Source organism: Platalea leucorodia (assembly GCF_965183815.1).
Source record: "Platalea leucorodia genome assembly, chromosome: 3".
Lineage (NCBI taxonomy): Eukaryota > Metazoa > Chordata > Aves > Pelecaniformes > Threskiornithidae > Platalea > Platalea leucorodia.
Genome location: NC_138825.1, coordinates 66,653,188 through 66,775,083, shown reverse-complemented (window position 1 = coordinate 66,775,083; position 121,896 = coordinate 66,653,188). Strand labels below are relative to the sequence as shown.

Below are 121,896 nucleotides of genomic sequence, written 5' to 3'. Positions count from 1 at the left end.
TTGAGCCTTCTAACTGACGTGCCTAAGCAGGACACAAGCCTAATTGTCCTGGCCATCTCTGTTGTCCATGGAGAGAGAGAAGACTGTCTCTAGAACAACTCTTACTTACTACGTGAATTACACTTTTCCTCTGGAGAAGCCTCTGTCTTTATTGACTGGTGAAGAGTCCCAGAGCAGGTACATTCACATTTTAGGCTAAATGAGCAACTGGCTGAAGCTGTGGTAGTGCTTGCGGACTAATGTCTCAGCTGCTCTTAGGAAGAAAGCCAGGCACACACCAGAAATGTGTGCGGAGGTAAGAGTGATGATCTGAACTTCAGGAAGGACTGTACTATGTTCTGGCAATAAGAAGCTAAGATTTGGGGTTTTTTAATTAGACTTTGTGCTCTGCAAATGTGCATGAAAGATACTGCCCCTATTCCTCAGACATCCTAACTTTACAAGAAATCTGTAGATAAAAGAGAAAAAAAAGATGCAAAGCCACACACGAAGCCTGCACAGCAGTGACAAACACATAGCATGTTTGTGCGATACCCGCAGCTTGGGAAGGTAAGGCACCCAGAGCTAAAAAAGAAGCCTGTGGCTGAAGGAAGAGACAGACAGAAGAGCAAGAGGGAGAGGAGAGCAAGAAACACAACAGACAGGCAGCTGAGAATCAAGATTTTTCAGTTTAGTTAGTAAATACGTATTTCCCCCACCCACATCTGGAATAATATGAATTTTGGATTCAAAACTGCATTCTTTACTTGCCTAAGACTCCCAGTAAAGTGTCTTTTGCTCAAGGAATGCAGGATCTAGTGCCTCAGCTGTATGACTTCTGCATGCAGTTGGCAATATTCACTGCATTTAAAATCAAACTAGTTTTTAATTGCAGGCAGTGTCTTCTTCTTAAATAAAACACTTTCCCTCCACTTTTCCCATGCACATACATACTTTTTTTAAAATCTCTATTTCAGTCAGAAAATAAGAGCAGCTCCAGGAAGCTGGAGATTGCAGATCAAACTTAACTTGACCTCTGGAGCTAAAAAGTCCAGCGGGTTTAGTAAAGTCCTAAAAGAGAAATGTGCTTTTATTTCAAAGTACAATCTCTTATGTTGCAGATCTATGAAGGTTTCCTGTCAAACTGTATGGTGCCTTCAGTCCGCAGACTGCCATTCTTAATGGTCTCCAGAACGTGCAACTTCTTGCTTAAATCCCAATTATATGTATCAAGAATAAGAGAAACAACATTGTAGCCATCAAAATCACTTAAAGTTATTTTCTATTTTATATTTTTGTTTGTGTGTGTATAAATATTTAGTAAAAAGAAAGCCATCTACTCACATATCAAAATATGAAGTAGTAGAAGTATTCCATAATATTATTTGTATTCTAGTTACCCTATATTTTGAAAACTGAAGTTATGTATATCACATTGTTTGATGGAATTTGTGCTTCTGAGACAAAGGTAAAGAAATTAATAGCTTCTTTTAACCTGATGGTGGAGCAACATAGGGAAGACTGTTTTGTTGGCTATGGAAGGATGATGTAACTCTGATGCAGAATGAGGATTTACCTAGATAACTTCTAGTGGATTTTCTGTGCTGACAAGTGAAAGAAAAATTAGGTTAGGAAAGTATATTCTACCCCTGCTGCTTCAAGTATTTAAGAGAAAATATTAAAACTAGCCAATGAGATACAATTTGCAGGGCAAATGGGTAAAGGAAATAGCTCTAATAACTGCTTTTTTCAGGGAGCAAGGGCTGTAGGAGTTCAAGCTAGAGATTACACCCTAATAATAATGCCCAATGCAGAGTCCAAGTTAGTAAAAAATGTCATGGACTGTAATTTAGTGCAGATGTGCATCCAGCTGCTTTTGCCAAAAGCCATCTGTCCTAGATGCAAGATTTTACATTTGTCTTTGTTAACTTCATGAAGCAAGCATCTGTTGTCCCACTTCTCTAGCCTGTTGAGGTTCCCCTAAATGCTAGTCTGTGTGCAGGAGCATGAGATGGGCCCCCATGCACGCCACTTTCTCAGGCAGAGAAGGACAGCCTCTGCCATCATGCTATCCTGCATCCACGTTCCCATTATCTACCACTGCCTCTCTGCCAGCACATCTCTTCTAGCTCTTCCAGTTCTCTTCCAGCTTAGGTCTGATGGGACTGCTTCTCCATCATTCAATAACCTAGTTTAAAGCCCTCCTTATGAGGCTGGCAAGCCTGCTGGCAAAGACATTCATGCCCCACTTTGTTAGGTGAATCCTCTCTCTACCCAACAGCCATCATTCCTCAAAAAGACTGCTATCAGCATAAAAGCCTGGAGGAACCTGGAAGTGTCTGAAAAAATACCTGGACATTAGTACCATTTGAGTGTCTATGCCGATCTTTAGCCAGTGTCCCTCACAACAGGTCGCTATCCAGAGGGTAGCAAGTGAAGAATTGCTGCTTTGGGTAATCAGTTAAATTTTCAGCTGATTGCCACTGTTCTGTTCCCTCTCCCTGCAATGTAAATGAATGCCTGTGATCAACAGATCATGAAAATATCCATTTATGTTAATACTTTTCACATTAATCTTCATATTCATGTTAAACGTCAATCAAATGTAGTTTCTACTCATTAAGTACAACCGATAGCATCTTCACGCGCTTCTTCCTTTTATACCAGTTATTGCAGACAACCTAGCCGATTTGCTTTTTGATCTTTGCGTTAAATTACTTTATCCCAGGCACTCCTCTACCTCTCATTTTCCATTATCTGTAGTTCTGCAACTCACGCTTCTCTTTCTTTGTTTCTCTAGCAAATCTCTTATTACTACCAGATCACGGTTTATTCTTCTTCCCTTGTCAGAAGACAAGTTGCTGTATCAGCAGTGTCAGTCATGAAGCCTTGTTTTGTATCAGCTGTGTCCTCCGTTCTTATCACAATAACTCAAGCTTCCCCTATAGTCTCCATGCCCTCCCATTACAATACCTTCAACTCCCTCCCACGTCCTACACGATATCCCAATGTCCCCTACTGACATTTAGGCCTCCCTGTAACACATCCCGTTCCTGCCCCTTTATTTCCTAACTTCCCACAGTGAGTCATGTCCCAAATACTCATAGCTTCCCCATAGCTCTTGCTTGACTAAGATAAGACATAGTATGTATTGATAATATGTACTGTGACCTATCGTGTAACGAGCTGACCAGTACTCATGGCCAGCCACCGTTCCATGGAAAAACATACACACAGCGTTGTTTCTTCTTTCCCTCATTTGGGAGCTAAATGACTCTCTCTTTTCTCCCAAACCACTCATTTTCAGGAAAGGTGTGGGAATATGATATCTCTGAATCCTCTTACTCTCTACAGAATTTGATTTAAGTTAGACGGTGGATTAAGAGACAGCAAGGTGGGTGAGAGGCTCACAGGCACGGGCAGTGTGGTTGCGTAAGCAAATACATTTGTAGAGCTGGCTGTGCTTCCTCTTTCTGTTAGTGTCACTCAGCTGTCATTACGTGATTTTTTTTTTCCTCAAAGGGACAACTGTACCTCTGAGAGGTTAATCAGAAACTCTCTTTAATAAAGACAAGGCCACAGAAAATTGATAAAGTGCTGGCTTTAGCCCAGACCTAAGCAGCTTGAAAACCAGTTTCTGCCAGGTAGCGGGTCAGTGACCTCTATGAAACTTGTGCAGTATTTGGGCAGTCAGAAAAATCACAACTTGTTACTTCAGCTTTCTAGTCCTCAATTGAACATTTTCCTCCAACACCCGTTTTATGACTTGTAGGGACAATTCATGGTAACTGTTACCAGCTCCAGCTAAGGTGCTTTTGATTTCTCGCTTCCCCTCATCCTGGAGATAGTACATTCAGGCACATCACGAACCCAAAGAATGCATCTACGTGTAAGTTCTAGGCTACTGGGTTTTGGTTAGATACAATTTTAGCTCCACTAAAATGCCTTGTGTTTTCAATTGCTAAGAGGACTATTAAACGCTAGCTTATCTAAACATTGCATTGGACTCCCCTGTCAACTGTACAAACAGAAATGTTCCTTCTAGAATTTGCTTGCTGAAGATTTCTGCGAAATACCTAATGAATTGATTTGGAGCAGTTTCAGATCCAAAACTGCGTTTTAAATTAATATTTTAAAAAAAGACACTTGATACGAAAAGATCTCCCAGCATTTGACCTACAACTCTATGGAATCAAATTTTTATGGAACTATCTTACTTGCCAATGCTAATAGGCTATGAAGAGGTGACCGCTTATGTATTTAGTCTCCTAACAACAGCTGATATTCAGATGAAATGCATATAGTAAGAAAAACTGCCAGCAGCCTCATCCTAAAGCTCCTCTTGGATCCCACAGAACTTGGACTTCTGTGTCACATCCAGTCTTTGGTCTCCACAGGACTATGCAGACCAAATGAAAATACTACGTGAAAGACAGTGAAGGCAAACACAGCACAAAATGGGTCAAAACAGTGGTAAAATATTTCAAAACAGATTTTATATCCCAGAAAGGGAAGGCACAGAGGAGCCAAATACAGAAACTGGCCTCATTTTTCACCTGTCTCTCAGCTCCTAGCATCCAGCAGCCATGCAGTTTCCTCCCTATCACGGCCATCCTATTTTATTCATTTACTTTTGCCATCCCTACTCTCTTTAAAAATGAAAGTAGGAACCTTTCTATACATAGAAACAATTGGCTCCCTCAGATCTAGTCTATATGCACAGACCGATCTGTAAAAGCACCAGGTGACAGTTGGCTTGGCTTCTCACACTTCTTCTGTCCCACAGAACACAGCAACAGGATTTGGCTTCCAGGAGGCACCAAGTCTTTATTTAAGCAGGCAAATAGCGTCACCCATTCCTCGCCTCAAGAGAAGCGGCCTCTCCCGTACACCCCAGGGGCTGATTCCCAACAGGAGACTGTATGGCCACAGCAGAGGCGTTTGTGCAGGGCTCCGGGGCTGCGTGGGAGGGCGAAAGGGCTGTGTAAAGCAAGCAGTTTACAGCAAGACCATCTAGACTGCAGCTAGATGGAGGGAAATGATCACTCTGGATTGTATACAGTTCTTCTGGCAGCCCCAAGCTACAACTGGTTGTTTTGGGAAGACACAGCCCAAACCACTCCTGTTAGTCGCAGCCCTTCTGTGGGACGAGCCCTCGGGCAGGCACATTTTGGTAAAATACCGAGTGAAAGCAAGGCTTGCAAATGCGGATCTCACGCTTCAGGACACGCTATCTCAATAACTTCTCCGTGAATTGGACGGCTCAGCCAACAACCGGCATTAGGCAGGGCAGGGTAGAGGAAAGCGACGGGTGGGGACGTGCAAGGCTCGGGGCCGCCTCCCGCCGTGCCCCGCGCGGAGCACGCTGGGAGCTGTAGTCCCGCGGGCTCACGGCCCGCTTCCCCGCCGTCCTTTCCCCGGCGGCTGCGGTAGATCGCCTGCGGCCCGCGGCTTCCCGCCGGGCAGCCCTGCTGCTCGCCCTAACCGGGCATGCAGCGACTGCTGCGGCGGCTTCTCCCCGCGCTTTACTCGGCGAGGCCGGCGGCGGCCCGCCCCCTCCTCGCCCGGCGGGTTCTCCCCGCGCTCCCCCGCCTCATGGCGCTGCGGCCGGCGGCGGCAGCGGGAGGGGGCGGCGGTGGCGGCGGGGACCTGTCCTGCGCAGCCGGCGCGACCCCGGAGCACGGTGAGGAGGCGGCGGGGCGGCCTGGCGCTGGGGGAAGAGGGCTCGCGGTTTCGAGGCCCCGCGGTCGCCTCCCCCGCCGGCTGCGGGCAGCCGCCCGCAGCCGGCGGGGGAGGCGACCGCGGGGCCTCGGAGACGCCTCAGCGCGGACCGGGCGCCCTCCGCTGCCGGCGGGCAGCGTGTGTGGGTCGTGCTGTGAGGGGCGGGGGGGAGACTCGACGTTGCTGATGTCCGTTAGCCGTTAAACGGTCGCGTTGGGCAGAGCGGCTGCAAAAACGATGGCGTGTGCACACGTATTCGAATGGAAAAAGGTGGATTTCACAGCAGGGGTTGTGGAGAGCGTAGGGGAAAGTGATTCAACTTAATGGTGGGCTGGTGCTAAAAAGTCTTCTGCTTTTATTTTCCCTGCCTGCCCCGCTCTGTCCCCAGGCTTGCAGTCGGTGTAAGCATCTGACCTGGCCGAATACTAAACCTACCATTTTTTCCCCCAAGTTTGGGTGTTTTTTTTTTTTTTTTAAGCTTTTTCAGTTCTCTGACTATATAAACACTGGTACCAGCACTGGAGGTTCACAAAGCCTGGAGAGTAAGACCATCTATTTCTACAGCAGTTTTCAGTTAAATTGTCTCCAAAGGATTCATTTGTTATTAAACATAGGAACATAAACATATTAAACATAGGAACATAAACATATTAAACAGGAAACAGTGCCTAGAGACCTAATCTCACTCTAATCTCTGATGTGCAGCTGTCATGTAACAGAAGATTATTCTATCTGAAACTATAATCTGAGTATGGAGAGAAGAGGGCTGGGAAAGGAGTGCAATCAAATATGTTTTATTGCACCTTATTTTTGTATTCTCCCCTTTATGAGCTAGGTTTACAATTTTTTTTTTTCTGCTAGAACAGATTACTTAAATATTGGTGAAGATGAGCAGCCACTTAAACAAATACAAATATGGGAATAATGTATATACCTGCTCATATATGAAATTCAGGCTAATATAATTAAGCATGCAATTAAGAAAAAAGCGTTTATTGTATAACAGCTTGATGGTCAAAGGGTTCCTATGGAAGCTGGTTTTGTTACTTAGGTCTCAGATTATCGACGTTATGTCAAGAATTTTGAAAAATCTTGTTTTCAGGTTGTTTTAGTGACTAGAACGCAATTCTTGAATTTTGTTGCTGATTTCTTTAACAAAGATTTCAGAAGAGATGAGGGATGGAGTTTTTGTGCTTGAGGCACAACCTGTAGAATTTGGAAGAAGTACCTGTTCAGTTCAGCTAACTGATTAGAGAAGGGATGTTGTTGATCAAGCTGTGCCTTTGCTATGCCCATCTGCTATTGTGAGCAGACAGAATTTTTCAAAGTGGCTCAAGTATGTTGCTTCTTGAGCAGACAGAGCAAAGGAAATGCGTAATCTGCAATATACACCCTTCAGATTTATGTGAGTCCTTCTTCTGCAGCTGATGCCACCTTAACCAGCTAGGAGCAAAAGGGACTTGTTATGATTCTGCACTTCTGAATCTTGTCGATAACTTTTCTGCCCCAGACCGACCTACTTGTTTGTCAGTTTCATAGAATCATAGAATCGTTAAGGTTGGAAAAGACCCTTAAGATCGAGTCCAACTGTTAACCTAGCACTGCCAAGTCCACCACTAAAGCACGTCCTCGAGCACCACATCTACCCTTCTTTTAAATACCTCCAGGGATGGAGACTCAACCACTTCCCTGGGCAGCCTATTCCAGTGCCTGACTGCCCTTTTGGTGAAGAAGTTTTTTCTAGTATCCAACGTAAGCTTCCCCTGGTGCAGCTTGAGGCCGTTTCCTCTCGTCCTATCACTCGTTACTAGGGAGAAGAGACCGACCCCCACCTCACTACAACCTCCTTTCAGGTAGTTGTAGAGAGCAATAAGGTCTCCCCTCCGCCTCCTCTTCTCCAGGCTAAACAACCCCAGCTCCCTCAGCCGCTCCTCATAAGACTTGTGCTCTAGACCCTTCACCAACTTCATTGCCCTCCTCTGGACACGCTCCAGCACCTCGATGTCCTTCTTGTAGTGAGGGGCCCAAAACTGAACACAGTACTCGAGGTGCGGCCTCACCAGTGCCGAGTACAGGGGCACGATCACCTCCCTGGTCCTGCTGGCCACACTATTCCTGATACAAGCCAGGATGCCATTGGCCCTCTTGGCCACCTGGGCACACTGCTGGCTCATGTTCAGGCAGCTGTCAACCAACACCCCCAGGTCCTTTTCCGCTGGGCAGCTTTTCAGCCACTCCTCCCCCAGCCTGCAGCGTTGCATGGGGTTGTTGTGACCGAAGTGCGGTACCCGGCACTTGGCCTTGTTGAATCTCATACAGTTGGCCCCGGCCCAACGATCCAGCCTGTCCAGGTCCCTCTGCAGGGCCTTCCTACCCTCCAGCAGATCGACACTTCCACCCAACTTGGTGTCATCTGCAAACTTACTGAGGGTGCACTCAACCCCCTCATCCAGATCATCAATGAAGATATTGAACAGGACCGGCCCCAGTACTGAACGCTGGGGAACACCACTCGTGACTGGCCGCCAACTGGATTTGACTCCATTCACCACCACTCTCTGGGCTCGGCCGTCCAGCCAGTTTTTAACCGAGCGTAGAGTGCACCCATCCAAGCTGTGTGCAGCCAGCTTCTCCAGGAGAATGCTGTGGGAGGCAGTGTCAAAGGCCTTACTAAAGTCCAAGTAGACAAGAAGTTTCATGGACTTCTCTCCATGGACTTCTGTCTTGTCCTTCACTTTGAGATCTCTTTGAAGGAAGGATTGTTGTTCTCTGTATGCTTGTGGATCACCAGCAACAATCTGGTTTGTGTGAGCTTTACTTTAAGTGTTAAGTAAAAATTTTATTACTGCTTTAGCATCTGTTTATTGTGCATAGTTCTTTAGTGTCTACAAGGGGAACAAGCAACAAATCTAAATACTTTGTTTCTTTTTAATAGCCTCTGGGGTAAAGTTAGGTGTCAGACCACAACCACAGAGTGATTTATGCTTCCCTGCTTTAGCCTGGAGTGAATTAACATTTAATCAGGTTGTTCTTTTACTTATCTTTCCTAGCATAAAGTGATATGTGCAAGAAACACTCCACAGGGTCATAATAACCCAGATTGGGTCTGTAATATTCATTTTATACATGTAGTGTAGCTTTGCATGCCCCAAGAACATAACATGCACTTTTGCTGCCAGATTTTCCCCTTGGGCCAGATTTGGACTATCTGCACTGGTCACAAGAGGAGCTTTGAAAGTATGTTGTCTGTAGTAATGAGCTGTCCTAGGATAAACTGCAATTCTGACATAAGACTTCTTCCACTACAGTAATCCCATTGTGGAGTTGTCCCAAAAGAATATTGCTGGATGCCTGGTTATGTGCACATTTTTTGCTGCTAGAGAAGATTTTACCTTTTCATTTTTTAAGGTATAACTTAGTATGCAAATATTAGAGTTTACTGATGCAGAAACATGAAGCAGACATAAGGAAGTAACGGGTGCTTAGTTAGTACTCTTAGGGAAAAAGACATTTTTAAAAACTTGTTAGTGGAGATTGTTCTGCTATTGGGGTATGACTGAGGTAGAACTTCATGTGTATCTTTATACATGCGAGATGAGTTTTAATTTGTATTGGTTCCTTCTTTAGCTTAAATACTAGAAGTCAGTTTTTAGAAACAGAAGTTCAGATCATTGCTGTCTGTAACATGTTATATTGTGTGGGAGATGCAGGAGTAGAATAATCATCTAATTCCTGAATATATAGTCAGATGAGAACTCTTTGTTATACGTGGAATGGTAGGACTCCCTTCCTGCTCCTTCGTGCCTCATTTTCAGTGTATTTACATTGGAATTCATTTGCCAATGTTTTTCTGCACTGAATTTCATATGCCATTACTATTATCTAAAGTGAACTTTATGGGATGTCTGAAGACTTTATTTTTTCATGCTTGGTTATAAGTTTTTTATATATAGATATATCTCTTTCCCTTTTTTTTTTTTTTTTTTTGCATGTAATTGCATTTTCTTAGAACCGAACAAGACCACAAGTTATTAAGTACAGAAGGCTGATCTCCCTCTTTTTGCTATTCCACATAAAACATTGAAGTATTTTTGCTGATATGTTAACATGGCAGAAGAGCAGCATTCTTAAGGGGGTTATATGTCAATATTCATTTGCTGATAATTAGAGAAATGTATGCTTGGTATATTGCTTGCATATAATGCCTCTTAGCTATTTATATCAAGAACTCAGACCCAGTGTGTTATTTTAAATATATTACAGATGGGCTGGAAAATGTACTGCAAAAGAAAATCCTTAAAGAGAATAAGAAAAGCACACAACAGAGAAAAGAGCCATGTCCTGCTGATTCGGTAGAATCTCTGATGGCAGAAATGCCATTTGTCGACACAGATATTGAAGATGAATTTGTTAGTAAGTATATTAAACAGAAGTAGTGTGAAAGCACAGACACATCACACAGTCAGTTCTTGGTCCTGCCTGTTGGCATGTACACATGGAACAGAGTCTCCCTGCAAACAGGATCCGGTCCTGAGCCTCTCTGATTAGTACTCAGTCCTGCAAATACTTGAGCATATTAAAAATTTACCATTTTGTGATCCATTGCAGCAATGAGTCACAGAATAAAGACATCTTGTATGTTAATTCACATTACTGTATATGAGCTTCTCACGTGGTGGCTTTTATGAGCTATCTTCCAAGATGTGTATTCCCAGCATGTGGCTGTAAGTGCACCCCGAATTGGGCAGTCGATGTCTGCAGCCTGGTCAGCTTGTGGGTATGTGTCAAGCCGCATGGTGGAAGAGGGTCTGCAAAGTCTTGGGGAAATAAACTGGGAGAAAAATAATTTATGGTGCAAAGGAAGAACTGAGGACATGCACTTTTCTTTTGCTATCTGTGTTGGAAGGGGTCTTTGGGAAAGAAGGAGGTAGAGAGTAGATCTGGCTTGGATTAAATTTTCGTCTGGGCTGGCTTTGGTCCTTGAACTATAGGTTGGCTAGTCCTAGTCTAATACAACCTTTAATAATCCTATGTATTATCTTGTTTTATATTTCAAAATGCAGCATGCATGGGATTTTTGAAATTTAATATTGGCACTTTTGCTCTAAAGTCACGTCCATGTTCAAGTGTAGACAATTAGCAGGCCTATTCCACTGCAGTGTGAGTTGGCTAAATGAAACACAGCAGTTTGGAAGCCGTGTGTCTACGTTAGCAGTTCATAAGCCCTGCTTAAAGATATAGGCTGTTAGTTCAAGTATGGTACTCCACTTGCTAGACTACATTAATTCAGGTTGGAGTAGGATCCCAATCAGACAGTTCAGAGCATGGGCAGATCAGATGACTGGGAAGACACACTTCAGTCAGTTGACTGAAGTCCAGCTCCTGTTGACATGAGATTAAGTATATCTTTGTTTTGATTTGTCGGTATGCTGAAAGTAATCTTTTTTTTTTCTCTTCAGTGCATGCAACCTCTGAAATAAATTTAAAAAAGAAAAGAAAGAGGACTACTGGAAGGGAAATTGAAGAAGGCAGTGAAAGAAAGAAGAAAAAGAAAAAACAGTATCAGCCGAATTATTTCATTTCTCTTCCCATTACTAATCCACAGGTGATATTCTTTATTGTACTAATTTGGTATAACCCGAAGTACTTCAACAGCTGCATGTGTTTATAAGAACAGTGTTTGATCTTGAGCAAAATAATTTTTTTCAGGTATTTTTAAAGAAACATTAGCAGCCTATTCAAAGAGTAACTTTATTTTATGTAACATTTTTGTGAATAAAATTGCTTATCTGGAAAAGACTAGAGGAAAAATATTTATCTTTTTATGCGATTTGTCAGTCTTACGGATTTCACATTACTTTGACTGAAGCTAACTTACATTTCCCCTCTGTACTGTTCCAGTATTGCTTATTTTGTCATTCACTTAGAATAAGGAAGAGAGACATTCTTATTTAATTTAATAAGAAAATCCCTTAAGCTCTCCTTATAGATAGGAATTTAAATTTGGATCTGTTGCTGTTTTAACTAGGCAGTTTGTAGTTTAACATTTTGCAGTAAAATTGACCATCTAATTTAAAATTCAAACGACCTATTGTTTTAGTGAGATGTTGTTTAAATGGATTCAAGAAGTGCAGAGAGCTCTTTAAGAAAATGTATTTTCTTGTAGTTGGCATGTGTTGTCTCATTTAGACAGTGAATGAGAATGATTTCTTACATGCTGTGGGATGTCTGATACAGCTTTGATACTTTTTGTGTCTGCGAACAAGGAAAGTAGGTACATTATGTTGAAAAAGTTAAACCTCACAGTTTACCACCATTTCCAAATTTAGGTTTATTTTTTAATACCAGAAGCTCTCTCAGGTGAATTTTAACTCATCCTACATCTGTACTATCTGTTCTCTGAGAAAGTCAAAGGTTAAGAGAATCCGAAATGAAAATAAAGCAAAGTAGGTTTGAAAATTATAGTGCAATCTTTGAGTCTTCAAAACATACTATGTGAAGAAGAGATTCTAGAGGCTGGTTTCATAAGATCCAGGATAGCCTGACATGAATATTGTGGGAGATGTTTTGTGCTGTCTTACTCTGAAATATCTTTTCTTCCTGTCTGTTCCATGATTTAACAAGTGCAAGAATAATGTAGGGGTTATATAATCTGATAATTGAGAATTCCTGCTCACAATGGTTATTATGTTGAATGGCTGGTTGAGTGGAAAAGTCTTAACTATACATGCTTTTTTATATGTCATGTATTTAGTCTCATACCATTTACAGAGGTAAAGGAACAACTATATTAAATCTCAGAGCATTTGGGAATTCCAGGGCTTTGCTAGAAAGTTTTGTTTATACTTGCCTTAGATGTAGAATTGTTCTGAAAGTAGAAAATACACGTTCAAGTTTGTATAGGCAGCATTAGCCAACATTGAGACTGAAGACACCTGGTTTCTTGATAGCCAGAGGGAATCTAGTAATTACTGGTAGTATTTCAGTTAGTTATGAGAGACCTTTGTTTTCTTGAGGATCTGATTTTATTCCAGTGAAGTGTTTTAGGCATTAGTACTCTTTCTTCATGTTTTATGTAGTATTTTAAGCTTTACCCAGAGAACCATTTTGTAATAAGGGATATTTCTGGAACATTTAATGAACTGTTCCTCTTGGAAATTAAACAGTTTCCTTGTTTTCATTTTAATTATGTTTTGAATCTTCAGAAATAAAATGTGGTCTTCCATTAATTTTGAATTTATGTTGAACTTTGCATTATTACTTGTGCAAAAATAGTTAAATGGATGATTATCATTGTATCCTTTTCTGGTAATTTTTTTTTAAGTTATGTTTCATCTGATGTGTTATCACTTGGTAGGTTAGTCTTTCAGGGTCCTCCAGTCTTGATTATAATTATAATTAATCTGTTAAATCTATAAAGCTTACAGTCTTTGTATTCACTTACTAGTAGCATCCTTGCAGTAAGCAAAACTAAGTTATTTTATTACTCTTCAGAACAACGTATTCCAAGTAATGGGAGAGGGGACTTGGAAATCAGTATTTGAGGCCTTATATTGGAGCACTTTTAAAAATAATCTGAGGGGGCAATTGTTGAGTATGATCTGCCTGCAGACATTTCTTTTAGTTAAGTTAGGAAATCTCAAGTTAGAAGAAATAGTCAGCATGATAGCAGTTGGAATGTAATATAAAACTTTGTAAGGTAATGTAAGTAGCAGGTTAAATAGCAATGTAAAGTTTTTATTTATGCCGTGGGTCATAACTAGTATACAGAGATGTAGGAAGAGTCCTGGCTCACTTAATTACAATTCAGCATACTCAACTGTTAATTTCACCTTAGATTTCACTGAAGAAAACAGAATGAATCTGAAGTTATATTATGCATTGTGATGGCACAGCTATGCTACAGCTATTGTGTTACATTTTGATCACATAACTTCTGGGAAAACATATTAAATTCCTGACATTCACAAAAATGTACTTGAAAACTTTTTTTCTTCTTTCTGAATAGTGTAGCTTGTGTAGAATGTTGTCACGTAGCCAGAGAGAGAGAGAACGTGCTCAGTCTTTCTATTTTGCCTTTAAAAAAGGCAGCTCATTTCATGCTTTTCTGGTGGGTTCAGCAATAGCTTGTCCCTGGAACTGCTAACTGGCCATCTTTGGAATTAATCTTGTTCCAAAGGTATGTTATTCGTTAGGGTTTTAGCTTGGTTTCCTAATGGAGTTTATACAGGTGTGAACCTGCCTATCTCTTTGCCTTGTTATAACCCCATTGGGTTTCTGTGGGTTTTGAACCTGCTGTGGTTTGTCAACCTGTTGTCCAAATATGGATTAAAAAATTGACATCTTGGAAGTACTAATTTCCTACAATTTTTGTGGGATTGGTGCTTTCATAAAAGAGAGAGCCTTGAAAGAACATGCTTGTAGTGTGGCAATTACCTATTCTAGACCTGCCAGCTGACAAATGAATATCTGCATGTTTGTTAGCCAGTCAACCCCTTAAGCTGAAAATCAGCCACAGCGTGTGTTGCTTCTTGCCCAAGCCAGAACTGAACTATGTGAGGGAGCTGGAGGTAGTTTAGGACACGAGAAGGAAGGGACTCAGAAGTACTACTGAAGGAAATGACATGGATAAGGGGATGTGGGGTATTGGCTCCTAATCTGAATGCTGAATAACATTGATCTTTTTCAGAGCTAGGATGGTCTTACTGCTATGGTAACACAGTTCCACACCTGTCTTCTGTATTTTCAAGGGCTTGTACACTTACTTTTTTTTTTTTCTTTGCCAGCTCTCAGGTGCAAATTAAATTTAGAAGCAATAGTTGAAAATGGAATAAAATTGTAATTCTTATGATAGGTAATTTCATTTTTGAGGCTTGTGGTTTTTTTTCATTACAGGGATAACCACATTTGCTTTAGTTTATAAACTTAAATAATTTTGCAGTCAATACATTGTAATTATCAGGGATTATGTTTACCAGTTTTTTGCTTAAATGTGGGTTAAATTTCTCCTACATCTGAGACAATAAAAGTGTTATTTATCCAGGATAAGATCAGTTCTGACACATAAAGGAAGATGATCTTATTAAAACATGATTTATGATCAAAATGTTGGTGCAATTTTCTTCATATGTCTTACACTACCAAAGACACTTGTGGTTTTGTAGATGCCATATCACCTTTTTCTAAGCAAGTGGCTTTTACCTTCCTTCCTCCTCCCCACCCTCCCTAGAGTTGTTTCCTTTCAGTCATAATTTGAATTTATTTACGTGGCACTACTAGATATCTATGGCACGTTAGGTAAAACTCCTGCGTGTCAAAACTTATCTTAAGAAATTCGATCAGAAAAATACTGACCGCTCCTATTAGATTGTGTTTTCTTCGGAAATGTATGTGTTCCTTAGAATTAACAGAACTACCAAAATATATCAAGGCTTTTTTTTTTTTTTAACGTAAGAGCTACTTGTGCTTGTGTTATAAACGTCAATATGTACAGTATATTTGTGAAGCATTCACCACTGAGCTTCAAATAAATAAAAAAATCAGATGGAAGTTTTCTACATGCTTCTTTTAGACTCTATACACCAAAGCTGATTTGTCTGGAATGTCTTTGCTTACCATGCTTTAAGAAATAACTCATTTTGTCAGATGGTCAAGGTTATTGGATTTGATTTAATTTGCACTAACATATTCAAGAATTGTTGCAGGGTTGTTTTTTTGTTTTGTTTTGTTTTGGTTTTTTTAATCACTACAATACAACTATCATAATGGCAAGCACAGTAAACATTTTGGATACAATTTATAAAGCAGGTATAACCATACAAATAAATTTCAATGAAGAAAATTTAATTCAAATAATTTTTAAGAAAAAGACTGATGAAGTTAGAATTGTATACATGTTGTATGGAAAGTCATTAAAATGTGGTTGAAGAGAGTATATAAATTATATCTGTCTATTGGACAGTATAATCAGAATCATAAATTGGATATCTCTACAAATTATTTACTGAATATTCCTGTTTTTCATGTGCCCGATCCTAAAAGATCTCTTTCCAGGCACTTGTCTGCACATAGCAACGTACAGGTTTAGCAAAGTGGGCAGAGAAAGTCCTTGAAGAAGCCTTTTATTTGGATTACTGGCAGTGTAAAACTGGATGATCATAATCTGCTCCAGGAATTTATCATACTTAATGGAAGCAAACTCCTATTAACATGTGATGGGGAGTGTCCAGTGATTTATTAATGACTCCATTCGTACCCACTTTGAGTTTACTTGGTTCAATTAGCGCAGTTTTGTCAGAGGATTAAACTTTCTTTTGCTAGAATGGTTTTTACATAAACGTTTGATTTCAGTTTGTGTGCTTTCTTGTTCACTTGCATGATGGGATACAGTAATTGTAACGGCTAACTGTTGTTTCTGTGTCTGTCTTTCTTCCCAGATTACTGGCAATATTCAGGCTGTCCAAGATGCAATAACACAAAAGGATCAAAGGCTTTCCAAAGCAATGGTTCACTCTGGCTCGTTGCATGTCACCATGTTAGTGATGCATTTATCCAATGAAGAAGAAATCAGCATGTAGGTATTTGGTGTTAAATGAAGTATATACAAGTATTTTTGCTGGAGGCGTTCATAAAAAGACTAGCAGGGGTAACTGATGCTTATTTTTTGTCAGCCCTAAATTACTAGGGTTACTGAATATTTAATTCATGTTGTTCTTAAAATGCTAATCTTAATATTAGCTGTTTTCATAATTTATGGTATGTCATGAGCTCTGAACAAGGTATTCTTTTTTTCCTTGCATTTCTCATACTGTGTGCTGAACTTGCATGCACAAATCTCATGTTTGCTAAAGTAATTATTTTAAAACAATGTTTTGATATAGGGGGGACTAAATAGATTAAGAGGGGAATTTTCAGGATTTCATAGCTTAGCAAATGTTATAAGCCAAATTAGTAATTGTCACTGAAAGACTTTATTAAAGTAAACCTTAGCTCCAAGCTAATGCCTCATACAGTTACAGGGTTTTTTTATGGCCCTAAATGAATTTATTATTCTAAAAATCTAAGTATGCTAGAAGAGAGGTGGCTATTAGGCCTTACCAAAAGTATAATTTTTATGTTACTTCAGTGATATACCTGATCTTTTTGATCATATAAAAGGTAGAAAAGTTGTGGAAAGGCGTGTGTATTACACAATGACATTATGTGTCTGAGTCTTAGATGCAACTACTTGCTTTATAAAAATGCAGCTCTTTGGTGTTTTTTTACTGTTTATCACATGTTGTACTGCTATCTGACAAGCCTACTTTAATGTACAGGTTCAATGGTTAATACGAAGACGTTGAGACTTTAAAGTCTTATCTATACAGCTGTAATTTATGAATGTTCAGAATAATAATTTGTGTGTCTAGCTGTAATTTTGACTTGAAATGAAAACATACATTGTATTTTATAGTCCTGCTTTACGCAGACTTTCTCGATGGTTTCTATTTAGATGTGGTGCCCAGTGGCCTGCATATGTGATGTCTCTATATTTGCACTTTATAATTGCAGAATTGAGATTACAAACACTTTGGTAACTGTAACAGAGTATTATGTAAAATGCTGATAAATGGCCTGCTGGCATTATACGAACATCTGGGAATCCTCCATTGCTTATGTGTCAATTTTGTAGTGAATTGCTAATGAATCAAAATTCATCAGATCCTTATAATTCTGGGAAAGAGAAGCCTCATGGTTTCATCTCCCCCAGAGGAGTTCTTTCAGGGGCCCTCTGTCATATATATCTATCTATCTCTATATATATCTTACTGGTTCACTCTGCAGTTTTAGCAGGCGTGCGATCTATGTACTGAATTATCTATATCACATAATGAATAAGTGCAGTGAGACATTGCTTTGGTTATGGTAATACAGTTACAAAATAATGTGTCTAATAAGTGTGTGTTAAATAACTTTTTTCCCCCAGAGGGTTTGGCTGTTAAAGTTTGCTCATAAGAGAGTGAGAATCCAAGATAGAATGTAGGAACCATTTGGTAGTCAAGGGCATGCTTCTAATAAGTAGAAGTGTTTTGGCTAAAAACATTTAACGCACCTAAAAATATTGAGGTATCAGTGTATCCAAATCAATTGCCCTGCTTGTTTTTCACACTTGTTTCCTTGAATGCTGTATCCTTGAAGCCTCTAGACTCTTACCTCTCCTGTGAGGATGCAAGTCTGTCAGCATCCTCGTTTCCTATGGTCTGATCTAAAGGGAGAGGAACAGATAGCTGGGAACAGAGAATAGAAAGGAAAGCAAAGGATACTAGATCTGCTGGACTCCCTCTCCTCTCCATGTGCCTTTTGTCTCCTGGAGCAGGCACACCAGCTTCCTCTTGCCCTGGTTGATGAGCAAACTGTGGTAGCACCAGAAAATTGGTGAGCACAACCACCGACTGTGTGCACAAGATTTTTTTAAAAAGGGTTTGAAGTATGAACTTTTTAGAAAAGGGAATGTGAGAGGATATCTCAAAGGCAAGTATGCCTCCTCCTGAATATTTTTTAGAGTCCTAAACTGTATATCAAAACAACTATTCCCAAATTCAGTATCTTTTGCTACTCCTTGAGCTCCTTGTCAGCTCTCACTGTCTGACTGCCACCCAAGCACTTACTTACGGAGTTCTTCTCTGCCTCTCCCAGCAGAACTCCACAGTCCAGGCGCCCAGGAGCTGTCCTCTAGTCAGCAGCAGCTTCCCCAGTGATTCACCCCTTCCCTGGCCAGATGCCTCCTACAGGTATCTAGCTCAGCTATCCTCAGGTATTCTAGATTGCATTTTCTATTATGTGGGATTCTTTTTTTTTTTTTTTTTTCTATAACTGATGTTTTCTGTTTAATCTTCTGGGACAACTTGAAGCATAAAAAGTTGAATCTTCCTTTCTTTGCTTCACCAATTTTTGATACCAGGTTAATGGAAAGAAACCAAGATCCAGGCTGGCAAAGAACCTGTGTGTTAATGTGGGGTGAGAGTAATCCCTCAAACAAAGTGCAGCTAGTCAACTGGGCATCTGAGAGTCCATAGATCCTTAGGTTTGGATCCATTAAGTTACTTAGATATCTACAGTTTTTCTACTGTGTTTGCACAATAGTGCCTCTGTCTATACAGAAATGAAATGTGTTGAATGCTATTTGAAGTCAAAACGCGTGATAAGAATGTGCTAAACATAACATTCAATTCAGTACAAAGCCCTTTGTATGGTATTTTAGTACATAGAGCTTTCACCCTGAAAATTGAAGATCTGTATTCTAGGCCGCTCTTTCTAAGGGAATCCAGACCTGCAATTCCCATGCGAGTTTAACTCAGCTAACTGATTAGCTGTGACCTAGCCTGCATGAATGCACTTTACATCTCTTTTTGTAGGACTATATGAAATCATGAATGTGAGATGTTAAAACCCACAAAGAAAGCAAGCAAGCAAGAGTCGTGACAGCACTCCCTTCAAGCAAAGGAGTTCTAGTCCATGCTAAATGTATGTGTAGTCATGGGATCAGGTACTAGAAATCAGGATGCCTGCCTTTGCAGTAAATGCCTTCATTACCAGACTGTAATGTCAAATTCTTCTTGCTTGTCATTTGTCAAAGACTCTGTGAAACTAACCTTTTCATTATAAATGTGAGAGCTGAAAGGATTCAGTTTGACTTTTTTTTGCAAGGTTGCTTTTCTAATGAGTAATCAAAATTAGCAATTCAGAAATTTCTAAAAAGAAGCTATGGCAATTTTAAGTAATATAAAATTATAATATTTACACTACAGCAATATAGAAAAAAAACAGGTACTGCCTCTGTAATCCTGGTTTGTATTCAGTTAGAATATGCTGCTTAATTCTTCCCCTCCCCCCCCCCCCTTTGGAGCAAAATGCTTGTAAACTTTTTTGTTATCCCTGTGGGTTAGTTGCACTGAGCGTAACTACTATTTGGCATCGTAAATACTATTTGGTATGGAATAACAAGAAAATACCACTGTTGCATTTGTTGCTATTGATTTCAGTGGAAATGTTTGTCCTTGTGCATTATTCTTAAAAAGCAATTATTAGATATTATAAAGTGATTGACAGAATATGAAAATACAAAATATGCTAGAGTGAGATGAAAACTATTTTTCTAAATATTTTCGTGTTTACAAGATTATATATAAAAGAAAAAGTAGAACTAAATCTTCAGTGACACAGTGCTAAACTGAAAACACACTGCACTGTTTGAATTGACCTTTCATAGACCTCATCAGGTAGAGCTGGTCAGTGAGTTCTGCAGCAGACCCTGCAGTATGTAAATATAAATCTTTGTTCAGCTGGGGAACAGAGCTTTCCATGATTCCCTGTGTACCAGTTCTCAGAAGCAAAAAATCCGGGGATGGGTTTTAGGTATGTGCATGATTCACTACTTGAAAGCCCGCTGCAATCTTTGACACTGTATTTGAAATATTTGTACTTGTTTTGGAACAATTTTCGGGTTCATATCGGTAAATAAATCTACACATGATTACCTGTGAAGTAATCTGACAGTTATAATCAGTATTAGATGGTGTTTTTGAAAGGTCTTGAAATATAGCACATATGGAAGACATCATAGTAACAAGCTTGTGTAATGATGATAAAAGGGTAGGTAAGTGGCAGAGACTATGCTCAAAGAAAAATATCTTTGCCGAGGAACAAGTAATGGCATTGTTGTTTAAAGTGGTTATATAGGAGCTAAAATACTTCTAGGTTGTAGATTAAAGCCTTATAAAAAAACCACAGGAGGACTATATCAATCAAGGATATTTTGTCATGTAATCAACCTTAACATCTTTCTTAAGCTGCCCTATGTTTCAATTAAATGCATAGTTCTCATCAAGAGTCCATCTTGTTAAACACAATTGAAACGTGTGTAGAGTTGTTTGTAATTGTACAGGCATAAGAATAAGTTTTAGCCTACTTTAGAAATCATGGTGACGGCTTTCAGCTAGAACAGAAAAAGTAAAATAAACTCTCTCGAGAGTTTTTAACCTGTCACTGCCATCTAGCGTTTATAAAATCAATGTCCGTTTAGTGAAAAGTTTAAATTCAGTTTTGTCGAATAGAATTAAAAACTGTGAGCATGTGAGAGATCTTTTAGAAGACACTAAGACTGTTCATATAGTTTTTGTTTAGCAAGTGAATCACTTCAAGTGCAGGTCAAAACAAACATTTCATGTAATCGTACATGCACTTAATATGGCTAATTAAAATGGTTATTAAAAGGTTACCAGGTTTGCTCCTGTTTCTTAAGTTCCATGTAGATTATGTGTGCATGCCACTTATCTCTTAAAGAAAGTAAGCATCAATTTAGATAGTACTTCTTTTAATAACAGTTCTCAATGAGCTTAATAGTAATTTCCATATAATTTTATCATTATATATAATGTCACTAACCTCTGTTTATAATATTAAGTAACACTCTGTAGTAACTTTGAATGAAGCAGAATCTTAGAGTGTTCAGTTGAGCTATCAGGAGATGAAAAAAGTGAATTAATTTAAGAATGAAAAACCAAATGCTTCCGAGTAAGCATCTTATTTAAATGGGATGCACAGAGTAATAGAGACACTACCATGTTAATACCTAGTCACCTTGAGGACTGAGATAAACTCTTTTGAGGAATTACACCTGCTGCAAGGTCTGCCTTATTATTTCTGTGGTTTTGCAGCAGGGTGTATGAACCAGTTTACCTTTATAAAATGGTAATAATAATACTGACTGCATTGATAGGAAGTAGTGCAAAAGTACCTGAGTAGATCATAAAATGACACTAATAAAGCTTTGTGAGATTTTTTGGATGGGATGATAAGTAGCAGTGTAAACAGTATTACTGTATTTGACTTTCACATAGATATTTTCTTTCCTCTTGACAGAGCAGTTGGTGCTCTTTCAGACAGCAAGGATTTTGTGGAAGATCTCCTGAAAGGAAAAACTGTGGATTTGTCTTTTCAAGGAATTGATCACTTCAAAAATGAAGTTGGATTTGTGAAGTTGGCAGAAAATGATCATACAACTATACTTACAGAAATAGCAGGTACAACTTGTCAATCTAGTTTAAGTGCTTTAAAGACATTTTGTCAACCTAGATAAGAGTGGAGCACAAAGATAAGTTGGTGCTAATTTAGTCAACATTAATCTGCTTTTAACACCTGCAAAGGCTATATGATGAATTTCCCAGTATAGTTCAAAAGGATATTAATGAATTACAGACAGTACTGTTATCTTGTATCTTTTTATTTAGTATAGGTAAAAAATGTAGTGCAGGTTTGTAGATGGATATAAAGACTCCACTCTACGTTGTTTTGGTCCAAGTACTGTCTGCTGTTTCTCAGCTGATATTTATACCCCTTTCAATTTGTATATTTGTACTTACTGACTTTAAGATCTGTGATGCATCTTACCTGACTTGCAAAGTTACATAGTTCTCTCGTTTGTATTCATGCTGAGTAGAGCACTAAGTAAGAGACAGTGACATTCTTTCCTCTTCTGTGCTCTGGGGAGTCTTTAAGTTTTGTGTTTCCTGTATGTTATACATATCACTCTTAAATCTCAGTAAATTATGACTGTCACATGTATAAGTATGTATAAGTAAGTATGTATAAGTTATGACTCACATATATATGTCTCACATAGATATACACACACATATATACGTGTATATATATATATTTACTTCATACATGCACTTCTGCTTATGTATAAAGTAAAATCTGGACTTTCTCTACACTCTTGGAGGATGAGGGGAATTCAGGAGAAGGGCATGACTCATCTGCCAGAGGAATGGAGTTGGATTCCATGCTGCTTTAGCCTGAAATTTTTTTTTGGAGCAGTTATGGAACCAGTCTGTGGCTTGTTCAATGTTAATTGCCTTCCTTTGGCAATTAGGAAGTTACTGAAAGATGTGGCAGGTACGTGCTACTATGCATGTGCACCCACATGTTCACTTCAAGAGTGAAACTGTCAGTTCTCTCTTAACAGGGGAGCTAAGGCCACTGCCTTTGCCAGTCCAAAGATACAGTTCAAGTCAGTAGGAATATATAAATTAAAAGGAGTGTAAATATCAGCTGAGAAACAGCAGTCACTACCTAGACCAAAACAAGGTAGAGTGGAGTTATTTTTATCTGTCTGTGAGCCTATACTTAAACTATGTTGTTTACAGATACTAAATAAAAATTCTCAGTGAACAATACTGTCTGTAATTCATTGGTGTCCTTTAAAACTATCCCGGCAATTCCAACTATTCCTTGGAAAGACTCTTTAAAAGAGTTTTTCAGTATCGATGAATTATCTTTTGTGCTCTGAGGAATGTGAGGTCACACCATTTTTTAATAGTGCAATAGCCCATATAGGACATTTTGTAGAGTAGCAAAGACTGCTGCTGTCACGCTACCTCTTTGCAGTCCAGTACAGAGAAAAAATGGAAGAAGTCTTTATTAATACAGTGCTTTCTCTCGCAATTCATTAGTTTAATTTCTGAAGGGCTTTTAGAAAATGTTTTGTATTTTTTCACTTACATTTCAAAGAAAGGTTGAATAGAAGACTGTGAGCTTTTCAGCTTACCAAATTGCTAATGCTGTTATTGGGCAATGCTTTATTATTTTAAGCAAGCTCGATAGAGAAGTATTTCTAATATCCAATATGGTAGAAATTGAACAGTACTTACAGTTCCAGAAAGGCTTTGGTTGTCAAATAATCCCATAATTATTTCCAAGATTGAATCTACCAAGTCCTTTGGATGCTTCCTCATCCTTGTCTTTGAGTTTGTCTTTAGATTTCTTTTGAAGATGACAGAATATTGCATGTATGCTGTTTTAGAAACAGTGAGATAATTCATAAACTGTGTTCCCTTTCAAATACCTCTTGTGAAAGGAGATGAATGGTTTCTGTTAGTGACAGTAACTTTTGATTTTGAGATGTTTATAGTTAATTATTAAGAACTCCAAAATAACTGAAGTTGCTAGACATGGAGAGCCAGATGTCTTTCAATGACAGGAAATAAAGGTTTGTTATGAATAATTTTCTACACATCTGTGTTGGGTTTGCATGGCAAGGTTTTGGTAGTGGGGGGGCTACAGGGGTGGCTTCTCTCAGAAGCTGCTAGAAGCTTCCCCCATGTCCAATAGAGCCAATGCCAGCCAGCTCCAAGATGGACTCGCTGCTGGCCAGGGCCGAGCCCATCAGCGATGGTGGTAGCACCTCTGGGATAACCTATTTAAGAAGGGGGAAAAGTTACTGCACAACAACAACTGCAGCCAGAGAGAGGAGTGAGCATATGTGAGAGGAACAGCCCTGCAGATGCCAAGGTCAGTGAAGAAGGAGGGGGAGGAGGTGCTCCAGGCACCAGAGCAGAGATTCCCCTGCAGCCCCTGGTGAAGGCCATGGTGAGGCAGGCTGTCCCCCTGCAGCCCATGGAGGTTCACGGTGGAGCAGATATGCACCTGCAGCCCGTGGAGGAACCCACGCCGGAGCAGGTGGATGCCTGAAGGAGGTTGTGACCCCGTGGGAAGCCCATGCTGGAGCAGGCTCCTTGCAGGACCTGTGGAGAGAGGAGCCCACATGGAACAGTCTGTTCCTGAAGGACTGCACCCCATGGAAGGGACCCACGCTGGAGCAGTTTGTGAAGAACTGCAGCCCGTGGGAAGGACTCACATTGGAGAAGCTCATGGAGGACTGTCTGCTGTGGGAGGGACCCCACGCTGGAGCAGGGGAAGAGTGTGAGGAATCCTCCCCCTGAGGAGGAAGGAGCAGCAGAGACAACGTGTGATGAACTGACCGCAACCCCCATTCCCCGTCCCCCTGCGCCGCTCATGGGGAGCAGGTAGAGAAATCGGGAGTGAAGTTGAGCCTGAGAAGAAGGGAGAGGTGGGGGGAAGGTGTTTTAAGGTTTGGTTTTATTTCTCATTACCCTACTCTGATTTGATTGGTAAGAAATTAAATTAATTTCCCTGAGTCGAGTCTGTTGTGCCCATGGCGGTAATTGGTGAGTGGTCTGTCCCTCTCCTTATCTCAACCCACAAGCATTTCGTTATATTTTCTCTCCCCTGCTCGGCTTAGGAGGGGAGTGATAGAGCGGCTTTGGTGGACACCTGATATCCAGGCAAGGTCAACTCACCACAACATCTTAGACTAGTGGACCAGATTTTGATCAGAATTAGAGAAGTGAAAGATAAGATCAGATTTCAACCTTTGTTTTTCAGTTTGACAGTCCTTCCCAGTAGACAAACTCAGTACAGTCAAATTTAGCAAACAAGCAAACCTATGTTTTCTTTGTAAAGCATAACTATTAATACTCACTCCATATAAGCATTCTTTGCTTATATTAGAACTACAGCTGTATATTATTATTTCCACTTAACACTGCTGTTTAGTAAAAATGTTTCTTCTTTCAGTGCTTACTTTTGCCAACCGAATGGGTCATTTCTTGGCCTTAGGCCTCTTCTTCAGTCTCTAGACTTACAGAGTGATGTTTGTTTCATCTGGATTTAGTTCTGAAACAGGGTAGGGAGCTGAACATTACCAGAAGAAAATGGTAAAATGACTGAAAATGTTTAACGGGTATGACTTTAGGATATGCTACCTTTCCACTTCTTAGTGACTGTCGTAACGGTAACTTCTGAATCGCTGCTGATTTCAGAGTATCTTTTTGTGCCTTCTTGGAAGTGCTAATATTATTTCATAATGAGTAACCTATAATCCAGGAAAGCAAATTCAGTTTTTGTATTGATGCTTGTGCCAGAAAAAGTTTTTAAGTCTGTATGTAACGCTGAAGATTACACAAGTGTGTTTCAAATGTTAGCTTAGTTACAGATTAAAATAGTGAAAAGGCCAGGTATGAGTAGGAAGAAAATGAATACAGTAAACAGTTTCTATGTATGTCTTCATTAGATTAAATTGCAAAAAAATTAATATAAGTAACCTGATAAAAACAGATAATTTCTTATTACACAGATGTCCTTCAGGGCAGTGCAATTTGGAATGTGAAGTAATATTAAACAAAAGAATCCATGTGAACTCTTCAGAACTGGTGAGGTAAACAAGAGAGTCATTAGGATTCTCCCCCATCCCCCAAGCATATCACATGTATAATTCCTTTAATGTAAGAGTACACTTACAGAGTTAATTTCAACACAGTTTAGTTTGCATGCAGTTTTTACAAAATGTTAGCAGACAATCCTCTAAGGGCCAAACCTGCTACTGAAGGTGTTGCATTTTGGGGAAAAGACCACGTAGTACTTTCTGGGCTGTACTTGACACAATAAATATATCTTCTAATGTAAAGAATCATATTACCAGAAATGTGCCACTGAGTTTATTTTCTGTAATACATTTCATATATTAATTCAAAACACACTGTATGTCAGAACTATGCCTAGTACCTGCTCTGTGGATAGTATCCTGAATACACAATTTTAGGGAGACAGCTGCAAGAGAAGATATTGGAAACTCTTTTCTGTTGGGTTGCTATTGTCAGGATCTGTGTGAAGATTGCTATCAGCTCTTCATATATGCTGCTGTGAGGTTATATATGGTTGACAGAAATTAATAGTCTCAAGTTTATTCTGGCTCCTAGTACAGCTTGCCTGTGATATAACTTGTGTCCCTAGAAAACTGCAATTTTAAAATTGAAGCTGGCAGAAAGAAAAAAAATACACAGTACTGCCTGCAGTATGTTAATCATTCTGTTGTTGTCCACAGAACAGTAAAGAGAGATCATTTCTGTAGCTGGTTTGATTTTTGGCAAGACCTAAGTTTAGTTTATTACAGAATTACTGTTTTGCTATTTCAAGATTATGTTTGGTTTCTGGTATGCTCTTAGGTGAATTTTGACTTCATGTGTTATTTTTTGTTCTACATGAATATTGAAGGAGAAATATTGATAACACAAAAATAGAAAATAAAAGAAGTTAAATTAGCTTCTTGTAAGAATGCATTTAGTTCCATAAATCATACAGAGATTTGTTTGATACCTGTAATGTCTGAATGTGGTACAGCATTACAATGGTGCATGTTTCCTAATGCCAATGTAAATCTAAGTTTGCCAGAGACAAAAGTTCAGGAAAAGCAGAGCTAATATGGAACTTCTTTTTGTTGTAATGTGCTAGTTTTTTCCCAACAATCCATTAAAAGACATTAGCATCATATATTTATCTGCTAGGAATAGTGCTAAACCGCTATGAAACAGAAATTTAATGTTAGAAATTTTAGGAGTATTTTAATCACTCTTTGTCCAAGTCTTTTTAGAAATCCTGAGCTAAAAGCAACATACACACTTACAGTGATTTTTAAAAAGCTCTTCATTGCATGTGCTTTGCTACACTACAGAATATTTGAAGTACAAAGTGAATTTGGAAAAGGTAATTAATTGTTTGGCTTTGATTTTCATTTTGATAGTTATATTGTAAATGCTATTTGAAGCTGATAAAAGTGAATCAGTGAATCCTGTTTTTTACCCACCAGGATTTGCAGATTTTGGTTCTATGGACGTATGATGCACGTTATGGTCTGACCATCAGAGGGAGCTTGTATTTCATGAACAAAAAAGTGACTCTTCGGTTTATGCAGATAACTATTTTGTTTGCTTTTGGTCCTTTCTTTTTAAGAAATGTTGATTTGTTGGGTTAAATATTTTAATACAGTTAGGACTGCACTAGACAGACGTGTCGTACACCTAACTAGTCATTTCCTTTAACTTCAGTTTTCTAAAAATGACATTTAGTCTAATCTCACTAAGCTGATTTTCCTAACAGTCCGTACCAGAGAGAGAGAAATGGAAAGCGAGTCATACTGCCCGTGTTCTTCTCTAGGTACATTACAGCTTTACTCAAGCATAAGCTAGCATTGCCACCATACCAAAGCAGTCCATCCCTTTTTGTTGTGCTGGGGATTTGTGCAGCCGCATAGTGAATACCACTGTGGTTAAATCAACATTTTTACCTTTGCCAGGTAATTTTTAACCTAATCAGTTTGCCAGTGCAGTTTACTGCATAGCTACATGACTGTCGGCAAAAAAGATAGGAGCAGTGGCAGGCACGGGGCTGGAGAAGAACAGTCTGTTTTGGCAAGGATGGTGGTTTATGAGTTTCTTTAAAGATTATGAAACCACACATTTAGCATCTATTTTAGGGTAAGTTAAATTGCCCTGACTTCAGAGGGCCTAGAGAAATAGTTTAATTCAGTTAATTTCGTTCACTTTAGTTCCAGATGGCTGGAGCTAAGATAAATGAATTTTGCCTCTTGTCAGTTATTCTTAAGTCATTTCACATGATGGAAAAATTAAGAAGTCAAACCTGTTGTAATTTTCCATTAAAACAGCTGATTTGTACAAAGTGAGCAAAAAGCTGCTAGTGCAAATCCATAGCAGTTGCATTGAAAATGTACTGCTGTGACATGTTAGATTTTCTTCTAGTCCATGTGCCATTAGTTACAGTTTCTACTAATGTGTGTAGGAGAACTTTACTAGCATGTGTGGGAACTCGGCTCATCCACAGCACGAAGAGAAGTGTGCTCTAAAGTTGAAAGTGGCAGTGTTCTGCTGTCTCGAGAATGTAATTATCTATGTCAGCAAATATATGTATATGCTGTACCTTGTGATGAATATAACCGGCAGAAAAAGAAATCCAACAATTTTTTTGTTGATTTCATTACAAGAGCCAAGACACCTAGTACTTACTTACATCCAGGACTGATTCCAATAGGCCTGAGCATTGTTCACGGCTTTTGATATTACGTAGTTTTCTGCATGCAACCTTTTCTAATTCAGCTTTGTGCTACATGACAGTTTTCTTCATTTTAGGCCCCTTGACTAGACAAATACTGACAACAGGGGCAATCATTTTAGTGAAAATAAACAGTTACTATTAAGGCCTAGTATAACACCAGTTAGTTTTATGAGTTTGTGCTCCCAACAGGTAGCAGTTATTAAATACAGTTTGCTCTGGAGCTCAACATTTATTGCATGGGAATATTAAATGCTGTGCTATTGCCAGATCTCTTAGCTCACCCTTTTTGTGTGTCACGTGACAAGTAGGAGAGGCTAAAGTAGATATGCAAAAGCAATAGGCTGCGACAGGGGCCTGGCTTTGGAGCACTGTATTGCAGTGCCTCTCCTGCCCTTTGACTGTACTACTCTTCACTCAGGGTCTTAAAATTTTGATCAATTGTGTGGAAGGAGTCAGAAAGAATAGAAAAAATTGTTTCAGTTTGCTAAGAAAAACGTGATTTGGCTGTATACTGGCATTTTCAGCAAGGTACAGAGAGTGCAGATACAAGGGGAAGAATAAGGGTTTAATAGAAAGGAAGTCGGGGTAGCAGGAATAAGTAAAGGATCTGTTTGTAAGGCAAGGAGAAAGTAAATCTTATGGGAGGATTTTGGCATTTACAGGCCAGGTAATTTCTAATTTGCTGTTGTGTAGTCAGGTGGGACTGGAAACAAAGTTTTAAATTGTTGCAAGGAATTTATTCAATTAGTAGGGAGATTGAAATATCTTCAGTTTGTCATAGTATTTTATCTTTGCGCCTTGATGTTTATTATCGTTTTTATTCTCACTGTAGTTGTGTTTGTGAAATATATAAAGCAAACTAACCATGTGCATGCCTGGCTCTGAACCTGCCATTTAATTTCTCCTTGATTTTTTATTATGAGATGTTTTTGATTCTTAACATCCCTCTGTTCAGAACACATATGATGATCTGGTTAAAGGTCACTGAGCACTGCTGTATTGTTTAATGAAACTGAACATGCTGCTCACTATGTTCATTGACTGTGTTCCTCTAAAACACCCATTAGTGATCTCCACATTTGTTCCTTAATGCTAAAGATGTGAAGTATGGTTCTCTGAAAGCAAGGACAGCAAATGCTTTTAGATTTTCATTTACATTCTTCTTCGTATTGTGCTGCCAAACACTGAATAACAATTACTCTGATAAATACCTCATTAAAATGAAGCAATAAGATATGTTTTTTGCGGTTTAAAAGAAGGTACTCTCACCCACTTCTTTTTGTGATCATGACAAACTTTTAGGAAGTATTGGAATGGATTAAAGCCAGTAAAAGAACCCAGTTTCATCAAGTCCTACCTACGTTCCTATTTCAGTCCAGCACTTTGAGCTTTCACATTATCATTGTTTGTTTTGCAAGGCTTACCTTACATATTGGCATCCTTGCACAAAGTGGGGATTGCTTGGTCCAGCTGCTCCTCGGGTCCTACTTCATGAATGAGCACATCTTTGTTCTATATATGTGTATGGTGATGGAGAGAAACAGATACTGCCGATACGTGTTTGAAATAACCATATAGCTCACTGATATATGATAGTGGTATGGTACAGTGACAACTCACTGTAGAAAAGCCAAAGTAATATATAACCAAGTAGCAGTGGAAGAACCATTGGGAAATTGGCTTGACTCTGGTTTACCTTTTGGCACAGTGTAAAGCTGACTATTTGCAGAGAAATGCTAGTACTGATGGGGATTTAAAGTAGCCACTTTTCATATGGAGAGATGAGAAGCAAGAGCTTCCCTTTTCTTACATCCTGGAGATAAAATCACCAGCACGTGAGGTAGTGACTGACCCTGGTTTAGCCACCATTTTTTTTTATCAGAGATTGGGGATTGCTGAGGTGTTCAGGAGTCAGTAGTTTTTGTCAGGCAGCAGCCAGGGACACTCCTCAGGCTGCTACTATCATTTATAATGGTCTTAACGGTAGGATGGTAGAGAGTTTGGTGCTTGATGCAGCCTTTGATTATATATTTCAAGCATAACATGATAGCTAAAATAATTTTTTTTAAATTCGTGGTGCTCACCTCTGGTGACATATAGTTGAAGTTGTGATAAATATTAGCATCTGAAATGGATGGCTTTGAGTTCTTCATTGGCTTGGAGATTGGGTCTTGCAAGGCTTTGCGAGTGCATTATGCTCAGTGCTATTAGGAAAGTAAGGATGACCAGAAGAGCTTGTTTGTAGAACCCAAACTTCTGCTGACTGATAGCCAACAGAATACTCTTAAAAAACAACTAAGAACTTAAAAATGTTAACATGACTTAACATGATCGTTATAATTGTAAGTTATCTATGCTTAGTTTTTCCTCAGCTCCAAGTGGAAAGTAAAAAGTTTTTCAATAAAGAGACAGAATACTGTTTCTAAATTCTAAACCTTTTAATTGAGGGAGCATAGTTTAGAGACAAGCAGAAATTAATAGACTGTACGAAAATGTGCATACGTAGCAGTTTTCCATAGCTAATGAAATCTTGGAAAAGAGTATGGCCGTTTGTATTATGGAATATGGTTCAATGTGCAATGTTTCTATGAATCATTCTGTATTGATCTAGCTGTTGAATTTTTGAGCCTTTCCAGTATATAGCAGTTCTGAGTAAGTTTCATATATCACATTTCAGGTCTAATTATGGGGAAACAGTTGTCTAATGGATTCAGCCACATCCAATGTAAGAGAGGCAGATGACATTCAGTAACTCTGACATTATAAAAATAAGGTACAAAATGGTATTGCAGAGTACTTCAAATTGCATGAAAGACAGTCTGAAAGCTGTCCAAAAATTTGTTCCAGGAAGTCATTGAGCTTGTAAAAATAGTCTTAACTTTTCTAGGGTATACTTTGAAGCTGCAAACATTGGTCAGCCTGAGACTGGCTGACATTTTTCGGCCACAAAAATGATCAGAAGGATGGAGCACTTCTCCTATGAGGCAAGGCTGAGAGAGCTGGGCTTGTTCAGCCTGGAGAAGAGAAGGCTGCGGGGAGACCTTATTGCGGCCTTTCAATACTTAAAGGGGGCTTATAAGAAAGATGGGGACACTTTTTAGCAGGGCCAATAGCAATAGGACAAGGGGTAATGGTTTTAAATGAAAAGAGGGTAGATTTAGACTAGATATAAGGAAGAAATTTTTTATGATGGGGGTGATGAAACACTGGAACAGGTTGCCCAGAGAGGTGGTAGATGCCCCATCCCTGGAAACATTCAAGGTCAGGTTGGATGGGGCTCTGAGCAACCTGATCCAGTTGAAGATGTCCCTGCTTACTGCAGGGGGGTTGGACTAGATGGCCTTTAAAGGTCCCTTCCAACCCAAACTATTCTATGATTCTAATAAGGGAAAATACAGATCTTGTATGATTTTCCAGTCTAGCTAGTAATGTTGATGTCTGGGGGAAAGATGACAGATCCTCATTTGTTAAGACCCATGGGCATTGTCTGTCTACCATTCTTGTCACTGGCCTCTAATTTCGTTCAGTTCAGGCAATCCCCGTCATAAACCTTAACCTTCATCTATTTGCTCAGTTTTCAAATCCACTTTCATGCTGTCCCATAAGCCTGGAACTTTCTCTTTCCCACAGCATCCATGCTTCCTTCCCCATTTCTTTTAAAACCCTTCTTGTGGCCACTTCTTCAAAGAGCTGCATGTATATTAATAGCATTACATTATCTTCTAACCTTCCTGTGCTCTCAGGAAAACATTTCCCTTTTTGTTTCTTTTTTCCGCCCTCCATCTACTCAGATTTCTTTCTATTTTCATTATCTTTGAAGAAGGAAACATTGTGCTAATTACGTTCGTAAGTCACCTTAACCAGTAAAATGTCACGTGTTCCGTAAGTGTCATATACGGCAAAACTGGGGCTATCTATCTGTAGTACCAGCAAGCGTGGCCAGTCTCTTGAGCCTGTGATGTTTAATGACAGTCTATGCCACGACAAAGCTGTGTGAGAAGTCTGATCACCATGAGAACGTGTGTGGACACACACACATACACCTAAATCTATTAAATTTAAAACTGCAGTCTGTCTCTAAAGTTATGCCTTCTTTCCTCTCGCCCAGTTTTTCATTATGTTTTTTCTTGATTAGAATTGCCAGGTATGAAAAAAAAGATGAATTTAGAAAGATAAATCGAAGCAGACACTGAACAAAGCTATTTAGCACAAAATGGAGACACGCAGGCCATGTGGTTGCTGTTCAGCGGTGTGAAGTGTGGGTCCCCTACTGTCCCACTGTGACACACACTGATAGTGCCATATGATCGGTCTACCCTGTTGAAAACACTGGGCTTAAAATCCTGTGATCAGGTGCACATCGGCAAACCTCTGGTCTGACACTAAGCTCTTGCTGGCGTTAAGGGGACACCCTTAGAGGTGCAGGTCTTCACCAGATCTTAATTGCAGAGTGGGAGGTAAGACACTGCTTGGCATAAGACATGGTGGCAGAAAGACTTTGAGCTTTTAGGGGAGAAAAAAGACTACAATCCACGAGACTGAGTCAGAATATCACAGGGTAGCATAAACCTGGTTTTGATAAGACTAATCCTTTGCTGGAACATCAAAGTCAATGAGTCCCCAAATGATGCAGTTCAGAGAACCAAAGGAACCAGAAAATGGCTTTGTTACAGATAATTTCAGTTTCCAATAAATGTAACATTTTATTGGCTTACTAACATCAGAAAATAAGCAGGCTGTTAGACGCAGGGAAATACATGCACACCATAACTAAATGGCTTAATTTGAACTTCCATATCTCAGTTTGAAGAAGCAGCAAACATTTGTAGTCTTCTGTTTTGATATGTTAATCTGTTGTTCAGTAGCATTTGTGTGCACAGCTGCACAATAGCTTAGTGCGGATTCAGTGTAAATTTAGAAACGTTTCCCGCAGACACAATTTAAAATAATACAAGTAGGTAAGCTGTGCTTGTATATAGATATATAGCCATAGCTATAGATATATAGTAGGCCTATAGATCTAGATACATAGATCTACAGATCTATATAGCAGTTCTGCTTGTATATATATACATGGGTCGGGGGGGAGAGAGAGAGAATGGGCACAAACTGAAGCACAGGAGGGTCCCTCTGAACATCAGGAAACACTTTTTTACTGTGAGGGTGACCGAGCACTGGCAGGGGTTGCCCAGGGAGGTTGTGGGGTCTCCCTCCTTGGAGATATGCAAAACTCATCCAGGCATAGTCCTGGGCAACCGGCTCCAGGTGGCCCTGCTTGAGCAGGGCGGTTGGACCAGATGACCTCTGGAGGTCCCTTCCAACCTCAACCATTCTGGTAGGCTGTTTTCAGTGTCTGCCATAGTAATGTGGCCCCTATTACCATTGTGTAAACGCTTCACAAGTTTTAATCTGGTTGTCCTTTCAGCATCCTGTGAGTTAGAATAAAAGGTTGGGCTAATTCTTTTTTGTAAAATGCATCAGCATCTTGTAAGTGGGGACTGAAGGTTGAAAGAGAATTTTCAAGTGGGCCTGTTTAAAAGAGATGGCATTTGGGTCTTTGATTTCCTTGGCTTCTTTCAAAATCCCAGCTTTAGTTGCATAGACTGTGGAGCCTAAGGTTATAAATCATATGCAGCAAAGACAGAGAAGTGAATTTTGATCTCCAGGTCCCAAGTGAATACTCTGAGCTACTTCTAGAACTTTTCTGTTGCAAAGTAATGCACAAACTTCTAAAATCTCTTCCTAAGCGTGATTTCAAAGTAGCTCACTTAAATAGTTACTACAGAAAACAAAAAATGGTAAGAGTAGCGACTCTGGAATGACATGTTACAGGAGCGCGAACTGGCAGACTTATGCTAGCCAACTTTATATGCCTATATTCCTCTTCTTTGGGCCTTCCCTATTTTCTTTCAGCCAGCTGTGTTGCTTGCTTCCCAGTGTAATGCATTTTCTTCCAGGTGGGAGAACAAAGCACTGGATCTTTCTGTTACAGCTGAACTATCAAGCCAAAAACATAATGCACTTAAATGCAAATCCATTGTTATGATAAGGGTTGATTAAATTCATGTGATAGGATTGATTTTATTTTTTTCCCCTATTTTGATTTTTGTTCAAAGATAGCATGAGTCAGCTAGACCTACAGCTACTGAAAAATTGGTAGTTGTATTTGCAAAGGAAAAAAAAAGGATATTGCAGTTTTTCTGTTTTTCAATTAAAAAAATATTCTACTTATTGGTATTATTTTTGCCACAAGTTTTATCAATTTTATCTAAACGTTTTTTTAAAATTACAACAGAAATTTTTCATTTAAAGTATTTCAGCTAAAAGAAATATGGAACATAATTCAAACATTATACTGAAATTATTTTTCCATAAAATGAAACATTACATTGGGCAGATGAGTTGGGAAATAGTAAACTAGGTCAGTGTAGTAGAGTTGCTTTGGCCCAGGCTGTAGGCAGATAAAAGTGTACGTTAAAAATAGGAAATTAGCTTGGAAGGCAACAGTGAAGCTTAAAAAAACAAACAAAAATCATCAGCATGCCTGTTCTCTAATTCTGCCATGTAAATCCATTGCCAGAATTTACAGCTTTCAATTTCAGATTTCCTTTGGTCTGAATGGGAGATTACCCAAATACAGATAACAGAACTCACTACAGAATAGTGTTCTTGAAGAGAGACAATTCTGCTACATACTCAGTTAGCCTGAAATTTCCAAAACTTTTCCAGTGAAAGTAACTCCTGGACAGTTCTAATGTCAAGTTCCTATTTTGATAGCAAAAGCAGACAGCATGGACAGCTTTCTAGTTGCCATTATTTTAGTAAAGCCAAATTTATGACCCATATTAACTGCAAATGTAAGACTATTTTCACATGAAATAATATGTACCTTTAAAGTTAACTAGAAATCTCTCTGCCTTTTCATACACGTCATCTTGTTTTTTCCATGTGGAGCGGCTATGACTCATATTAGAGTAGAAAGCACATTTTTAAGCATTCTATCACGTAATATCTTTGTGCCTCTACATTTCTCTCCCCGCTCAGAGACTATGAAGAAGATATTTCAAGAAAAGGGCATCTTGGCAGGAGAAGAAAGAGCTTTTAAACCACATCTGACCTTCATGAAGTTGTCAAAATCAACCCAGCTACGTAAGCAGGTGAGCTCACATTTCACATAGCTCAGCAGCAATCTAGAAAGTTTAATTTGGAGACGAACAAAGGAGTTGCTTGTGCTATAGCATCATACTTTCTACTTTGTAACCAGCTGAAGAGGTAAGACTTGAAAATACTGATTTTTTTAGAAAAAATAGTTAGTACATCTACCTTATAAACAGTAGTCCTGTACTGTAAGTTACCACTCTTGATATTCTCAGTACAGTAATATCATGGTCTGTTTTCTTTTGTGAAACTATGCAAGACCAAAGGATGAAAATACTTGTTCAAAACTACAGAATTGTTATGAGGGTGTAGATTATATGCATGCAGTTTGTTTGGATAGTTTTGTTTTGTTACTGTATAGGAGAAAATAAGCAAATAAACAGTGGAATTTATATTTGGATTATGCATAATATGCAGACCATCAGTTCCCTCTATTGAATATGCTTCGGTGAATTTCAGGGTAGTGATGAAACACATCTTCTATATTCTCTCTCGCAGGCAGTTATTTCTTGCCTGTTTATTAGTTTTTTTGACAAAATACACAAATACATAAAAGTAGTTTATAACTGTGATGATAAATAAATAGAAGCAATACTAGTATATCTAGTTTTTTATTTCATATTAATTTAACAGTAATGTATTATTTAACATAAATTATATCTCCATAAAATTTTTTTGCTGACATTGTATAGGATGTTTTATGTGATCCTTCAACATTAAGCAGGAAAATAATTTTAAGAAAAAGTATATTTTTAAATAAGAATTAAAGTACATAATATAAATATTTTAAGTTGATTTTTTCCTTAATAGTAAACATTAAAGAAAAGTACTTTAAAATGTAGATAGAAATAACTCTAAAAAATGCTGAAGGTGCACATTTTAATTAAGTAGTATTGTGAAATCAGTTGGAAGAAGGCAGTGAGGTTTGAGATACATCAAGAAACTTCAAGGGCACACATACTCGCTCTGAAACAGAAATAAGGACTTGTCCACAGGTTGTAGGTGGTATATTATAGCTATTCAGTTTGTAAGCTCACATAAGCTTTTGCTTGTATTAACAGTTGTTTTTTACTCATTTTAAAAATCCATAGCTCTTCTAGAATATCAGCTGTTCAGTAATTTAACTGTTTGGTTAAAACATCTGAGACAATCAGGGTGGGTTTTTTGCCATGCTGTTTTTTGGTGGTTTGTTTTGTTTACATTTATCTACCTTTCATGAACTATTAGCCAGGATGCATACTTTCTGTGTTCTGATATTCACTGCTGCTGACAGAACCAGGTCAATGTCATTCCAAATCATCTTCCTTAGTCCTTCATAATGCTGGATAATGCATATGGTATTCTAAAGATACACTGTATAGAAAGATACTATGTATTAAAAATCTGTAAATTATTTTATCAATCAATCAGGAATTTTTCTCTGTCAAGCCACTGTCGGGCATAAGCATCAGTCTTTACTATCATTTTTTGTTTCATTGTGTCCATGCATTTAGTGAGATGGTTTCATGCATTTACTGAGGACAATAAATAAAAACATGAAACATAAAAGGAGTAACTATTTTATAGTACGTTTTAATATAATGTTTAATTGCATTTTCAGATCATACAACAGTGTGAAAAACAAGAAGGGAGGAGTGGATAAAGATTACATGAGAAAGCATATAAAAGACCAAATAGAACTAAAGTAGTTGAGTATAGTTCACCGCTATAGCTTTGTAACTATATTAATACTTTTTTTAAATGTTAAGTTTCCTTGTTTGAAGCAATACTCTGTTAAGCCACTCTCCTCATAATGACATCTAAATTCCACAAAGTTATCTTTTGGGGAAAAAAAAAATCTGTTTTTCAAACCTTAATATAGCTACAAGCATTTTTGAAATGCATATACTCTGAAAAGATTTTGACTTTCCCAAATTGTTGCTGGTATTTGCAAATCAAAGAGTTTGAGAATTCAAAATTAATAAAGATCTCAAGAAATCAGCTTTCCACGTTGAAAGCACAGCATTAAGCTAAAAATGGTAAATGCAAAACACTTGGAAACAGACATTAATAAAGGATAAAAATGTGAGATAAAGTAGGTTAGAAAAGCGCTACCTGGGTTACTGTTCCCTCTTCAGCTTCTCAGGTTAAAAAACTTATTTACCTACTCAGAAGTGGGAGCAACTCATTCTTCGTGGTTAGTTGGACAATTCTGAGATCAAATGTGCCACTGAAAACTTCCCCAAAATAAGGAGGTGGGGTGTGCCTCTAGGTGTCGTTGTGGAAGGAGATAAAGGGATATAATTTACTTGCACATGTTTAGCTCTTTCCACAATTGATTGTTTGAATGAGAAGAATGTTGGGTTAGTATCATTATCTTCTATACAAAGAACCTAATGAAACACAAGGAAAGAAGCAACTGGAGTTTTGCACTTGAAGATAACATTTCCATTCCTGCTTCCCTCACTGCCCTGCTGTGCTGCCGCAGGTCAGTCACAACCCCTCTGCTTTTCATTCGTCCAGACTGCTGTTTATTTCAGGGCGTGTTGTGAGGCACACTTGATAAATGCTGCATGATGTTTGGAGATCCTTTGATACCTAGTGCTGCCAGAACTGCAAATACTGTGAAGTGGATTTCATAAGTAGAAGATGACTGACAGCTAGATTGCTCTGATGGCATCTGCTTAATTAGTAAGGAGTATATCCTTAGCCTAGACAGTGGTTGACAAGAAAAAATGCCAAAAATATAATTTATGAATATTTAATATAAGATGTTCTTCTGTACACTGTATCTTTAGAATACTCTATGTATAATTAGTAAAAGAGAATATATTAGTGAGAAAAATCCATTTGTATTTACAGCACTTGCAAGTGTTGTACAAGGCCTGATTCACTGTTACCATTCAACTTCAAAGGTAACATCATCAAGATGCTAGATATTACTTTGCAGACAGTATTATTATGATTGTACTGGAAACAGCAGTAACTGCATGATTCAGTAATTTAGTCTTGTATTTTTAATGTAAATTATTTTAAACTTTTGCCACTATCCTAGTTTCATCTAGAGATAACACGAGGTACTTATTTTGTAGTAATAATAATAATAATAATTCCTTCATCATAAAAGAAAAAATTCCACACTGAATCAAACCCAAAGCAGTGTCTCCAAATTCAAATCTTTTTGATGTGCACTCACATTCATCTTTTTGCTATCTTCAGCTATCTTCAGCTAGACATACCAGATAAGATGCTTAATACTGATAGTTATGAAGGTAATTACTTTTTTCTCATGTAAATTTTCTCTCAATTTGTGTGACTAATATTTTTGGCTTCTTGAAATGAAATATAGCTGAAGAGAGATGTAGTATATTTGCTGATGTCTTTTATTAGCCATACTGTAAGCAGTTACAGCAAGTTTTGGCAGTCAGACAATAAGCTATCTAATGTCTCTTCTGTCTTATTTAGATAAGGAATCTCAGGCACTTATCTCGTTGCAGGGAAGGATATTACTTCTATAGTACTTACATATCATGTCTCCGGCTTCATTAATTTGTTAATGAATTTTTGTTGGATATGCATACATCAAATACTGTGTTCAGTAAAGATCCTCTGTATGACAAGAGAAATGAAAGGGAATCCTTCCCTTCTGGTATTATTTCTCTCATCTTAAGTTTTATGCAATACTCAAAAATAGAATATAAAATGTGAATTTCTGTCTTACATCCTAGTATAGTTTTCAGTTTCCTAGATTTGTAATTTTGCTTTTATTTATACCCATATGGCATAGATACATAGTCATACCATATCGAATCTTGTGAGGAGAGTGATTCTCGGTAAAACCAAAGCACTTCCCCTGTTTGTCAGTACCTGCTGATTCTGACCTCCAGCATTCTTTGTATAATAACTCCTGGGATCTCTGGCATTTTGGACAGAAACGCTAGTATAAGAAAAGCTGCAGAGCTCATTAAATCCCTCTGTATTTCCATTTATCAGCCTCTACATCAGTGGTTTGTATTATGACAACTGTTACTTGCTGATACGGGAGTCTGAGGCACATATTTATTTGCAGTCTTTGATGCTGATCCTAAAATGTCTGAAACGATCACTTTGGCACAATACAAAACAATAAACACTTTGCTTTCACAGTTTTATGAGACCAGCAGAAATGTTTTGTGATTTTTCTACAGTATTTTTTTAATCTGAAGATCTAACAACAGGGGCAGAAAATGCACAAACTGTGTGACCCAACAGCTGGAAGAGGTTCTTGAATGCTTGTCTTTCGGTCTCCCTGCTTTCCTATCATAAACCATATTGCAGAGATACGTAACTATAGTACTTGTTTTAAACAAGAAGAAGAAAGGACATAACTATAGACAGTTTGTTGCAAGCTAAATGTAGTGTGAGGTGTTAGTCACAGTGATCATTCCTTAAATTTCCAAACTCTTCTACTGAACATGCTAGATAGGATGTAATCTATGATGTTACACATACCCCTGTTACAGGACGGAGGCTGCAGAAGGCAGCACCTCTTTACGCATGAACTCTTCTACGTCCACATGGGGATCATCGAGGTCTAGGCGAAGAAACTTTTCCACAACAGACTTGCATTTCTCCATCCGATCTCCTTTTGAAGGATGATCAATACGTTTGATAGCTTTTCCATTGCGAATCAGTTCTGACACTTCCACTCCTCTTTCAATAATTTTGGCTGGCATTCCTGCTAATGCAGCAATGTTGGCCGCATGACTAACAGTGGACATGCCCTGTTTGATCTGATAGAAAAATATCAACTCATCTCCATCTTGGTGGGTCTCCATGGTCAGGTACTCCAGAAGAGGTGTGTCAGGCAGGAGTTCTAGCTGCATTAAACTGTGAAAATTAGTGGAGACAAAGACCTGTGGGCACTGTGTTCCTTGACTGATCCAGTACCTCAGGACCGCAGCCAGAAGGGACAGGCCATCCAGTGTGTTGGTCCCTTTACCAAACTCATCAATAAGTACCAAGGACCTCTCTGTGGCATTGTTTACTGCCTTGGCAACCTGGTTAAGATCAATCATGAAAGTGGAGAGCCCTACAGAAACTGATTCCCTACTGTGGATTCTTGTGTAAATCCCATCAATTACTCCAATCTCTGCCTCTGCTGCAGGGACATAACTGCCGATTAGAGCCATGAATACTATAAGACCTACTTGCTTTAAGTAGACGCTCTTTCCCGATGAGTTGGGCCCTGTGATGATCTTTATTCGTCTGGTAGCCTCACCACTGTTCACAGGATTGGCCACAAAAGTCTTTGCACATAGTTCCATGAGTGGATGTCTTCCATCCTTGATGCGGAAGCCATGGTGGTGAGTAAAGCGTGGCCGGCAGTAGGCGTTCTCCCGGGCCATCACTGCCAAAGCTAGCAGCACATCTAGGTGCGCAGTATACTCAATCACACTGTTAAGCACTTCAGACTTCTCCAAGATCTTTGTCTGCAGCTGGTGCATAATAAGTGTTTCCTGGTCTCTGATCTCACAGTGCAAGTCACCCAGCAGGCTGTCTAGCTCCTTAGTCCTAGCACTCCTGTAGTGCAGTTTATCCTCTGACATGAACATGAAGTCCAAGCCTTCAATTTCGAAGTCACTCTTATCCACCATAGTTGGTAGCCGTGGAATGGAGAGAAGGAACCCAATCAAAGGAATGTAGATCACACAACAGGAGGGAATATGATTGTCCAAGGTCTCCAATTCTTTTCGTGCCACTTCAGTAAGGAAGTCTGACAGTCCCATCAGCTTTCGTTTCTTCTCATCGATGGTGGGGTCCACATTGGGTCTAACAGTGAAGCGGTTCTCTGAGATGCTGCCTTCGAAGTCCACCACTTTGCTGATTAGACTTGCAATGTAGTGCAGGTCATCAGTGAAGACACGCGAAATAGTCTGAAAGAGTTCAATAGTGTTGGGCAGAGAACGACATGTGTCTCTAAGGCACACTGCACTGTACACTGTCTTATAGAGTGCTTGCCAGTCACTAACTTTTGTGTGGGAAAGAGTCATTCTCTTTAGAATAAGAGGCACATTTTTAATATTCTTGAGGCAACCTTGAAGAGTGAGGACTGTTTCGTGGTTCTGAGCCAGTAGGAAGAAGTGGATAACATCTAGCCGTTTGTTCAGCTCTGTCAAGTTCCGAGTAGGTCGTGTGAGCCACAGCCTCAGCAGTTTTTCTCCCCATTTGCACCTGCAACGGTTTAAAATTCCATATAAACTGAATCCTTCTTTTAATCCACTGGACAGCTTGTATACAGAAGGATGGATATCACTTTTAAATATCTGCAGGACACAGTAAGTGTCTTGGTCCATATTCACAATATCTGACAGCACAAACTTTTTAAAGGCCAAAATAGGAACTGCAATAGTGCTTTCTTCGAGCTCAACTCCAACCCTTCTCCTGTCTAGGAACTTAAGGAGTCCCCCTAGGGCTCGTATCATGAGTGGGCTCTCAAAAGGGATGATTGAGGACAAGTAGAGAATTTTCTCTGTTGCAGTCATATGAGATGGGATAAATGGAAATTGCCTAGATAGGATCCGTTGCTTGCTGACTTCTAGGCCAAAATCTATGTTAGGAAACAGGACAATTTCTGGTTTTCCTATATCTTTATCACCAGCAGTAGCTGTTAGGTTGGTCAGGAATTTGGCAATATTCTGGTCCTGTTTTGCACTGGTCACTATGCATTGAGGATTAACTTCCCCAATCACTTTATGCAGTAGCTTGAGGTCTTCATTATCAGGTGTGTCAGGCATGAAGTAGACTGAGCAATCTTCTGTATCATAATAAGTAATTGCAAGCTGCCCTGTATACCACAAAACAGACATGTGTGTCTCAGAGCACTCTTGGTCCTCTTGTTCAGGCCCAAGCGGTGGTGGCAGGGCACAACTCGTGGCTGATGTGGTGCTCATTCTGTTGGAGAAAGATATTTTTATTCACAACTCATCCAAAAAGTCTGGAGAAGTAACTGTAATTGACAACAGCAGGTTAACACTCAGCCTTCCAACCCTGGAGAAACTAAGATGCTACCAGGAATTAAAAACACGTGTTACCTGTTCAGGTGAAAAGATGCAGCTAAGAACTACAGCCGCCATCTTGCTCCAAGCAAGGTGTGACTGAGCTAACTACCAGCAATGCCGGAATTGTTTCACAGGTTTTCTTTGTATCCTTTATTTTAGCAACTATATTTGTATGCCCAAATGCCCATAAATACAGTAACGTACACGCACATGTATATATACACGTACAAAATCATCATTCCTCAGAGGTACGGGACACCCCCACGGGCTGACCACAGCTCCTCACAACAATGCAGCCACGTAAACTGGTCATTGTTTCAGGGTCCTACGCCAGCAGCACCGTCACATAGTACCGGTTTCTGTACAAGTACATAACGTACCGCTGCGGGGATCAACCATACCAAACGGTTTCCCCGACAGAGTCCACAGTGGCTGTCAGCAACCCACCTCCAACCCTCTCCCACATCTTCCCCCCTCTACTCACCCTCCTCACCACAGGCGGGCAGCTCGCCTCGGCTGCTGCGTCTCCTTGCAGCCCAAAAAGTTTTATCTTGACCTCCTTCCCCTCCCTCTCCGGGCCGCTGCTTGGCGCTCCCTGCGCTCAAGCCTCCCCGCCGCCGGGTCCTGTCAGGAAGGCGCCGCGGCGCGGCGCTGAGCCCCGTCTCCCCAGCCAGGCCGCGGCCGCCATCCCGCCCCCGCCCCTGCCGTGCTGCGGTGGCCCGCCGGTCCCCCAGCGCTGCCCGGGGCGCACGGCAGCCCTCTCCCGGCAGCCAGTCCCTGCCGTCATGCGGGGAACGGACCCTCAACCTCCCCCGCGGCCTCCCGGCGGAATGGGAGCACCCCTCTCCTCGGGGCTCAAGCTCTTCCCGCCAGCCCCTGCCCCGTCCGCGGGGAGCGGCTCCCGGCCTCCTCGGAGCCCCGCGCTGAGGCGGATGGAGAGGCGGCGGTCGGAAGAAGCCCCCTCGAGCAGCCGGCCGGCAAGGGATGCCAAGCGTCCGCTCCCAGGGAGCATCTCCGCGGCCTGCCTCTGCACCGCCTGTCAGCGTGCCAGCGGGACCCATGGCCATCCCTACCGCCTGCACGGCTCCCTGCTGCTCGCCTCTTTCACCCGTTGCGGCTTCTGCAGTTCACTTAATGAGCTACTTGGAGCAACTGTAAATGAACCTCCATATGCAGTCCTCACCTTCGGAGAGCTGGACGTGTGGCGCTGGGTGTCGGGCATTTTGGCTGTGGGGTCTGGTACACAGAAACTGAAGCTGCTTGCGGGAGGGTGTCGGGCGCCTCGCTTTGCAGCCATGTTAAGGCCTGTCCCCACTTGAGCCTTCCTGCCCCTGGTCCCACGAAGGGGCGAACGCTGCCTGGCTGCCTGCTGACAGCAGCCATGGGGACTCCATGCAGCTGGAGGGTTCAACTGCAGGCTGGGGGCGGCAGGCTGCACCTTCCTGCCTGCATGCAGAGGAGGTGCAGACAGAGAGTTAACAGACATGACAAGGCTACCAAATGCTGTCTCCCTGGTGCCCTGCCAGTCTTGCAAGAGCTCCACATGCAACGCCTCTCCAGGCCCGCATTACACAGCCATGTCCCTTTACAGGCATCTATTCATTACAGCACTTCCTCAAGAGGCAGGTGTCTTCCAAACGCTTCAAAATGGCCTCACAAGTACTCTTGTTTCTCACCCTCCCCCAGTTATAGCATATCTCTATAATCAGCATCTGTAACTTTCCCATGTGGAAACAACTCCTCGTTTTCATCTCTACTGCTCCAGACCCTTTCAATTAAGAAATGAACCGTGACCTTCCCATGCACCCGCATTGTTTCATCCTTTCATATCTCATTACAAACAGCGCTCCAGAAATTGCTCCAAGTTACTAAAAATATCATAGTTTTCCCATGGTTGCTTTTCCAAATATCTTTCAGTAGTGCATCTCGAGCATAACTAGGTTCCTGAGCATTCAACATTTGATTCACATCGTACCAATCTGGTTTTGACAAGCAACATCCCCACGTCTTGTAAATGCTATTTTTTTATTGGAGCGTGAAGTGGTGATTTTGATCTTTTCCTCGTTTCGTTCCACGAGTACTCAAGGCTTCACATTTTGACAAGTGTTCTCCTGGCTGAAAAGGTGTTTTTTTATTACTGATTGATGTCTAAATGTATTTCAAAGAACTGTCAGCCAAAAAGCAAAGAATGATGATTTAATTTCAAAATAACCTTAGTACATAAGGACTAATCTAGCCATAGAATATCAAATTTTAAATAATGACAGTGAGGCTGGAATAAATGTAGATTTCGAAGGAGGTGGTGTACCCGAAATGGAAAGCATCCACCACTAGATGTCATCGTTTCAGAGATTGAAGAAATGGAAGGACATTTCTGACTTTCACTAAATTAGACTTTAGGGGACCAAAAGTCTAATTTAGTAAAGGGGACTAAAAGTCTCTAAATTAGACTTTAGAGAACCAAATGTGCAGGTACTTACTCAAGGAAAGTGCTTCTGAAGTCAACAATTTTGTACCTAAGTAAAAGCTCAGTAGACATACCAACGCTGAGCCCATCTTGCATATGAGTAATTGTAAATGAAGCATCACAAGAAGCACGTGAGTGTGATGCTCAGATGAACGGATATAGTGTAAGGGTGTGAGGAAGGAGACGGCGTCTGTCCCCTTTAGGGTGTCTGGTGAAGGACCTTTTCAGTGCAGAAGGGGATACTAAGAAAAGGAGGAAGCCCTAAACAACACAGAGACACAAACCTGACCAGCACAGGATAAGGGCGGCAGTAGCAAGAGCCAAAGCTGGTCGGCCGCACAGACGGATAAGGGCATGTGGAGTCTGGGGATGTTTATTTCAGTAGGATTGTCTGGTTGAGTACCTTGTCATATGGGATGGTAAGGGAAGGGGGGAAGCCATAAACAAAATATACAGAGACAGAAACCTGTCAAACATAACAGACAAAACCAAGAAACAAACGTTGTCAGTCACACTAATTGATTGGGCTATCAGGGAACGTCAGGCACACCAGGACTTTGCAGCTGTTGGGGATGTAAAGCTGAGGGCCCAGTGTGCTGGAGGGGTCGGTGGGACTGTGCAAATGGATGGGGGATGTGCAGGGGAAAGGGATGGGGAGGAACAAAGGAGGAGTGGACAGAATGGGGTGTAAAAGGGTCGGTTCTGTGTAAAATGGCGCTGGTGGGCACACCAAGCCAGCGTCCTGGCTGCTGGCTGCTGGGGGCAAATGTCTGTATCTTCCCTAAATCGGCAGGGGGGTGTGTGTGTGCGGGTGTTCACTACCAAACCTCAAGCTGGACTGGCGGGCAAATGGGGGACCTGTGGGGTGGGTAGGGGGCCTGGGATCTGGGCAGGGGTGCTGGGTGGACAGAGGGGCCGTGACAGTGCTTGGGCGATGCACAAATGTGTGTGTGCTTGTAAACCTGGAGAGAGTCATGTGCGCACCTGCACCAGTGACCTTCTGCCTCTGCTGGGGTCTGTCCACACGTGTGTCTCGTGGGCCATGTATGTGGGTGCTGTTGAAGGCAGCGCCTTGTGTGTGGCAGCCTGTGTAGCTGGCCGTGTCCATGTCCTCTGAGCATGTTTATGTGTCTCTGGGACGGGAAAGCAGCAAGTATATCCATCAAAGACCCTGGGTCCCCGGGGCACCGGGCTGGGCTCCAGCAGCCGGGCAGTAAGGAGCCCTGGGCTGCAGCTGCTGGAGGCAGTGGTCACTCCTAACATCCCTTAGCATATAGTAACGATTTTTAAAAAGCAAACAGCATTATTCTGAGGTAGCTTGAAGGAGGAAGTATTGACTTTCTGCAGAGATCATGTATTTTTATTGAAAATACAATGGAATGAGGAGCCCTAAACTCTTAAAATAACTACTGAAATGAGGTTTTCTGAAAACAGCCTAATAGAATATTTATTATGTTCCACTTTGTATATGCAAAACTACATAATGATACTGATAAGATAAATTACTGGAAGTTTTTTAGATTTGCTGAGATAAAATGCCTAGTGCTCATTAAATACAACCATATTTTCCTGTTCAGTGATTTTAAAGACCCAGAAAACTGCCCTTGACAAACATTTGAGATTCTTCCTTGAGTAGCATGCCCAGTGAGGACAGCAAGAATAATCTCCAGTTACATGTTCCATGAAGACTGTTGCAAACCATAGGAAGTTAAGCAGTTGTAGCATTGTGTATATTGAGTTGTTTCCTACAGGACTGAATAGGGAGGGGTAGAAAGGAGGTGTAATGGCACTTTTATTTCATTGTTTAAGTTCTGTAGCCATCAGTGCTTAAGTAAAACAGATCTGGCACATTATTGTTTCAGTATTCTCTTTGCATCTTGAAGTAGTTCTCCATCATAACTATACCTCTGGTTAAAATGAAAACTGTAGGAATTAAATATGAAAATTCTGTCTTCTAGTAGAATGCCTAATTGAATTTTATGTTGCTATTTAAAGGTGAAAAAAATTGACTCAAGCCTGTATGAAGATTTTAAAAACCATTATTTTGGAGATGAAGTCCTTCACCGCCTAGATCTTTGCTCCATGTTGAAAAAAAAGCAACCGAATGGTTACTACTTCTGTGAGTCCTCTATTGTTTTTGGTAAGTACATCTTCATTTTCCTGGTATATCAGTTGTGTCTATAAGTTATATGCCTGAAAAGCCATTTTTTCTGCAGTGTATGTTATGTTAGGCGATTCTTGTAATAATATCCATGGAGTCTGACAGAAGTCTGTTCTTTAATCCTGGCTGCCCAGGAACACTGTGCAGTGCTTCTTGCTGACAGCTAAAGTTTATGTTCAACTATCTGTCCCCAGAATCCAGTTCCATTTCTCATCCTAAAATGAGTGTTTAAGATACGTGAGATGTATCACTCTCCAGAGCTGCTCATCTCTCTGTTGACTATAAAGACAGCCTGTGTGACTAAGTTAGATTAGATGTGGTAATTATAGATGATTAAAGCTAAGTGAAATGTCTCTGGTTTGGCAGAGATGTGACCTTACTTGGACTACATTCATATACAGAGAGAATTTCAGTGGTTCAACAGATTTCATAATAACTGTTCAGAATGCCATCAAGACTTTAAACATAGTACAGACACCTTGCTGAGATCATTACAATGCTAGAAATCACAGTTGTGTTCTCCTGCTTCATCTGAACAGAAGCTTCACATCCCTATGATTAATATTATAGGCTTGTCTTCTCATTTCTGCCACAAGTCATGTATAGCTGGAACTTCAGGTGGTACACATGGAAGGTCTGCGGACTGAGGGACTATGGGATAATGGCTTGTACAATAGACGTCTCTGTGATGGTTAGTTCCCAGTAGCTGATAGTGTATCTTGGGGGTGCTATTAGTCGTATTAAGAACATGAGTTAAAACACTCTGAGTGGAGTAACTAGAGAATGTTGAGGATTTTTTCTTAAATGCAATCACCCCTTTAAATGTAGGAGTATATTGTGTGATGTGTTGGGAATATCTTTAAAAATACCATTCCTGCACCTGCAGATCTTTAAGAAATCAGATGACATGGGAAGACGGTCAAGTAGTAGTACTGCAAAATACAAAGTTTTTTATATTAATTGCTTTTTTCACCTGTCCTAATTAGGCTGATTCTTTATATATGTCATGTCAGAGGTGAGTCTCAAAAGACACGTTTATAGCAAGGAACAGGCCATGGTCTTTGGAGATCGGGTTATATTTTTTCTTTGTACTGGTATCCAAGCTAGAGCTTGGATTTTATGTTTGGGGGATTTTTTTTTTTTTTCTGGAGTCATGTCAAAGGTTGAATGCAGTGTTGGAAGGCATGAGATACTGAAATTCATACCAAAAGTTCATGTGAAGACTTAACTTTTTTCTTTAGAAATAGAAATTTAGAAATAGAACAAAACTCTATTTTGCATGTTGTCAATGAGCAATAGCTCCATCTCACCAAGAATATGGACAGCGTTAATAAATCTTTATAAAGTAAAGTATTGACTTTGACCTACTTAAGGAAAAGAGAACATGTGTTCTTGTATGGATCCTCTAATAATAGGAAAGAAATATGAAAAATCTTTTATAAGGAGCCTCAATAATAAAATGCTTACTTAAAGACTATGATAAATTTGTTCTTATATACCTTGCAACATTTTCCAGATTTCTGATAATAAGCAGAAATATAAAAAAAAAAAATTGACCAGAAATCATTCCAACAAGCAAATTATTCAGTGGATCTAACATTTCCCACTCCAAAGCATACTAGCCTTAGTAATGAAAATATTCATGACCAAGGAATGATCATATCCTCAGAAAGAAAAAACAAAACATGCAACATCAGGGAAATCTTCCAATACCACTGCCATCCCAACTAGCTGACTAGAAACGCCTTCACTGGAATCTTTTCTCATGTGGACAGTTTTAAAGGAAAGTCCTATCTTCACCCTTAAGTAATAAGGAATCTCAAAAAGATGAAAACTTCTGTTTGTTATGAAGATACATTGTTAAGGACTAAGAAATCTCAAGAAGACGAAGACTTTATGAAGGTACCGTGTCCATCCCCAAATTCTGCAAAACATTTAAAAGTATGTGAGCATAAAATAAAAGGAAAACTTTTGATCAGGCACCTCTTCTAGTTGAGCTAGTTTTGATGGAAAGATCCAACTTTCAAAGGCTTATAACTGACAGAAATACATGTGAATAATGCATTATACTCCATTTTTCCTAAGCACATATTGGTTTTTTCATCCTCATAAAAACTATACCTGGTTAATAGGCAGGTTATGTCTGGTTATACCTGGTGTCTCATCTGCTGTTTTTCAGCTGCTTTTCAAGATCTGGATTGTTTCATTTTTAATGCTATCAAAACCAACACTCTGTTGGAGACAAAGGATGTTCATGAACAGTTAGTAATACTTCTAATTCCTGTTGTTTGGACCAGCTTTACATAAACACCATTATTAAAAGTTGGTGCTGGTTCCAGGACTCCGTGTAGGGCTTTGGTGGCAACTTGGTTTCTGCCTTGTGGTAAACTGTTTCCCTATGCTGCAGCATTGCAGCTGGAAGTGCTCACTGGTCTTGAGGACTGTTTTGAGGACTTATGATTAAATACTTATACAATACTTTAAACATGTTAGGCACTTTGCAAATGCTAAATATTATTTCCTGTAAATGTTTTTGTTTGCACTTAGGGCCACCTTTATTTAGCTTAGGTAGACTGTTAACAAAACAAACCAAAAGCAGTACAGAGGACAAAAAGAGTGTAGGATGTCTGTTTAAATTAGTGATAACACTATTGCAAAATCCAGAGCAGTCAAAATAGCAGCAGTGAGATATATTTATACATATCTATTTTTCTATCTATCTATCTAAATATATTATCATATTTATTGTCTTGTTATGCATATCTCATAGTTATGTTTATATCTGTGTATATAACCATATATCTAATGTCTTCTGTACATGTTTGTACGTTCAAATATGTATTTATGTACATCCAAATGCTTACATAAATAGAAATTACAAGATTACTTAACACGCTATAAAATTTTTCATTTGGGTGAAATTGAGGCTCTACCATTCACAAATATACTTCAGAATATTTTGGAATAGATATCTGATTAAGGAATTTGGTAAATAACTCATTACAAATAGAAGTTGTTTAGTAGTATATTTGGTAGATATTAACAGTGTTCTATCAAAACATTTGTTTAAATCTCTCTTCTTGAACTTGTCTTGTTACTGACATCTCAGAGTGCTAAAATGAGACAGTCAGTCTTTCAGCTGTCTTTTGAATATGAGTCCTATTAAATGGTTTATAACAGCAGTCAATCAACTGGTATTCAAAGCAAGAATCAGATGCTTTTTGGCTTTAACTCAATCCTGGTGTGACAATGCATAAAGAATTTATGGGAAGTGTCATTTTCACTGTCCGAACAGAATTCTCCTCTGAATTATTTTTACACGAGTACTACATCTGGCTTTCTCTAACCATGGTATTTGAATGGATGTTCTTCACTGATGCCACATTAAGAGAGTATAGTATTATTATCCCCACTTTTCTCAGTCCTATATGGACATAGGTGCATCTTGCCCAAATGCATACATTTAATTTTTCTGGTTTTGTACACGTTAATATTTATCTAAAGCCAACAGGAGAAGGAAAACAGCTATATTGGAACAGAGTTTAAATGACTTACTTATTTTTTAATTTTAGAGAAAAAAACCTGTATTTTAATGAATTTTGAAAAACTAATTTTAAAATGTGATTTGAATAGGGTTTTTAGTAACTATAGGTAGCTAGAATATTAAAATAAGCACAGGAGGGAGTTAATGCAGTTCTATTAATACATCAGAAATAGTGAAATTTGAAAATTACTTAATACAGACAAAACAGTGTCTAGCTCTAGTCCTTTCTACATGTACGTTTACTCAAGCATCTTCTTTCCTTGAAGTGCACAGAAAATAATACAAAACCAGTGTTTACTTTTTGTTAGCTAGAGTTTGGGCAAGACTTGAGTGTTATGCATCTAATAAGATGAAAAGATCTAAAAAGGGATCAGGACTAATGTTAGAAACAGAAATCCATAGACAACAAAGAATTGCATACTACCATAACTAATAAGTGCCGCAACATATATCGGCTTGATAGCTGTGCATTTGAAAAGCATGTTTAAAAATACGGGAAGCATAAAAGCCTGATATGAATACAGACAGCTGTGAAACACCTGCTGAGCTGCAGCAATATGCACAGCAGGTAAACAGGCTTTGACAATATGTTACAGAGCAGCATCCACTATCTTCAGCAGAGCCTACCAACATCTGCACCAGAAGATTTCTCTGCATCTGCATGCCAGCCACAGGGTATGTATTCAGGAGTTAAAATTTAGTGTGACAGTGACAGTAATGTTGAAGCTTCATCCTCAAAGTAGAGTGCAGTTTATTCTTTGAAGCAAACAGAACAGCAAGCCAACAAAGTGTCCTTCTTCAGAGCACCCACCTCATGGCAGCTGTTGTGTGTCACCTCAAATCCCAAAGAAGACCAGTGAATCCTGGAATGAGTTGAGCTTCTCAATGTATACTCCTTCACCTGAATGATTGGTCAGTTATTTGTATCATGGTGAAGATGTTCAGTAGAACCTCTGACCATCAAAGGGAGCATTATATAAATCTTCTTATGTTAAATATGCCTTTAGCATTAAGTATCTCCCTTACATATTTTCAGGATCCATTCATGAAGATTTTTCTAGGTTTGTTTCAAAGAAAATTTTTTGTAGTAATGTAATGTAAAATGAGATTATACGCACATTAAAGAAAGTTATCACATGCCAAGCTATATTCAGCCTGTAAACTGTGATAAGGTTCTCCTGAGTGGCTAGTAAGAAGTTTATGTATCAGACTTCTCCTGTGCTGTCTCTGAGGTAGAGAAACTTCAAGACGTCTGTTCCTTGGTGGAAACCACCCAGCAGGTTACTCTGACTTTCTGCACAGCCAGAACTTGTATGTCTGGAATGTGTGCCAAGTTCGAGGTTAAAATGCTAGTACAGTTCCCCTTAACCGTTGCAAGCTAGCAGTAGCAATATGGAAATTGAAATATCAGACTACAAACATCTATTTTATCTGGATAGAAGCATAATAACATGGTAAAAGGTAATGCTGCTTGCTGCTCAAATAGTACCTCAAACAGATGCCTTTTTAAGTAGCAGAACATTGGTGGGTTGATTTACATTTCAATGGAACTATGTACAAGTTTGGTGTCCAGTCTGGCCTTGTCATCAGGGTACCTTCTGCAGTCTCTCTGAAATGGGAGACACCTACAGAAAGTCACTCATCCCATCCTAAAATGTGTGTGTAAGACAGGCAATATCTAAGAGGTGTCTAAGGTAGGCAAGATGTGCGTCTAAGATACGCTACTTGAACAGATGTTAATATTTGTTAATTAGCTTGCTTGTTAATTTCATATATGTATATATAAAGATACAAATTTTCAACTAAATGACAAAAAGATGCATTATATTTGCAAGCTTCACGTTTCTGAGGGAGGTCAATAATATTATGAATGGAACATGTTACAAACAAAATTTATTCTTGCAGATTGCTGCTGTTAGGCTAGTTGAATCGTTTAAGTAACTTTTTAGTTACTTTAATAACCTTGAGTTAGGATTTAGTGGTGCAGTTTATGCTTCCACATTACATTTTACGATGTTAGCCAGGCAACACCCATGTCTCAAACAAAGAACAAGATGCTCCTGGTGGTACCGTGTAAGCGCTCTCCAGACTGAAGACAAATTTGTCAGCAATAGGTTTTGGGGATACCCACTAAGAAGAAAGAATTGGAAGAAAGAAGAACGGAAGAAAAGACTCATCTGTACCTGAAACAGGAAAGAGATATGATAACATCACTTTATGAACTCAAAATAATACTGAGAAAAAATAGAAGACTGAAAATAAAAGAACTGGAAACCACTTGGTAGTTGGATAGATTGTGAAAAACCCTCGGTTTGCTCTTTTTTAAAAAATGCACTTACAGCGTCAAGCAAAAAATACAGTAATATTTTGCCTTCATCATCAAGGAAGAAGAGAGTTCAAATACAGTCTGCAAGATGAAGTTTGCCCAATTTGTTTGAAGTCTTTTTAAAGTGGCACTGGCTTAAATGAAGAGAAAGACTGCCATTTGTCTCCTTTAGATACTTTCCTCCTTCTCTGTCTATGGATGGTTTGACCAAAATGTGATTGATTTTATTCATACAGCAATTAAACATTTTCTCACACTGGAAACAGCAATGGTAATCAAGTAAATGCTGTTTTGATTGTTCAGATTCTACATCCTCCAAAATTACGCATATCGTGTGTTCGTTTCTTTTACTCTCCTTCTTACTCACATGACAGTGACTCACTTTTAAAATAATGCATCATTCTTTGATTTTATCTGTTATCTGCCCTTCTTTCTTATTTTTCTATAATTTCAAAATACCCTTAGGTCTGTTGCTTTCACTCCTTAATTCTTCTTTCCTTGGTAGTCTATTTGTAGGCTAGTTTCTACCTTCTGTACTTTATTAGGTTGTGAGTAACCGCTCTTGAGTTTCTTGCATATCTATGGCACTCTTCCTAAATTTTAATTAATAATATGGCAGTCATAATGCTTTTGGATAAAAATGTCTCGGGCAGCTTCCCAGGGTGTATTTCTTAACATTTGAAATCAGTAATTAATTCACTGTTTGTGATGAGTTTATCCACAGCTGCTGCAATTTTGTGCATGTAGTATGCTGAATAACTCTTTGCCTACATAAAAAGCAACAGGTATTGTGTGCTAATCAGTAAAGTCTTTCCCTAAAGCACTATTTCTTAGCAGAGTCATGTGGTAGAATATTGACTTACAAAAATGATTCTTTTCAACATGGCAGAGAAACAGTCACATTTTAGTTAACAACCTAGAAGCCAGGCTCGTTATGGACAGTGACTAGAAAGTGGCAATCCAGTGGTTTCTTACACACATCAGATGTTTTCTGTTCACTGCCTAGAACAGAGTGGTGGTTCCCTATTGATTCCTTTTCTCTAGTCTTACATTAAAACTGGATTGATATTCTCTTTAGCTCTAGTGACATATCTCATCTTGTATCGCTACATTGGGCACTTTCTTCTGTATTTGGTAATTTTCTGCTATTGAAATATTGACCATTAGTATAGCATTTTTCATAATGAGATAGCATTTTTGTATTAATTTTGTAATAACAGTTATAATGTAAAAGCTATATTGATAAATTCTGTGTGTGGAAAGGAGGAGAACAAGCTGACTGAGAGGGAAATAACCAGTGTAAATATGGTTTGAAAGTGGAAATTTTAATTTCAGAATGCTATTTCATTGTTTGAGGGCAAATTCTAATGTCCCTGACTTTGAGCTTTAATGTTGGCAAATGTGTAGCAAACTTTTCATTAGAAAGTGACAGGGAGCTTTAAGGACAGGAATGTGATGTTTAGTATTCAATCATGCATCTCCTAATACTGAAAGTAAGTAAAACTTTCTCATCACCTTCTATGATTCTGTGATTTGCAATTCTGTGATTATAAGGTATGTAGTATTTGCTTTATTGTATAGCGTAATTTTTGCAATTTTCTTTTAAAAATACCATAATGTAATTCTATTCTAAAGGCTGTTGTCCTTTTATTTTTCAACAAAAAGGTGTTTGAAGTAGTGATGTGTTTTCACGTCAGAACTGTTATCAGTAGTTGAAAATAAGTGAAAATAAGATTTTTGCAAAAACGACACTTAAAAATATGTGCAGACAATGGGATAAAACCAATGAAATAAATCTGACAGGAAAACACAAAAGCACATTTGACATCAGTAAGAATGTGATTGATGACTGAAAATTTAGTTGAGTATAAAAAAAGGCAGAATTGATTTTTCACAACATAACATAGTATGCTATAAAATACAATTTAATAACATCCAGCAGCTTTTTTGTATCTTAAGTACTTCTGCTTTAAAGACATTTTTCCTCAAGCGGACTTTGGTGTCCAAACAACTAAGTTATTCCTAAATTTAATATCTTAAAAATACATTGCAAATATGTAAAACATTAATTTCAAGATATGTTAATTGCAAAAAGTAAACAGACTGCCTCAGAGGTGAGGAGTAAATGTAATATTCTTTCATTGAATAGATCAGTAAAAGATAATTACATTTTATTCTTAAAATTTTCCTAGCTAGGATGTTGCTTTTGTTGATACATATTTACTGTATAGTCTTAACATCAAGCAGAAGGTATGTTTGATTTACCATAACTGAATGAAGCTCTTCTGCAGTTCCTGTGAGGAGTTTTTTTCAGTAGTTCGAGGGACATGGAGTGAAAGGAAAACCAGTTTTCCATTGTTCAAATGTCACCATTTTCAATTGTTGATGGTTAGTGCAGATCCGAAGAGCTTATCCAGTGTGCTGCATGTTTACACAGAGAGAGAGTCTACTAAGCTTCCTACCTAATCCCTGTGAGGTATTCTAAAATAAGACATGGTAGCAGATCAATAGAGATCAGTACTTCAGGGATAATAGAAACAGTGACATAAAAATGTGGTTGTTGAGGAAAAGGGCTTTGCTTTGCTTAATACCACAACTTAGGTTTCTCTTTCAGAACAGTACTCAGCAATGAATAGAAACAGGTGATAATTTTATTTCCAGTAGTTTTCTTGTTCTAGACTGTACGTAAAATATTTTTGAAGCCCCTAGTATTTGTAAAAATAGTTTCTTTTCAGTGGAAATAATTTCAAGGTAAAATGTGACAGATTTTAAAGAAGCATCATTAATGTGGCACGCAGTCTCATTTCTGGTTTCCTAGAAAGCAGCAACTCACTGTTTTTATGGAAGCAGTAGAACGTAAGAGCAAGATTACATCAACCATAAGCTAAAACATGCCATTATTGTCTTAACAGTAGTCTGTCAAATTACTTGAAGCTTTCATCTGTTCTCAGACACGTAAAAAAGGGCCATCACAGTACCTGCAGAGTACATAGTACGTGATCTTCTATTTTTCAAACAAAGATCAAACATTTAAGATCTGAATTAATGTTTAATGACAGGAGAGAAATCTGAAACACCTCTCTGTTTATAGGACAGTTACACAAATCTGTTGGGTACGAACAGTTGGCGAGTGTCACTCAGGCAGTATAGAGAACTTTCTGGGAGGGTGCATACAATTCATAAACACGTTGCTTTATTACATAGGTGAAAAGTTTGTATTTCTTCTTAGTGAACTATGTCTGAGTCTGCATGTGGGCCCTTATTTGTCAGCCATCCAGCTGTGGACAGTCCAGCATTGGGCTTAATCCCCCTGCCCCACAGCTTGGAAATTTACCAGAGGACATGGGTTAGAATAGAACCACTGTAGGCAGAACGGTGCCAAACCTTGCCATTTACAGCCCATAATAAATGGCTGAGCAATGCAGAAGAAATAACTTCTTTATGCTGCCTTTCATGCTATATGAACATTCCTCCGCTGTTCTATTGCTAGATTAAATGTATTAACCACTCATGACATAAGCTATCTGATGCTACTTTAGTGGTTGAAGGTACCCCACTTGCTTGTGCTGTGGAACAGATCAGGATCAGGTGGAGATGACAATGCTTAATGAAGATGTTCTTCCTGCTTCTCAAGTGTTCGCTGCCATCTCTAGACTGATGCTGTAGTGTTTAACTATGTACTAATTTCTACACAAGCATCAGTAGTTCAGGAGACTTACGTGGCCAAAGCTGTGGTACCAGACATAGGTCAAACATACATACATACTGATACTTATTAGACACACTTACAGACACCTAAAGTTAGGCTTCCAATTTTTTAAGTTTCTAAACATGTCTACGCTGTATTTTCTGAGTCGGTGTGGATTCACACGGCTTGCCTTCTGAGCAGATACCTGGGTGCACGTGGTTGGCACAGTGCTGAGCCTGACAGCTTGAGTTGGCACCACAGATTCTGTTCACCTGGATTTGGGTCAGCTGTGAGTATGGGAGGAGTGAGCTCCTCTTGTCCCCTCTAGACTGCATGGTTTTACTTTAGGTAAATAGCTTGATTTCTGAAGTGCTGAGAGATTACAGCTGACTCTTTAGCATATGCTTTCAAAAACGCCTGCTGTAACTTTGTGTTTTGCAAAGAGCAGATTTGTCTTAAAGAATTCTGAGTAACCATCCACAGCCTGCAGATTACAGTGGAAAGTAATTGCTGACTGAAGACTGTTTAAAAAACCTTTCACCTTTGAAATCACTTATTTAGGGAAACAGTGAAAAAGCCACAATTGCATTTTAATACCTAGGCACCGTTTCCATAGCTTGCTTATTTTTTAAAAATGTTTAAGGTGTTTTGAATCAGAAACCCCAGATACTGAACTTTATTGCTTTAATCAAGAGAACAAACAAAAGGCTTTCTTACACATAAAACCGTTCCTAATTAAATATACTTGGAAAGTGGGTCAAGCTGAACAGGAACAAAGCACTCTTATTCCAAAATAAGAGAGTAGACATATGGAATTATTCAGAAACAGCTCTTAGCACTTTAAAATTCCCAGCCAGTGTTAATCTGTTTTATCTTTCAAATGCAGGCAAGCCCTATAGTTTTCCTTCCCTATTCCTATCTATTGTATTGCAAACACAAAACACATTGGATGTTAAAAATCTACATTGCTTGATTAGGATTTGGCAGAAAAGGAGACTTCTCAGTGTATCTTCAATATTAGAAATGTTATTTTCACATGAAAGCAAGTAAAAGCATTCATCATTTTACATGGCAAATACACCTACTTACAGATGTAGTCTTTTAGAAGCATATGTTGAATTCTTTGTGATCTTTATTATTGGTGAATTCCATTTTCTACACATTGTAATTTCCTTTCCTGACATATTACCCAAAATGTAGAGATGCTAATCTCCAAATATCTCAATCACCATCCATAATCGGAATTAGCTGTTACGTCAGCCATTTACACCTTCCTGTTGTCTTGCAGTTATCTAATTATCTAGTCAGAGCTTCTCATATATATTTTTTCTTTTCAGAAATATACAGAGCATCTGGTTTATCTTTCTTCATAGTTCATTACCTGGATTGGTTTGAATGTACTTAGTGGTTATTTATATTCTTGGGGATAGCTTTTCTTAATTTTGAGGAATACAAAACATGTGAAAGCATATTGTTTCTCCAAATGGAGTTTAAAATCTTGTAGTACAATTCTTTCTATATAGGCATAACAAACACATATTTCAAAGTAAACCTAAATCCATAATTTGAAATACACATGTGTAAATCCTAATGCCTTAGTGATTTTTAAACTATTGTAAATAATTTCCTGATAAAGAATCGTCTATATTTTTACTGCTTCTCTGCATCATGGGGCCTTTTTTGGCTTATATGACCAGTTTTCACCATGATGCTCTAATTATTCAGGTTGCTTATGAGGAACAAGAGCTAAGAGTTTTTAAAAATGAGTTCTTTCTGATTGTTTATCTGCCCTTTCAATTTTAAACTCTCCAATCACTTTCAGTCGTTTTCTTCACTTCTTTCTCAGTTTGGGACTTCAGTGGTACCGGGACAGAGGTGATGAGGCTTACATAAAGGAAAAGAACATTAATTTGGGAGAATACTGCTCTATGGTAGGGTAGATTTAAAAGTAAGAATTATACAGTAGAGTGCAATAGTCGAACACAAAATATTTTTGAATATTTGAATATTTTCGAGCTTCTACTTAGCATGCCTCTTGTCTAGACTCTGGATGAGTTGCAATGCTCAACTGCATGGAATTAGTCAGCTGCATATATTTAATAAGTTTGTCTTTTGTAGCAGTGGCTATTCTGACTATTGCTTTTTTATTTGAACACTTTTGTCTTTATTGGTTTATTTAATGGAAGAATCTGTAAGGGGTTGCATTCTGTCACATATACATTTTTTCAACGTAAATTTACATTTGTGCAGATTCAAATGTAATGGTCCATCAGTGCAATTATATGAATAACTTTGTGCTATTATAGTAAGAATTATAGTAAGAATTCTCCCTACAGACTCTCTCCTAAGGGCTGTATTCCAAGCAGATTTTGGTCCGCAGTCCTGGTCCACAGTCTTTTGTGCCATGGAATATAACACATGGACTGAATGTACGTTAACCTACCTGACTGAAAAGTGCATTTGATAGGTGTATTATGTTGACAAGTCCTGCTGTTTTGTATTAAAGGAGGGGTTTGTTATATGTCTTTGTGTATAAACAAAATTTACAAGTCAAAGAAAGGTTTTAGGTGAATATGTTTTGTAGGAATTTGGCCCCAGAATGAGGTGCCTCCATTTCCAATTGTGTGCGCAGAGTCCAGTATCTCAGAGCAGAATCAAGAAATTGCAGGCTGACCTGAGTGCTGCATTGAACAAGCCAGTGGGAAACACCCAACAAAGAACTGTGTCAACACCTGTCTGTCTTCCTTCGATTTTTGAGTTAGGCATCTCACCCTACTGGGATCCAGAGCCCAGTATCCTCTGCTGATGATACATGGATACTTAAATCAGGTTTCACTTTTTTTATTTCAAAGAGGAAATACTTATTACACATATAGTTTGGTTACAATTCCCATTCAAATTGACCATCAGGGCTTTTTCTTCCCGCGGCTTGGGGGAATTCAAGCCCCCAAAGGCTGAAAAAGCCACAACTGGCAGCTTAGCATGGAAGTTGAATGATGCACCTGTGTTCTTCAAGGAGCTTCTCCCGCGTAGCAAAGAATTCAGATCTCATAGAGCCAAAGAGTGAGCCTCCCCTGCCCCAAGTCAAACTCTGTAATCCTGTGATTATTTCTTGGAGTGTCTAGTCTTATGGAGGTCACAGGCACAGTGTTAAAATACCCACTGGACTCTTAATCTTGTGGCCGATTTAGGAAAGGGAGTGTCCAGTTTCTGGATCTTAAGCAGATGGAGCCCAGGCTGTTCAAACTGAGCCCGTTCTGAACATGACTGTTTCTACTGCTGGGCAATAGTAGAATATCTGGGTTTTATTCAGGTTTTGGATGCAGACACATCACTCCTGCCTAAATGCCCTGTTTGGTGCTTGTCTTTTTTTGGTATTCATTAGAGACAAATTGTCAGTATACAGGGTGGATACATACGTGTATATGTATATATATATATATATAGATGTCTGTGTGTGTGTGTTTGCATATTTGTGTATTTGCACCTGCATGCATGTGTACATAGCATAACTCCTGGTATTTACTTTACTCTGAGGTAATGCAAAACGTTTCTTTTAAGCAGCATTGTTCTTGCTGGAAACCTTTTAATCAATTTAGCCACAAAAGTGGGTGGTGTTTGCATGGAAGAGGTTAAGAAAAAGCACACCAGAAAAGCATTGAATAAATGTGGTTTTGGACAGCCTTTGACTATGGGACTTGTACGGTACCTTGACATATATCAAAGGTGCTTCCTACCAGTTGCACAGTACGTTCCCCATGATAGGCTTTGGACTGAGTACAGCCCAGATGTTCGTTTTCACATGTATTGTTAGTACATGATTCATTGAAATGTTCCTTTTCTTTGGAAACAGTTCGCTGTATCTCGTACACTGACATGTATATGAACGTCCGTTTAAAGGAGCATCTTTTTTGATTGTTGCATGTCGTTATTGTCTTTTGTATGTGAACTCATTTTTCAAGCTACACTATCATCTTTTGCATTCGTACATAAAAGCTTCATTAGCACTTAAATAAAAAGTTCATGTTTAACATTGTAATTAAATAGATAAATCCCATTTTATCAATTGGTATAAAACAGCAATTTAAAAATCAGAGCAGATACTGAAAGTGTAACCAGTGATTTCTCCTGTCTCCAAAACATACTTACCATTGCTGAGGATTAAAACTAATGTCTCCCTCCCTTCTCTAGGAGGGAAACACAGTTGTAGTTTGTACAGTACTCAGAAATTTTATGGAAATAAACAGAATCCAGAGCAAAGGAAACCATTTTACTCCTTTTAAAGCCTGTTTATACATGAGTACATTTTGCAAAGAAATATTTTTCAATACATTGAGGAAGGGACAAAGAATTTGTTATTTCATTTAGTAGATATTGTATCCTCTCCTTGTTCTGACAGCAAATGCAGAATCACATTCCTTTTTTTTTGACCTTTAGAAATATCATTGTGTCCTTGGAGTAAAGAAATATGTAGGAATGCCCACTCAGTTACTTATGTTGTACTCAGTTAATACAGGCATCTCAGTCAAAGCTCCCAGTTCTTGAATTCCTTTTTAAGAATGAAAATATTTTTCTCAAAATGGTACAATTTTTGTACAAATAGAATAGGTGTTCATATATGAAACTAAAATTCCAGAACACACTTCCCTCATAGTCATAAATCTTAAAAATGGGGATTGAAAGACAATAAGCATGTTTCTAGATGAAGATACAAGAAGTTTTCTAGGTGTAGTGCTAGCTGGCTTTTTTTGAGAACCTTCCAGGAAATCACTCCTAGCTGTCTGCTCACTTTTGACTCCATAGATTTTTAGGAGGACCTTCAGATTATGCACTTTCAGTGTTACCGACTTTATATTAAATATCACTTCTACAGATTTTTATAGAGACGTGATAGAAAATCATAATGCACAAGCTTTGCTTCACTTGTTCTTACTTTACGTTTTACTTCGTCCAGGTATACATAACAATCAGATTAATTGTTGTCAATACTCTATACATAATGACTTACAAAATAACTTATTGATTTGGGTTTATTTGAAAATACGTGTATTTTAATTTTAAATCTGTAAGTATATTCTGTTAATGTTTGAGTCTCTTGGGTAAGTAGTATAATTAGGTTTACATTATTTTAATGAACTCTAATGTTTTATCTCCTCTGTAATTGGAGGCCAGTGGAAAACTGGCAGAACTATTTGTTTAAATCAATATTAAAATTAGGAGGCTGTTGGTCTGTAGCAAAGGAATGGCTGGGTTCCAGCAGAAGTTTCTGGTAACATTGGGGCAGGACATAATTTTTGTGTTACTTGGGTTTTTCTGAGAAGAATATATGAAGTGAATAACAAGAATCTGTGTATGACTAACCAAAACGAGTTTAGTTCACAGTCATCTGAGAAAGCAAAAGCTGGCTGACATTCCCAGTTCTTCTTTCCTTTCCATTTAGAATGAGTTTTCTGCTTTAGTCTCAAGAAAACCTTGGAGCAGAATACTGTAAAAAATGAGTCAGTGTTTTACTGCCTGTTCTGATCTTTTAGTAGAGACTATCTGGCACTTCTCTTCATGATGATGAATCTGATAGATTCACATACAGGCAGCCGTGGCAGTGTAATACCTGTTAGTTAAAATTAAACCAACGTTTGTCCAACTTTAAATCCTTTGGCAATGCATTTATGATGTGTTGGCAAACTATATGCTAAGGGGTCACCTGCAAGTGATAAATGCAGATTATTCAGTATACTTGCTGCAAAGATATATTAATAATGAATGCATCTTTTGTGCCTGTTTGTGAGAATGAACATTTCAAATTCCATGCTGTTTTCCCCTTCCTTTTCATAGTTTAAATTAAAACAGCAAAATTAAAAAAATGTAAAAGGAGAGAAACAGCTTTTAAAAATTACAATCTGTAAGTGATTGCTAGACTAAATGTTTACAATATTCTAGAATACGTGGGCTGGATCCTGAAATATTTTCCCTTGCCCCATTTCTGTCTTTTTAGGAAGGACTGAGAACAAAGTTGTTCCTGAAATAAGTTTGTTTTAACTGGTATACTTAGAGTAGAGCTTAACAGTTTAGCACATTTGCTACCTGCAAAAGATTGTACTCCCTGTATCAGTTTTAGCTGGTGTAGATATGGGCTTAACCTTGTAGATACTGCTTTAAATTACATAGTGCATCTCAAATGAAAGCTACAGTGCTGCACATAAATCAGATAAAACAATTCAAAGAAGAGGGCAGCCTGAAAGGTCTGTTCTTGATTTCTGTTTGAAACTCAAGGGAGAGACTGCTGAATTTCTGAAAATAGCTGTTGAAGCTGCTTGAAGTATAAAGCCAGAGGTGGTTCCATAGTCCAGCCTGATCCCTGCTATAGCATGGGCTGTTAGTCCACCTGGCCCTTCACTGAGATGAATAGGTTTAGGGAGGCTGAAAAGATGATCTATGGGGTCCCGCAGGTGCGTGGTGCAGGCATGGAACAAGGACGTTTTGCCTGCTGCCAGTGGTCAAAGCCCTGGTAATGGTGGAGAATTAACTGCTTGGAAGACTAAACTGCTCTCCCATCTCACTGGCGTGGAAGAAGCTAGAATTCCTTTGGGCATCAGTCTTGGGCACCGGTCTGACTTCCTGCACGTTGCGTAGGTGTGCGCCAGTCAAGCACTTAAGATTGAGGATTGTCTGTACTGAACCTGGTCACTGGTCAGAGCATCCTTCTCTCTTCCTGCCCCATTCACAGACCTCCTTCCCACTATGGCTGATCTTTTCAAAGGGCGGTTGGCTGTGAAAGAAATGGACGTATTGAAGGATATATTCAGATCTAGAGATTCTTTTTCTGGAAAGCTTTGAGGTGAAACGTGTTATTTCAAAGGAAAGGGAGTCAAGGGTTAATCCTTTTCTGTCAGAGTATTTTTTTTTTTCTTTATAATCTGAACAAACAGATTGGTTAAGGTGTGTTTCTTGGTTAGCTATACAGCTTACTAAAGCAAATGACAGCACACAGGCAGATTTCAGTGAACCATGTTAAGGTGCGGCAACCTAGCAAGCGCTGGCAGCTGACAACATCAAAACCTTATTAATTGTGTTTTTTTAAATATAAGTTTTACATGGATTCCTTTGCTGACTTAATGCTACTTTCCTTTTTTCCTCCCATGAATCATGAAAAACCTTTGATACAATCTTAAAAACACAGCTGTAATGCACAGTAACTAGCACTGGTCTTCTGTTCTTTAACGCTAAGTATTTGCACAGCACCAAATACTATGTTTTCACTAGCATACCGGAATAATATGGCAAAAGACTGAAAAATGACCTGAAATGCTGGGGTTTTGTTCTCAGCAGAAATAACCTGTTACTACTGTTTTCCAGAACTTCAAAGAGCATAAAGCATCTGTCTATTCAATATTTACTTTTTCTTCAGACTGTAAAAATACATATTTAAGGAGCCTTCTGCTGTTGCACTGTCAAATACATCTTAAAGAAATGAAAATTTTACAGAAAGGACTACCTTAAATCTCAGCTCTGTCCTGACTTGCATTCTTACCAGCAGCTTTAACAAGCAGGAGAAAAGGAACTTTGTAACATTCTCAGAAAGTTAACAAATGTGGGCTCTGGAGCTTCAAATGTAGGAGATCGTGGAAAAGTTGCAATACTGAGGAGTGCTGCAACAGGAATGGAAGGGGGGCTGTAACCAGGGCCTCCCTATGCAACCTTATGCCAGCTAAATTTTGGGCACATTCAGTGAGTCTATTTATATACGTGTTCCAAATCCCAGAAGAATTCTAGTGTAGAACGATAATGAAGAGCAATGCATCAGCAATAAAATACTGGCTGGGGTCAGCAGCATTAGCAGATCTGACACACTGTGGTACAGTGTCAGTGCATTTCACTGACTTTCTTGACAGACTTTGAAGGGAAAGAATATTAGTAGTAATCTTTTTTTTTTTTTTTTCTTTTTTAAAAAGTTTATTGAATTTGCTTGTCCTAGTGGAAAATTTTGATTTTTTTTAAAAAGAATTGCTCTTTTAGGCTGTGCACAACACTCAGTATTCCAGAAAGCAAGTTCTAACATGATGTGATTGAAAATATATGTACATTGCAAAAAATATCTCACTGTGCTGTGTTCATATGGCATTTTATTTTAAATGTAAAAATTTGTCATGTTTGAATGGAGAACAAAGGAAGGAGGTACAAGAACAGACCTCGAACTTCTTTTTCTTGGTAGCCACATTTTCCTGTTCATCAAAACAAGCACTTAAAAATGCTAAATGTAATCAGGAAAATAAAGAAAATATTCAAAACAACATTTGGGCAAAAAATGGAAGTCCTCTTAAAAAAAGGCAGTGTAGTGATAATTTGTTGAAAGTTAAGATCTGCCGATTTAGATATCAGAACGTAGTCATTAGAGCCTTACCACTGTCATATCTTCCTCTTGTTTAATTTATATACACATAAGAAAAACAATCTATCTCATTTTTTTACTACAGTAAATAAGTTGAAAGTAAGTTAAAGTTTTTATGTTCTCCTTAAAGCTTTTTCGGTGTCCTCACAGTCAGGTTATCTCTCAGTAAACCATCATTGGACAATGATAGCTGTCTCTAGCTACTTACTGCTTGGCAGAATCATTGAGAGACTGCCAGACTATGAACATAACTCTTTTCAAGCCTCATTATCTCAACAGTTCAGCTCACCTTTGAAATTTTAGAAGGAAAAAGCATATAAGTACCAAAATTTTTGCCTTGACTTAAATTGCACTGTTTTTTCACATATGGCATTTAATAATTTGTGTTAAGCTAAGAGATTCGATTCCTTTTTGTGATTTTGAAGGGTTTTTTCCCCACAATAACTAAGGTATCCTTCAGTTTCTGGTCTCCCTCCTTTTATACATTCCTTAATCTTTCTTTTCCATAACAGCAGGAACTAGCTGAATATTAAATTAAATGAATGCTTGATAGGTCTCAGAGGCTTAGGCTTGTAAGGTGAGCCTTGGGAAGACCCTGAAGTATGAGGGGTACCTTGCCCCAGCTTTTCACATTGTCATTGTCTGGGGGCTTATCTACAAGTCTCGTGTCAAGGGGGACACATTCTTGTATGCTGGCATCCACTATGAAGTCCATCTCATACACCCGCTCTCAGTCAGGCAAAATCTCTGCAGGAATACGGGGGATACTTCAGGACATACACACCACGGATAGACACGTCCACTCTGCAAAGAAGGGTGCCATGAGTACTCTGCAGAGCTTGAGTATATTTGGGGTTTTCACCCAGAGGTGCTGTATGGTTTATTCTAAACACGGCTCTGAATGCATTCCTGAGGGTAAACAATCTGGACAGCTGGCAGATTTGGTCTTGAGCCTGGCCCTGAGGTTGCACTTAAAATAGAAGGCGAGCGTATCGGTGGCTGGCGTCCCAGCCTTTGCTGAAAAGGTACAGTGCGTTCAGCAAATGGAACTCACAGAAACAGTGATTTACAGGGAATAGGAGCAAGATTCTCTCTCTAGAAGGCAGTGTTGTAAAACATATATTAGTGGTGAGATTTCCCTGGAAGTATTTCAATGTGGTTTAAAAAAGCATCGCTAAAATAGGCACTTCTATTTTAGAATGCAAATGCCAACTTGGTATCTTTATATTTCTGAAAATACTGAGTATTTTCTTTATAGTACATGTTTCTAGGAATATTCTTAAGCCATTGAAGAATAAGAAAATAAAATACTTAAAAATTAATTTAGTCTAGTCATTTAAGTTTTTTCTCTAGGAAAACTGAATTGGAAGTGTTTTCAGAAAGACACAATTGAAAATTTGATAGAATTACACATTGCCTTACAAACCAAGTATCAGAAAGAACTGGGAGCATAGTCTGCACTGTCAAACACAGAAGGAACATGTTTGCATTTTGGGAAGTCCAACAGATGATTTATTTATTGCTGTTTTTCTTCTAGATGGGGACTATAATTCTGATTTAGTAGGTGCTCTCAAAACAACGCAGTGATACACTGTCTTCTGCACTCTGTGCATGTGTGTATGCGTGTTTATATACATAGGCTTGGGAACAGCTTAGGTTCTGACTGCAGAAATACTTTTAAGTTGAAATGCAGATCAGCTTTTCTTCCTCACCCACTTTTTACATAATTTGCACCACAAGCATCATCAAAAAAATCTTTGCTAGGTTCCTTCTGGATCAGCTGAACAGTATTCAGGAGCATTAAGAAGGCTGAAATTGCCTCTGCTTAGAATGAATACCTTTTAGTTTCTCTTAATCTTTATCTGCTCCGAAGAGAGACACTTTCCAAGATTCAGAATTGTAATTTCAGCTTGGTAGAGGCCAGTGGTTCTGTTTGCTGGTTTTGCACCAGTTTGTTCTGGCTCGTCTAGGCAACCATCCTTGATAATGGATGGCACCTTGCCATCCCTTACCTGGAAAAATTCCACCCCTCGGCTTCAATGCCAAGGTGCCCTACAGCTTCCCTGCCTCCCAACAAAATACATACCAGCGTCTCTTGGGGCTTGTTCATTTTTAATAATACTTTGGCTGTTTAGGCCTCGTATGGCTAGAGTTATTGTAATTCTATATCTGGTCACACTTACGTGCCTGAAACAGCTGAAAGCTTTGCTGCTGTGCTATAACTTGTCAAAGTGTACTTTGTGTATCTCACCAAAATTTCAAGAGATGTCAAAACAGAACAAACTACAGGCCTTGAGCTAGCAAAGCACTGAAAATGTGATCAGGCCCACCTTTGTCACGGAGTATATGCCCAAATACTTAAGATGGACCATATCCAGCTGGGGGGGTTTCAGTTGCCTTCATGGTCCCTACCCTCATCTTGCAAGTTAGAGCACGTACACTGACTGGCCAGTGCTAAAAGGCCAGGGCCCTCCTTGAATCCTCTGTTTCTTCTCTGTGTCAACATTTGTGCTTATGTGTTTTGTTAGTTTTGGCTAAAAGATGGGCTGTAGATGGATGAAAGAGGTCTGTCACTGGTTGTGACTATTCTAGAATTGCTTAATAGACTATTGTTGGCCTGACACCCATGGATTGCCAGGACTGCTTAGAAAGCAATTGGTAAAAAGAACTGTGGATGTTTTAACTATGGATGTTTAAACTATGCATGTTTTAACAGAAGGATGCTTGGCTTTAAGTACAAGATGACTTCATGCTTCACATGCTGCTTTGTAAAACATACTTGTCAAAAGGCGACAGCACCGGGAGTTTTATATTCATTTAGGTACTACATAGATGTGATCTATCTATATAGAAGGAGGTTATGCCTACATAAAATTGAAAAACATATGTTATTGTTTGGTGTATTACTTGAACATTTCTGATTTTTTTTTAACTTTGCCTGGTGGAGAATATTTGTTTTCTTGCCTAAAATGTTGCCTGTGTTCCTGTTTTGATCCTGAGCAGAATGGAAGATACTGCTCACTCTTAGAAATAGTCTCTCTGTGCTTTGATGACTGGCTTCACTTATGCCCTGTAGTATTCATGTTTAATTCACTTATGTTGTAGAATATGGGTCATGTTCTTTTCTTTTTGCTCTTGGTTAGGCTGGCAGCATCTCCTCAAGTGAGGCAACCACACAGCTGAAATGAATTTCTATGCATATAGAACTTAATAACTGTTACAGTTATTAAAAAGACTTGTATACCATCCTGATTTTTTGTTTCTGCTACTAGAAGATAATAATTCTTAAAACAGTAGATTATTTAATTATTGTTAATAACAGAGTAGTGATAGAAAAGAAGAAAAAAATTTACAACCTGGCAATCTTATTTTAATGCATTTTAGTTTTGGAATAGTACTTGGCTTAAAGACAATTCTATTTTCATAAGGAACAATGCCTTACAAATATGTTAAATATATTACACTTGTTCTTCTCAGATAAACTGACTTATCTCTATAAGAAACATGTAAAATTCATAGGATTCTCCAGTCTGAGATTCTTACGTCTAGGAAAACAAACATATAATTTCGTGAATCAAATAGTAGTTTGAATATGAAGCACTAGACTTTTTTGTGGAGAATTTCTGCCACTGATTAAATTATTCATTTTCTGGAAAGCGTGTCGTGCTAACTAGAACACATACAAAGTGGAGGTTAATAGTAGCAGAATTCATACCCTCATTTTGTGGTAAAGGGATTCTTTTTTCAACTGTAAATACTAGTCTTTAGAATATAAACAAGAATATTAAAAAAAAAAAGTCATCTAAGCCTTATCATTTATTTTATTGGTGTGATAAGGAAAACAAGTGCATGCTTTATCCATCCTTCATATTAATATTAAGTGTTAAGAACCGTCGCTATCACAAGCTATCTGGTATATTCAGTGGGTGCTCGAAATGCATCAGTGACTGCAGGTATTACCAGAGAAGGTGTGCAAGATTAGGTCTTTTAATGGAAAGTATTTGTGAATTTGGTTTCTTCTGAATTTTTTTTTTTTTTTTACATTCTGAATGTAAAAAAATTACTTTCAAAAGCAAAGATGATCTTTCAGTGAAACGCCATGGTTTCCCTGGATCTCCTGGACAGGAAATTGTGTGCAGATTTTCTAGACTGTAATCCCACAATTTCTGTGTGTACCTGCCTGCCTTCATTAGCCTAATGATAGAAGGCTTGTGGGATCATGCTTTGCGTATGTATATGTGCGTGTGTTGTCTGTCCATTACAACAATATCTTTAAAATTTGTTGCCAAATTTCTGGTAAATTAAACAGACGTAGAAGTCTCAAAATATTAAATATCTACATGTTAGCAGAAATACGCATCCGGATAGAAGAGGGAGATTTTATGAATTCCCACAGTGAAGGAAGAATTGTGGTATGACCTCAGCTTCTAGGAGACGTGGGGCATCCAGGGACTGCTGTCATTATGAAGGGCTTACCCTGGGGCAGCCTTCAATACGAACTCATTGGACACCAAAGAGCTACTTGTCAGCCACGTAGCTCAGGCACATTCATTGTGGTCTAACAGAACAGTTCGTGAGGACAGCTCTTTGCAGTGAAAGCTGGGATATTCACAATACACTTGCCCTGCAAGGATGCTTTGATAGCTAACGGAGTGTGAGCACCCCGATAGTGTTTGTCCAATTCCTTTAAAAATTCAATGAACCGCAAGACAAAATAGGTAGGAAGCCAGGCAGTTTTGGTTCTGGTGAACACAAGAATGCTTAAACAAAATGTATGTCGTCACGTTTGGTTTTATTTTTGTACTTTGGATGAAGGGACCCAGTCTGCCAAAGCTATACAGGCTGTGCTCATTTACTACCCTGTCTCACTGTGTACGCCAAACTTCCGCTCATAGGTGTTTTATTACTTATTTACTTTCAAGTAATTAATGACTGTGTTGAGTAACGTTGGGACTAGTACAAATCCCTGTAGGACTGCCTTCGATTATTTTTCATCTTTAATCACTAACTTACTCCTTACTGATGTTGCATCTCGTTAGTTTTTTATTACCGTAGGAAAGCCCGTTTATTGCGTCCACCAGGTGACCTTCATCAGCCGCACTTGTAATGCGTACCCAGTTGAGAAGGAAGGTGAGTAACCTGGAGTAAAGGCAGGAGACCAGCTCTATCCCTGCGGATATGAGTAGAAAATCCCCACCAAACTGAGAGCAATAATCCCAGTTTGTTTCTCAACATCTCTTGCTAGGGCTGCTGCTCCTCCAGCAGCTCGACTGGCTTTTTTCCTTGCTTAGTCTTATAACCTCATTTTTGCTTCTGGAGGAAAGAAGGAGAGCCCATTTATTAAGTGTATATATATATATATACTTAATATAGATACTTAAGCACGTTTTCTCCCCATTCTCAGCACGCTTTGTGAAGCGGCGGGGAGCCGTGGTGGCAGAGGGCACACCGCCACGCTTAGACTTTTGAAACGACCGGTGCCTTATTTAAGGCGGCCAAACGGTGCCTGTTTTTTTAAGTGCCCACCCCTCCTTCAACAGCGGGACGAGAGAGGGGGGATCGGGCAGTTGTCTTTAAGACAAATTGCATGGCAGGGAGGAAAGCCCCGGCTGCGAGGGGTCCCCCGGCCCCGCCGGAGCGGCGGCGGGGCGGAGCCGGGCGGAGCCGAGCCTAGCCAAGCCGAGCCGAGCCTGCCGCTCACTCCCGCTCACTCCCGATCTCCCGCTCGCTCCCAGAGCAGAATAAGCAATTTTTTTTCACGGACTACAGCCTAATTTACAGCTTTCGCTGGAGGTGCACGCAGAGAGGAGGAGGAAGAAAATAAAGCGGTAGATGCCATGGGCCAGCTCTGCTGCTTTCCTTTCTCCAGAGGGGAGGAAAAAATCAGTAAGTGGGCAGGGGCGTGCGGCGCTGCGGGCTCCGGCGTGGCGGCTGCGGGCTGCCGCCGCCGCGGCGGGGAGAGCTGCGGGAGCAGGCGGGCATTCCTGGGGGCTTGGCGGGTTGCTTCCTTTTGCAAAATTAACCGATTGCTTTTTAGAGAAAGATGGGGGTAGGTGGGGACAAATTGAGCAATATTTCCACTAAGTAGATTAAAATTTCTTTGTAATAGAGATAAGTAATTACGTCTGCTTTTGCTTATAGGCGTTCTCGTAGTCCATTTCTCTATGCAAATGTAGCCAAAGTGAGTATTTTAATGTTCCTTTTCAACAAGTATGATTTAGAGTAAAAATGAGAAGGTTTTGATGTTGATGGCATACACATGTTGATGGTAAAGCTCATTAGCAACAGATAGAAGGAACGGAGATTTTGTTGATGGTAATGTTGATGGATGATGAAGGAAATCATCAGTTCTTTTTCCATTTGGGTGTTAGTTGGATGTGTAGTTTTAAGCTGACCGAGTGAGGGAATAGTTGCAGTTTATCTCCTCATATTCGCCTGGTCGTGTCTGGAGTGACTATCGAGTATGTATCTCTGGTTTTGCTTTTAGTTGAGTAAATATAAGTTGAATTAGAGGAAGCAGTTCTGATTGCCCCATCCTTTGGTGCACCGAGTCAAACTAGCTGATTTGACTGGAATGTTGTTTCTGTTAAATTATGTGCTGAAAATGATGTTTGTCCTAAGTGTGGTTACACAACAAAATATTTACTCTTGACTTTTTACTCACTGAAATATTTTCAACCTTTCTTCTAGAAGATGCAGCCAAGTTTCTGTCACATTGTGTCTGAAATAATTTTTAACTAAATCCACATAATTCATTAGCTGTAGGCTAGAAAAATCCAGTGTTCTGATCTGGTTTATCTTTCATTCTTGTTACTCAGGAAGCTGTCTAGGCATAAATAAAATGAGAGTTTATACGCTCAATTAAAAAATAAATGTGTACACCAATAGTGCAAGAAATCTAGAAGACAGCCGCAAGAAAATGAGTTGTTTTGAAATGTTTTTCTGTCACAGGTCATGGTATGAGGGTAAATGTTGTAAATTTTGCATGGGGAAAGTAGCTGGGAATGTTTTGTATTTCAAAACTTTTTTATCATATAGCCAGTACAGAATGTCCTTATGTGAAAAGCAAGTAGCTAGTGCATCTCACTTCTAATATGCAGAATAGGTACAGACAGACAGCAAATACAGATGGGTTTTAAGATTGTTCTGTTGACACAGAACAAAAGATACAGAAGAGCGACAGATTCTCCTGCATCCTGCTTCTCTCGGTCCCCTCACTTCACTGCTTTTTGACTTTTCTTCTGGTATTACCTGTCATGCACCAGCTTTCTTTGTATGTGCTCCTGTGAGTGAACAGAACATATAGTAAATACCACATTTAGCACCTCAAACTGCTTGTAGTCTAACAAATCGTTCGGGAGATGTCATTGAGTGCAAAGTCACAAGGGCTTGTGAAAGAGGAGGGCTTTTGGCCTGTAGCAACTGAAAGGTGTGGCACAAAGCCCTGAGAATGAGGAAGGCCCAAAAAGGATAGTTGTAGGATGACTGGAATCTGAAGCAAGGAGGTCTGGCTGCGGATGAAGTAAGGGGGCGGTGTCTGAAATGAGGAAAAAAAAAATAGATGTTGCACTGTTTTACCAGTGTTCGTGGGGGAGTAAGATAGACTGAGACATCTTAAAAAGGGAAAGACAGAGGAAGTATGTGACAAGGATGGTGGATATGATTGGCTTTTCCCTCAGTCCAGCACAGTCTGGAGAAAAGAGAGAAGGGAAAGGGCTTTCCTTTCAGCCGCGCCCCTGGCCTCCCTTCCCCTCTTCTGCCACACCTGGTTCTTCCTCTGGGCGGTGGGAGGAAGCACTGCCGCGCCTGGCTGCGCGGCTCTGCCTCAGCTGGGCAGGCGGCTTGATGCCGGGCACATGGAACAGGCAGAAGGGAGTGACTTTCACATCCATTTTTCATCTTCCTATCTTATTATCATGATGGCCTTAAACTAATTGTGTTGGGAAATTAACCTGGGCTTTTTATTGCCACTAAATTATCCTGGTTAGCAAACATGCAGGTGCAAATCCGAACATGTGATTGTTGTATATGAGAAACAAAAATTACATTAAATACAGGCAAGCATTTGCAGTAAACAGGAGCTAAAGTAAAGCATTTGCAGTAAAAGGAGCTAAACATGCTACTTGACTCACTTCAGTCACAGTGAATAAGAAAATGTCCAAACTTCATTATGGTCTTCCTATAAGTTTTGTTTCAGTTGTGATGCCTCAAGTTAAACACAGCTGACAAATGGCAGTTACTGAATTGCTGAGAGTTCATTACTTAGTCAGTAAGGAACTGTTTCCATTTCATATACAGTGTAGTTTCAAAAGGTGTTGTAGATTATATTATCTGGTACCGTTACATAGTACATATTTGTGCTGAGTGAGGTGAAAGCTCACTGCTTTTATGGCGTGCTTTTTAAAATTTGAATTTAGATCTATTTCACATCAAGTCTGAATTGAATTTAGCTTCAACCCATTGCCTAATCTGCATTGTGTTTTTTTCTTAAAAAAAAAAAAAAAAAAAAAAAAAAAAACCCTTAGAAATTAAGAGATGCCTATGACTGAAATGCACCAAAGTACTGACAAGTGGAAGCTGAGTTGTGTTGTTGAGTTTGAACAGCCAGTTGCTTACATCTTGTATCCGCGCACAGTATGTATTTCACATCCCTCTCTTGTCTTCAAATGCAGGTATAACCTTGGAAAACGTTTAACCAAGTTTTATGGTTATGGTAGGATCATAAAAGTGGTTCTTCTGGACCAGATTTAAGATCCCTCTCCCCAGTATTGTAGGCACAGGGTGCCTAATAAAACCATTAGAAAAGGGCAAGTGTAAGAAGGTTTTTCCTCAAAATACAGCTCCAATGCTGCAGCAGTTCAAGGCTTGTGGACTTCATGAAACAGGGTGGCATCCTTGATAATTAAAAGTCTTTAATAAATTTTTCTTCCAATGATTTTTCCAGTCGCCTCTTGAATCCATGTACACTTTTAGTATCTGTACTGTCTTCTGGCAAGGAGCTTTACAGCTTAAATACGTATTTTGTGAAGAACCTTATTAGCCATGCCAACAAATACTGAGTACTATCTAAGTAAACGGTTTTTCTGCCACACTTGATATAGAAATCAATTCCCAGAATGTACTCTGGGGAGCAAAGAGCTAGGGTATTCTGCAGAGAAGGGAAGGAAAGAAGTATCTGTCCTCCAGTGGTCGTGGGACAGAGATACAAGTAAAGCATGAGTAGAAGCTATTATAACTTAGGCATTTAGGACCTTCACAACCTATTCTTTCAGTTGTCTCAGTGAACGATCATGTAACCACTCTAAGGCTGGGGAACTTTCTACAGGGATGCAGACACCTGATTCAGCATCTCCAAATGCTGCCTCTATGTATATTCATATATGCATCCTATGTTGAGTCCTTTACCAGACAACCCTTTTTAAATAACCAGTGGCTTAACTAGGTTTTTTTTTTGTTTGTTTTTAGGTACATAAAATGAAAATATATCGATATTATTATCCTGGTCTTGCACAAGAATGGAAATAATAGTTTTAGAGGTTACATAAATTTTGATAAAATTTATGAAGACTTTTTTCTAAATTAAAAGTCTTAGGGTGGAAATCTGTTTATTTAAAAAAAAAACAAAACCACACAACAGAAAACCCTTAACTTTATTACTTCTCTCATTCAGCAATGTTAAATTCCAGTGAAGATGGTGGAGCATTCAAAATTTGGCTTGCTATGTTTAAGGAGGGGCTTTTGAAAGAGTGTATATTCCAAAAAAAGACTAGTGTATAGTCTAACAATTAATTCTTCATATGTCTGAAATTATGAAGGAATTCCCTGTATGATAACCCTGAAGTTAGACTTTGTATTGATTTGCTTATGTCAATGCTGAGTAAGTGCTTTTTTGTTTTGGAAATTATCTCAAATGATCTTTAACTGCTTTTTGAAATTATCTCATTGGAAACTTATTTCTGGTCTAAAGTTGTTTGTTTATTTTAACTTCATTGCATAACACTTTAATGTGGCATAAAAGAAAGCATTTTACAAAATAAGCATTGTTACACTTCATTTTAGCTGTATATGTGTTAGCCCATTTGCTACCTGATAGGAAACCAAGGATTAGAGTCTTTGTTGTACTGGCCAGAAATTGTTAAAAAAGGCTGTTAAATATTGAATGCATACAAAATTCCCATGTTAGACAATTACTGATGTGAAATAAGGCTGATCACATCAAAATAGAACATGAAGCTTTTTTTGCGTTCTAAAAGATGTGATTCACAACTTGAGAGGGCAGAGCATAGCAATGTGAGCACTCTTCCATGTTTCTGGTTTAATGAGATTAAGCACCTAATTTGTTGTTTGATAGCTATTATACACTATTACTTATGGTGCATGTTGAATATAACACATGCAAATAGTTGTGGAAATAAGTAAATGAGCACAGGGCCTGGGGCTGCGTACCCTGTGCACAGGAACCAGGCAAGCTCCAACACGCAGCCAGGCCAGCAACATTCAGTCTAGGTCTTGCTTTTTTGGGCCTGACCAAAAATTGCCCAACTGTATCAAACTAGGGATTGGCTTTTGAGGGTAAAGGAAAGTTCTGGGAATGAAATGCAACTACATTATTTAGGTCTTAAACGGATTTTGAAAATCCTGAAAGTTACATTTGCAAATCAATGATTTCATCAAATTTTCAGTTTGTTATAAGTTATCATGAATTATTTTGCATTTGTACTATAGCCACATAAAAGATGCATTGTCTGTCTTTATGTCATGAGAGACAGGACAGGTTTGCCTACCACAAACAGTAAGTCAATCCCTGTTGTTGAACAGCCCTCGTACATTTGCCAGGCTGTCTAACTAGTTTCCAATACTGATAGCTCCCTGTCCCGCAGGTTGTGTGCCCTTTTCAGTTCTGTTTTGTGAGGTTTTAACTCTTAGTTGCTCAAAGTGATACCTGCTCTGGTACTATAAAGACACCGTCCTTTTCCCTTCTTCTTCCCTGAATGCGAGAACACTCGCTCATCAGCTGAGCTTGGCGAATCCTATATACACTCCATTTTCCAGGGCTTATGTTCTTTCCTGTCTTGCCAGTCTCCCTGTGTAATACTGTTTCTTCACTCCTATGCATACATTCACTCATACACACAAGATATACACAGACAAAGAGGTGTGTGATGTGGATGAAAAAACAAATAGTTTGAAGGAAAGGTGCATTCCTCAAAATGACGTTTTGAGTAACAACTAGGTGTTATTTGTCTTTTTCCTTCATAGAACTTCAAAGTGATTAGGTTGCTAACATTGCTTCCATTCTCTATTGGAAGAAAAGAAAGAACATTTAGTGGTCCCAGCCAAAATTAAATGTTCAATGCTTACCATGTCAATGTTGAAAGTTTCCGAAGTCTTTCTCCTCCTGCAACCAACAACATTAGATTTGATGACCAAGGCAATAAGCCTAACCAAGGCCTGATGACAGCCAAGACTGTCATTAGTGTTTGTGAATCATGAGTATCTCTACTTGTATGTCCATTCTTGGGACTGACATTGGCTGTCAAAAATAATCCCTCAGTAATGAGGTTAGATTGCTAGAAGAATTGTATAGAAATAGAAAGCAGAGATTTAAGGAAGATCTGGGAGAGGAAATAGGGGGGTTAGATGAACTATTAAATTCAACTTATTGCAAGGTATCCAGGAGGGGATGATAGAAGAACAAGTTTTTAAATAGGAGGAAGGAGATTTCAAAAAGCCTGCAGCAGTGGATGCCTATTTGTGGCCTCAAAAAAATGGAGAAATATAGTCATCTTGAAGTGAAGAGAATAAAAATAATGCTGACTGTGAAACTGGGGAGCTTTTAAAATTGTTAGATGTATCCATATGCCTTAGGCAATATTCCTTGAAATTAAAATGTCTCTACATTTTTGGGTTTGTTGGTTGGTTTTGTTGTTTTTTTTTTTAATTAATAACTGCTTTTAGAAAATAGTCCTATATGGTATGAACGCATATTGCTGAATTTCCTCCAGTGTCTGATCTACGGTCATTTCAGGCAGCATTTGAGTTTTAACTGAAAAGTGAAATTCTATTTTTTTTTTCCTCCCTTTATGTTTAATACAAACATATGTAAGTCCAAATTTAAATCCTATCAGCATATATGACCCGTGGAAAGAAATGAAATTAGCGTATTGAATTTATTTTTTTTTGTACCAGTTTTTATTTGGGTATAAAGAATTTTGAAGCACAGAATTGTACCATTTTTAAAACTAGGCTACATTCTGCTATTTCATGGGTATGCAGCAGACTGTCTTGCTCTGTAATCTATTAGATTGCAGACGTTAGGCTCTCTTCCACCTTCCTGGCAGGATGTTTTGTGTAAAATGAAGAGCAACTAGAAATTCTGGAGATTAATCAAGTCAAATGTGATTGCCTTGCTATTAAGTTACGTTACTGATGGGGGCGAAAAAGCAGCAGTGTTTATTATATAATTTATTTAGAGATATGGCAGAACTGCTTTTTTTCCTGAAATGAAACATGAGCAAAGAGAGGGAGTTCTTTGGTTCGTAATCAAAAAATGTCCAGGTTAATTTATAACTGTTCTAAAACAGTGGAAAATTGGAAATTTGGTTAAAAGTCTAATCTTTATGTAGCATACACTTATGTATGAAACGAAGACGTATGTGGTGCTGAATGCCTTATTTGGGAGTACTGTGGACCACAGTGATCCGTAACTACTGTACACTGAGAAACTTGAGCAAAGCCCTTAACCAAACGTGTTTGTATTAAACGACTTGAAGAATTACCCATGAGAAGTTAGGAAGAGATTTTATTTCATTTCAGTTGTAGCAAGCAGAAGACTGGGACTAGCTAATTGGTATAGGTGACTAGTTTCATGATGGGACAGGTACCAGTACTACTTCTTGATCATACTAAGAGAAGATAAGAAAAAAGTTCGGAAGACCCTGATGAGAAACTTTGAAATGGAGATGAGGTTGATAAAATTGACTCCACGTTGATGGAGTTGGAACTTTAATAAACTTCATGGTCATTTTTGAAAAAGTGTGTCAGCAGAGAACCAGCCTCCAGTGATTTGTGACTGTGTAGCAAGATGAGAACTGCCCAGGGCCCCGAGTGCAGCCTGCTGTTACTGCAATATATTGCTTGTTTTCTGTCTTCCACTGATGCCATCAGGAGCCGGTTGCAGAAAATGTCTGCGCTGATGGTTAAGACTCTCTTTAAACTTCCCTCCTGGATATTTTTATGGGCGGTTTGTTCCTGTCTGTTGTATCTAGACTGTCCATTAGCTTAAGTATTCAAGGGTAAATAGCTTAATTTCCATCTTATGGTCAGTGTAATTGCCAAACCATCACTTTGCGTAGGTGGAAAAAATAAGGACCTTTTCAGCTATCAGATGACACGTAATGTTCTTCCTATATCGCTGAAATTGTGTTTATTTTCCATATTGAGGCCAAGTGCGCCATCCTCTATTCACATGCTACTGTTTATTTACTGTCAGTACCTCTGCAACTGTATTAGGTCCCAAACACATTGGGAGAGAGAGAATTATATATACATCTTTTATATCTGTTTAAATGTCTGGCAGAGGGGGCATAAGATAACTCGTCTTCTACTTTCACCTTCACTATGATCACAGTCCTCTTTACCCGCTATGTGGGAGCTGTGTGATCTTTGGCATGCCAGCCTCCCTGATAAGACTATCAAGGTGAAAACTGGCCATGCTTTTGGTACCCCTGTCTGTATTTTGTGGTGGGTTACTACAAGCTGCCTTCTTTCATAGTGAGTTCTAGCAGGAAATATGTGACCATACACAGTATTAATTAACGTCACTTGTTACAGATAAGTGTTGATAGAAACAAAGTTACTATGCTGGCAGTTGTTAGATAAGCAAAATAATGGCTTTAGGGCCATAAAAACCCATCTTCTTCTAGATTCAAAAGTGCTGACAGAAGAGGATGCTGATCCCTTGTAGTCATTGCTGCCACCATCCCCGGTCATGTGCACTGTGCACTGGTGATGTACGCTGTGTACACTGATCCATAGCAGAGCAGGTTATGTGAGCACTTCTTTAAGGCAATATCGCCCCAATGAGGTTAAAGACTTCTCCATTGTTGGCTGACTAACCTGGCTAATTTTGCTTGAAGTGAATTAAGGAATCCCCAAAAATCCTGGGGCAGATGATGGCAAGCATCACCTAGCCACGATAACTTCTTCCACTGTATGACTGGATCTGGTAAAGAATATCTGTTGCTTCAGAAACAGATGGGCTCAGTCTTGAAAAGTGCTGAGCAGCCTCGATGATACCTTGTGAACACGTGTGCATGTGGTGATGCCGGCATCCTGCTGCCAGCAGAGGATGCTGGGGTGGCAAGGAGCTGAAGCTTTCCTTGCACATGGGAAGGATTAGCGGTGTGGAGGGAGGGGACATTGATCAGAATAGGTTGATTACAGGGTCTTTCTCAACAGACTCTCTTAGTAACATGTATATTGAGATAAAGTAAAACTGTACTACTCCCTTGATGCAATGAAAGGGATTTTATTGTGTCTAAAGTAAGAAGCTCTGTTTCTGTGCAGATTGATCCACTGATACTTATGGATCAAACATGAAATCATGTAGACATCAGATGGGTCAGCGTTCCCAGGACAGTGAAATGGTGTCTCTGTACCTACCCTGGACTCAGATGGAGAGAGCAAGGAGGACCTGCCTGGTTGTAGTCCAATGCATTTCAGGAACTGCAGCAAGAATAGTTAGAAGGGTGAATCTCTGAGAGGCGTATGGACTATGGTTCTCCCTTTTGCCATCCCTCCCAGTTGTATTGCCTCATATGGCTGCTGCCCCACAGGATAAAGTGCTGTACTTCCCATTGGTTGGCTAACTTCCAAGGTCCTGTCACGTTTATCATGCTTATATTTCACAAGAAGGTTATCTTCATATTCTTATGCTTCCCCATCCTCTTCTGACCTGCAAAACCATAATTCTCTGAGAAATCCAGAAATTAGTTTATTGACAAAGAAGTGATAGTTAATGCCAGTCTGTGAATGTTAAGAGCCATGAAAGAAAATGAAACAACTGATGCAAGCTTATACCTCGCTTCTGCTGCGAAGGGCATTGTATGAGCCATTTGTGGATTTTTAGGTAAAATAATCTATTTGATTATACAAGAGCAGATTCTTCACTGTTTAGTCATGTTAGTACTGCAGTGGATAACTCTGTTATGGATTGAGCAAAAATTAGAGACAACATTAAAATTGTTTTGTTTACAGCTGAAGGCTTCTTTGCAGATTATGGGAACTGAGCCTGTGATCTCAGTGAGCCCATACGAAGGTCACCACTGCTGCAACTAGTCAGCACGCTTGTCAGACTAACGGAGGCTGCTGGTTGAGGGGGTTGTGAAAAATGCACTGTTAGTTATACTATGGTTATGCAATTCTTTCTGGGTGGAAATAAAACACAGTAAGCAATGATGATCAGTACCACACAGTATTGCTGCTATTATATGTATAGCACTGTAAAGAAAAGAAAAAAAAATAATCCTCTGTCAAGGAGAGGGATCTTCCTTAAAGTATTTATTTTACTGCACGTTGATGCAGTGAATTATTTCCATCATTTGTTTTCTTGCTTGTGCTCTCCATTTTAAAATTTATGGCCAAGTAACTTTTTAGTATGCTCTGCTACAAGGTCAGGCAGTGCATGTGGAGAAGTAATGCACTGGAAACTTGCTTATGTGGAGAAGTTTCTGTGACATTAGTCAGACGTTTTATTCATTGTTTCCAGAAGGTACTTCATTCAAAGACCCACATGAATAAAAGAGCAGATTCCAAAGGAAAAGTAGTATTTTCTTGATCTCCTTACTGAGCACACTGACGCTTCTTCAATTAAATTTATTGGCAAATGTTTGGAGAGACAGGAAGCCTCAGTAGATACAGAATTGAGCCCTGTATTTCTTAGATTATATAGGTATCAGTTTAAATTCCATCCACTGTAGGTCATTTCCTTGCCCTGCTAGCAGGGGGGAAAAGGCCCAAGAATATATGCAAAACACTCCGTATGGCAGTCTAGGAAAAGGGAAGCTTTACAATGATTTGGAATATGAGCGAGTTCTGCTGCAATAGCATTCAAATAGCCCTGGGCATTTCTGTGGGCCACCAGCTGCAGTGGCAGATTACAGCTGAAAATTGCATTTAATATTCCAAGTTGTGCTGCTTCTTGGTTCAGAAAACCAAACAGTAGTGGAGACCAAAGAATGGTGAATACCATTTCTCATGGGGCCAAATCTTTCAAATGCAATCAGTTTGTTTTGTAAATCTCCAGCATAAAGTTAGAACAAAAACTTGAATAGAAATAAATAACTCTTTTTAAATGTACTGTAATGGGTAATATTTGCCGTTCATCTTTTGTAAAGGGGAAATAATTGTCATTTAAGTATTGTCTATCAATTTGCAACATAACGTAAATAAGAATACATGTTGCTTTTGCCCACAAATTCATTCCTGTATAATAAAAGTTATACTTTTCTGGTAGTGATACAATCTCAGAAAAATTTCCAAGGTACAGTAACTGAACTGGGAATTTTAATAATGTTTATATTCATTAAAAGTAATAATTTCAATAATAATTTCAATAATAATATACCATTTAGTACTGCAGTGCTTGGAAGCTGTCTAAAAGGACACTTCATTTGGAACATTCAATTAGAAGCAAGCTAACAGTATTTCAGGATTTTTGCTAAACACACAAGTAAAACCGTGAAAGTGAGACAGATTATCTGGGGCATGAATCAAGCGGTAGTGAAAATGTCAAGTGAAACCCTTAGCAGCAGTAAGCAAGAATAGTGCTGATTTACACCAACCGAGGACCCGGCCTGCCAAGTGTCATGGCTGTGACAGTCCGCTGGCAGTCCCTGGGGTCAAGGGCTGCAGTGAGATGGATGAGAATATCAGCTAGCCCATTTAAAAGCAGACCTTCTATAAATAATATCAGAGAGGTTGGTTCAGATGCCAAGCCAACAAATTGCCAACTCCATTTGGAATCCTCTTTGTAAGTACATACATAGCAAGGGAAGGAGTCCAGGTAAAATACTGTTCTTGCAGCCCCTAGGCATTAAAAATCAAGCTGGTAGTCTGCTCCCACGGCTCTTGCAGGAGACTTCCAACATCATTTCTTAAAGTGAGAGTGAGCCTGGAAGGAAAGTAAGATCACTTTTAAATTTTCTGCATTTACACTAGTTTGCTTAAGCAGTGTGTCTACTGTTATCTCCTGTTGGGTTTGAAAGGGAGAATAAAGGGCAAAAGACAAAGTAAACATGCATAAACATCTTCTGGGTGAACTGAAGAGAGTAACTTCACTGATTGTCCTGTATGCAGGTGTTCCACTTAAGAAGAGGAAGTGTTTGTTGTATTAAATTTCTCATACTTTTATAAGTATGCAGGTTAAACATTATTGCTCATCAGTGGAAAATGTTTTGTATTCACCGCATATACACCTAGATATGAGATATTCTATCTTTTAAGCTGTTAAGATATTTAAAGATTATCTTAGTAACACCATTGCCACAGCAAAAGACAGACTGGGTTCTGGAGGAACTCTGCCTTCTTTACCCTAGCATACTATTGAATAAGGCAAAGGCTACAACATTATGTTGTTATTGATTTCCAAAGGGTAAATCACAGGCCGTTGCTATCAGATAATATTAAAAGCTGCCCTATATTCCTAGTGGACAACATCCAAATACCTTATTCTGTATAATGGAAATCCGCTTATGCTGTTTCTCATGTTCGTTATTATGTACTCCTTTCTCAGTTTACTGAGTCTTATGTATACTCTGGCACAGTGCCTCTCAACTCACTATACAAATTGTGCCACTTGTTACTCACCAAACGGTAGAAGGAGCAGCCTGGTTTTCTGAAGTGCTGTGAGACCTGCCCTGAAAAGTAGAAAGCATTGAAAGGCTAAATATTTAGTTATGAATTTTACCCTTCCATTTCCTTATTTCTGGAGGTTAAATCAGAACTATAGCAGTAGGATTTCATTGTAGTGGAAGAGTAACTGGAAATTGTGTTGTTCCACAGCTTTATTGGAGTTGCGAGCCAAATCCTGTCCTCTGGCACATGCGTTACTCTAGCTACTACTGCATTACTCTCTGAAACTGTTCTTAGTTCATATTTCTGTTTTCATTTGTACTGGGCTGCTTTAGAGTTACGAGTCAAAACCTCTGCCAGTAGAAATCCACAGAAGTAAGTGTTTCATGGATGCGGAATTTGGCTCAATGTACTTCTCGGCTTTGCTACCTGCAGACACACCCTGGCTCTGCAGACTGCTCTATGTGTCTTGGACTCCTGTGTCCTGCATGAAGGGGTGCCTGGGGATGCGCCTGGGCGCTGGGACTGCCTTGCCCATGCCGTGACCCTGGCATAGTTCTGGCCCTGGCAAAAGGGCACCTTCTGCAGCAAGTCCTGAGCGCTGGTTAGGAGTTAGCACCAACCCAAGTCCGGTCCCAGCAGGCAGCTTGGGTGCAGTCATGCCATTCCAGAGGCTAGCAGAGCTGGATAGGATGGACCTGAGCTGCCCCGGGCTAATGGGCCTCATAGCCAAAGAACAAGTACTGGCATTGTGGAGCTCCCCTGTGTAAACATAGCCACGTACCTCTGAATGAAACGCTGGGTTTCAGAGATGCTTTTCATGTTACTGTGAGGACAGGTGTTATGTCTAACATCAACATAGAACCTAAGTTGAATTTTCCTTCTCTGTTCAAAAGTGATGCGTGAGCAAATCCATATTGCAGCCAAAGAAGTGTGACATGCTAAACGTGAAATACCGTTCTCTGTTACTATATGTGAACAGCTACCCCAGTTTAGATGATACTCATTTGCTTCAACCTATTGTATTGCTGTATGACAAGTCCTACTGTAACCTAGTCCCTGTGAGTTTAGAGTGGAGCCACTCACAATGTAGAAATTGTAACATATGGAAGAAACATCTATTACAGAAATAGAATAGCCGCTCTTGGGAGTGGGAAAGTGTCACACAACCAAAATGTGGTAGTTGTCTGCTTCTTCCTAACCTGATGTTTTAAATGTGCTTTTTTCCCTTATACTGTCTTATTTGTGATGCTTAATGCTAGCTAATTGAGTGCTTTGTTTTCTAACGGAGAGTGGTATTCCTGGAAGCAGGAAGGCATGTTTTAACCTTTATTTCAGAAATGATTAAAATATTAAAATTTAAAAAAAAAATTATAAAATTGGTCTGCACAGCCTCTCTTAAAGATACCATATAATTAAGAAAGAGAAAATAAGTTATTTTATTTTGTTTCATTAAAGGTCTCTAGAAACCAAAATCTAGACAAATAATCAGACTCTCAAATTTTACATTTCTATACTGACCTGGAATGATCAGGAGGCTGTACTCAGTCCTCTGAAAAAGGGGAGAAAACATGTTTCATCTATGGAAAAGGCTCACCTCTGGGAAGGAAAAAAAAAAAAAGAAACCAAACCCTGTCTCTTTTTCCCCTCCAGCAAGATAATGTGCTACCAGACCTACAACCTTTAGCAGAAATGGCATGCATGCAGTGCTAGCTAAATCTGCACTGGAAAGATCCGTGTAACTTTTGTCCTAGAAGCTCAAGAGGCACAATCATGGAGCAGAGGAGGAAGAAGTTTGGAGGAGGGGGTTACGTTTTCAAAGGAAGATAATGCTCCAAACACAAAGTAGGAGCCCAGGCTGCACTTCCAGAAAATGCCTGGGGAACTGCAAAGCTCTTATCTTGGAGACAGCCCATGTGCTCTGAGAGTAGGAACTAGCTAGTTTTGGGGAAAAAAAAAAAAAGGCAACAAAGCCAGAAGGCAGGAGGAGGAACTGGTTAACATGATTAAGCAACTGTTAAGATAGCATGGGATTACTTCTGTTGCATCATGCGAAGTAAGAGCAAGAGAGAACATTTTGTATATATTTCAGGGAAAGCTTCCTGTCAGTGACAGATGCTGGACTGCAGAGTCTCTACGTTTTGCAGTGTTGTGATCAAGATTTTCAGATGAATGCAGACAAACAAAGAAAACAAGGCAAACAAAGAAAACAAGGCAAACAAAGGCCCTTGGTCTAGTGAGGGGTTGTCCTTTAGATGACAGTGGTCTGTTATTATTTCTGGAATTATTACAAGCAAAGTGGAAAATAAGATATCTTGAAAAGTACTGTAATAGGGCATACTGGCACTTTGTTCAGCAGCTGATTTAGTAATGTTTCATACCTAATCATTTCTGCGATTCCTAAAATTTGAGTGATTCTGTTTCTATAAGCTTGAACTGTAGAATTGGCTGAAGAGACTGAGATTTAGAGGAATTTAGGGTATGGGAAAAGGGTTGTATATGCTGTGGAAGTTAACACAGAGAAAGGGCTAGGAAATTAGCCTGCCTTAGCAAAAGGAAAATGGACTGGAAGCCAGAAACATTGTTTGAAATTTAGATGCCTTCCATTGATAAACATTTGACTACAGACTAAGTCCTTGGGCCTTAAATAGCTAAAAGTGCACTGTACCAGTGATAGATTTGGCACTGCCAAACTTTTACAATAGTTGGTGCTTTTAGACTTGTAATTCTGATATTAGCATAAACAGCTGAACTTTAGTCAGGCTCCTGACCCTGCCTGTAACTCTCATGAACCTTAGGAATTGCTGTTCTAAATTGGTATAGAGAAAATTCACTCCTTATTAGATATCTCCCCTGGATGCCAATCCCCCAAAATCTCAAAATCCACCATTAATTTTATCTTTTCTGCTGATGACTTAATGCCTTTGAATATCTGCCATTCTCAGGTGAACTTCATGTGGGCACTTGCTGAGTTCCCTGTGAGTTAAAATCCTCAGGCATGGAGAATTCATTTGCTCTTGCTAGAAAACTTGGATCCTTTTGTGAAGAGGAGAAATGTCTTGTGCCATGGTCTATTATTGTGTTACTCGTTCTGTTTCACATCACAGCAATAACTTTTTAAATGGCATTTTATTCAATTTTCCATGTTAGTACAAAGCACAAGGATTGAACAAAAACATATTAAGTATCAGGCGTGTTTTCTGCAGCACTTACTGTGGCTGAGGAGAATCAGCAAATGAGTAACATTTTTTGCTGTCTTAAAAATCCATTACCATCCAGTATAGCCCAATGCAATCAAAAAGGTTTTCCTTTCTTCCTCTCTTCTTTCAGCTCCCCTGTTACTTTTCACATACGCATAGTTAATAGAATGTGAGAGGTTTTTCCAGGACAAAATGAAAAGTTTATTCTTGCAGTTCTATGAAATATAACCTGTGACTGAGTTCTAGTGATTGAATGCCCTCCTGAAGTCTGGGATTACCTTGTTAAAATGAAATTTGGTGTAGGGTTTGTGTGTTTTGAAACACTTTTGATCCTCTGATTTAATGAAATAAATGTTACTTTCTGTTGATCCCACCTGTGTGCCCTGTTCACACCTTGTGTGTGTTCTCTGTTATAATTAGACTGAAACATTTGGAAGGAGGGCCAGGAGTAATAAAGACAGAGGGCTTGATATAACACGGCCCAGGTCACGGAGGCATTGCCTGTAATGCCCGCTTCAGCACAAGTTAATGATGATACTAACTCCATTTCAAATGAAGCTCATAATTTTGCTTTGAAAGATGCAATTTCATTCCCTTGGTCCTTTTTTAGCCATAATCTCCATAGAAGGCATAAAATAAGAAGAGATTACAGGATCAGTCTTTGGATAAAAACACGTTATGTGGTAAGATGTGTCCAAACATAAGCTCCTACACGAGCCATAGAATAGCTGGATCAACGTGGTGCTGCACGCAGGCTGTGAGGATAGGCTAATTCTCAAATGCTCAAGGTTGCCACTTCCAGTGCCCCATGTGGTAACAGCGCATAACCCTCTGATGTGTAGCTATACCTGCGTTCTTGGAGTTAAAACATTCTGCCGTGCAGCTGTCGTATGTGTTTACCCATCTCGGGAAATCTCAAACTCGTGAAGGATACAATTTGCTCTTAAGGGGAACCATTGCCCATCTCCTTCCTTCTCCTCATCCTTAATGAACTTTTCTTGGCTCCTGTAGCCAAACATAGAAGTGGGAGAACTTTTCTGTGGAAAAAAAATGCATTGCCGTTTAGCTGGAATGAAGAAAAAATACCTGCTTTTGATTTCACAGTTGGTTCTGACTGTAGTGAAGAGAAATGCAAAAACTGTTTTTGGCATGAATATCCAACCTTTATTCCTTTACTCTGAGTTGGAGAGAGACTGAGAAAAATCTTACTTTAAAATAAGAGGAGATAAAGAAACAAAGATGAAACTCCAAATTAGAACTGTTTAGCCTGATAGAAATAAAGGACCGGAAGACTAGCTGGCATAAATAAGCAGTTCTCCATTGATGTTAATGGGAAAGAATTAGAATTATTAGGATGCTGAAGAGGAAGGGATGGAATTGTGAATACTGTGTAGGTAGCGATACCAATATTTGTGAATGGAAAAAGAATGAAAGAATGAAAAGATAAGAGAACCATCAATTTTAAGGCACAGTAATGAGCAATCCATTATGGTACAGAGTGTAAGTTGCTAAAAGTTGTGAGGATTAGTTCAGTTTTTGGCATAGCAGACGTGTTTTTCTGGATTGATTTCACTGAAGTACTGCTAGAATAGGCTTTGACTCACTGAGTTTGGGGAAGTAGAAATATGGGGGAAGAGAGAGAGGGAGTTATTATTTTGCTAAAGTGCAGTGTAAGAGCTGTAGGGAATTACTCTCGTGTTGCTATTAGGTAGGGAAATGTTGGTTATGTTCTTAAGGAGCTTTATGTTGTTTCACAAAGAAAATGCTTTTACAACTCTGTGATATTTAGCATAGGAAGGGTGTGAAAGTAAGGCCCACTGGTTTAAACACGTAATCAGAGCTCAATTATTCTTGATTTCTAATGGTGAAGCAGACTCAAGAATAATGTTAATTTTGATTACTAGGTACTTGTTCATCAACTTAAGATACACTATTCATAAAGAAAATAGGATGGAAAAAAGAGTGTTGTCCTCTAGTATTCTTATTCTTTAATTTTCTTCTTGTCCTAGATTATAAAGTCTGCTTATTTTATGTGAAGGATTGATTGCATTAAATTTAGTTTTATGACATGGTGACATTTCAATTTTTTTCATCCACAGATTTCATTAAGTGATGTCTCTTTATGCTATGCTCTAGCAACAATTTTTAGATTCCCATGAATTAGATTAAGTGAACTGAACTGTAGTTATACCTTCAGCATTCTTAACTCTTTAACTACAGCTACTCTGGTTTCATATGGCTGAGGTGACCAAAAACCCCATGACACAGAGCAATTTATTATGACCAAACACATGTCTGAATTTGTTGCTTACCTTACCTGAACATTTTTTCTTTGGACATCACAATTCACTGTTCTTGCAAGTGAGTATATTTGGGCTTTTAGAGAGAGAGTAAAGTTGAGGAAGAGCTTGGCCTGGAGAAGATCCTGAGCAGTAGTTTTGTGAGTTCAGAGGCATAGCATTTAAAGAGAGGTCTGAACTTTTATAAACAAATCTTTCCAAGTGTCAAAAATAAATGTCATGTTTACAAACCTTTCATAAATCTATATGTGGTAGAGCAGTGAACGTTTATACAGCTGCATCTCTCAAAATCAGAGTGAAAACTTGTGTCAAACAGTAGCTTTAAAAAAACACATTTAAAGTGGAGGTTATGTGGCAAACAAAAGGGAGGGAAGAAAGAATAATGCTAAATACATTACTTAAGGCAAAATATATAATAGATAAAGGGGATTACGATAGGAAATGCCGTAAGTACTTAATAATTTTTTTTTAATTATATTCAAATTGACTTAAGGGTGTTATGTTAGTTTTCCCAAAGCTATTAACAAATTTGGTCAGATTCTGTAGGCTTCATCCATTAAATGTTAAAGGCAGCAACAATACTACTCTTATGTTCAAAAATACATACCTTCATGGTTTGCCCAAGAAGCTGATGAAGTGGGTTCAGTTCCTTTATGCAAGATCCTGGGGGGAAGGGATTAGACCCATCTATTTTGACAACCTTAGGATGTCGTTACACTACCAGTTCAAGCCTACGTAAGAAGCTCCTACCAAAAGAGGTGACTGTAACCTTCTTCCATTATATTTAGGGTCTAATTAAGTGTGATTACAAAGATGTTAAAAACACCTTGCAAATTACATTTTTTCCATAAAAATTGCACGTTATTACAATATTTTATGGACACTGTTGGACATCCTCTTGAATTGCAATTATACTTACCTCTTCATCTTTGTTGGACAAGATTTCATTTTCCTTTTACAGTTCAAGCAGTATGCAGCTGTGTTTCACAACTCATGTTACTGCAGTTGAAATAATTAAATTAAAATGCGTGTTGATGAGAATTTGACTTTTCTCTCCATAATTTACAAATATATTCAAAACTGCTTTCCCTGAGGAAAGACACGTACTATGTGAGAGACTGTTTGATAGCGTGAGTTTATATGGAGTCTTTTTTGGAGCTCAGGAGGAGCAACAATGCAGGATCAGCTTGTTACAATTCACTTCTTAACACTTGTTTAACATCTGTCTTAGTCCAAAAAAAGTTGCTTTTTTTAGTCTACTTGATAGTAGCACAAAGATGTCTCAGCCAAAATAGTGTCCCATTGGAAGCTGTATAGTAACAGATGAATCGTAAAGAAATGAAAGTTCACAGAGAATATAGGAAGGATAGGAAACAAAAGGTGAATGTATGTTAAATTACTTCCCTTATCATGGTTGTGAGTAAATGTTCAGCTTTCACGGTTGACTGGTCCATAAGCAAGGACTTCTAGGATTTGGCAACACGTTTGGACTTTGGCAATTAAAGTCTGTGTGTATCCTATTTTGTTTAGCTGCTGCATTTCTGGGGCCTGCCCCCCCACCTCAGCTTAGTGACCTAGCAGGGTGATTTTCTGCCTTCAAGACCATCCAGCTCTGTCTGTGGCCACTGACAACCAAGGCTGATGGGGGAGCAACCTGCGCTGTCTCCCATGGTGCGTTACATTCTCAGTGTTACTTCTGGAGGACCACTGAAGATGAGGCACTGCTGGGTCTGACCTGTTCCAGCATTCAGCTTTTCCCTGGGAAGCCGGGAAGCCTGGTCTCTCTCTCGGGCTCTGAAAACAGCAGGAGGCTCCCCTTTGGCTGCGTCCTGGAGGGAGGAGGAACTCTCCTGCTCTCCCCGCTAGCCCTGCTGGCCCAGGTGGCTCCTGTGCACCGGTTCCCTCGAGCTGCTAGCACCTGGCAGCACTGTGGATGGTGAAGGAGGGGTGAATAATTCTGCCTGGATGTTTGCTATTGCAATCTGCCTGGTTGGTTTTGTTCTCCCATTATCAGCGTGCACGGTGGATGTTCCTGTGGTTATGTAAAACCACTTTTGTGACTTGGGCTGTTTTCTCTACCTGAGTATTGGTGAGAAAAATGGAGTAAAACTCACAGCTTTTTAAGACATCTTCTTTCTTTCAGCCATTATGTTACGTTTGTTTCTTATAAATTCATTAAGTTTAAGCATTAAACTACATTAAGGGAGTCAGGAAATTTCTCTGTCAGCAGGTGTCTTTTTAATAGGAAAATAACCCAAGATATTTAACAGAACTGCCAGGAGCAGAGTCTTAGTTACCGTTTTTTATTTTCTTGAAGGCTGATGCCTGTGGCATTGCATCCTTCAGTGCTCGTAGAAGTAAGGGTAGGTTTAGCAGAGCACATCCTGTTTCTCCACTTACAGTTAGAGGTGGTCAGAAATTTTCAATCACTGAGCTTCAAAGGGTTTTGTCTAAAACAAAACAAACTTTTGCCAAGTTCGCCAAGCCTCCGGCTCAAAGGGAGCTGCAAGTATTCCTGCTGTCATCACTGCAACTGGCAAGAGGACCGTTTTCCCTGAATAGCTGTAACGCCCTTAATTTCCTCTTCACTAGAAATTCCTATTTTTGATTTTTTTCTCCATGGTGGGCCAAATCATTTAAAAAAAAAAAAAAAGAAGTCTTTCCAGCAAACTAGAAACCCATGTATTCAGCACAAAGGACAGCTTGGTATTGCCTGTATTGCCTTGTTAGACGGTCCTGTATTTACAGAGCAACATATGTAAAACTAAAGAAGTTTGTTACATTTCCAAGAGGAGAGCTAAACTAAACACGCTGCTGAACACCAGGTGGGAACATCCAGCAGCACAAATGCCATCACCATCATGTCCTAATGAGATTATAATTTCACCCTTCCTCCGAGTCCCTTATTTGTGCCAATTCCTTAAGTGACCACTCAAGAGACATATCATGGAAGTCCTTCCTAATTAACGAGGAAATGTTCAGAGTTGTGACTTTCCTGTCTATGCTTATTGTGTTGATTAGATATGGGCACATGCTCATGTTTATGTTCATTATTTCAAAACCGTGATCTTGAATATGCTGGCTCATTCACAGTCTGTTGCAAGGGTGGGAAGCATACAGTCTGGTGGCTGGTAGTAGCTTGTTATTCAATTTATTACAGACTGTGGACTCGCTGTCTTTGCAGGGTGAGGTGGGGTGGTATTACTCTAATGCTATCGTTCTGTTTATATATGGCCTACCAAATGTAGCTGAAAGTCCTCAGTAAAGAAAATGGGACCTGATGGGTCTGATGCATAGGACATTGCAGTTCAGTATGTAGGTGTGGGAACTTCACCTGATTCCCATGGAAGTCAATGAGACTTAATTTAATTTTGATTCAGACTCTGCAGACACAAAGGTCTAGTGTGGCAAAAACCGGATGTTTCCACAGGCTGCAGCTGTGCATGGCAGCCTTGCAATAGTCTACGTCTGCCTGGGCGTTGTGAGTATAAATGATGTCTTCCCTCTTAGGTCTTTTCCTGATAACATAGAGATAGTGAACCACGATAAAGGCACAGCCACTGATGTTGCAAACTGTGTGAATTCACATGCTGAAATCTGTCAGGCGTTTGTTTTATTGGCCTTTGTTTTCTCTAACCCCACCTTATGCAGAAATAATTGGTAGTCATCTGCTGAAGGTTTCCTAGTCTAACAATAGTTAGGGTAGTTGTCTCCTTCCTTCCAGTCCCACTATACTGCACAGCAGCAAAGCTTTTTGCCCCTATACGGAGGGGATAATAATCAATTATCTTATAGTGAAGGATTATTATGAGTTGGAGCCACTGAGGAGTCGCCATAAAAACGGAGTCTTGGGTGTTTGGAACAGTGACTTGGCTCACCCTCTTGGTGTCAGTCAGAGGCACTGTGTAAGTAGAAAAATGAAGCTTTCCAGCATTCAGAAGGAATTTCATAGCGATTAGTTTTTGAAAGATTGCCTGAGTGTGTTTTTTGTTTGTTTCTAGATTTTGTAAAAACAGTATTAGAAAACTGATGTACCAAAGGGTAGTGGGAATCATGTCTGTTACCACGGCCCTCCGCAGGGTGCAGACTGTAACCTCTGCTGCCAGAGCACGGACTTCCCAGCTAGTCTAGGTCACCTATTCAAAATACCAAGGGTCTCCTTTATAATTTGCCCCATGTTGGCATCATTTTGTTGTGATGAAAGCTTGTTGGAAAGAAAAGCAAAACCTAGTGTGTTGAGGCCATGAGGCAAGGATTGCAGAACATTGTCTTGGAGTGTAGCTGGTAAAAGGTTGTAAAACTGGCTTTTTCTGTAAAAGGGATCCACTGTTGGTTCCTTCAGTTAAATATCTCACAAAAAAAACGGACTAGTAGTATAAACAGGAGAGGGATCCAAGTAACTGGATCTCTCCAAATCTGAGATATCCACGTGGACTCTAAAACAGGCTATGTCAGGACCGTGAAAGTGCTGTACCAGCACCATGGAATCTGATTTGTTTGAATGCAGTATTTCAAAATCCCGATCACAGTTGTGTAAAGTGTAAGAGGGTATACCCTTGGAGAGCATACCTAGTCCAGTAGAGAGAGAGAGCAGTGAATTTTAATCCAAACTTGCATTTGGTTGCAGGGATCTGGTTCACGTCCATAACTGCTAGTGGCACGCTGTGGGATCATAAAGCCCCTTTTGAGTAACTCTGTGCAGTTGATAGTTCCCTTTTGTAAACAATGGTGGTCATTTCAGGACGATAGCTATGCTTCAGTTTCAGGAATAAAAAGCACTGCTTTAGCATGGATGCATTGAGATACATTCACAGAGTATGAATTTGTTTTCATCTTTTGAAAATTATAGAAGACAATTCTGGGATAAACAAAATGAAAGGGTTTTTTTCATTTTTATTCTGAGCTACATGCAGGAGAAGGCAGTGGAAATATTTTATTCACAGGCACAGAAATAAAGTAGTGGCACAGTCTGTATTGAGAGGCACAGCATAGATGCAAGTACAGTGCACGTGGTGTATCTGTTCCCTTTTCAGAACAGCGCTTACAAACAAGGTAATTTTGAATTTTTAAACTTCCCTTTTAAATCTAAAACATTCATATCTACAGTGTCTTTTTACTGATATTCTGATAATTCCTGTAACGTGAGAGTCTACACAAGAAGTATTTGCCTGCTGCAAGGTAATTGTATACATCTAAGAAGTAGGCAAGCAGCAGATGCAGCATGGAGAGAGAGAGAGAGAGAGAGAGAAATAGATAAAAAGGACATACACGTGTGTTTAAATATTCAAGTAAATATAGATGATCGATACCTGTTACTCTTACGTGACCTATTTCTTTTTGTCAACAGTCATGAATAGGAATGATACAATAGTATGCAACTGCCTTGCCAAAGAACCTCAGCATTGCACAGACACTCACACAACTGCTATTCAGGGACTCTGAGAATATAAACAGAGCATGAGTGAATCATATAGCCCCCTGTGCCGGTCCACCAAGGTGGCTGGACAGATAAATCCAAGGGCGCTCTTCACACAGGGACGTGCACGCATTCGTATTCGCGTGTCGGTCAGGTCCCATGTATGTCTTCCCAGTGGGAATGCAGAGCTTATTTAGGAGGTATTATAGACTGGACTCCAGACTGTTGGTGAGCCATGAATGTCTCAAAATATTAAAAACAAACAAACAAACAACAAAAAAAAACCCCAAAACACTCTTCTGTAGCTATGTAAACTGTACTTTTAAAAGGCTCATTTTAAGTAGTCTGACTTTTTTCATGCTTGAGAAATTATTTACACAGTGAGCTATCTACTTACTTTGAAGTTTTAAATGCAATAGTAGATATATGGATTTTATACATATATGTAAATGAGAACTGTTTTGCAGAAAATATTTAGGAGAGAAGAGGTCTGTCCTTTTTTAGACTGTAAGAATAATATATAATGTACTACAAGTAAAATTACATTCTGAGTAAATATAATCATTCCTGTTTTGTGGTATCTGGAGGCCTCTGTGACTGATTAGTCATATTCTGCATATTAAGTACTGTAGGGTCAAGTGTCAGAGTGGCTGAGCACCGTATTTCCCATTGATTTTGTTCAGAGTTGCATGGACAGATCATTAGAGCTGTGTGAGTAACAGTTTCTGTGATTCACTAGCAGTTCTGAAAAACAAGAAACTCTCTAACAGGAAACCACAGTTTTTTTTTTCTTTCCCAGTGAATAAATAGACTGGGACAACCCAAACATTTTGTCGAGCATCTTTAATAAAAGCAAAGGAAACTTGGAATCAAAGGGCTGCATTCAATGGAGCATGTGGGATCAATTCATAAAAGCTGGGAAGAGATGCTGCTTATATGTATCTTGGATCTCCTGAGAGATAAGAGCCTGAATTAAGTCCCTCCTCTAAGTAAGTTAAAGGATAGACTTAAACCCAGGGTTTACAGATAGCGAAGGAACATGGTAAGCAGCGGGCCAGAGAACATGGAGCATGTAGCTGTTTGAGTGGTTTTGGGAATAGTGCCCGTGCCTCCCTCGGACTCATATATTAACCTAAAACGTTTCTTTTTGGAATTGCTAAACCTGTTTTTAATGTTTTCTCTTATTTTTTTAATTTTATTTTAACCAAAACTATTCCCATACCTGCCTTTTTAAATATTTTTTTGGAGTATTTTTCCAAACTTTTTCCAGAATGTAATGAAATGCTTTAGCCAGGTCTAGTCTGATGACTCTTCAGCTGGAGAGCGCAGTTTTCCTTCCCCACAGCAACAGTGCTGTGGAGGCCCAGCACTGGAAGAGTTCTGTCTGTCTCGCTGTTCCAGAGGGGGATGCTCACACTGACAGCTAATAAAAGCGCTGCCTCTGGAAATAAAGGGGTTTGTTTACCTCTCCCTCTCCCCCTCCAATCCCCATATGAATTATGTTTTATCAGTGAAATCACTCCTGGGTTGTGCAGTCCACTAGGAAGACTAATAAAAGTATTTTATAATTATAATCTATATGTGCTAGCAAACTTGAATAAATTTACTTATATGAAAAAGAGCAAATTTAGATGATTGAACAGTACAGAGCTTTGTGCTGAGAGGGTACAATGGTATCTCTTTCCCCAGATGTGTGTGACTAAGCAGCCTCTTATTACTGGTTGCAGAATGCCAACTCCAGAAAAGGACATTAAAAGTACAGCCTTTAAATACAGACAGAGGGAAACAGTTATTTACCTAGTGCAAGAAATTGCAAAGTGGTGAATTACATGGCCAGTGGAAATCGGACAATAAAATTGGCTTTTCCTGGGTTGCATTCTTCATAAAAGGAGGGTGCCGTAGGAGGCTATGTAGTGTATTAGGGAAATGATTCATGGAAAAGTACAATTTCAAAATACATGTAATGATGTATGAGAATCCTCACTATGTATGCAGTCACTTTGTTGTACGTGTTCATTCACGTGACCTCCTAACAAAGCAGAGAGATGCCAGCTTCTTGCTTTTATCAGCAGATACCTAAGAATAGGCTGCTGGAACTTGCATTCCTTCAATGTCGGAGCTTTAAGTTAGAAGACAGAAGAGAGGCAGGGAGGGCATATATGGTTTTTCCAAGTTTTATGCTTTGTTTAGGAAAAAAAAAATTCTAACCTGTGCTTAGACTATTTTAGTCATTTTTCCCACGAGAAACTCTTTAATTACAAGCAGTGAATAAATAGGTAGAAGATTTTAGATTTATTAAGCAAAATCTCAAAACAGGGGCAGCTAAATTTAAGAACGCTGCCAGAATGTAAATTTATCGTGTGCCATGTTCTTCATCTTTGCCCAGGTGGCACAGGTGATTGGCCAGAAGAAATTAAATTTGCACGCTTACTCTTCAAAGCTGAGTGGGTGCTCATAGTGTTAGCCAGTGGCTTTTGCTGGAGTGTTACGACAAAGATGAGCAGTGAAATATCTTTGATCTGATATACTGTATACATCTTCGTGAAACACTTTTGATTCAGAGCTTGAGGAGGGGGAAGTTACTTTTTACAATCAGGAAGAGACAGCTAATAACTTAAAATCCAGCTCAGTCAGAGGCTCCTGATACAATTACGGCTACTGTCTTTCCGTGGCAATGAATTCCTTCTCTTGTCTGTTGTGACGCATAGGTGAAAAACATGCAGCAGAGCCAGACGATGCAGAGCTGGTGAGCCTCAGCAAAAGGCTGGTGGAGAACGCGGTGCTGAAGGCTGTACAGCAATATTTAGAAGAAACACAAAACAAAACCAGACAGACTGATGGAAGCCCCATGAAAGCTGAAGAAGCAGCCAGTGGCAGTAAGAATGAGAGTGACAATGATAACAGCAAGTGAGCACTGTGCAAAAAGCCCGGGAGCAAATATCCCACCAAGAATAACCACAAAAACATATTCCAGCTCCCTGCTGAAATTTGCTAAGTGGTGCTGGGTGACAGGCACTCTGCTTTGTGAGTCTCTTATCAAAAGTTTGTTCTGAATCGAAGGACACTGCCTGCCAGTTTAATAAGTGCCAGCACTGCTGAAAATCTGTTGAATGCTGGGAGGGATGGACGGTTGAAAAAAGACAAGAATGGTGAAGCAGGCAGCTCCAGTCTTCACTGGCTCTTCATACCAGAAATCCCTTCCTTGCTTTTGAAAAGAAACTGAACCCTTTGCGTTTGCCTTTCGGATTGTCATGAATGGCCGTGGAAGAGGCCTTGCCATAAGTGGAAGCGATGCCCCTCGCCCGAGGGTTTGGCACTGCCGCAGGGCTGCTTACTCCGTGTGAGAGCACATGCTGTTTCCTAGTCAACAGCAGTCAACCCCAGGCTAAAAATTACCACTACAGATATTCATCGCAGATACTATTACACAGTATGTAATATGGCAAGAGTTTCTTTTAAACGTGACACTGTACTGTTCTTTACTTTTGGTAGCATTTGTTGATGTAAATTATATTTTTTTGACAAAGTACCTTTTTATAAAAAAAAAAATCAATATGGGCAAAAGGCTGAGCAATTAATACTGTCCAAACCAGATATGATCTCTTTACCTTCATACATTAATGACTCTAAATGACATTACTTGTTATAAAATGTATTATATTGTTCTTTTCCTCTAGGAAAGAGCCATGAAGCAGACATAGTAAAGGAAGCTTTGCACAGAGAAACACAGGCCCTGTTATCCAGACTGAATCAGATAAAGGAGCTGTTATCCAGTTCTGATATCCGCATGAAAATTAGGAAAGAACTGTTTGAAGACAGGCACAACTCTTAACAGTAAATGGAAAAGTTGTATTGACTCTGGATCTCCAAATGCATGATTGTAAATTGTCATAATGTAAAATCTTACTGGGTTGTTTAAAGACAAGAATATTTCTTCAAGAAATTTTCCTTTCTGTTTCTTTTTTTACTGAAAATATGAATGGGTGTAAATGGCTCATGAGGAATCATGCTGAAATACTTGCACAGAAGGAGTATATTTCACAATGATGAAGTACAGCCACTCCTCAGCACTGCTTTGGAACATGCTTGAATGTGCAGGTATATGTCATGATTCCAAAGTGGAAAAATACTGGTCTCAAATCTGAGCAAACACTGTGCCCTTCCTTTGTCATTGCAAATAATTCAGATTTTTCTTATAGATCCTTTCCTTCGCAATGATATACAAATATTAAAAAAAATGGATGCTTTTAAATACTTTAAAATGTACATTTGAAAAAAAAACTCTTTTAATTATCTGCCTTTTGGATATGTACTGGCATTTTCGGTTAGCACTGTTTGGTTTTTATTTTTTTTTTTTTAAACAGCACTTGAATACTTGTATAGATGCTGACATGTTGTTTCTGCTGATGTTTACACTAATGCAAGAATGTTTTAAATTTCAGAAAGAAATTCAGGCTCCACTGATCTCAATGGGAGACTCTCATTGGCTTTAATGGAGTCAGGATGCTGCAATTAAGATTTCTTGTGAAAATAATAATATTCCTTGGGATAATATTTGCCTTTTTACTTTTGTAGAACAGTGGTTTTGTCTTTTGTTTCTAATGTTTCCTCCATCTCTACCTTCTGCTGCCTGAGGTGGGGTGTCAGTTTGCTCTCATTGTTCCCTCCACACACCTGCAAGATTCACTGAAGCTTTGGATGTACAACAATGCAGGAGTAGGTCCAATATCTGCATTTTTTTTTTTTTTAATAAATGTTGTTTAAAATTGCCTCTGGTCATAAAAGCTATATAATATATGCTGTGATTGGTATCGGAATTGTGCTGTTAGAACAGCTGTGTGCATATTCTTCCTTGGTCTCAAGCACTGGTCATTTATCTCATGTGTCAGAGCTTTTTTATTTTTTCTCATTTGATATATAACAGTATATTCTGAAGTGCATCTCATACATGCCATGTTCACAATAAAGTATTTTTTCCTTTGCATTCAATGTATGTTTTCACCTGTCTCCAAATGGACTTTAATAAAATGAAGTACTTGCAAGTAACAGGATTGACAGAAACACTGCTTGTATGAACCAGACCATTAAGCTGACTACGGGTGTTGTGCCAAGATACTGATCTAGAGCTTGGGTGCTGAAATCATGTGAAGAAATTCATGCAGATAAGCCAGTCCCAAGTCATTGTTTTTAATGGCAACACTTGAAACTCCAGGGATTCATTTATATCCTGGGCAGCAAGGGTTTAGAAGGAAGTACTCGTACAACTTCCTTGAGGTTTATATCCACTCTTCAACACCAAAAATTGAGTTTGAGTTTAATGAATAGTCTCAAATTTGCTCTAGAATAATAAAAATAAAAAAAAAAAAAAATCTGCACTCATCCCTGGAGATAAAAAAAACAAAACAGACTTTCACAAGTGGATCTATACATCCCTGCACAAGTGAGTGTCTGAGCCCAGCTTGTTCCCTTAGTCCATAGGCTGGCAAGAATTTCTCCTCCTTCTGAGGAGAGAAGTTTCTTCGTCATACCGAACACTACTGAGTACTAGTTCATTCAGAGATAGCTATTCGTACAGCATCAAGCAATTTAGATCCAACTTGTGGGTGACAACGCAAAACCAGGCAATCAGCTAGGAAAACAGTTTATTGTATTCTATCTGACTCTCAGGTTGTCATCTCCCTTTCCTCCACACGTGTCATTACCATGATTAAGTGCCTTTTTATATTGTTCAGCTTGTAGCCGTCATTGTTCTCAAGTTTCAAGTAAAACTGTAGAAATTAATCACTGAATTTATGTCCAGACACTTTGATAGGTGACCTGGTTATTAGAGAGACTGCTCATTCACAGTTCTTACGGATGGCATCAAGAATAGCAGCTCTGAAAAAAATAAAATATAGGGGACTTAATGGCCTGAGCATAGGCAGCTAGTATCGTTTGAGATGCCCTAGAGTGGGCCTGGCATGGGTCTGGCAAACATGACACAAACCCTACAGGAGATATATGTTCTTCTGGATCCGGAGCTGTGGGCTAGGGGATACCCCAGAGCCTCTAAGACGACACTGGATTCCTATGTTTAAGAAACTAAAACCCATCTTTGGTTTTCAGGTGTTTTGACCTATGAAAATCAACGGGGCTTTTCTTTCTAAACCATTCGTGTTCTTTTAAAATGCTAACCATAGCCTTTATTTCTGGATTTGACAAGACACCACTATTAATTTACTGAAAATTGAAAACAAAATAGGGTAAAAAAAAATCCTGCATCTGGATTCACTCTCTTATGACAACCCTTCCTCTTGCTTTCTCTAGTTTTTTTTTTTTTCCCCACTGGTAGTGAAGCCTGGCTGCCAAAGTAAAGCATAAATCTCTTGTATGGAGCTGCGAGATGAGCACTGAAGAACGCAGATACGTGGAGACTGAACCTCGTATAGGCAGGTGTGACGGTCCGAGCTGCACACACCAGAACAAATACCTTGCCTTCCTCACACTCATAAATCGTTTTCAGACAACAATTCTGGTTTTTAATTAAGCGCTTCTTTGGGGGAATGTCTTGAGGTAGTGATGTACAGGTTATTTCGGGAAAGTGTTGGCATTTCAAAACAGATGGTGCAATTTTGTCCATGTTTTGTTTTCAGTTCTACCTTCTAGCTTGCTCATACTCAAGAGTATTATTTCTACGCTGCTGGTTGTAGAGATGTCTGTGGCAGATGTGCAAGCAGTAGCTCAGCATCCAGGACTAGGCTAGCTGGAAGCCTTCGGACTGCCGTGACCCACTGAGAAACTCTTCCCGACATCTATGCTTGGTCTAGGCGTAGAGCGCAAAAGTTGCAGAAGCCGTGCATTTGATACCGGAGCAGCCCTTGCCATAAATTTTGTGCGCTGTTGAGCATCCGAGGTGTTTAAGGGTTGACAGGGTAACCAGAGAGATCAACGAATCCGTGTCAGTCCTGGCCAGCAGACACCAATTCCTGATGCAGGAAGAGAGACTCTTGTAGAAACCGGTGTCTCCAAGCATGGGTGGACATGGCTTAAGGGTGCTCAGTCTGGTAGCTAGGTAATAGTGTAGCAGATGAATGTACATCAAGATCTTCCTGAAAAGGAAACTAAATAGTGTTTCTGTGTTGACTGAAGGTGATTGATATAAATCTAAAAAGGATTGGAGCTTAAGGTCAGATTCAGACACAGTATCCAGAAATACAGATATTGGGACCCACACTGGATAATACCCGTATCTACTAATGGTTCTACTGAAGTAAGTGTGATGCTTTGAGTGGTAAAATGCTACTTCATGGCAAGGTTATACAATCTGGAAGTTAGGATTCAAGAGGCTTCATGTTCTTTATTTATAGAAGTTTCTGATTATAACTGTGCACACTTTTGTGTGTGCTGTTTCAGCCTAAAGGCCGTGTGAGTGTGTCATGGATCGAAGAGTGTCAGCCATGCTTCATTCTGGTGACAAGAATGATACTGTTTCATTTTTATGTCAGTCTAGACATGACTCATATACTCTTGTTAGAGTTCTGTTTTATATAAAGGTCTTGAGAGAGATCCTACACATTTCTGTAGTCAGCCAGCAGGAAAAATAGTAGAGAAGAGCAAATCCACTGCACTCAGCAGAGCTTGTAAGTTGAAGTTTAGTAAAGCCACACATTTACTTTTTAAATTCAGTTATGTCCGAGAATATGCTCATGAAATTAAGTGTAAACTGAAACTTTTTCACTGCAGATGCAGTGCTACCTGCAGAGCCAGCTCCAGCCTCCTGGAAGCCAGGAGGGAATCTGGTTGCCTTGCGGGGAGCCTGGTAGCCGGGCACCTGAGGCTTGCTTCACTCTGCTTCTAGCCTGAGACTTTGTTTTGCACAATCATCTTCGAAGCAGTCTTTTATCTGTGAATGCCCTCTGCCTCTGCTCAGCTGTTAAGGGCATATCGTCTTGGCCTTCGAAAATGAGGGACTGAATCGGTACTGCAGCTTTCGGCTGTTTCCATCCCTTTGGAGGAGGGGGGAAGCTGTCACTGAAATCCCAAAGAGGCTGATGTCTTTGCAGAGACACCTCTGGTCTCACTCTCGCTGCCAGAGGCCGGAGGAGGGCCTGCGTGGCTGTTGGCTGAGGTCTTCATCTAGAGATGACTGCTGGCTGATCCTGAGGCAGCGGAGACGGCCCAAAACCACTGGACCAAAGCAGTTCCCGAGGGGTGCACCCTCCCAGAAACGAGGCGGTGAGTGGGTCGGCTGCGTGGTTAGTGGGCAGTCAGATAAAGTAAGTGTTGGTTTAGCTTTATGATAATTGTTCTAAGTCATGGTCTTGTAGCAATTTAATTTGTGAAAACCTTTTGGAATTTCTATTCTTCCATAAGTTTTCACATCATTGTGATAGGGCGTAATCTCTGAAACTGATGAAGGTGCTTTTGCTTTCAGAGAGCTCATTAGTGCCGTACCAAAATGTTCTATAGAAATGCTTTGCACTTTTTACTTCAGTAAAACAAAATCATTGCGTTGGCCTGGTTTCAGAGGCAAGGAGTCACACCATTCCTACGGGAAAGGAAACTGTTTGAATGCTGGAAATAGGAGCACGTTAATGCTGACACGTGTTTTACTCTGCTCTTCTTCTGATCAATACAGTTTCTGTGTAAGCAAGTTCTTAGCGTGCACTCATCTTCTCATTTACATTCTCCTCATGTTAAGTCTTTATAATGAAAACATTTGTACTGAATGAGAATCAGTCCTGAGAGACGGCTGGGCTAAGAAAGAAAACGCACTCGTAGTGGAGCAATAATCAGAACAGTACATAGGCAAACAAAAAGTGATATGCCTGCCATTCCCGGCATAGCAAAAAGGGCACTCTGGCATTGATAAGCAAATACTTCTGCAGCAAGAGGCTGGAGTTTGACTGCTGGGTTCTGGTCTCTGCTCCCACCGCTGTTCACGTGCTTTGTTTAGTGACTCTTGGACGCAAAATGCATTAGCAGAGACTGGGACGTGGAACTGTTTCTTGCAAGGGACTAGCCTCGTTGCTGGAAAATAAAGCCCCTTTTTGCTCCTGGTGATTAAGGATTAAACCGATCAAAAATGCAGAATTAGGGTAGTTAAAAGGAGTTGATTAAGAAACGACACATGAGGATTTCAGCAGAAGCTTATTTGAAATAAAAGGAGTTTTTCTTTCAGATAAGAAAGGCAGAGATGTTATGAGGTCAGGATTGACTCTAGAGATTCTGGTGTGGTTTTGTTAGCAAAATTACAATTTGAATTAAAAGTCACGGAAAGCATTGCACTTTCAGAATCCTTTTTATTTTTAATTCTGTTTTTTCCCTAGCCATACAGACAATTTCAGGCACTGAAACAGTCAGAAGAGAAGAAGAAGAAAACATGCTGATATGATTTAACTTCAGTCATAACTCAGACAACCAAGATGTAACAGAAAAACAAAGCCAAGAAGAAATGCCAGCAGCTACTGATAAAATCCAAATGTAGCTGCCAGTGTAAGAAAGATGTAGTAAGTCAGTCCAAACGTTTAGAAGAATAAAGGATGAAATGAAGCAAAACGATAGCATTCTCTGCATCTGGTCGGTCAGGTGGCGCGCACCTGCGTGTCACTCAGCTGTACTGTACAGGCAAATGTCCCGTTTCCCGGTCACGTTTTCCAGTCAAACACATCTGAGAGGGAAGGCTGAACGAGCACGTGGTGGTGGAACACCGCTCTGGCAGCGGGAAGGGCTACAAGGAATACTGCAGGATGGAGACTAAGTCAAGGCAAAGCTCAGGGAGGTGACCTCCCTCTAGAGAAGCAGCAAGAAGCAAAGGAACGGAGCGTGCAGTTGAAGCTCCTGTTACTAATACACTTTATCATTGTGTAGGTCCACTGAACTTCTGTGTCTGGAAGTCAAAGTGGACTGAGTAGTCAAATCCTTAAATGTGCACAGAGAGCAACAGAAATTAATTGCAAATAATCTTAAATTCTGGGGTATGCATGCTGGCAGCCAGCGGAGCAGAGTGGGAAACAAACCTCCCTCCTCCAGAAACAAGTGGATGACTGACTGCTTGCAAATGGCTGAACGCGATGGCTGCAGCATCAAGCTGCTGGCTGCGTTACTTTATGCTTGTAAAGTACAGGGAACTGGAATACAAATCATGGGTAAGAGGAAATGAAATGTCTGTTCTTTGTATAGGTTATGATGTCAGCAAACTTATTTAGGTTAATTACCAAAAAAGATCCCCTGCAAAACCAGGCAGAATCATCAAACAAGTAGGATAACTAGGTAAATTAAAAGCCGCTTTACCATTATGCTCTAAAATGAGATGTGTCACTGGTACCGGGGTGGATACTCTTGTTTGTAGAATGATTGCTAACAAAGCGAATATGTAAAGAGCTACTAAACCAACATCCTAAGTTAATAATACTGCAACGGTAAGAAAAATGTTTCAAAAATGAAGATGCAAAAAGGAAAAAGCGGATTAATTTTTTAGTAAATCCAGGTATTCACAGCTTCACCCTTCCTGGCAAAACTTCAAGTGCAGGACAGGTCTCTAAAATGTATAGCTCCATTATACTTAAACCGCAAAAAAATCTCTGATGTGTTAATCAGGGAAACACATAACTGAAACTGCTTTTAGTATAAGATGTAGCAGACATATAGAAATAGATTAATTGCTCATCAAGCTAACATTTATTGTAAATTACCTGGTATTTTTGTTACATGTGTATTTTGTAATTTTCTGTGTAGACACAGTAATAATTTTTCTGGAAATACAGGAAGGGCACTGAAATACAGAGGACACCCACTTAATTTGTACCTTAAAAGAAGATTATAAAAAAGGAAATGAAGTTATGCACTTTTTTGAGAGACTGGAAATTAACTTAATCAGTTAGGTACCAGGACTCTTTGCATTTTCAGTATATGAGGGTTTATTACTTTCAAAATACCACAGAAAAAACACATGTTACTGGACATTACTGAACTTAGTGAGTCACATAAAAGATATGCACGGAGAAGCCACAGATGAATTTGCGTCATTTTGTCTTGTTGTTATCCTGTAACTTCAGACTATTGGAAGACCACTTTCATCTGTGGTAACTGTGGAGATGCTCCTTCATAATTACTTGTTAAGCTTCTGGGTTTTTTACTAGTGTAGCATTTCTGGACCATCAATGTGAATTAATAATTTATATACATCAATAATTTGCACTAGGGAGTCTGGTGGAGTAACAGAGGCTGGAGGCCACGGGATCAAAGGGAAGAAGGATCTTCTCTGTAGTCAGTGAAGTACGAGGGGGTCTCCTGTCTTTGTGGAGAAGAGCAATGCGCTCTACCAAGCTGGGTGAACAACCTACCCCACCAGCACAGGAAAGCTTGGGCTGGGAAGGTGAACGCGAGTAGGTCCTAGCTCAAAACTGTTATGGCCGCTCTTTTGGGTCAGTTTGTTTGGGCATCTTTAACCAGACACAAAGAGACTTTGCAAACAGGACATGCACATCTCAAAAGCATAAGGTGATCATTTATTACGTAACACACATATTAAAAAATGGGATTTGACAAACCACTAAGCTAAGTGTTAGCGTGCTTCCTACCCCAAAGTCTCTCTGCTGGCCAGGCGGGCATTGGACGGGAGGAGAGGGGTCAGTCTCTGCAGTCCCCTGGACCAGAGCCTCCTCAGTCCTGGCTGCCGCCTGCCACCCCTCCTCCAACGCTGGTCCACGGACCGTGCCACCCAGCAATTCCCAGCACGGTAATTTTGCATTGCTGACCTCTTGCCACGGTGTCTCACAGCTCTTGCTCAGCAGCCTGACTCCGACTTGGCGCGGCAGGGCTCTGTCGGAGCAGGTCCTTGGCTGCGGGGTAGGTGAGCAGCTAACGCCCGGGTGGAGGGAGGCACAGACAGGGGCTGGCCTAGCCTTGCAGCGAGCCCAAGGCGAAGTCACCAAAAGGGAAGAGGAGCTAAGACGTGGCTGTAGGTGGCCTGTACCAGGCAGGAGAGCCAAGTCCTGGCTGGACATCCGCGTTACTCCTCCCGGGAGGAGCAGGGGCAAGCCCTGGCGCTGGGGAAGGCCAGCCATGCCTCGGCGCGTGTTCGGGCAGGACCCCAGGCGGGCAGGGGGGGTGCCGGCGTGTGGGTCGCAGCACGCTCCGCTCCGCTCGCGCGGCCTCGTCGGGCCCTTCCTGCACCGCATCACCCCCATAGCCACAACGCGGCCGGAGACCTAGCTGGGTCCACAGTTGTCATGTGAGTTGTTCCCCATGCCAGCAGACATTTCCATCCAAATACTACATTAACTTATTCATGAGTGGATTAATGTTGCTGATAGTATTCCAGACTCAAACTGGTCCTTGCAAGAATTAGAAAAAAGGAAGCTTCAGAAAAGTGTTAGCTAACATTTGTTAATCATTATTCTTGAAATAAATCCCATAGCACTTGCCAAAATGTTTGGCATTTTCTTACCCTGTCTCCTTTTCTCACTCTAGAGAAATCCAATGAGAAGAGTACTTTAGCCGTGGCTGGCCCCAGGGGGTTAGTCACAGAGGCTCAGGAGGCATATGACCAAAATCAAACGGAAGCCTAGGGAGACGGGCACTGAACACACAGGTAAGATCTCCGCATTGCACGTAGTCTCTTCCTTTCTCTGCTTTGCCTGGGAGTCATCTTGCAGTGCTCCTCTGGTGGGGGCTGTGCCACATGGAAGTGCTCAGGTTCGCCTGTTTTGTGTAATTCATCCTTCACTATCCGTGTTATTTATAATTGTAGGTTTGTATAAGACCAGTTTAAAAATAAACACGAGCCCTGCAGAGACCTAGCACAGTTACGCTCCCCTGATATTAAAGAGACTTCGTATCCTACCAACACTTTTACCCTGGAAATCATACAAATAAATTAAGAAGCTTTCAAAAGCAACCATTTCTTAAACCAGAGAGGGAAAAGATTACCAATGGGCAGCTGCTTTCCAGACATTTTATTAATTGTACGAGTGAGCACGCGAAGTTATGCACCAAGCACGGGCCGAAGACTCTCGCCTGGTGGCTAGGGTTAAAACTCCTGCATGGTCACGCATAGGCCTAAGTTCCCATATTCACTTGTATTCCCTCCGATTTCTGCTGCAGCTGCAGCATGTCACATAAGTTACCTGTATGACAAGAAGGGTTTTGCCCATACATGTGAGCACCATAAGGGGCTTTACTGGAGAGAAAAAGCAGCTCAGAGTGGCAGCACACCCAGAAGCTAAGCAAACCTGGGCTAGGAGACACCGAAGTTAGAGAAACTGATTTAAAATCAGAGTAACCTTCAGGAGGGTCTTTCATCATCCAGATTTCTGTATTGAGAGGACAGATGTAGAAGTAGAATCCCAAACCTGAACCAGTAAATATTTATTAGGCAGTTGTTTATAGACTGGGCTGCTGGCCTGATGTATAAAGTAGCCCTGTTTTTCATCAGATTACTTTAGAGTGTGTTTAAAAACTGCAAATGCCATTGCTACCCAATGGAGGTAAATTCACCTAACAGCCTGTAGGAAAAACATACCCAGGATGGGATATTTACATTAAAAAAATGAAAGTAGACTTAGGCCAACAGTGAATACTTTCAAAACTTGTTCTGAGCCTCTGGGATAAACACAGCTAAATAATGGCAAAGTAAACCTGTGAACATATTTACAAATTCAGTCCACAAGTCAGATTATTGCTTTTTATGGGCTCAAAAATCATTATGCATAAAATTATGCAAGTATAATCAGCCCAGTTTTTACGACAAACAAAACATTAGAGAAACTCAACATTTTTTGTCTGTTTTTGACTGCTTCCCTTCCTATAGCATTTCAGAGCCAAATGCGAATAGGAAATCTATCTCCTGTCTTAACAGGTATTACATGTATCAAACTGTAGTTTACATGAATAAACATCTTATTTCAAACCAGAAATTTTCTGCGTCTACTTTACTCATGTGAACGTTAAGAACTGAGTCAGAGCAAAGATCCATGTTGCTGGCTTGTAAGAGCAGCCAGCAGTGGTTGCTTAAACAGGGGCAGCTAGGTGTTTCTCTCCCTGGCAGATCCTCTCAGTTTCCAGCAATCAACCCTTCAGGGATTTTGTGAGTGGGAGCTTGCGTCTGGAACTGGAGGCTTTGATTACCAAAAATGAAAATGGTTTCCAAAGAGCAGAGAAGAGACATAAGAAGACGATACTAAAAGACAGTTGAAGTCATATAAGTGAATTAATGAGCTAGAGAGAAACTCAATTCTATTTAACAATAATGGCTTGACTATTGTTTGGTATAGTCCCAGCTCTCACAGAAGTAGAGGTGGGCTACAAAATGCTGAGTGGCACGGGTTGCTTGTATGCCCTACTCCTATCAGCTATGAATCTGTACCGACGGCGTGCACAGGGAATGGCAAAGCACATGCTATGCCACGGTTCTTAGCATCCTGGAGCAAATCTTGCCCAAAGCACTTAAATACGGAGATTGACAGCTGTCCTTTTATTGCTGTGCTGAATCAGAAACATTTGCCTGTTGTGGCAAGGAGGACGTTCCCAGCAACAAGCTGGTGGACAGCTCTGTTTTACAAGCAGGACACTGCAAATCCTCGCCACCTGGGAAGGCCCAGAGGCCATGGCCACCAGCCGAGGAGCAGTCATGCGGTTCTGCCTGGCACCGACATGGTGCCGTTAGCAAGATCTCCTTCTCACAGGTAAGCAACTTGGGTAATTTACACCCTCCCAGGGCAAATGTATTTCAACTAGACCAGAGGGTCAAATGCAATACATTAGGCAAAATAGCTAATGTGTGAGAGATTTGTGGCTGCAGAAAATAAAGACATATTTTGAAAGAAAATGTTCTTACTGTGCTATTAGGCCGGAGAAATGTTGCCTGAATAATACTTACAACTGAAATTACACTTTTGTTTTTCCACTTGGTTTGGGGGTGAAATAGCATTGCCACAGCTAGTAGAAGAGTCGGGTTCTTCTTAATGCACCAAACCTGCTAACTGGAGAGGAAGTATTAATTATTCATATTCTTTTTCTGCTCTGTTCCTTTCCTATTTATGTTCTTTCAAATTATGGTCCTTCTCAAATACATGGCAACAGGCTGGATGCATATTATTATTTGGTGCTTTGACAGCCTGGATCCTTTCAATACACTGTCTTGCAGTAAGGGGCATCCGAGGAGGCCGGCAGGACGCAAAACAAACAGAAGAAGGGGTTTGTCATGCAGCAGATAATCGACCTGTGGAACCTATTGCAGAAGGATCTTGTTAGTGGAAAATCTTTACATGGCTCAGGGGGACGAATGGATGAGTACTTGGAGGGGAAATTCACTGTGGATTGATATGGAAACGAAATCCACTTCAGGAAAGCTGCAACTATAAAACTATTTCTGTCTTTTAAAATACAAAATTATTTAAGGTTTTAATTCATATAGTCTGTAAAAGCCGTGAGCTTTGTTACCCTTACTCCCTGGGCTTTGGAAAGTTGCTGTACTATGTATTTGCTCACATACAGGAAAAACATCATTACCGAGCTGCGATCAGATTACGAATAAAATATAATCATAGACTTGGTAAATTCAGGACAGCCTATTGGAGGTGATAAGATGTGCAGATTGCTCTTTTCTAGCCCGAGGGGATTTTCATGCTCCAGCAGTATCTTTCCCACCACTGGCACAGAGAATCATCCTCCTTCATCCCTTGCCCCTCAGTTCAATTTAGAGCTCCTTACTAACACAAATAACCTGCTTGCTATTTCTCTTTTATTTGGGAGTGTGTGTTCTTCTCATATGGGAACCATTCTGTATTTCTGTATTTTTATCCTTGTTGGCCATTGCTATACCTCCCTAGCCCTAGGACGGGCCCTCTGGGCTGATGTGACTAGAACTGAACACACCGTTGTCATTCCAGAGGCATATACAGTCTGGCATGATGATGTTTTCTTTTATATTCCCTATTTCTTTCCTAATAATTCCTAACATTCTGTTTAGCTTTTTGATCACTGCCCTGAACAAGGATGAAATTTTCAGAGAAATATTCGCAGTGACTGCAAGATCTTTTTCCTGTGTAGTAATAGCTAATATAGAGACCATTATTGTGAATGTGCAATTAGGGTAGGTTTTGCATTACTTTGTATTTATCAGTATTGAATTTCTTTAGCCGTTGCATTGTTTACTGATATTCTCACAAAATCTTTTTACAGCTCTTGATGAACTTAGCCTTCACTACTGTGAATAATTCAATATCATCAGCAAAAAGTGTCTCCTAATTCTTCATATTCTTTTCATGATCACCTACAAACATTTATGGAGTTCTACAGTTATTCCATTTCCTATTACTCTACTAATTTTATACTCATAATAGCTTAGTTTCTTTAATGCACTTTGAAGAGAGACATTTTTAAAATGATTTAGTGATTAGCTCACCGTTAATTGTATGTTTGTTGATATCTTCAAATAAATCCAACGGATTTTACTCTAAAAGTCATGTTGATTCATTTCCTGTATAACGTATGTATCTATTTTTATTCTTTTTTTCTGTTAATCTGCTCAGTATATAAGGCAGATTTATCTCCCTGCAATTCTCCAAATTTCCCCAGAGGTCTTTTATTAAATATTGATGCCACATCTACCATTTTCCAGTCCTTGGGATCTGAGGTAATTTTAAGCAATGGGGTACAGTTTGGTAATTTCAAACCATCCTAGGACTGAGTCAAGCAGAAATTACTCATGGTCTGGTAGCCAGACTTCACCATGTCTGTTTTGCTGCATTGCTGTGGGAAATTTCAGAGGAAAAGCAGTGCCACACTGCAGGCTTAGCACCTCATCCACCTGCAGATGAGCACACCTTTCATTTGTATCAGTTGCTTTCAACTCCAGGGCTTTTTTGGATTACAAAGGCTTGACAGAAAGTAGTAAGAAGAGGCACCTGTTGCCAGTGGCCTTAATTGAGTGTGGAGTGCACTTCCAATGGAAAGGTTTTAGTGGTCCTTGTGTCAAAATATGCTGTGAAAACTGGGTTAGATCCTTTATAATAACAAATTTAACGAAACTGGCATGGATTAGTTAACTTTGCTGTATGAGAAGCTCAAATACTTGAGCTCATGCGCAACTACCTACTTCTCAATTCAACAATAACCAGAAGAACCTTGGACTGTACATGGCCTTGCAACAACAACAACAAAAAAGAGTATTTTTTCTCTTCCAAATGAATAGTTTGGCTAACAAAATCTCCTAGGTGAGGTGAACGCGTGTTCACCTCAGGGGAGAAAACAGAGATACTGGTGGAGGTCAAATTGCATGGGCCTCCCCTTTCATCCTTCTGCCAAGGCTCACGCAGGTGAAACTAGGGCACAAACTCAGACAGCAGTTCATTGTAGGAAAGAGAAGATGGGAGCTCTTCCAAGCATTTACGATAGCTTTGGTCTAGACTCATTTCCCCTTGACTGTATTTAGATTTAGGCAATTTGAGGGGTAGGAAATAAGGATGAGAGAGAGAGAGAGAGATAATTTAACAAAAAGAAAAACCCTGCATGCTGAAGTTAATAATGTTTCATATAAGAAAATTTATTTTTGGCCTTGAAAAAGAAAGCTGCTTTCAATTTTCTGTCATGCTAAAGCCATTTTGCACCATCTGGACTTCTGTTCCAATTTCAGGCAGGAAATATTTTCATTCCTGTGTAAGCTTCATATCTTAGTTGCAGTGATTTCTAAAACTCAGTTACAATAATAATATTGCATAAGTCAGACTAAATATTGAGCATCAAATACTAGATTGATTTGCTCTTCAGAGATTCCATTTCTTTAATGTGCAAGTTGATATACCCTCGCAAGAGCCTGCTACAGCACTTTCCCTTCTGCTAGTGCTAGAAACAGAACCAGAGTTCAGCCCATGGCTTGATCCTGAACCTGCTAAGTATAGTGGCAACACTGCCTGCTATTTTAGCACTATGGAAAGCAGACTTGAAAGACTGAGAGTCCCATCAGCCTTCTGAGAGAAGTGGCAAGAGTAACAGATGCAAGAATCCAATTTAAGTCTTCATTTTCAAATGCAAAACTCAGCACTGGAGAAGATCTTTGGCATATGTCAATATAGTATTATTGACTTGAGTTTATTCTACGTCAGGACAAACCTACCTGAAAATGTACCTTTAGGATTATGTTTTCCACAACAACAGAGAAACAGATCTATCCAGACAAAAATTTTCTTGTACATTTAGACATAGTCCATACCATCCATCTCCTAATTTGCAAGACTAGAAATGTTTGAACTTTGCTTCACAGGATATATCATCTTAATATTTAAAATAAATTTTAAAAAAATGCAGCAGTCTCATGCCTCCAGATATCACAACTGCCATTGATAAGTAATCCTGGAAAATCAGCTTAGAGATAGCAGCAGGTGTTTAGCTAAGCAACTAAAAAAGCACCTAAACTTGTGGCTGGATTAGAACAAAATTTTCCTTATGATTGCTGGGGTTTCCCGTTTCTGTTTGGGCTGAAAATACTTTGGGAATAGTTTAACAAAACTATGCAGCGGTTCCAGTCCTAGCAGCAGCCGTGAAACAGAGAACAAAACATTAAAAAACAAAAATCAGCAAAAGTCTTAAAAATCCCATAAAGTTTCCTTGACATAGTTATTATTTTGAAATGAAAAATCTGAAGCGGAAACCTTCCTTTGAGGAAAACCTGCTCACACCTTTCTTTTCTTGGAATGATCTCTATTCCCTCAGAGAAATGCTGAAAACACCGAGAAACAAACATAGGTTCACCATCATTTTTTCCAGCTGGGGGTCTTTGTTCAGTTAAAATATTCTTAATCTCTTAAGTATGATCCAATGCCACTTCTTTGCATGCTGCATGAGTCCTCTTCTGACCTTGTAAATCGAGTTTTATATGTACACTTCTCTACAGCTCTCATTTGCAATGCCAGAGGCAATTTAATTGTTCAATACTTTCATTAGTCCCCTATTGATTGGTTCCTTTTCCTCCCTGCTGTGCAGAGAAAAGTACATTTCCTTTTGCTATTTGCTACTTAATAAAACCTTCTTACTGTTTCTTTGGCATTTTGATGATATTTGATGCTAATCTTGCCTAGTGGTACTTAAAGCAACTTTTTTATTTAACATTTTATTTAAAGCAATGTTTTAAGCAATTTTACCTAGCCCTGCAAGTTCTTTTACTCTGAACCCATAGTAAATCACTTCTCCTCCCTGCCTCCCTCCCAGCATCTATTAAACCAAGTACTGGGCTAGGAAGTGGGAGGCTTTCCTCACCTAGCTGAAGGCATTCATGAACTAATACTGTAGCATGTCCTCTAAGGCTACTCTCTAGTGTGTGCTGGGAAGTACGGCACCCTAACACACTACGGGTGTCATTAGCCGGGACATCGAGGCCTCTAAGATCTCAGAGAGGCATCTGCGATTGCCATGAGACCTCATTGGAGCCAGCTGAGAGAGCAGCCATGAGAAAACCATGGCCTGCCTTGTTCCGGCCAGGGGGTGTTAATGTATCACTATGATACATTAATTTAAAATAAAGTCTTTTATATAGACCTAAGCTTTCTTTCATGGCCTAAAGCCACAGCACTCCCATCCAGGTATGTCCAATTAATTCTCCAGCTGGTGCCTCCTCTCTATTTCTAGGACATTTGTCGACCCCTGGGAAAAGGGCTCCTCCAGCTTGGCGAAGAAAGTCCATGCCTTTGGAGACCGTGTGCTCACAGCAGCTGGGGCTGCACCAGGCTCCCTGGCTCCCCATGGCCACGGTGGGATGCCTCCACCTTGTGCTTTGTGTTCTGCTCTAATTCTGTGGTCTTTGGAGAGTAGGACTTTCTGGTTTCAGTTTTCAAATCAAAAATCTCATTCACTTCAGCAGTTTTTCTGAGATTGGTCTTGGTTTTTTTTGTTTTAGTTGGGTTTTGAGCTTTTGAAAGAGCTTAGACAACTAAAGGTCTAGGAGAACCTGTTGTTTAGGTGCTCACTAGCACAGGGGAAAAATTAAAAACCTCTTGCACCTTTTTTATGGTAAACCCTAACAAATTCATACTATGTCTTTTAAGCACTTTATTTTTAAATTGTTCATACTTGGATTTAAGAGTCTTTAGGTGAGTTACTGGAGCAGCGACCAGCTGTAAGGCAGGAGCTGAACATGGTCCCAAAGTCCATGTAGCTACTGAGGAACCAACTTGCCCCCTTAGAGCAGCTGATCCCCCAAAGTCTGGACATTTCAGACACAGGTCCCCTTCCCTCCCTGCATTCTCTCCGGTGTTAGTGGCAAGGGACAGAGGTCTCTGGGGGTGGTGTGGCCTCAGACGCCTCTCTCACATGTCCCCAGGGTGCTGCTTTCCGCCAGATGAGGAGGCAGTGCCTGTGGCCACCCCACTTCTGGCTAAGGGACCCAGGAAAGGTCCCACCAGGCCCAGACAGGCTGGACCTGGTGTTGAAAGAAGAGAACAGTGGGGAAAGAGAGCAATATATTCTAGCAAACCACCTTCAAAGAGCTAAAGATACATATATATATTTTGGTACGCACAGTATGCCCCATGTGGTAGCTCACCCCCAAGTACTGCAGATGGGGACGAGCTGGTACCTACGGGACGTTGCCAACGCGTCCTGCAGCTGCTGCTGCTGCTGCCAGACACAGCCAGTCTCCACTGCGAGACAGGCACACGGTTACAGGGACACCGTTGCGGGGCCAGTGGTTACTGGTGGTTGCCCCAGTCCAATATGACAGATGCAACCACAAGACAGCGGGCAGCTGTAGTATATCACTGCATGGCAACTGCCAGTAAATAAAAGGGCTGGGGTTGTTTGACAGCATCATGGTATTCAGGCTGTTCTACAGATTTGTTCATTTACTTTTTTTAATGAGTTACTAAGACCCATAATTCTCATACTGACCTTAAATATCTCTCAGGTGAGAAGCAAGACTGGGACTCACAACATATACTTTGAAAGGTGTACTAAGATTTAGGGACAGAGGAAAGTTGAGCTTGCTAGTAAGGAAAAACTGTGCTGAACTGCCACATCTGTGTTTTCTCGTGTCCCCTGGCCTGCACAGAACAAGACTGAAAGTCCTTGGAAGTGGCAACATGCCACTTCATCAGTGCTGAATGCTTCTGCCAGAATGACTCAGCTCCAGCCAGATGTTATTTAAGAAAAAATATGAATAAGCATTGACATTGATTTATGGTATGAAAGATCAGATCCTGAAATTTAAATTGTTATTACAAAGCTTTTTATCAGAAACGTAATAAGGCAGACGTGAAAAAGCTCTGGTGGTGGTGTTCTCCATTACAAAGGCCTTTCCTGAAGCTAGTGGAAAATGTCAGCCGAGTTCCCAGAATCCGTGGTTCGGGGTGAGGCAGGCAGGCAGAGCTGTGCTTGGCCAACCCGCGAGCACGTGCTGGGGCACCGAGCACCCCCCTGCCAGTGTCTGCCATGACAGAAACCACGCTTCCCACTGCTTTTATTGACAAAACCATTGCCTGGTGCCCACTATCGTGCAAAATGCTTTTGCAGCCAGGGTCCACATCATGCTACAATAGCTTTGGTGCAAGTCATGTGGCGGACAACTGGAGAGAGTCCTGCTCCATCTTGTTTTTTTAATGGTCATCACTGACAGTAATGAGGCCTGAGCACTTAGCAGGGAAAAGAGAAAATACAAGAGTAAAGTTAGAAACAGCAGGAGGCTCAGGGGAGGCCCCCAGCACCTGGCCCTTTTGGCCCAGCTTTGCCTGCAGCGACACAAGGGAGCAGCCCGGCATGCTCGGGGCATCTTCTTGCCCCGGACTTGGCGCCGCCGGCCGTCTCCTCTTCCTGCCAGCACATGGTGCCTCTCGGCTGCCGTGCTGGGAGGGCAGTGGCTGCAGGGCCAGGGGGACAGCAGGCTGCCCAGAGGCAGGAGACCTCCCACCTGGCTGGGACACCCCAAGCTCCGGGCTTGGCCAGAAATGGCTTAATTCGGTGCAAAGCTCTTTACCATGGAAACAAAGTCACCGAGCTTGTCCTGGGACAAGTTCTTCATCTTCCTTCAGGGAAGTTGCACGTCTCATGTGAACCACGGCCATTCCCAGGCTGGCCGAGGCCCTCCAGCCCTGCCCCGTGTTGCAGACCCACCACCTCCATCCCCGAACCTCCCTGCAGAGCCCCCTGGCACCGTCCCATGCATTCAAGATGACATGCCAGTAGTCCCCAAGAAACCAAGTCTCTGGGGCCCCAGGAGGATACGCCTGGGCATACTTACATGCATGTTTTCAGGTGATGGCCACAAGCAGGTTGGGTTACAGCCACGCAGTCCTCAGCATTTCCAATCCCTAAAACAAATACAATTCTCTCTACTGCAGCTTGCACAAATGAGGAAGTTTTAATGGCACCCAGAGAAAAAATGGCATGCTCTTTACCTCTGTGAGAGGTCAGGTTTTTGCAGAGCAAACCCTTTCCTTCAGCCCTCCAGCGCAGAGCCGGGCTGCATGCGCACTGTTGCAGGGCTGCTCAGGGCTCCTCTAGTTTCTCTCGTCCTCGCTTCACTCCACAAAACGAGGGCCCAACCCCCCCGTGGATGAAGGCTAGCTGAGGCAGCGTGGCTCCTGGCTTGCCAGACACCTGGCGCTAAGCATGGCGAGCGTTTAGTGTCGGACGGTTGGTTTGGGAAGCAGCTAACTGAGCAGAAGAAATCGCCAGGGCTCATTTGGCACGGGAGGAGCACCTGGGCTCTGAGGTAAGGTGTCATTAGACCCTCAGGGGCCACAGATGGTGCGGGTTATGTTTTGCCACTTCTGTTCAGTCCACGTGACTGTCTGTTGGAAGTGGGACGACAAAACCAGAACTAAAGCAAACAAAGAACCCAAATCATTGCCTTTTGGGAGGCAGCGCTGAAAGGCAGCTTGGAAACTGTCTGTTTCCTAACAAACAGGCTGAAACAACAGTGAAAACACGATGCTGCAGTTACTGTGCACAAGCACTGGCTTTGTAGGAGCGCTGAACTGAAAGGGACCAGCTTGTGCACAGGTATTGGATGACTAAAAAGGGCATTTACTGAAGCCATTCCCAAATACCTTGTAGCAAATGTAAAAGCTGCTGCAAAAGGTCAAAACCAGCAAGTATAACGTTTTGGAGAGGAGAGCAGGGCATCGTAGGCATTGCCCATGCTTTAGGTTCACTGCTGCAGAGAATACATTAAATGAAACTCCCGGACAATCACAGAAAATGGACCATGCCCAAGAGAAAGACGAGAACCCAGCCCAGAAGAGTCAGTGCGTTGAGTCCTGGCACAGTGACACGCAGGAAGGGTCCCCCAGACAAAACCGGTGTGATTCTGCATGGCCATTTGTTACTGCCGGGGGTACCAGGATGTCCTTGTCCTGCCTTTGGGCGCGTAGCCCCTGAGAAAGGGGAAATTGTTTATCTGAAGTAAGCTGCAGCTCACCAAAATACGCACCTGCAGATATCGCAAAGCATTTACATTTCGGCCACTGCCTGGACTAAAGCATCTCAGCTGAAAGGCAACAGATCAGATTTTAAGACACCCTCCGAAGAGCGGCGTGGTGGCTCGCCCATGCCTGACGGTGTGGTGCGACAGGGCTGCCGGCATCGGTTCTGCCTCCCTGCCCCGTGCAGCCCTGCTTGTTTCACACAGCCAACACCCACCATGGATCCCAGCCCTGTTCCCTACAAATGCATCCAGCTTTCTTTGGAAAACATCAAGAGACGGCAAATCCTTCATTTCTGTAAGCAACTTGTCCTACTAAGTGCTCTTGCTGGTAAGAATGCGATCCTAATTGCTAATTGAATTTCTCTGGATTTGTTGCAAGCTGCTATATACATCTATTGCATTGTTCACACTGATAGTCTTTTAAAAAGGATTGACACTATATTATCACTCTTCCACAACATCTGGAACTTCTCTGCTGTTAATGGGGAAAAGCTTTCTCAGCAAACTCTTTCAGGAGTTGGGAACAGATTGCTTACATCTACTGAATTGAATTTTTTCACTGAATTTGCTTAACCTCCTTAGGAGTTACTAGTGGCATCCGAATAGGCTATAGGTAGCTTAACCTATTTCCAAATACAGAACAAAAGCTGTACTGAGCATGCAGGATGTTTAATTTTTCATAGCAATGAAACGGCTGATTAATTGTCAATGGGATTCACAGGTATGTGCAACCCCTTTTGCTAATAAGCCCCTCAGGTTTTGGTATTAGGTGGAAATTTCAAAAGCAGACAGAGAGATTAAAATCACTAATTTTATTGAACACCATCAATGGGTTTGTGTCACTTCGAGCAAGAGAGCCAGCGCATGGGAGACCAAGCAGAAGTGATGCTACTGCAGCTGAGAGAGCCTAAGGGCCGTCAGCACAATATGTTTGGAAGAGAGAAAAAAACTCATTTACAGCCACATTCTTCTGGGAGATGAGCTTATGTTGCTGACCTGCGGACAGCATCCCTTGCAGCCAGGTAGTCCTGCTGTTAACTGCTGAGCCAAATACTGGCACTTGTGGATCTCAGTCATATGGCTGATTTGCAACAATTAGGTGTGGCACAGCGGCGGTGAATGCACGAAATGTCAGCGGGACGATCTGTGGGGAGAGGCCAGCTACGAATGGCACGAGAAACATTTGTTAGTGAGAACTGTCTGCTGGATTTTAGCTGCAGGAAAAACACTCCGGGAGATCTCGTAGCCAGCAGCACTGTGTGAGCTGATATCCGTGGCTATTGATGTAGTGGTTGCTATGGGAAGTATGTTTTGAGAACAGTATGGGGGGGGAAGAAATCTTGTTAGAAGAAAGTGTGAGCTGGTTGCATGCAGAAGAAGGCGAGGTCACCAAACCAGAGGGTGCAGTGCAGCCTGGCTGCAGTCGGTGGCATTCAGGTGGCTCAAGAAAAAGACATGGAAAATCCCCTGAGGACAAAATGGGGGCCTTGCAAAATCAAACTTGAATGTGTGAGTTACTCTCCCTTGAGGGACGCACTTCGGGGTGTATCGCTGGCCCTACCAGGTATGTCGACAGCAAAGCTGAGGGTGCGGCCCCATAGGAGGCACCTACGGCTTCTCTGGCTTGGCAACGGAGCTGCCCCCCCAGGAGACAGCCTCCCTGGGCAGCCAAGTACAGTGCATGCCAGGAGAATGGATAAAAAAAGAGCCATCTTGTCCGAATAAAATCTGTTTGGGAAAAAAAAAAAAAAGAAAGAATTAAAAAACAGAGAGAAAAAGGAAGGAAAGAAAGTAGGGAGGAAAGAGGGAAGGAAGAAAGTTTGAAAGAAAGGAAGGAAGGAAAAGAAAGGGGAGAAGAAATGAAGAAAGAAAGAATATTAAAAAAAAAAACCCAACAAGCAGAGCTAGTTTCCAAAACCATGACTTTAATAAATAATTGTATAGTGTTTGTAATACATTTTTAATTTAGTAAAGGAATCTATTTATAACTGATTTTCTTTTAAAACAAAAAATACTTTAAAAATAGTAAGATTCTTTTATAAATAATGGATCCCATCCACAAGGGCACGCGGAGAGGTGTGTGCTTGTGGACACAGCCCACTCTGAGCACTCCAGCTTGGCTGACCAGGAGGCAGGTCCAGTCTGGACACCATGTAAATAAATTTGATCTTGTGGCTCATTTGTTCAGTCACAGCTCTGCAGCTTCTAGCCTGGAGGTGGCTTGTGTCCTACCAGTCTAGCACATGAACATAAAATAAGCAAACACATTTGTCCATTAACACAATCCTTCAGTATGCTGTCTCAGTTTTGCTTCAGTTGCTTATCTGGACCGAAACATTTTTTTTTGCTTTAATGGCAAAGATCTAAACCAGAATGTGTTATTGCACCATTCATTAATTCAGCCTATTTCTTTGATAATGATAGGAATCTGGACCCAATGTGAGGACTGATAAACTGAAGAGATCCTAGTGGCAGTAAAAGTCCATCAGGCTTTTAACAATTTCATTGATATATTTAACAAGATCAAAGGAGAGACAGATCTTTGAATATGCATATCTCTGTTAGAACCAAACCATTGCTTTGGGCATCAGAAGGAAAATATTGCAAGCACGATAAGTTTCAGAAACACTGTGCGAATGCCTTCCTTTGGATTCCCCCCCACCCCTGGTCCGTTTTACACATTAGAAAAGCTATGCAAGGCTTGCCCAATGTTTACACAATTGTACAGTTGAGTAGCACATGCAAGTAATACAAAGATTGTATATCCAGCAAGGGAAGGCATTTTTGGTTGTTACAGGTATCATGTAATCTAAATATACAGCAGTCAGATCTTTGTAATCTTTCACTAACGTCGTTTCTACCCTGAATGTGGAAAGAAAACGCATTTTGCCGGGAGTGCGCCCAGCTCTTTCTGTGAGCAGGTGACACCACAGGCACAGAAAATGCTCAGAACTTCCTAGGAGCAGTCCTATTATTAGAAACCTCCTCCCACACTGTCCATTCTCCCAGATACATAGTTTTTACACCTCTGAAAGATGTGTAAGGTTCAGAGCCTGGAGAAGAGACACGCCAGAGTCCCATCTATCTAGCAGGCAGAGCAGAGATGCCTGCTCTCTTGGCAAGTGGAGAGGGGCTGCCAGGAACAGCAGCAAAGAGCCACATCGAGTATCTCTGTTAGGCAGTGAGAGTGTGGGAAAAAGAGATGCAGTTGCTGTTTCTCCAGCTGATCTCTGATGGTTCGTTAGCCTACTCCCACAGCATGATTAGATCAGTTGGGCCAGCTTTCTAAAGCGCTACAGATAATTGAATTACCCAAGGATCGGTCAGATTATTTCTTCATTACTGCCATCACTACAGTGCCATAAACATATCAATTAAAAGAGTTTGCTCTGACAGGATTCCTGCTCTTACTAATTCAATGGCTCCTGTTATAAAGTAAGCCACCTTGGTGGTAGCCCTGAGGAGACTGTGGCAGTCAGGTGTGGTGGGGTGCCCCACCTTGGGAGCGGAGGAATACCTCTCCTTGTCCTGGGCAGAGTGCACGTGGCTGGGTGGGATGTAGAAGAAGGGGTGCTACGGGGCCAAGGCCCCACATTTGGATGGCAAAGCACTTGTTTACTCAAGTAAAAAAATTCAGCTGAGCTTGCTCTTGGAACCCTGCAGACTCCTGAGGAGTTTGGGGACATTGCTCAGCACCCCGGGCTTGTCTCCCCCCACCCCAGTTAGATGGGTCCCTTTGACCATACTGAAGCCTGCTGCCATGGCCCCCTCCCAGGCTGGGATTTTCTGACCAGCTCTTTTTCCTGGACACTCCAGCTGTTTGCTGTATGTTGCAAAGATACAGTAATCATGGTGTTCACTTGGCTTTTGGGATTTAACTGTGAAGACAATTTGGTCTTCAAGGCTTATATTTTGCAGGAAAAACATTGGTGCCTTTAGACTGAAAAAGCCTCGTCTGTATTTCCTGAAAGCAGTAACAAGATCAATGCTGTAGGACAGCAATGCTCACATAAAAGCATTATGTACTCTGAAATCCTTACCTAGATAATTGTGGATGAGTAAACAGCTTGCTGATCACTTAGTAAGCTTTTCAAGAACTGGAGAGCATTTCCAAATAATACTTTCCAACAACTTGTAGCTAAGCTGCAGATCTCTGCTCTGACCTTGGGTTTATGAGATATTAAAGCTTTCCCATCAGTCATAACACCTCAGGAATATTTCATGTGGGTTACCTATGATTATGATAATTTGCAAAACCAAATGCTGGGTGTAACTCTTAAGTTCTGAATACACCATTTATTTGCATCAAATACATACCTCTCTTAAAGCATGCTAGAAGTTTTCACGTGGAGCCTGCAGAGTGGGTGGATCTTTTTTCGTAATGCCTGAAAACTGAAATTCACAAAGCAATACTCAGATGAAGCCATTATCAGCATTACATGGCTGACCCCCTAAACAAAAATTGTGGAAGGAGACCTCTTATAAAAGGGTGGTTGCTGTAGCCAGGGGAGGTCTGGGCTTGCTACGCCTGGCTGAC

At 40.1% G+C, this 121,896-nt stretch overlaps 2 protein-coding genes across 7 annotated transcripts; one reads left to right on the top strand and one right to left on the bottom strand.

Moving 5' to 3' along the window:
* The first annotated feature begins 5,385 nt into the window (after nucleotides 1-5,385).
* AKAP7 (A-kinase anchoring protein 7) lies at nucleotides 5,386-98,917 on the top strand. 6 transcript variants are annotated; one of them, XR_014227636.1, is made up of 9 exons: nucleotides 5,386-5,662; nucleotides 9,964-10,113; nucleotides 11,160-11,305; nucleotides 16,137-16,273; nucleotides 21,601-21,761; nucleotides 35,491-35,603; nucleotides 47,086-47,230; nucleotides 96,673-97,394; nucleotides 97,642-97,710. XR_014227636.1 is itself a non-coding variant. In XM_082306610.1 (8 exons), the coding sequence occupies exons 1-8, from the start codon at nucleotides 5,470-5,472 to the stop codon at nucleotides 96,873-96,875; spliced, it is 1,248 nt and encodes a 415-aa protein (XP_082162736.1). In that variant the 5' UTR covers nucleotides 5,386-5,469; the 3' UTR covers nucleotides 96,876-97,776. The 6 variants fall into 6 exon arrangements, 5 of the variants coding, with proteins under 5 accessions (XP_082162736.1, XP_082162737.1, XP_082162739.1 ...); XM_082306610.1 differs by having other exon boundaries at nucleotides 96,673-97,776; XM_082306611.1 differs by lacking the exon at nucleotides 96,673-97,394 and having other exon boundaries at nucleotides 5,387-5,662; nucleotides 97,642-98,917.
* MSH5 (mutS homolog 5) lies at nucleotides 40,080-42,739 on the bottom strand (the record flags this gene model as incomplete). The annotated part of the gene is made up of 1 exon (XM_082306609.1): nucleotides 40,080-42,739. The coding sequence occupies exon 1, from the start codon at nucleotides 42,513-42,515 to the stop codon at nucleotides 40,080-40,082; it is 2,436 nt and encodes an 811-aa protein (XP_082162735.1). The 5' UTR covers nucleotides 42,516-42,739.
* Nucleotides 98,918-121,896: the final 22,979 nt, after the last annotated feature.

What these genes read in the sequence shown, in the direction of transcription:
- AKAP7 (XM_082306610.1), top strand. Translation starts at nt 5,470, where the DNA reads ATGCAGCGACTGCTGCGGCGGCTTCTCCCCGCGCTTTACTCGGCGAGG. An exon ending in CGGCGCGACCCCGGAGCACG is followed by an intron (nt 5,663 to 9,963) that starts GTGAGGAGGCGG and finishes AATATATTACAG; the next exon opens with ATGGGCTGGAAAATGTACTG. An exon ending in TGAGTCCTCTATTGTTTTTG is followed by an intron (nt 47,231 to 96,672) that starts GTAAGTACATCT and finishes TGTGACGCATAG; the next exon opens with GTGAAAAACATGCAGCAGAG.